The 144,179-nt window shown below is 42.6% G+C and overlaps 3 protein-coding genes across 4 annotated transcripts; 2 read left to right on the top strand and 1 right to left on the bottom strand.

Annotated features, from left to right (window-relative positions):
* Positions 1-22,627: 22,627 nt before the first annotated feature.
* Positions 22,628-33,997, bottom strand: LOC105358573 (retrovirus-related Pol polyprotein from type-1 retrotransposable element R2). Its single transcript, XM_023952687.1, has 5 exons — positions 33,986-33,997; positions 30,840-31,082; positions 30,213-30,359; positions 29,929-30,166; positions 22,628-24,889 (listed from the first exon to the last, which is right to left on the bottom strand). The coding sequence occupies exons 1-5, from the start codon at positions 33,995-33,997 to the stop codon at positions 22,740-22,742; spliced, it is 2,790 nt and encodes a 929-aa protein (XP_023808455.1). The 3' UTR covers positions 22,628-22,739.
* Positions 33,998-49,485: 15,488 nt separating this feature from the next.
* ccdc107 (coiled-coil domain containing 107) lies at positions 49,486-56,158 on the top strand. The gene is made up of 6 exons (XM_011492579.3): positions 49,486-49,803; positions 52,073-52,284; positions 52,397-52,466; positions 52,547-52,637; positions 53,687-53,796; positions 54,160-56,158. Exons 1-6 carry the CDS (start codon positions 49,668-49,670, stop codon positions 54,486-54,488), a joined length of 948 nt encoding a protein of 315 aa, XP_011490881.1. The 5' UTR covers positions 49,486-49,667; the 3' UTR covers positions 54,489-56,158.
* A 10,081-nt stretch (positions 56,159-66,239) lies between these two features.
* On the top strand, positions 66,240-140,676 carry kcnc2 (potassium voltage-gated channel subfamily C member 2). 2 transcript variants are annotated; one of them, XM_023952447.1, is made up of 4 exons: positions 66,240-67,458; positions 109,611-110,541; positions 120,785-120,940; positions 139,228-140,676. In XM_023952447.1, the coding sequence occupies exons 1-4, from the start codon at positions 66,904-66,906 to the stop codon at positions 139,239-139,241; spliced, it is 1,656 nt and encodes a 551-aa protein (XP_023808215.1). In that variant the 5' UTR covers positions 66,240-66,903; the 3' UTR covers positions 139,242-140,676. The 2 variants fall into 2 exon arrangements, with proteins under 2 accessions (XP_023808215.1, XP_023808214.1); XM_023952446.1 differs by lacking the exon at positions 139,228-140,676 and adding an exon at positions 134,041-134,747.
* Positions 140,677-144,179: the final 3,503 nt, after the last annotated feature.

The raw sequence follows: 144,179 nt of genomic DNA, 5'->3' as shown, positions 1-144,179 counted from the left end.
TTATCATCAATCAGCCAAAGCTGCGTATCTTAAGCGGGAACTACCTTCTGCTTTGCTGCCCCCTATCCGTGAGTGGAACTTGCCGCTTTGTTGCAGTTTTTTATGCGGCTTACAGGGATGGGTTTTTTTTTTCTGTTTTGTTGTTGTTGTTTCTCTTTTTTATTTTTGTGCTGTTTACCTGCCAGTGTGGATTTATTTATTTATTTTGCACTCTTGCCCCATATACCTTCCTTCTTTTTTCTCTTTCATTGAATGCAAGTTAATCCAACTGTATCTGGTTTAAATCTGGTCACATTTACATCATGGAATTGTAGGGGTCTGGGAAAAGCTCTCAAGAGGGGTAAAGTCTTTATGCATCTAAAATCTTTGTCGTCTGATATAATTTTCCTTCAGGAAACCCATATTCATCCTACTGAACAAACGTGCCTGAAAGCTCAATGGGTATCACAAGTTTACCAATCCCCCTTTTCCTCAAGGGCAAGAGGAGTCGCCATCCTGATCCGTAGGACCATTCCTTTTGTTTACAAATTTATGGTTGCTGATCCAGGTGGGAGGTATGTTTTGGTTACAGGCACCATTAACTCTGTTCCGCTGGCACTTTTAAACATATATGCTCCAAATTTCGATTGTCCTGATTTTTTTTGCAAGGTTTTTCGTCTTGCCGCGGATCAGCCTAATCATCACATTATAATTGGAGGTGACTTTAACTGTTTTCTTGACAGTTGATCGGATAGATCCTCTTCAGCCACCGCCCCTACTCTCAAATCCATCCCAATTTTGAATAATCTAATTAAATCCTTTAACTTTGTTGACATCTGGAGGCACCAACATCCACTAGATAAGCAGTACTCATTTTTCTCCCAGGTACATGGCAGTTTCTCTCGGATTGACTACTTTTTGGTCGACGCTAGGTTAATTTCTAACATTGTCCTTTCAGTGTACAATCCTATATTAATTTCTTATCATTCCCCTCTTAGTATCTTAGTATAAAAATTGATTTCAAGTTACACAAACAAACGTATAACTGGAAATTTAATCCTGCGTGGAACTTGGACAAATCCTTCTTGGAATACATTTCCACCAAGATCTCAGAGTTCTTAAAATTTAATGACAATGGCATGGTGTCAGATTCTACGTTGTGGGAATCATTGAAAGTTGTAATTAGAGGTGACATTATTTCATATCAATCTTTTAATAAAAAAGCTAGACAAAAGCAATTGTGTGAAATTGAGTCGCAACTTCCCTTGCTGGAAGAATCATACTGTATCTCTAAATCTGCGACAGTCTTAAACAATATGTTGAAAGCTAAATTTGAATATGGCCGTATTTTCGGTGAACGGGTTTGTGATTATATACGCAAACTTAAACAAAAGCAGTTTGAGCTCGGTGATAAAGCTGATTGTGTTCTTGCCAGACAACTCAAGGGTGTTCAGGCTGAAAGGGCAATTCTTAAACTGACATCCTCCAATGGCGAAATTATTACAGATCCACTTAGAATTAATAAAATATTTTATGACTTCTACAAAAACTTGTACACTTCAAGAGCTGGATCCTCTGAGGAGGAAATATTCGGTTTTCTTAACAGCTTGGACATTCCTACTTTGAGTGATCAGCAAGACAACAGTTGGAAGTCAACTTCACGCTAGAAGAAGTTAAGTCTGCCATCCGCTCGTTTCCAAACTGCAAGGCATGCGGACCTGACTGATTCGGGATCGAGTTTTACAAGGCACATATCAATATTCTTGCACCTCTGTTGCTTCGCATGATTAATGATTCCATAACTCAAGGCTGCTTCCCAGACACATTATATGATGCTAATATCTGTCTCTTGCTGAAAAAAGGGAGAGATGCTGGTAATGCTGCATCATATCGTCCATTAAGTCTGTTAAATATTGATCAGAAAATTATTGCCAAGGTTTTAACAAATAGATTGAATGACCACATTGGCATGCTTATTCATAGCGATTAAACAGGGTTTATTCCAGAACGGTATGCATTTTCAAACACTCGACGGCTTCTAAATGTTCTGTATACCACAAAACTCCCTCGTGCTGGCGTTCTCTCTTTGGATGCCCAGCAGGCCTTTGATCAAATAGAGTGGAATTATATGTTTTGTGCACTCCAGAAGTTCGGTTTCGGGGACAGATTTATGACCGTGATAAAAATGCTTTATTCTCGCCCCAAATCCTGTGTGATTACTAAAAACAATAGGTCTACCCCTTTCCAATTACACTGCGGCACCAGGCAGGGTTGCTGTCTCTCTCCAATCCTCTTTGCTCTTGCACTTGAACCGCTCGCTATCGCTATTAGAGCAAACCAGGACATTGTTGGGATAAAGCATGGCACCTCCAAGAGCATAATTGGCCTGTACGCAGATGATGTTTTCCTTACACTGTCCGATATGGAAGAATCTATTCCTCCTCTTCTTGACCTGATAAAAACTTTTGCTTTGCTGTATAGCAAAGTGGATATCCCAATTAAAAAAATAAAAAAATGACTTTGTATTGTACAATTCGTATAGAATTATAAGGCAAATTAGGAAGGTACTTAGTCTGCCGGTCTTATCTATAGACGTTCCCATCTGCCTGAACCCAGCTTTTCAACCAGGTCTGTCGGATCACGCGTTTACTCTCTGGGATAAAAATGGCCTCTCATCCATTAAGGATCTCTACATCAACAATCATTTTGCATCTTTTACCCAACTGCAAAAAAAGTTTTCTCTCCCACCGGGTCATTTTTTTTAGGTATTTGCAAATCAGACACTTTATAAAACGGTCTATAACCCAGTTTCAACAACTGCCAACACAACCTGAATTTTTCAAAGTCTTGATTAAAGCGTCGACATCTAAGAATTTGATTTCAGATTTTGTCAGATGTTTTCATAGGTCACCAACAACTACTTCTATTAAGGTTGCATGGGCTGATGACATTGGAACGGATATCCCTATTAATTTGTGGCTAAGCGCTTTGAAAGGAATCAAGTCTTGTTCCATAAGTGCATTTCTCATTTATTTTACTCATGCCCTAAGCTAACACATTTTTGGTTTAATATATTTAGGTTGTTTAGTTCAGTTTATAATGCACAAATAATTCCCAATGTTCTGATTGCAATATTTGGTTGTTCAGATCACACTCAGAAGTTGTCACACTCAATTCAACATGCAGTCAGGTTTGGAATGGTTATTGCCAAAAGGATTATTCTGAAGGAGTGGAAGGCTTCTACTTCCCCTAGTTTCTGTAAGTGGCTAAATGACATGGCGAGCTGTTTGTACCTTGAGGAAATCCGATACAAATTGACTGGTCGGCTGGATAAAGTCACAAAGACTTTCATGGATCATATTAACCAGGCGAAAACCCAGCCTCTCATCTGATGATGGTTGTTTACCTTTCTCTGCATTCTTAGGATGAAACCTTCTGCTTTGTAACTATATGTGGGTATTTATGCTGTGTTTCTCATTTGTACACTGGTAGTGTTTGTGTTGTCTGTGTTTAAAACTTTGTTGAAAAAGCAATAAAAAAATATGAAAGAAAAAAAAAAAGAAGTAATGTGAATATTGTTCACCGTTTTCAAACCATCTTGATCGAGATCTCACAAAAGCTCCCTTGGCTTTTTGAAGATATAAATGATCCAATTCAGTTTGAAAGTCAGAGAGTTGGAGTTTATCTATGGAGTCCTATACTGTTCATAATTAAATAAATAAATATTTAATTAAATAAATAAATATGGCCTCATACAAAAACACAATCAACCAATAAATCTCTCTTAAAAATATAAAAAGATCATGAAATTGTGAAAACCCTGCACACTGATTTTAAAAAAGGCATTTTATTATTCAATATATTTCATTTTGCTTTAAAAACCTGTTCATTATTTTAAAACAGCATTTTAAAATATTATTTTTTAATCATGTGGAATATTATAATTCTGTCTTTTTTTCAGAGGCTCGTATTTCAAAATCAATATTTTCCAAAGTAGCTTTGTTTTTATTTCATGTTGCTGTTTTTCACAATGACTTATTTATTTCATGAAGAGCTTTTTCAGGAGTCTGTGTCTGACCAACCAAAAGTCAATTCTGGACTGATTTGTACCAGTTTTGTTACTCCATGCATAGCATTTGACATCAAGATTTTTCCTTCTCCACATATCATGGAGGTCAAATTTTTCCATAAAATTCTTTAGCTTGGTGTTGCTTCCATCCGGCCCACGAGGAGGACACCTATCTAAATTAATATCTGGGACATTATTGAAGTCACCCCGAACAATATGATAGCATTTGGAAATTTTTCTAACCATTTTAACAATAAGTTTTCTATAGAGAAAAGAAGTTGATAATTTCCTTTGACAGTGTTGTATCCATAAATATTGGCTGAAATAACAATATTATCATCAGATTGTAGTTTTTCATTCATCTTCTTGACCATTTATTCCCTTTCGGGGTCACGTGGTTGCCCCGCCAGCCACTTGGGCGTAGGCAAGGGATACCCTGGACTGGTCGCCAGTCTGTCGCAGGGTGGAATATCCTCAATCACACATCCATTCACTCTCACACTCACACCTATGGACAATTTAGAGTTGCCAATCAACCTATGTAGCATGTTTTTGGACGGTGGGAGGAAGCCAGAGATCCCGGAGAAAACCCACGCATGCACGGGGAGAACATGCAAACTCCACACAGAAAGGTTCCCCCATTGATGTTGTGTTTTTCATGTCCCCCAGCCGGGACTTGAACCGGGGGCCTTCTTGCTGTGAGGCAAGAGCGCTAACCACTGCGCCACCGTGCAGCCCCATCAGATTGTAGTATTTGGCAAATATAATGACCTGATGGATCACTTTCAGTAAGTAAAATGTCCCCACGAAACCTATTTTTTAGAGTTGTTACCCCGGCTGATCGCTCTGTACTGTGTGAAAACCATAAAGAATTACCCCATTGACACTTCCAGAATTTGGCATCATCAGATATTTAATGAGACTCTTGTAAAAACCGAGATCTGAATGAAACTGCCTAGCAAAAAGAAATAAAGCTTTGTGTTTTACCCTGTTTGATTAATTATTTAGGCCAAATTTTTTACCCCTATTGAATGCTCACAGAGACACGGAAGTAGCGGCAGGAAGTGGCTTTTGCAGCAAGATGACGGAGGGCGTACCAGATGATGATGTGAATGAACGTGAATACGATGGATGCTTTTGTGCTTTTTAAAATAAATAAATCTGTTTTCTAAACATCCTCCGTGTCTTCAATGCAATTTAATGAGACACACACAGACAGAAATGTGAAGTTATCCGCTGTAAATCTATGACGTGAATTAATAACAGGATAAATGATCGGCTAGTTAGTTAGTATGTAGCCTAATAGCCTTCGAATGTAAAGCGACTGACTGCTAAAGTTAATAAAATACAAGTCCTGAATATTGTTATTCCTATTCGACCCTAAACTATAATATCAGCTGTCTGTCTGTCAACCGACCAGCCAGTTGCCCAAATGCCGGCATACATCAAAGAGCTCTGCGGCGGAGCTAGTAGTAGCCTAGCAGGAGCTATCGTATGACAAAGCAGCCTAGTTATCGTAAATCTTTTGATATTTTTCTTATATTCATTGAGACAGTAATAAAGTCATCATTTTGTTTTTCATGTTCCTTTTTTAAACGAATGTGGGTCACAGAGACACGGAAGTTACCGCTGAAAGCGGCTTTTGCTGGCGTACAGAGAGCATATCCGCGTGAATGACAACAATAATTATTGCGTTCGAACGGATTAATTATTGCGTTTATCCCTTTCTTTTTTCATGGGTGAACTTCTGACCCATTGATAAATCCACAGCCTACCACGAAGTAAGCCGCCTTTCCCCACTCGCGTGCTCTCTTGATTTTCGGCCACAGCTTCTGCCGATTCTCCCTGTCCTCTTTTGTTAAGTCCTTTTTGAAGCGCAGGCCTTTGGCTTGGAGAAACCCGTTCTTCTTGGCCGCTCTCCGAACCTCTTCCTACAGGCGCCGGGAGATGAATCTGATTAGAACCCCTCGAGGCCTCGGGTCCTCCTGGCGTTTTCTTCCCATCCGATGAGCGACGTCAACAGCATCGTGAAACTTTTCTCTTTCTGAGGGCAAAACATGCTGGCAAATGTTGATCAACTCCTCGCGCACGTTTTCCTTTTCAGCCTCAGGAAGACCGTAGAGCCTCAAATTCCATCGACGACCACAAACTTCCAGATCTGCAACCCGGGCCAAGCATCTCAATGTAAATTCCTCATTTTTTTCCACACGTTTTTCCATAACATCAACTTTGTCATTTGACAGTGAGGAATTTTTAAGACACTGTTTCTTTCTATTCCTAGTTTAGATAACAGTCAGCTTGTAATGGGAGGTGATTTTAACTGCTGCCTTAACCCAACACTGGATCGCTCCTCATTTAAGCCTTATTCTGTGTCCAAGTCCTCCAAAGCCCACAACTTCTTTCTCTAGAATAGATTTTTTTTCCTCAATGATAATAATTTGGTCTCTGCGCTCAACTCTTATGAATACACCCCCATAGTAATATCAGATCATTCACCTGTTACCCTTGATATGTTCCTCCCAGGCAACTCTCTGTCACGGTCTCCATTGTGGTTTAACCCATTGCTACTTAAAGACACAGACTTTGTTCAGTTCATTAGTGAGCGCATAGACCTCTACATTTCCGCTAATAATACACCAGATGCATCTGCAATTGCAATTTGGGAAACATGAAAAGCATCTCTGAGAGGGGAAATATCATACAGTGCTAATAAAAATAAGCTTGCCTTACAAAAGAGTCGCAATCTTTACTCTGCTATATCGGAACTGCAAAATAAGTGTGCAGAATCCCCTAGTGCTGTTCTAAGAAACTGCTTATAAAAAGCCAGAATTCAACTCGATGGCCACCGACAAAGCAGTGTAATTAGTACTCAGAACCCGTTATAGCTATTATGAGTTTGGTGATAAGCCTAATAAAATACTCTTACACCAGATCAGTATCACTGATAAATTTATGGATTTTTATTCTTCTCTGTACACCTCTGAATGTTTTTCTGATGAGAAATGCTACAAAGCTTTTTTTCCCCATCTTAATATGAGACAGTCAAATATATGACAGTCGAACCAGATGTAGCTGCTCAATTGGATAAGCCTTTCACTGCTAAAGAACACTGTCATGTCTGTGCAGAGTGGGTAAAGCCCTGGACCAGCGGTTTCCGATCTGAATTTTTTAAGGTTTTTATGGATAAACCATCCCCTCTCATGCTTAACATGTTACAGGTTTGAGCTGATCTTTGTGCCTTGCCAGCTACTTTGCGACAGGCCACAATCTCTCTCATACTAAAAAAAGGTACAATCCTCGATGCTGCAGCAGTTATCGGCCTATATCTTTGATGAGTGTAGATGTCAAAATTTTAGCAAAACTGCTAGCAAAACGCTTGGAGTCGATAATGCCCACATTGATCAAACTGGCTTTATTAAAACCAGACATTCATATCATAATGTTAGGCGGCTAATGAATATTTTATACGGCACCTCTCCAACTGACACTCCCGAAATGGTCATCTCCATGTATGCTGAAAAGGCCTTTGATCGGGTGGAGTAGCCTTGCTTGTTTTACACTTTGAGACGCTTTGGCTCTAAATTCCTATCATGGATCAAATTACTGTACACATCACCTGTGGCACGAGTTTGCACTATTAATGACTACTCGAAATACTTCCTCTTGGGCCATGAAACTAGACAGGGCTGTTCTCTTTCCCCTCTTCTGTTTGCGCTAGCCATTGAACCACTCGTGGCGGCCATTAGAACTAGCTCTATGTGCAGTATCTTTAAGGGTGGTGTAGATCATAAACTAGCCTTATATGCAGATGACCTTTTATTATTTATTTCAGATACAGCTGTCTCCATGCCTCCAGTTCTAGCTCTACTGAGGGAGTTCGGTCAGATCTTTGGCTACAAATTAAACCTAAATAAAAGTGAACTTCTTTCTATCAATCCGGAGGCCATGGCCTACCCCACATCAGACTTACCTTTTAAAATCTCTCCATGTGTCTTTAAGTATCTAGCCATTCAAGTGACTAAGGATTTTTCTGATCGTTTCAAAACCAACTTTAACCCATTACTGGATCAAATTAATTGTGACTTACAGTGTTGGTCCCTTCTGCCATTATCTCACGCGGGTAGAATGAGATGCATCAAAATGAATGTGCTGCCTAAACATCTATTTTTTTTCAATGCCTACCAGTATTTGTACATGTCAATTTTTAAGGATTTTAATTGGAGAGGGATATTGATAATGGTATGACTTTGCTAACGCAAAGCAGGAATTAACTGGAAGCTATTGCTAGCTTGGCTACGGACTCAAAATGACGAACAGAACCAAGATTAAGAGACCCACATTCGATGGGAGAGCAGAGGAGTATGATCTCTGGGAAGAAGGGATATTATGCTGCATGGACAGTGCAGGACTGAAGCCGACAGACTATCCTGAATGAGCCTGCCGGCCCTCTGTCAGTGGATGAACAAGTGCGTGACGACAAGCTCAATGCTGATGCATATTGCGCGCTAGCACCATTACTGGATAACACCAGCTTGGGACTGATGTTCAGAGACACTAAAGACAAGGGCAGAGAGAGTCTCAAAGTGTTAAGAGAACACTACATCTGCAAAGGTAGAACCGGATTTTCTCCCTGTACATAACATTAACCTCACTGAAGAAAGCAGGCACGGAGTATATTATCAGTGCGTAAGGAATCATTACAGCACTCAAGAGTGCAGGTGAAGCACAGAGTGAGGGACTGATGATGGCGATGATTATGAGGGAACTTTCAGAAAAATACAAGCCATTCACGCTGATGGTTACGCACAGCTCTGCAGACACGGAGCTGGGAGAGTTCAAAGCCAAATTGAGGAACTTTGAGGCCTCTGAAGATATAGACCCTGCAGCGGACGTGACGGGAGAGAGTGTGCTGAAAGCCCGAGCGGCTCCGAAGAAAAAAAGCGGCCCCTCAACTGACCTGGTGTGTTGGAGATGTGGAGAAAAGCGGCACAGAAAAGATGACGGCTCAAAGAAAGCTTGGTGTAATTCCTGCAAGAGCACAAGTCACACAGACAAAGCGTGCAGAGAGAAAGAACATGGACGGGGCTTTCGGTGTGCTCAAGAGGACTGCTGCGACAGCAGAAGCCATGAAGCGGATCGTAGGCGGGTCGACACCAGGGGAGCCGCAGAAAAGGAAGACTTCACGTTTAAGGCGGGGCCTACAGACGCCAGCAGAGCTGCCCAGCAGATCCAGATAAAAGGTCTATTCGTGGACACAGACGCGTCGTCCCACATTATCAACGACAGAAGCCGGTTCAAGAGCTTCAACAGCACCTTCAAGCCAGAGAGACACAGCAAGGAGCTGGCAGACAGAAAGCGTACTTTTGGGTTGGCACAAGGCAGAGGAGATGCGCAGGTATGTCTCCTCAATAGTAACGGGCGCCGATGTTCAGTGACGTTGAAGAACGCCCTCTACATCCCCTCATTCCCACAAGAACTCTTCTCGGTGAAGTGTACCACTGCTACTCGTGCCAAAGTACACTTTGATGAAGGTAAAGATGTTCTTGAGGTTCCTGGTGGCACCAAATTTACCATTCATCTATTTAAAAGGATGTACTACTTACAAATTGTGATGAAAATGATGTTTGTAATGTAAGTTAAGGAAAGTTACAAAAGCAGACTGGTGAAATTCATCACAAAGACAACCTGTGAGAATGAGACTCAGACTCAGGAACTAAATGTCGACTCCTTAGGAGACTATGAGGAGAGAGAGGCACTGCAGCCCAATGCACCCATCAGATGAATGACAGATGATCTACAATCACCAGAGAATGATGCAGAAGAACGTCCTAGAGCAGGGGTCGGGAACCTTTTTGGCCGAGAGAGCCATAAACGCCACATATTTTTAAATGTAATTTCGAAAGACCCATACAATAATGTGTCCCTTTCCCACACTGAGGCAGGGAGACTTAACCTCTTTTAAGGTTCTTTTTTCTGGTTACTGCAGACCACAACAAACGCCGTGAAATTAATTCAGCAACTCCTGAATCTCTCCCGCCGAGACGAGAGCGCTTCTCCCAACTTTATATTCCCCTGCTCCCGCTCCAGCCCTCCCATTTCCCTTATTCGGCCCATAGCTGAACCCCATTGGTCCAAATTACCTAACAACGGGCTGAGCGACAGAACTGAAGGCCAATCAGATCTCTGCTTGATGCGTTCAATGAACTCCAGAACTTTTAACGCGGCCCAACAGCCAAGTTAAACTCAGTCCGCGACAATATGTTTAAAACTAAATATACAAGTGAATGAGTGCATTTGATGTAATTTCAACATTTTTAAAGTACAATAAGTCTGTGGATTCTTTTTAATAACATTGTTATGCTGTTGCTGATAAATGATGAGTATTTCTCGTGGTAGTTTTGCTGATTGTTGATACGTGGTGATATGTGGTGAGTTTCTGCTTCATGCAGGCGTTGAGACTTTAAACATGATCATAGGTCTGACTGTTCTGTAGATGTGACAAAGACTGATCACATGCAGATGTGGAGCCAAACACACACTCACACGCTGCAGTGAGTGACAGGCAGCGGGTTTTACGTTTTTACAATCCCTGCGCGATTCACCTGCTGCCTGTCCCCCCCCCCCCCCCCCCCCCCCTCTCTGCTTTCTTCCTGACACATCCCGTCCCCGCAACTGCTCGCTCTTTCTCAGAGACGGGAGCGCGCAGTTTTAGGCACGGCAATTCACAGGTTTCCGGGTGGTACAAACTCTGTGAAATAATAGATAATAGTAAACTGATAGTGCTGGCGTAGTTTTTTCTCTCCAAGCACCACTACTACTGCGCGCATCTGGCATCCCCCAGCGCCCAATAAGGACTGGTCTAATGAAAAAAAAAAGTATAATTAAAGACTTGTCTGTGAGCCACATGTGACCATCAAAAGAGCCATATATGGCTCGCGAGCCATAGGTTCCCGACCCCTGTCCTAGAGTGATGACACAGGTCTCGAGCAGTAGGAAATACCCCACCAGAGAGCGTAAACCCCCGGGGGATCTGAAAGATTATATTCAGGGGGATAGCTCCCTAGCCAGTGACAGCGGTCAGGTGAGGGAAGTGAGGCAGAGCCTCACCTGTCATAATCGCGATGAAATAGAAAAAGGTAAATTAAATATTATTTTCCACTGATCTGAGTTAAATATACATTTTCAGTCAAATCAACACGTTTTCCACAGTTTCTGAGGTTAAAGTTGCTGAATTTGAGTGCACAGACGGAGCGGAAACTCCTGGTGAAGCTCGGGAGCGCTGTGCCTCATGTCTCAATGTTAACAGAGACGGGCGGTGGAAGCCCTGCTACAGGCCCGCAGAAAAGGCTTCAGGTGAGCAATGCCTCACCACCAGGGGGCAGACGTGAGCTGACAGCTGCTTTTCAGCTACACTGGTGCTGTAAAAAAACTCATACTGGAAACTCATAAAAAAATAAAGGAAAATAAGGAATACTTTTCCAACAGATCAGAGATTTTTGTGGAGAATGATCGACTCATGGACTCAAAAAGTAAGGCCAAACACGTTTTTTCAATGTTTGTTTTTTGAAAATAACATGGGAGTAAGTGGATAAAATTGTAAGTAAAATATCTTAATTTATTTTTATGATAATTTTTACAGACATTTGATAACACTGATTAAAGCACCAGAATTTGAAGTTGGAAAAATACCAGAAATAGTTACTGAGGGTCAAATGTGTGCTGAACACATCTGTATACTTTAATTTGTTTACAGTACATATGAAGGATTTATACACAAGGAGTGTTCTATCCATGTCTGTAAAAGAAATATTCTCTGTAGGACAAATATGTTCTTGTGTGTATTTTATAAGCTGTTAGCTGCTGTTGGATGAATGGTGAAATATTCAGTTCTTGCAATTGTATGCCTCACCAGCCATTCACCTCACCGCATGTCACTGTCCCTAGCATAGACTACTGCTACCAAACAGTTTGCGGTGTGCCACTAACGTTTTAAGAAGCTATGTCATCAACAGAATCAGGAAAGTGGAAGAGAGCTATGGATGAGGAGATTAAATTCTCAGAGCAGGGGTGCTCAATTTACATCGATCTCGATCGACCGGTCGATCTTCAAGGACATGACGGTAGATTGCAGGCCAGCAAAGATAAATAAAAAAATACCTCCAAAAAATCCGTCAGCAAAATCAAAATCCTCACCGAGAAGTACAGGACTTGATTGACATGCAGAACGGCCAAACGGACATCCTCTGATACATACGTCACTGTACATGCATGTTTTAATTTACTGAGCGCAAATTATGTCTGTCATCAGAAAGTCTCCGCGGCACGTCAAGTCCCTGGCAGAAGACCACTGGGGTGTTTGAGGCTCGGAAAGCCTCATGTGTCTCCTACTGCTACTCCTACTGCTAGTTCCCACCCGATGGATCCGAGCTCACTACGGAAGCAATGTTTTCCTTGGCACGCGCTCCCCACGGAGCCAGCAGCGCCTTTGAAATGTCATGCTCCCCCCATTGACATACAATGGTCGCTGCTTTCCGTTTTGTAATAAAATACCTCATCTGTTAATACGAGTATTCTTGTGTAATCTTACTGTGTAGTTTTTATTTATCAGTACATAAACAACAATGAACAAACATAACTAACAAACATGTTATCATAAATACTTGGACAGAGACACAATCTTTCTAATTTAGTTTCTGTACATTACCACACTGAATTTTAAATAAGACAAATTAGATGCCATTGAAGTGCAGACTTTCAGCTTTTATTCCATGGGTTGAACAAAAAGATTGCATAAAAATGTGAAAATAATAAAGCATTTTTTAAACAATCTCTTTTATTTCATGGGCTTTTAAGTAACTGAACAAATGAAATAACTGAAAACAAAATGGTCATTTCTAATATTTGGTTGAAAACCCTTTGTTGGCGATGACAGCCTTAAGCCTTGAAGTCATCAACATCACCAGATGCTGGGTTTTCTCCTTCTGAATGCTCTGCCAGGCCTTTACTGCAGCGGCTTTCAGTTGCTGTTTGTTTGTGGGCCTTTCTGTCTGAAGTTTAGTCTTCAACAAGTGAAATGCATGCTCAATTGGGTTAAAATCAGGTGACCGACTTGACAATGGTTTTTGCTTGAATAAACTCCTGAGTTGCTTTGGCTGTATGTTTTGGGTCGTTGTCCATCTGTATTATGAAACGCCGCCCAATTAGTTTGGCTGCATTCACCTGGATCTGCACAGACAGTATGTCTCTGAACACTTCAGAATTCATTGGGCTGCTTCTGTCCTGTGTCACGTCATCAAAAAACACTAGTGTCCCAGTGCCACTAGCAGCCATGCACGTCCAGGCCTTCACACTGCCTCCACAGTGTTTTTCTGATGATGTAGTGTGCTTTGGATCATGAGCTTCTCCACGCCTTCTCCATTCTTCTTGCCATCATTCTGGTAGAGGTTGATTTTGGTTTCAACTGTCCAAAGAATGTTTTTCCAGAACTGTGCTGGCTTTTTTAACTGCTTTTTAGCAAAGTCCAATCTAGCCTTCCTATTCTTGAGGCGTATGAGTGGCTTTCATCTTGCAGTGTACCCTCTGTATCTACTTTTATGCAGTCTTTTTTTTATGGTAGACTTGGATATTGATACGCCTACCTCCTGGAGAGTGTTGTTCACTTGGTTGGCTGTTGTTAGTGGGTTTCCTCTTCACCATGGAAATGATTCTGCGATCATCCACCACTGTTGTCTTCCGTGGAAGGCCAGGGGCCTCATTTATAAACGTTGCGTACGCACAAAAGAAGGCGCACGCCACTCTCTACGCAATAATTGAGATTTATAAAAAGCAAACTTGACGGGAAAATGTGCAGTCCTTCACGCAAGCTCTGACCCAGGCGTACGCACAAAAACGGGTGAAATAAGAAACGGCGACACCGTCGGCAGATGGAAGAAACACGTGAAAGTGAAAATGACAATACTGCCTCTCATAAATAACATGAAGACTTCACAAAGCAAGTCTTACAATTAACAGCCCACACAAACACCCGTTTGATCGATCAGCAGTGAAACACACAAAAGAAAAACAAACGAAAAAATTCAAATGAACACTTATTTGCAAAAAGAAAAGTGAAATATGTTCTGCAATATTGGCATGTTGTGCAATTCATCCTCATAAATAATATAGTTAACAGAACGAAATAATGTACAAAACTGATATTCTCGTTAATGTGTCCGTCTGGAGGAGCAGATATAGGTGCAATTAGACGGACGGACGGACAGACAGACGTATTAATTGTCCACTGGGGAATGTTGTTTTCATAGTAAAACATTTCTTCATAAATTATGGAATTATGGTATTCATGCATATGCCTTTAGTTTGTTTTATGTTTGATAAAATAATGTATGGCGTATGTCTCAACCATTCAGAAAGCAACAAGAAATTACATTTGCGCTGATCAATTTCCCATTTCCACGTTGATTATTCCCGACATCTGTAGCTTGTCAGATGTAATTAAATGGAGGGAAATAAAATGCTCCATCACAATGCGTAATGACACACAATGGCTGATCTTGCGCTCTGATAAGATGTGGCAAATGGAAGAAATCGGTGGGAACGCATCTTTAGACAGCAAGAAGACTTTCCTTCAAACGAGGACGAGTGGCTTATGAGCCGGTTCCGACTTCCTCGAGCCGTCCTGTTGGACCTCTGCGGGCTTTTGGGGGGGTGTCACCCGGTGCATCTGGTGCATCGGTGTCCCCCCTGCGCCTCAGTCACCACTCCACTTAAGGGATTCCCCAATTATTGCCGCCAGTCTGTCATCAAGAGGGGTCAGCTCCGGTGTCCCACCCCCACCCACCCGTGGCAGACACAATCTGGCGATGCAGCCCCAGATGTTTTTTTGCCTCGACTTTGATGTCCGACCATACAGCATTTACGGCGCCTGCCACTCACGTGCCTTTTTGGCATTAGTAATGCCCACACTGTGCCCTCCAAACAACATTTTTCTCCTCTTTTCCACCTCGCCAACGATAACTTCTACTTCACATTGAGTGAACTTAAGTTTCTTTCATTTCCTCTCTGTGTTTGCCATGGTTTCGCAATCAATGAATATTCATTTGTGGGCGTTTCACAGACTATTTATGGGCAACTATGGGCGTGTCATGAAGCCGCAAAAGCTGCGCTGCATTTAGAATTGGTTGTGATTTATTAAGGGAAAGATGCGTAGGATGTGCGTGCGCACGGTTTAGTAAATCCGAATATTTCTGTGCGTACACACGTCCTATGTTTCATCCGTACGCCACTTCTGACGCAAATCCTACGCAAAGTTTTATAAATGAGGCCCCAGGTCTTTTTGCTTTGCTGATTTCACCAGTCCTTTTTTTTCTCAGGATGTACCACACTGTTGATTTTGCCACTCCTAATACTGTAGCAATTTCTCCCATGTTTTTTTTGACACGGATGCTCCGGTGCTTGTTACACCTTCATGAAACTGAGTGGTTCGGCACAATTTTTCTGGGTGTGTGTCAACTAGCGCAGATCACGTGGTTGATGACGTATGAAGCGCCAAATGCATCGTTTGGTCGAACCAGGGTACAGATGTCACTTGTGTTGGAACAGTTGGGCGCGCTATTCTCTGGAAATACAAAGGAATCCAGAACGTTTCCTGACAAGTTCTATTGTTTCCCCTTTATTGGAATCAGCGTGGGCTGCACGGTGGCGCAGTGGTTAGCGCTCTTGCCTCACAGCAAGAAGGCCCCCGGTTCAAGTCCCGGCTGGGGGACATGAAAAACACAACATGGGGGACCTTTCTGTGTGGAGTTTGCATGTTCTCCCCGTGCATGCGTGGGTTTTCTCCGGGATCTCCGGCTTCCTCCCACCGTCCAAAAACATGCTACATAGGTTGATTGGCAACTCTAAATTGTCCAAAGGTGTGAGAGTGAATGGATGTGTGATTGAGGATATTCCACCCTGCGACAGACTGGCGACCAGTCCAGGGTATCCCTTGCCTACGCCCAAGTGGCCGGGATAGGCTCCGGCAACCCCGTGACCCCGAAAGGGAAGAAACGGTTAAGAAAATGAATGAATGAATGAATGGAATCAGCGTCAGTTCATTGCACTTCACTATGGTTCCTGGTAAAAAAAAATAAAAAAAACGTACTGTGGCTCAGGATTGTTACTTGGTTTCTCCTAATAAGACAATACATTTTGAACATTATTGAGTTTCTCCTAATAACATAATGCACTATGAACGTTATTTATAAAGAAAATACTTCTATGAATATATGAGGATGCTACTGCAATAGTTGAGATGGCTCAGTGGAAAAGTCATAGCATCTGCATCCAGAGAACCTGGGTTCAAGACATGGTAAACAAGATGTTTTACAAGGTTTTTTTTTTTGCTTTGCATTTCTTTTCTTCATGTGATGTGTGTTTTGCTGTGTCAAGCACTTCTAACAGAAAAAGTAACTCGTGTTGTTTTACCTTGTTTTTTTTAATTATCGTTAACAATATTGTTTTGTTTTAAAAAAGCTTCATTGGGCTTCTATTCCCATCCCTAATTTTTTTCAGTTTTCTCAGCTTAATGATGGCTCCTTTCACCTGCATGGAGAGCTCCTTTGACCGCAAGTTGTGTGTTCACAGCAAAATCTTCAAAATGCAAGCACGAGTCCTCTAATCAACTCCAGGGGCCTGTTTCAGAAAGGAGGTTAAGTGTAAACTCTGAGTGCGTTAACCCTGAAATCAGGGAAACCCTGGGTTTTCCGTTTCAGAATGGGAGGTTTGTTAAACCAGAGTAAACAGAGTAAGTCAAACCCGTTTCTGAAAGAGAGGTAACTTATACTCGGAGTCAGTGTCCATGGTTACTTACGCTGTGAACCTAACCTGGTCGGGAGCAGGTTTTATTCTCTAAACTCAAGGTTTCTGCCGGTCCCCTCCCCTTTTTAAAGACAAAGCGGTATTTTTCGCTTTAACCTTCATTGCCCACATTTCCGTCACACAGAGACAAGTGACAAGAATGGCTTGTCCTTTTTTGGAGGACCCAATAGACGAGGAGGCTGCATTAATTCCTAGAGAATTACATTTACGTCGTGCGAGGATTTTGAGACCTAGACTCGATTTCTTGTCATTTCCCCATACGTTTTTGTTTGAGCGTTACCGTTTTTCGTTGCAGTCAATTACATATATACAATGAAAACAACATTAGATATGTATTGCTATGTAGATGTTTCATATGTCAAATATTGTCAACAAAGCCTACATCCATGACATGCTCAAATTTGACCTGATTGAATTATGTTTTTATACTTCATTTTTAGCTGCTGCCGTGTTCTTTTAATTTCTGCAGGATTGCATCTACATGAAAATGAAATCAGGGACATTGAATTAGATTAATGTAACAATTACTTTTTGGAAACACAATTTGCTAGCACTGCTTACTTTCTTAATCCCATATAAACCTATACCACTTGATCAATACAAGGGTAGACAAAAGCTTACTTTTAAAAACACAATTCTGTAGCAGCCCATGCAGTGTCTCATGTTCATGCATTTACTACTGCAGTTACGGTAGTGGGACTGTAGGGGGCATGTGTTCTGCTGTGCAAGATTTATAATAAAGAGACCTGTGGAGTGAACAGACGTGTGTGTCTGAGCGCCATAATTTCATTCACATCTACCGACACCGAACCCTGTGAGGCCGGCTACAATTGCATGTATTAATATTAAATTAAAGACCAAAGTTTGCAAGAGGGGAAGGTTAACAAAAAAGTCCTCTAAACATTACCGACGTTAAATGCATTTTTCCCCCCCCGATTGGTTCTGTACACTATGCAGCATTTCATACAATTACACCAGGAATAACACTTCAAAAGTACACCTAAATATCGCCATTTTTTATTTCACACTTTACGCTATTTAGAAAGTTATTACAGCCAATATTTTATAACAATGATTTAAATGCAATCTTGCACATTAACTTGAGCAGCTATGTTTTCCCACGCTAACTGTCTCTGTTTTGCAGATGCAGCGGTGTTGCTTTTCTTCTGGAATATGTGCTAATATTTACTGTAACTCTGCAGCAGCACGTCAAGTTCAGCTGGCGAAAAATATGGAGACCTCTTTTTTTTCACGGTTGCCATGGTGACTCGTGATATCTGCGCTCCATTGATAATGGCTTCTTATAGTCGCGGTGCGGACGCTTAACTCCGAATCAGTCCACTCAGAATTGATTGACCTAACTCTGATCAGCTTCTCTGAAACAGAAAACTCAGAGTTGTTAATCTCTCGATTTACCAACTCAGAGTTCAAATTTAACCTCAGAGTTGGTTGAACCTCCTTTCTGAAACAGCCCCCAGGCCTTTTATCTGCTTCACTCATAATGACATAACAAGGGAATTGCCCACACCTGCCCATGCAATAGCATGGAAGTCAATTGTCCAATTACTTACGAGCCCATGAAATGAAGGGAATGTGTTTAAAAAAATGCTTTAGTTTTTTCACATTTTTATGCAATCTTTTTGATCAACCGATGGAATAAAAGCTGAAAGTCTGAACTTCAATGGCATCTGAGTTGTTTTATTTAAAATTCACTGTGGTAAGTACAGAAACAAAATTACATATATATATATATATATATATATATATATATATATATATATATATATATATATATATACATACATAAAATGTACATACACACACACAATTAAACAGAATGGGAATCATTTGTATTGTATAAAGTAGACATGGGAGGGTACACATCTTCAGGAAGGAGATCCGGCCTAGCCACGATAGGGGAAGGAGGCTACACCTCTCTAGATCCTGTTTTATTCTGTTGAATAATGGGTCAAAATTTATTCGAAACATCTGGTTAAATTTAGGAGTGATATGTATACCTAGATATATTAGGCCTGCAGGGGACCACTTAAATGGAAAAGGATTGGGGCTGTCAGGCTGTTGCTGCAAATTACCAAGGGGCGTTGCCTCTGATTTGGATAAATTTATCTTGTATCCCGAGAAGGCAGCAAACCTTGTCATGATATGACTAAGGCGAGGGACCGAAAGAGAGGGGTTTCTCAGAAATAATAATACATTGTCCGCATATAGTGTGATCTTGTGTGATTTCCCCCCCAGATCCAGTCCTATCATTAGAGGGTCCTGCCTGATATATTCTGCTAATGGTTCTATTGCCAGTACAAACAGAAGAGGTGACAAGGGGCAGCCCCGTCTGCAACCCCTCTGGACCACAAAATTAGCTGACCTTAAGCCATTAGTTCTAACTGCAGCCAGTGGCTGACTATATAAGACCTTTATCCATTTAACAAAGTCATCACCCAAACCGGACTTCTGAAATGTGAAGAATAAGTACGACCATTCAACTCGGTCAAAGGCTTTTTCCGCATCCAGAGATATTACCAAAACGTCCCCAGCTTTTTGGTCAGAGAGTTGAATGATATTTAATAGCCTTCTAACATTATTATACGAGTTCCGACCCTTAATAAACCCAGTTTGATCTTCCTTAACAATAAGTGGCAGAAGGTTCTCCAAGAGTATTGCTAGCACTTTTGAGAGGATTTTTGGATTAATATTTAACAGCAAAATTGGTCTATATGAGCCGCATTCCTCGGAGGGTTTGCCTTTTTTAAGGATAAGGGAAATATTAGCTTCTCTTAACGAAGGGGGTAGAGTTCCGCACTCAAATGAATGATTGAACATATTTAACATATTTAACAGGCTCTATGAGAATGTTTTTAATTTCTTTATAAAACTCGCTTCCGAGTCCATCGCCGCCCGGAGCTTTGCTTGTTTGGAGGTGATTAATAGCCTGATGTAGTTCAGGGGCAGATATCGGGGCATTTAATTTAAGTCTTGAATCCTGAGATATAGTTGGGAGGTTTATTTCAGAAAAGAAGGCCTCTATTAGGGTTTTGGCATTGTTGGTGTGTTCTGACTTATATAGTTTAGTGTAAAAGCTTCTAAAGGTGTCATTAATTTGTAGCGCCCGTCCCATGTAATAAACAAAACTGTAAACAACTCAAATAATGTAATACTATGGGCGGGGCCCTGGGTGTGATTTTTATGGTTTGGTGCCGTCACAAATCCCTTCAACTTCTAGGTGTTTTGTAGTTGATTATTGTCAAAATTAAATAATTTCAAAACATACTTCAAATCTAATAACTTAAAACTTTTTGTAGTTTACCTTCTCCAAGCTTCAAGAAAAACACCTTCAAGGACTCCAGACAAGAAGTGTCGTTTAAATAAACTGTAAATTTAGTTATTAAAACAAATACAAAAATCAATACAAAGTATGAATCTTAGTTCACAAATCCACAAGAAAATGGGAAAATAAATACGCTTACAAACTCAAAAATTTCCCTTTTTAAATAAATAAAATACCCGTTGCAGGCCTGTGTCGTCGCTCGGGAGCGTTGAGGTCTAAAACTTAATGACCGCTTCACTAAGGCCGGCTTAACACTGCAGGTCTTGATGCTCATATCCGATTTTCTGACTATATCCGATTTTTTTGACGACCCGCTTACATCATCTTTTAAAAGTGACCCTTCTCTGATTTCTGCATTTACACTATGCAATGCTGAAACTATCAAACGTAGACGTTCTGAGGACTACATAGCTGTATTTCCGCATTCCGCGGACCTCCTTTAGACTTTTGTGACTGCGGTCGTCATGGAGGCAAGGCGGCGACGGAAGGAGGCGTTGCCTTGGGCGCTCCTGAGGGGACGCACGGGGGAGGAAAAGAAGGGGGGCTGCTCGGCTTTCTCTGCGTTTTGAATGAGGAAGTGTTTGCAGACGTGCTGTACTAACAGTTAAATCCAAGTGTTGAACCTTTCCTGCACGATGACTTCTCTTTTCCGACCATAGTCAGAAACACACTGAAGATTTCCTCGGGGTTCTCTTTTCCGTTCTGAACCCTCAGCCTCCAGAGGGGGTTGAGAAAGACTCCAAAACTTTTGGGCGAGAAACCTTCTTTTTAATTTTCGGTTCTCCGACAGTCCCCCGCTCCGCGCTCACACCCGCTCTCCTCTCCTTAAGTTACACGCACACACACGCAAGCACGCGCGCGCGCGCACACACACACACACACACACAAGGTCCCCATCATACACGTCCCCCAAAGAAATAAACGGCTTCTAGCCCGGTCCATAGCAACGGTGTCCCGCTTCATTAGTTACCGTTTGCGTCCGGACCAGACATAACAGCGGTTTCCAACTACGGTCTTAAGCCTGAGGCTGAAAGGTAACACGCTGACAGCAAAATCAGCACAAAAAGCACCTTTATAAGTCATGTGATCTCAGTTGGTGGTGTCCTGAGTTGATGTCACTGAGGAACAACTCGCATTTACTGGGGAATATCCGATTTGTCTGCTTACATGGCACACGCAAATGCACGTATCCGATTCGTTTCCGATTTATTTCCACATATGAGAGAGGCCTGTATCCGATCTGAGAAAAACGGAATGCATGAACTTTTGTCCTGCTTACACGTTCACTGATCATATCCGATCTGTGCCACATGAGAGGAAAAAATCGGAATTGGGTCACTTGAACCACGCAGTGTAAAGGCGGCCTTAGAAAGCAAAACAAAATAAGCACGTGCAGTGTTTTTGTACTCGCGGCCTCCTAGTTCAGTCAGTGCGGATTCTATGATGTATTGTCTTGGAAATGAGCTAGGGGAAAGGAACTTGACCCAAACTGGAACTGGACTCCCGTTCGATGTTGACTGAGCACCACCCGGGTCCCAGCGGGAACTTTCTGGATCTCCATCTGATGCCCACAGGAAAAACTCCTAGAGCGCGTCCTGGTCCTGCTCCTCAGTCAATGCACATACATGCCTCATTACTATCCTCACACAACCTCTCAGTTTGAGTGTGTGTTTAATAACTGTTATACTTTACAACATTAGCACCGTTTACTTTTTTACCGTAAAGTTGGGTCACAGAATAACCGCTGCTAACAAGTTACATGATGCTAGTCACATGTAGCATTCCTCTCATACAACATGTGCTTCGTAAAAACTCAGCGCAAATACATACACAAATGTTGTCAACCGCTTTACCTTCAGCAGTATTTCATATGCTCTGAATTCCTTTGGCGAACTCTGCATCCACCACCGTCAGAGAATATAAATCAAGTCGAAACTTGAACCACGCTTCCAGCTTCTGTACGTAGTCTCTTCCACACGCACACACTTTTTTCCCAGTTGTCTCGCCCTCCGATGTTGTGTTTGGATTAAAATCCAAAAACCAACCAATAACACTCACAGAATCCGTTGATAGACAATCTGACATCCAATTAGGTTAGTCTACACATTGAGCACACTTTATACACTCACAGTAACTTAAAAAAATAATAAAACACTGATAATACTTTAGTTAAATTCCTTGCCAACAGTTTAACTTAAAATGGATAACTTCACTATTTATCTAAAAGAGAACTTAAACAAATATAGATATTTTTATGACAAAATACTATTTAAATGAACAACTAATGTTTTTCGTCTTTTAAGACCGGGCTACATCCTCCCCCTTCTAAAAAGGGTAGATGCCCACATCTAACGACTTTAACATAGATGACGAGGCATTTGGCTACTTGAGGCGAGTCACCACTCGCTTTCCGGATTAATGTGTCCGTCACGGGGACGACATCCGAGTGCAGCGCAAGATTTGTAATCATGCCGAGACTCCCAGCTGTCCTCCTCAATTCGCGGCACCCGTTGCCGCGGGGATGAGAGCAACCCGAGTTCCCCTGCCCGCCGGCTCACGCATGAAGTCCCTCAATATATCCAAAGAATAAAGAAGAGTCCTCCGGCTCACCAGCCTGGCAAAGGTCCTCATCCGACCTGCAGGGACGCCTAACTCAGCCAAAACTGTGTTGTTGCTCGCTGGCCACTTTCCCCTAGCACCTACAGGGAACCCCATGACTTTAAAGCAACGCCCTCTGACCTTGTCCGTAATCTGTTGCCCTACTGGGAGATAGTGTTCCACCTTCTCCGATGCGGCCCTTTTTAGCGTCTCTCCATCCATCTCGTACCGGACGGTCACGTCGACAATGAGAACTGTGTCGGCCTTCTTGCAAACCAGGTCGGGTATCTTGAGACCGCCAGCGGCGTCCTCAAGACGGAACTCCCTTATTACCGTCCAGCCGAACCTCTCCACCTCCGTGGCCAAGAGCACACACACCTTGTTGTGCCTCGCAATTCTGTTCGCCTGAACGAACGGACATTGCCCAAGTATGTGTGAACATGATTCCAACCTGGCCGGGCAGCGTCTGCAAGCTGCTCCTGACTTTTCCTTACCCCGAGCCAGAAACTCCCGAGTGGGATACACCCCAGCCCTCAGCGCCAGGGCAGCCAACCAATGGCGCTGCGCGAACCCAACCGAAGCGGGCTCGGCGATCCAAGAGCTGCTGGTCCTGTCGCCTCGAAACTGGTCTGCACCCACACCCTGCACCCGCAGGGCCGACCATGCCAGGTTTTCCTCACGCCGCCAGTCTGGGTAGTCTGGCGATCTCTCCACATCGGTCGGGGCAGTCTCCACGGCACCCATTACAGGTGCACTGCCCCTCTCACCTCCCGCTTGGACCCACAACATCTCCCAGTCAGATTTTGACACAGAATGGCTGGTCATTCGCCGTGTCCAGATATCCGGAGACCTGGACATCCGATAGATGCGCTTCGTGCGCACGGATGGGATCAGTCTTTCCAGCTTTAGGAGGCCCAAACCACCGTCGCGGTTCCGTGAATACAGCAGTCCATTGCACGTGGATGGTGACAAATGGAGCCACTTCTTCACAGCCTTCCGGACAATCCCATCTATCTGGGCCAATTTGGTTACCGTAACCTTCCTTAGATCGGCCTGGTAAATTATCCGGGGAAGAGCAAATGAGTTCAAAACCCTCATGCGTTGTGAGGGCTTTAGAGGAGCCTCCGTGATCCTTTCGATCCACGTGTGGACCGTAGGGATAAGATCCGGTTCCATCACGCCGCGCCCCGGGCCTACCTGGACTCCCAAATAACGAACTGATTCCCCCGGGGGAATCATGTGGATCGGTGACCCACAGATTTCCCAGGTTCCACAGCCGTTCAACACGCCCTTGTCCATAAAGAAACCGTGACACTTCTTGGGCTGAACCCTCAGCCCAGTCAGTTGGCAAAACTTCTCCAAGATCCCGAGACTCCTCCCCATGCCTTCCTCGGAGTCACTCACCAGCACCAGATCGTCGGCAAAGGCCAGCGTGGCGATTGAAAGATCGCCCCATTTCAGTCCAGTTCCGGCCGTCTCGAGTTTATGGATGAGGGGATCCATAGCCAGGTTGAAGAGCAAGGGGGACATGGGGTCTCCCTGCTTCACTCCAACCTTCATTTGTATGGGTTGTGTCATGCCCTCGACACAACCCACCCTGGTCACGCAATCCACGTACGAGTTTCGGATCAACTCGATAACGTGCCTGTCAAGCCCGCCTTCTTCGAGAACACACAGGATATGTTCATGTGAGATGGAGTCAAAGGCCCTCGCAAAGTCCACAAACACCACTGCCAGCGGCCCCCCGTCCTGCCTCGAGCGCCTGACGATCTCGTCAAAGATCAACAGGTTTTCCGCGCATCCACTCGAGGAGGCCAGGAAACCGCGCTGCCTCGGATTGATCGGACAGGCTCGGGTTAGCCTCATCGTTAGAATCCGACTGAACAGCCTAGTCACCATCGACCCAATCGTCACCGGCCTCCATCCGCCGATGTCCTGCAACTCGACCGGGTCGCTGGATTTCGGTAGCAGCTTAGTCCTGCACTCCTTGAAGACCCTTGGTATGACCCACCCGCCGTTTACCCGCGCTTCATTGAATTTCTTCACTTTGACATTCAGAGCACTGGGCAGAAATCACATCGCGTCAACACCCGCCGCGGGCCCTCGCGATGCTTTGTTTTAATTAAACAGTCGTTTAATTAGCTATCGTTTAATTTAGCTATCGAAGGCTGGCTGGGCAAGCTAGCAGTGGCTTCGGGCTTGCTCGTCTTAGCCGATTTTCTACTCTCTTTCGGTGGCATCTTGTCCTGGCACTTCAAAAAATACTCATCAATGCTCATAATCAAAAGCCAGTTTTTCCTTATTTTCCTTAAAAAGGATGTAGATGACAGATTTGGTGGGGTTCTGCTGAAAAAAACAGTGATGTGGTGCGGAGCTAAGAGAAAATCAACCCTTCTACGCCGCCATCTTGAGTCCCCCAGGATTGTTGTTTTTATGAAGGGGTTTCTTAACATTGTTTTTAACTGAAATCTAATAAATTATATTTTAAAACAAACCACAGCCTCCGCCTTGGTTTAGACCAGGACCTGCTTTTCTTTAATCTTTCACTGGGGCTGAGCAGCCCCGGGTGGCCTTGTAGACCCCTTTTCCTTGAGCTGCCACACAAATATATTTTACAACAGATAATTGATTCTTCTTAAAACAGTTACAATTTTAGGTTGTCTTCTTCGCACAACCGTCCACAATTTTCGAATAATTTAAACGCAATTCATTGTGGTCCATACGCAATGCATTGTGGTCTATATTCGCCAATCTAGTGAGCATCGATCCATACTGGTTTTTCACAGAAACTCCTGGGAAATTTCTGGAACTGTAGATTCGGACAACCCTACAAAATGGCGACCACACTATATAGTGCACTATATAGGGGTTAAGGCGGTAATTTGGACACAGGGTTGGTCTCAATCCTTCAAAATAAAAGCTTCAAAATGATAAAAGATTGAATGTACAGATTGCTCACCTTTACTGGCTGATTTATCACAAATCATATCAAATAACTATGAAATCAGTAAAGGCTGTAACCCTTGTGCTATCTTAGATGACCCCACCCTTACATTGACGTGTTATTCCTACCATGACAAAGGTGGATAAAGTTGGAAAGATTTCATGTAATCATGGGCACCAGTGAGGATAAAAAATCATTGAAAAAAATAGGTTCAGAGCACTGTCTAGTGGGTCTAGATGACCCAACTCCCTATGTTAAAGTGCCTAGGATAGCACAAGGGTTAAAAGAAGAGCTTGCTTTTTGCTGCCTCATGATCTGGTGATGGACTTCCAACCCAACAGCGTTTTCATCTTAACCACAGTTCTTTACATTAACGGTTTTATTAATGCCTTCAGAATCTCTTGTAATTTGCTTCTCTGCTCATCTTCATGGCATGATAATGGGCCAGTAAAAAGAAAAGCTTTAGGTAGTATTAGGTATAAGTATTAGGTCATGAATAATGGACAGCACAGACCTCTATGATTGAACTTATGTGAGTCTGAATATATTTCATGGAAAGGGATATTGTTAATTGTTTGTTTTTTTGCCGTCTGGACCACCCTCTCAGCCTGTCCATTTTATTGTGGGAAAGTGGGGCTGAAGGTTGTGTGTTTGAAACCCCCTGCAGTGTTGAAATCCTTCATCTCCTAGCTCACCAGCTGTCTGCCATTGTCTGAGAATAACTCATCTGGCACACAGATGATAATGTGTTTGCTTGTGGTTCCACTCAGTATAACAATCTCTGGAAACTTTGAAAAATAATCCACACACAGTAAGAACTCAGTATCATTGAAGTAAAACAAATCCACACCTACTTTTTCCCATGGTCTCTCAGGAAATGGATGTGGCACAAGTGGCTCTTTGGGATTATTGTTTCTTTTTGTGTTACATACAGCACAATGAGCCACAACTTCCTCTATCTGTTTAGCCATGCCTGCCAGTACAATACATCTCGGGCTCTCTCCTTACACTTAACTATTTGTGATTTGCGGACTTTTCTGAGCATTTCTGTTCTCATTGTGTGTGTTACTACCAACCTTGAGTTCTTGAAAATGAGTTCATCCTCATATGCTAGTCCTTCTCTAAATGTCCAGTATTGCTTGATTTTGTCTGGAAGTTGTCTCTGCTTTTCTGGCCACCCACTCTGAATTGCCTTTGTGACCAATCTTAACACAGCATTTTCTGCTGTTGCATTTCTAAACTCCTGCAACTTTTGCTCTGATACTAGGAGTTGGTGGTTGATGCAGTTAATTTCAATCTCTTCATCTATGAGTGTTTCTTTGTGTTCTTTCAGACATGCTCTGCTTAGTGCATCCGCAACATGGATCTCCTTGCCTGGTTTGTATTTGACCTCCAGACTGTACTTTTCCAGTCTCGTGAGCATTCTTTGCAGTCTAGCTGGAGCACTGAGGAGTGATTTTTTTGAATATCACTTCCAGTGGCTTATGATCGCTTTCTACATGGAGATGTCTTCCATATAGGTATTGATGGAACTTCTCGCAGCCAAAAACTATAGCAAGCAACTCTTTCTCAGTTTGGGCATAACATTTTTGACAGTCAGTAAGTGCCCTGAAGCTACTGTATATGCTACCGGCTGTCCTTCCTAAAGTAGCAGAGCTCCCAGACCCTCTGAACTTGCATGCACAGACAACGTAACTGGTTTGTTCACATCATAGTACTTCAGTATTGGCGCTTGGCAGACTAGTGCTTTTAGTTTGTCAAAACTCTGTTGCTGCATTGTTCCCCAATCCCATTCCATGTTTCCTTCCAACTTCCTCAGAGGGGCACTAATGTCAAAGAGGTTAGGGATGAATTTAGAGAGGTATTGCAATAACCAGCTCTGGAGCATGGCTTTATCTTCTGGTGCAGGCATGTTTTGAATGTCTCAGAAGTTTTCTGGATCTGGCATGAGTCCCTTCCCAATGAGCACATGACCAATGTAGGTGATGTCTGTCACCCTTATCTTACACTTTTATTCATTTTCAGATTGATGTTTCGAATGCCTTCTAGCAGTTGCCTCAGTCGACAGTCCTGCTGCTCAATGTTCTCTCCCCAAACTAGGATGTCATGTATTACATTGACCACACCCTCTAGCCCTTCTAGGTGTCTGACAATGCACATCTGGAACACTTCCGAAGCTGAGTAAATAACGAATGGAAGCCTTTTAAATTGGTATCTGCCAAATGCTGTGTTGAATGTACACAGGTGAGAGCTTTCTTCATCCAGTTGTATTTGCCAAAATCCATGGTTTGCATCCAAAACTGAAAAATATTTGGCATTTGGCATCTCAGCTACGGCTTCCTCAATTGTTCTCAGTTGATAAAGTTCTCTTTCAATGGCAGCATTCAGGTCTGTGGGTCAATGCAGATACAAACTTTGTTAGGTTTTGTTACAGTCATTCACCCACTCTGTTTGTTTGTATATTACTCCTAAGCTTTCGATTCTTTTCAGCTCTGTTTTAATTTGGTCTGACAGGCACTTTCAGAGTAACAGGCACTGAACGACTGGACTGAAAAAAAAAAGAACGATTGGACTGACATCTGAATCTGTGTTGATGTGATATACTCCTGGTAAACAGCGAAACCTTTGTGTTATCTTAGATGACCCCAACCTTTTACATTGACGTGTTCTCCCTACTATGACAAAGGTGGATAAAGGTGGAAAGATTTCATGTAATCCATGGACACCAGTGAAGATCACAAATCATTGAAGAAAAAAAGTTCAGCGCACTGTCTAGTGGGTATGGATGACCCAACTCCCAACGTTAAAGTGCCTAAGATAGCACGAGGGTTACAGCAACTTTCCTTCGTTCTGTCATGCTGCCTCATCATCACACTTTATTGTTTCTGGAAAGACACAATAAAAGAAACTTTGGATATTGTCAGTCGGTGTGGTTTGTGCCCCCCCCCCCTTGTGTCAAGCTTTTCTCTCATGCAAGATGCAGCTTGCATAAAGGGAGGGTCAAGGGCAGGGTTACTCAGTTCAGCACCAATGGCCACGCCCATATAGAGGAAATTTTGGAAACAGAAGCTACAGATAAACATGAAATGTGTATTTTGAAGACATTTAAGTTGTGGGATTTTGGTTATGAATATTAAATGTGTAAAAAAACACCACCGGGAATGTTTTTTTGACATTGCCATGGGGGACTTTAGAGAGCCACATATTTGGACGCAAAGGTAGGATTTGTTTTTTTGCGATCTTAATATTTTTATATTAATTTGACACACCACATGGTTCCCGAGCGCAGGGCTGTGTCTGCAGCTCATCACTCGCCCAGGGGAGGGGTTAAAGGCGGAGAACAAATTTCAAACACCAAGGTGTTTCACAACTGTGGAAGAGGATTAGGGCCATGGAGAAAGGAAAAAAAGGGCACAGAAAATTATAACTTTAATCTCAGAATTCTGAACTACAAGCCACATCCTTGAGTACTGCAGAGTCCAGCCTACCAGCAAAAGTGAAAACAACAAAAATTACGTCTATAAGATTCTTTTTGCGGGCTTGAGGCTTACCGGAGGTCATTTCACAAATGGAAAAATAGAAGGAAAGTAAAAAATAAATCGTTTTAAACTGGATCTTGTAAATGAAAGTGCAGCTGACTATGCCAGCCTTTTGTAATAGCTATCAGACATTTACACAGATATGAAGTCAATTTTTTAATGTGCAGAATGCTATTTATCAGGGATAAATATGTTTACCTGACAAACGCAAACCACAGTTTTTGTCACGGGGAGACCCAGGGACAAAAACCCAAGAGCAGGAAAGACAAAAACTCAGATTCTGAATCCAAAAAAAGGGCTTTTAATGCTGAGAGCAAAAAACAGCAAACTCGAAAGAGCAAGTCCAAAAAGACGCTTAGACACAGTACAACAGAAACTCAAACGTTAAATAGGAACCTTAATCATAATGAGATACACCTGTGAGTCTCAGAGCAGGCCTCAGGAAAGGGAGGGCCTCCAGGAGAGGTCACAGCAGAGCAAAGGAAAACCATTACGCAAAGGAAAACCATTACATAACCCCCCCCAATGAAACGGTCAGGGACCCATTGGCAATCCGCAGGACCGTATCTCTCCCAGTCCACAAGGTACTGTAATCCTCTACCCACTTTTCTGGAGGCGAGGAGTGTCTTGACGGTGTAAACCGGGCCGCCATCTTTGAAACGAGGGGCTGGAGGAGAAGCTGGAGCGGGTTGAAGAGGAGAGTCTCTGGCTGGCTTGATCTTGCTGACATGAAACACGGGGTGGATCTTTAGAGAGCGTGGCAGGTCCAGTTTCACAGCCACAGGGTTGATTACTTGAGTGATGGAGAAAGGTCCGATGTAGCGAGGCAGCAGCTTCTCCTTTTAAGGGAACATCAGCAGAAAAAAGCCAAACCTTGTCCCCCACCTTGTACTTCGGAGCCGCAGACCGCCGACGATTAGCCACTCTAGTGACCCTTTCCTGGTTCCGCAGGAGTTCGTGCCTATATCTCCTCCAGGTTCGCTGACAGCGCCTCACGAAAGCTGCAGGACCAACAGAGGAGGCCAACAGTTCCTGGTGGGGAAATAGAGGGTGTTGATAGCCGTAAGCTGCTTGAAAGGGGGAGAAACCAGATGAATTGATGAGCCTGAACTGAGACTAACCTTAATCCCAAGAAGGTTGCAGAACTCCTTCCAGAAGGCAGCAATGAATTGTGGACCACGAATGTGATGGCACGAATGACTAATATGGGACACAGTGGTTCAACTGGGATTCTGAGTTCATTCATCACCTCCTGGGAAATCAAATCACCATCAGAGCCAGAGTCAATTAAAGTTTCAAATTCCTCTTGTGCTCCCGCACAGGCCACTAAAACTTTGGTAGAAGGCCGTGAGGGTGAAAAAAAGGAGGTTTGACGGCTCACCAGTTCCCTCATTGCTGGTGAACCCTGGCGTTTCCCGGGCAGTTACGTACAAAGTGTCCTGATTGACCCCAATATAAACAAAGTCCCTCTCCCATGCGGCGGCGTCGCTCTGCGGGGGTGAGACGACCAGCTCCCAGCTGCATGGGTTCCGGGGGAGGAGGAGGAGGAGGAGGAGGAGAAGCCCGTCGTGGGGTGCTGGGGGGGAGCGAGGGAACTCCCTCCAGAGGCAGTGGGCGGAAGCCGGTGTTGCTGCGCTTAGCACGGCCGCGTTCTCTCATCCTCCGGTCGATACAAACGACGAGATCGATCAGCTCCTCGAAATCCTCCGGAATCTCCCTCGCCGCCAGCTCGTCCTTGAGAATGTCTGAGAGACCCTGAAGAAATACATCCACCAAGGCTTCCACCGGGTGCTGGCAGCCAGCGTACGGAACTCTACGGGGAAATCCGAGGCACTGCGAGTCCCTTGCTTGAGACGTAGGATTTCGGATGCAGCAGCTCGATGGGGCGTGGAAGGGTCGAATACAACGAGGAGTTGGGCGGAGCAAAAAAGAGCAAAAAAGAGCAAAAAACAGCAAACTCGAAAGAGCAAGTCCAAAAAGACGCTTAGACACAGTACAACAGAAACTCAAATGTTAAATAGGAACCTTAATCATAATGAGATACACCTGTGAGTCTCAGAGCAGGCCTCAGGAAAGGGAGGGCCTCCAGGAGAGGTCACAGCAAAGCAAAGGAAAACCATTACATAACAAGTTTTAATGAGTTGTAGGTAATTTTATTAATCTGCTTCAGAATCAAACCTCGGTGAAGTAAGTTTTAGGTTAGATATTTGACAGACATTCAGCATGGATCCCGAGTGATGTCTCTTAGGGACCGTCAACAAATTTAGAAGTGCATGATATGGCAAAAATTTTAGATTAAACCCAAGACTAAATACTTTGCAAAACAAAATACATTACAATGAAACATTCCCTCAAGTTGTGGTCGAAGGATGTCTTTTATTTTGCAATGTTTTTACAAGAAAAATGGTTTGAAGTTTATATTCTGGTATTTCGTTCACTAGCTTCGAAACCATGTAACCTTATGATTGCAAATATGTCAAATTTTGGCGCAAATGGTTTAAACTCAATATTCTGGCATTTTCTTAAATGGCTTCCAAACCACGTAACCTTATGATTACAAATATATGCCAAATTTTTTTCCAACAATATGTTTATTGTTTTTTTCTTTTGTTGTTTTTTTACATTCCAACACACACAAACACAAACTAGCACAAAATTAAAGACAAAAATAAAAATATATAAAGACAAAAGAAATAAACATTTTCCTCTCAGACACCGTAGGCTGTTTGTCTTATAACATATTCAATATGAGTTTGAATACTTAAACACGAAACCTTGATATGTTTCCTGCAGAGACTTTCCCAGAAAAAAAAAGAGTAAAACAGTAATAAAACAGTAATTCAGCTTATAGTTCACAGTACAGGGTACATGCTAAAGTTTCAAACATCCCTGTCTGACAGATCAGTCCCCTCAACAAATGTAATAAATGGTCTCCAAACTGCTTCAAACGAGTTCTTTTTTCCTTTTATGAAAAATGTTATGCGTTCCATCGGCAGTACAGTTAACATCAGTTTAGTCCATTGTTTTAGTGTTGGTCCTGAGCAGTTTTTCCAGTTAATTGCTATTGATCTTTTAGCCTGCAGTAAACACATTTCTATAAGTGATTTTTCTGATCTGGAATATCTATTGTCTTTGGGATAGATTCCCAAAATATAAATGGCTGGTTCCAATGATATTTCTTTTGAGATTATTTGTTTAATGGTTTCTCTGATTACAGACCAAAACTGCTTTATTATTCTACAGTCCCATACACAGTGAAAAAGTGTACCTTTTTCCTCATTGCATTTTGAACAGGAGTCTGGTATGTTGGCATTGAATTTATTTAATTTAACAGGCGTAATATAAACTCGCATCAGCCACTTGTACTGTAATAGCCTCAATCTTGAGCTAATTGTTTGCTTTTGTGCCTTTGTGCAGGCTATTTGCCATTCTTCTTCTGATATATCTGTTCCTAGGTCTTTTCTCCATGCATCAAGTTTCATTCTTGCATTTTCTTTTGAGTTTGTAAGTATTAAATTATAAAATTCTGAAATAGCTCCTCTCTTATTGTCCTTGGTAACTAATTCTTCTAGTTGAGATTTTTGTGGTTTTAAAAGGGTTCTTTGTTCTGTTCTAATAAAGTTTCTTAATTGTAGGTATTTGTAAAATATATGCCAAATTTTTGCTCGGACATAACACCATACACACTAATTTTATTTGCAATCATAGATGCTAAATATTTTAAATGGATTTTAATATCAAATTGTCAGAGGTTGTTACGGCCCCCAACATTACCTGTCCCAGTCTAGGGTAAATCACAACAGGGCCAAAACATATAAAAGATGGACATCAGTATGTTAAGGAACACAGTTCCTTAGGTGGAAGGAAGAACCTGTGTCCTGTAAATCAAAAATAAATAATTACTGTGCTGGTCCCAACAAAAAAACAAAACAAAGGGATTGGAGCCTTGGCCAAAATAAGTCAGGGAGACAACTGACCCAGCCAACGTTGACCGTCGGAGTCAGCAGCTCCCTGCTAAGGCTGCCTAACAAAATCTAACTAATGACAAAGAAACAAGCAAAGCCCGCAAATAAGGACGTATTTTCACGACCATAGGGCGCACCGGATGATAGGGCGCGGTCTCAGTCACGGGGGATTTTATCCGTCTTTGACACATACAAAAGGTGCACCGGGTGTTAAGGCGCGGGCATGTTGACATTTTTTTTTGTTACTGTTCTCCCTAACTGAATAACACAAACTGAATGGTCACTCACGCTCACTCTTGTCTCCCTTCCTCCTTATCCTACACAAGTGCTAAAGACACACACACACACACACACCCACACACACACACACACACACACACACACACACACAGAGGTGCGCTGCGCGTGCCGTCTCTGTGACGTATACGAGTTGTTTGTTATCGCGAGATACACACTAGGAGGCGGTGTTGTACATGTGGCTGAAGTGCAAGGTGAATGGCGAGTCTGTTATAATTAAAGCCTGTTCAAACATCGGAGGTCGTCCTGACTCATCAATATTACATGGTGTCAGAAGAAAAGAATTCGGAAAGAAGAGGAAATGGCGCAGTTTCAACCACCGTCGAATCTAAGTCTGCAAGGAAACTTGGCGGAAAACTGGAGAAACTGGAGTCAGCGTTTTGAGCTCTTCTGTACCGCCAGCGGCATCGCGGAAAAGTCCGAGAAGGTGCAATGTGCAACTTTTCTTCACGTCCCGGGAGATGAAGCGGTAAAAGTATACAATACTTTTGAATTTGGAGACGACGAGAAAGACAAAATTGAAGTTCTGAAAAAGAAGTTTAAGGACTATTGTGAACCTAGAAAAAACTTAACTTACATACGGCACATGTTCTTCACAAGAGCGCAGAAACAGGAAGAAACCATTGATGCATATGTCACAGATTTAAGAAACAAAGCCAAGGACTGTGAATTCAAAGATTTACACGATTCCCTGGTATGTGACAGAATTGTGTGTGGCATTACGAATGACCAAGTGAGAGGCAGATTACTCAGAGAAGCAGATCTGACACTTGAAAAGGCCATTAATATTTGCCGTGCCAGTGAAATAACGACCAGCCAGGTGAAAGCTCTCACTGAAGAGGCAGAAGTGAGTAGACTGATGACAAAAGAAAATAAAGGAACATTCAAACCTGTGAAAGCAGAGTTGAAAGAAATAAACTGCAATAGATGTGGACTCAAGCATGCAGTTAAAAAATGTCCTGCATTTGGACAGTCATGCAATTTGTGCAAGAAAAAGAATCATTTTGCTAAAATGTGCAGATCACAAGTTCAAAGGAAGCAGCAAGGAAAGAGAGTGCATACAGTGGAGCAGAGAGAAAGTGAAAATGACATGTTTCTGGGAGCAGTAAACACAGAGGAAAAAGTAATTTCTGTAATGGATTCTGGAGATACAAACACTGAGATTTGGACAGAAAACTTCAAGATCAACAAAAAACAGGTGTCATGTAAGCTGGACACAGGAGCAGATTGTAATGTTATGTCTGTGAAAACTCTCACTGCACTTGAAGCTGCAGGTTCATTGAAAGCAAGTAAAACAAAACTAGTTCCCTGTTTTGGTCACAAGGTGGCAGCAATAGGCAAGAAACAACTGATCTGTGAGTACAAAAGAAAAAAGCACAAGATTGAGTTTGAAATCCCTCAGGAAGATGTGAGCACTATAGTTGGAGGAGCTACATGCTTAAAAATAGGCTTAGTTCAGAGAGTATATGCAGTTGGAAAAGAACAAGACATTCTCAAAGACTATAATGATTTGTTTGATGGTCTTGGTTGTTTGCCAGGTCAGCATCACATCCAAATAGACCCCTCAGTCTCACCAGTCGTACACGCACCCAGAAGGATTCCTGTAGCCCTGAGAGACAGAGTGGTCAAAGAACTGCAGAGAATGGAAAACATGGGAGTTATTATAAGACAGACAGAGGCAACAGAGTGGGTTAACAGCATGGTGACTGTAGTTACACCCAAGAAAATTCGGCTATGCATGGATCCAAAAGACTTGAACAGAGCAATAAAACGAGAACATTATCCATTGCTCACTGTGGAAGAAGTTGTGTCTCGTATGCCAAAAGCCAAATACTTCTCTGTGTTAGACGCTAACCAAGGATTTTGGCAGATCAAGCTGGATGATGAAAGCTCAAGGCTCTGTACATTTAACACACCCATCGGTCGTTACAGGTTTCTACGACTACCTTTTCGCATCTCATCAGCACCTGAAGTGTTCCAGAGAGCGGTAGCACAAATGATTGAGGATCTGGATGGTGTTGTAAACATCATAGACTATTTGCTAGTATGGGGCGACTCGAAAGAGGAACACGATGACAGACTGAGAAAGCTGCTGGACAGAGCAAGACAATACAACCTGAAACTGAACAGAAGCAAATGTGTCATCAGAACTAATGAAATCAAATATATTGGACACACACTCACATATAAAGGACTGAAACCAGATGAAGAAAAAGTAAGAGCAGTGACGCAGCTACCCCCACCTCAGGACAAACAAGAACTACAGAGGTTTTTAGGAATGGTCCAGTACTTGGCCAAATTCATACCAAACCTGTCAGACATCAGTGCACCATTGAGACAGCTGCTTGACGGAGACATAGAGTGGCACTGGGAAGAAGCACAGAAAACGAGCTTTGAAAATCTTAAACAGCTCGTCACCAAGGCTCCAACTCTGAAGTTTTATGATGTCAACAAGCCAGTGACACTCTCGGTTGATGCAAGTTCCCAAGGCTTGGGAGCAGTTTTACTGCAAGATGGACTACCTGTAGCCTATGGGTCGCGAGCACTAACAGATTGTCAGCAAAGATATGCTCAGATAGAAAAAGAGCTGCTAGCAATTGTGTATGGCTGTGAGAAGTTTCACCAGTACGTTTATGGAAAAGACATTCAGGTTGAAAGTGATCACAAGCCACTGGAGAGCATCTTTAAGAAATCTCTGCACCAAGCACCCATGAGATTACAGAGAATGCTCCTGAGATTGCAAAGATACAGCCTAAAAGTGACATACAAACCCGGCAAAGAACTCCATATTGCAGACACACTGAGCAGAGCATTCTTAAGAGAGAAAGAGGAAGATTTGATGGGAAAAGAGCTGGAGGTAAACACGATTACACCTCAACTGCCAATGTCAGAGGAAAAGCTGAATAAGTTTAAGAAAGCTACAGCAGAAGATCCAGAACTACAACATCTAAAAGAGAGAGTTCAGAGAGGATGGCCAAAAGAGCGGCATGCTGTTCATAAAGACATTCAGCCATATTGGACATTCAAGAAAGAGATCACACACACAGCTGGACTGATGTTCAAGGGATCAAAGCTCATAGTACCACAAAGGTTGAGACAAGAAATGCTTGAAAAAATTCACGAATCACACTTGGGAATGGTCAAGTGCAAAGAAAGAGCCAGAGACATTTTATATTGGCCAAACATGTCCAAACACATTGAAGAGACAGTGTCAAAGTGTGCAGTCTGTAACGAGAACAAGAACAGTAATCCAAGAGAACCATTACTATCACACCCAGTACCAGACAGACCATGGGAGAAAGTAGGCACAGACTTATTTCACTACAAAGGAGCAGAGTTTGTGTTATATGTGGACTACTTTTCTAAATTTCCAGAGATCATGAAACTGAAAGACACTACCAGTCACAGTGTCATAGTGGCTCTGAAATCAATATTTGCCAGGCACCTGATGTTGTGATTTCAGATAATGGACCTCAGTATGGCAGTGCTGAGTTCAAGGACTTTGCTGAAAGCTGGGAATTCAGGCATGTCACATCTAGTCCCACACATGCCCAGTCCAATGGTCAGTCAGAACGAACAGTACAAACAATCAAAAATTTGCTCAAGAAATCAGAAAATGGAAAAGGAGATCCCTATATTTCACTCCTGGAGTTTCGCAATACACCACTGGAAAGTGTAGGCTTATCCCCGGTGCAGTTGCTAATGGGACGAAGACTCAAAGGAAAGTTACCAACTTCCACTTCTCTACTCACTCCAAAGGGATCAGCTTAAGCACAGAAACACCTAAGAGGAAGACAGGAGAAGCAAAAGCTTTACTTCGACAGACAGACAAGAAATCTTCCAGACTTACATTCAGGTGAGAATGTAAGTATGCAGAGAGGAACAACATGGCAGCCTGCAGTGGTTCTCCACAAGCATGAGCAACCACGTTCATTTGTGGTTCGTACACCTGATGGAAGACTTTACAGAAGAAATAGGAAACATCTGAGGAAAACAGAGGAGAACACCTTTCCACCAGCAGAGGGACAGAGTATGAATGAGGAAAACAACAACAATGATGAGAGTCAACATACTGAGCAACCCAATGACAATGAACAGACTGTTGATGCTCATGACAATGAGACTCCTAACCAATCTATCTTTTATAGAACCATATCTGGCAGACAAGTGGGATTACCTGCTAGATACAGAGTAAATTTCAGTTACTTAGCATTCTAAGGAAATGTTGTTATGGGTTGGGATGTTATATTTTTTAGTATAATGCAAATGTATTATTTGTTTCATTACTTGTTAAAAAGGGTGACGTGACGTATGCGAGTTGTTTGTTATCGCGAGATACACACTAGGAGGCGGTGTTGTACATGTGGCTGAAGTGCAAGGTGAATGGCGAGTCTGTTATAATTAAAGCCTGTTCAAACATCGGAGGTCGTCCTGACTCATCAATATTACAGTCTCCTGTCTTCCTTGCTGCTGCTTTTAGCACACACACAGGCTTCGCCAGTCTCTCTCTGTATTTCTCCTCCTATGCGCTAGCGAAAACAGCAGGTTAAAGCACACACACATACACACTTAATGTGTGTTTAAAAAAAACAGCAGGAGCAAATCTGAGTTAGGTTTGATTTATTTTTTATTTTCCTCCGTGTAGCTGATAGCTGCAGTTCAAACAGGGCTTCAGCCATTTTGTTAACAAGTGTTGGGATCCGGGCCTTAGCCCCGCCCATGGCCACTAAGACTCATGGGAAGTGTTGATTCCCACACCATGAGTTAGGTGGATTTGAATAGAAGTGACACTCATGTTGTTATGTTGAATATTCGTCATCGTGTGGGAGCAACATACTTCTCTGCTTATCCCTCCCTTACTGAATCGGTTGAGGGTTATATGCCAGAAGAAGCATACACAGTTAAAAATTGCAGACAGTGACACAGCAGTTGGGTTCCACTTGGTCTTTATATCTTTTTCCCTACCTCACTCCATTTTCTTCTACTACACATTAGGCCAGGGGTCGGCAACCCAAAATGTTGAAAGAGTCAAATTGGATGTGATGAAGGTTTTAGCTGATGCTGCAAGAAGGACATTGTGAGCCAACATAGGGCCAAACAGAAAAATTGCGAGTTGAGGTACTGACAAGCTGGCTGCAGTACAGACCTCACTCACGCAGGATCCCCAAAGCAGGGCCCAGAAAGTGGCCACGCCTTTGGTTGAGTGGACTCACACTCTGAGGCAAAGGCAGGTCTCTACTGCTGTAAGCTAAACAGATACATTACTGTATTTTCCAAATTTCTTAACTACTCCATAGTGCACTATGTAAAGCTTTCACTATTTTGTAGTTCTGTCAAAATCTACAATTTAAAAATGCAGTGCCCTAGAAATTTCCCAGAAGTCTCTGCGAAAAAAACTGTGTGTATTGATACTCACCAGATTTGGGAATATAGACCACAATGCATTGTGTTTGAACACTTTTTGGGACAAAAATGTGTTTAAATGTAATCTTTTTATAAGCCATCAATATTTACATCGTCATCTGTGGACTCATGAAGTGATCATAAATTACATTTTCCCCTCGTAAAATCATGACATAATATTTCTCGTTTGAAAAAAAGGAAAAAAGTAGTTAGCATGGTATCCAATTGCTTTTGAAATCCAGGGGACTAGATAGTCCTGCATTAAGGGATTAGGGAGGGAATTCAGACATAGTTAAATTTGCAGTTGATTGCAAACCATTGCATTCTCTTTTGTGATTCTTTGCATGCCTGTTTGGACCTCTTCATTACTTCTCACGGCAAGACAGGCAAGACTCAATGCATAGTAATGGCACATGTGTGTCACATCGTATGTCACGTGACAGCCAATCCAGTAGTATATATCGATGACCGATGCACACTTGTTTTTCGCAAAGACTTCTGCCAAATTTCAAGGGCTGTGGTCCCCAACCCCCAGGTACCGGTCCATGACCGGATTCTGTTTACCACATCTGTCTTTCTTGACCTGTCATGTGACTTTAAGCAGCTACTCCGGCGGCTAAGTAAGTGGCCTAAGCAAATGGGCTAATAAAACCTAACCATAAAAGGTATTTGGAAAGTTTCTTTGGGGAGAAAAGAGACAGCAGGGAAACCAAAGAAGAGCCTTCAACTTCATAGAAAAATAAAGCTGCTATTTACAGACAAAACCAGGATTCTTCATACAAATATGGATTTATTGAGACAGTAGAAGCCGTTTTGCATATATCAGTGTTGCCAGATTGGGCGTTTTTGGTTTTGAAGTTTTGGGCAAAAATGACACGTTTAGTCCCTGCTGCTCAGCTGCACTCCCTCTGGAGGTCGCCCTTCCTCCTCTGTCAGCCCTTTTTCTCCACAGCTGTTTCTCATGTTGCTTTGATTTGGATCCTTCTTAAGGTGTTCTGTTCCTGTATGTGTTTGTCGCAGCGTTTCGTTTTGGATGATCTTTGTTTGGCTTTCGTCCATGGCATTAAAAAGCCTTCCTAGTCCTTCAGCCTCCTTGTCTTTCCAGCATCTGGGTTACCTCCCTTGGTTTCATGTAACATTACGCTGTGACCATGTCCAACCCAGCAGGGGATTCGTCTCGACGGGACTTTCCTGGATCCTCCGCCGTTGGTGGTTCCGTCACCGGTACAGAGCGGGCAGACCTGGCTCAGGAGATGCGGGGATACATGTCGGGTATGCAGCAGCTTCACTAACGCCTCTCCAACCTGGAGCATGCTTCCTCACCTCCTCCTCAGCAGACCAGACTGGGTCACCCTGAGCCGTTTGGTGGGACTGCTGCAGACTGCCGGGCGTTCCTCACTTCCTGCCAGCTGCATTTTGACTTTAATCCTGGTCATTTCCCCTCTGAGCAGAGCAAGGTGGCGTTTGGTCTGAGCTACCTAACCGGAAGAGCCAAACGATGGGGACTGGCGGAGTGGAAGCGCAGATCCGAGCTGTGCCGCTCCTTTCGAGTCTTCTCCGCCCGGTTTGTCACGGTATTCGATCCCACCACACCTCATTGTGGTGCTGCCTCAGAGCTCTTTCGTCTTCAGCAGGGATCCCGCTGTGTCGCGGACTACGCGGTGGAGTTCCGGACCCTGGCTGCCGGCACCCGCTGGCCAGATGAAGCGCTGCTTGACGTCTTCCTGCGGGGTCTATCCGACGCTCTCAAGGACGAGCTGGCGGCAAGGGAGCTTCCGGAGGACCTCGAGTAGCTTATCGACCTGGTGGTCCGTATCGACCGGAGAATGAGGGAACGAGGCCGAGAACAACGCAGCCTCCAGGGCTTCCGCCCCCCGCTGCCTGTGGAGGTTTCTCCGCCTCTTTCCAACTCCTCCCCGGAACCCATGCAGCTAGGAGCTGGCCGTCTCTCGCCGGCTGAACGGCAGTGCCGCATGCGGGAGGGCCTTTGCCTTTACTGTGGACGGTCGGTACACGTTGTGCGCAACTGTCCGGGAAACACCAGGGCTCTCCAGCAGTGAGGAAACTGGTGGGCCGCAACTCTTCATTTTCCTCTCCCTCACGCCCTTCTACCAAGGCCTTGGTGGCATATGCTGGAGCCCAGGTGGAGTTTGACACCTTTATTGACTCGGGGTCTGATGGGGATCTGATCTCCCAGGAGGTGGTGGACAGACTTAAAATCCCCACTGAACCTCTGTCTCCAGCATTAGACATTCATGCCATTAATGGATCCCTCATACATGAGGTTTCTTTTTGTAATGTTAATATTTCTGTGTCTATCTCTGGAAACAACTCTGAGACCATGTCGTTTTATGTTGTTGAGTCCCTTAACCCTCCTGTTATTTTAGGGTTTCCCTGGTTGAGCAGACACAAACCACACATCGACTGGTCTTCGGGGCGGTTTTTGTCATGGAGCCCCTTTTGTTTGCTTAATTGCCTTTCTTCTGCCTCAGTCCATACAGCTGTTGAGGTTCGACAGTCTCCAGACCCCCCAGACCTCTGTAATGTCCTGTCTGTTTATCATGATTTGGGCTCTGTGTTTTGTAAGGTACGTGCTAGGTCTCTTCCCCCCCATCGCCCCTGTGACTGTGCCATCGACCTCCTGCCGGGGACTCAACCACCGAAGGGTCACATTTACCCCCTTTTGCCGCCTGAACGAGAGGCTATGGACTCGTACCTGCAGGAGAGTTTACAGGCGGGGCTCATTCGACCGTCCTCTTCTCCAGCAGGAGCAGGTTTCTTTTTTGTGGGTAAACGAGATGGGGGCCTGCGTCCTTGCATTGATTAGAGGGGCTTGAACACTGTTACTATCCGTAATACTTACCCCTTGCCACTGCTGCACTCTGCTTTTGACCTGTTAAGCGGGGCCCGTATCTTTACAAAGTTGGACCTCAGGAATGCTTATCACCTGGGTCGAGTGAGAGAAGGTGACGAGTGGAAGACTGCGTTTAACACGCCGAGCGGGCACTTCGAGTATTTGGTGATGCCTTTTGGCCTAACTAATGCCCCAGCAGTGTTTCAGAGACTAATCAATGATGTGCTGAAAGATATGCTTAACAAGTTTGTGTTTGTCTATCTTGATGACATATTGATTTTCTCTCCTGACCCAGAGTCCCACGTGCAGCACGTTGGAGCTGTACTCCAGCGCCTCCTGGAGAACCACCTTTACTGCATGGCCGAGAAGTGCGAATTCCACTCTACGCAGACTCTGTTTTTGGGTTATGTGGTTTCTCCTGGGAGGATCCAGATGGACAACTCCAAGGTTAAGGCTGTGCTGGAGTGGCCGGTTCCCTCTGGTCGGAAGTAACTACAGCGCTTCCTGGGATTTGCCAATTTCTACAGGCGTTTCATCAGAGGTTTCAGTGGCGTTGCTGCACCCCTTCATAAGATCACTTCAGCTAAGGTGCGCTTTGTTTGGGTTGGGATAAGGAGGCGGAGAGGGCATTTAACTAGCTGAAAAGACGTTTCTCTACAGCCCCTATTCTGACTCAGCCTGATCCCTCCAAACAATTCATTGTGGAGGTGGACGCGTCTGAGTCTGGGGTAGGGGCTGTGTTGTCACAGAGAGCGTCTGATAATAAAGTCCATCCCTGTGCGTATTTCTCCCGCAAGCTCACTCCTGCGGAGAGAAACTACGATATAGGGAACAGAGAACTGCTGGCGGTGAAGGTGGCTCTGGAGGAGTGGCGACACTGGTTGGAGGGAGCTGAGCAGGCATTTCTAGTTTGGACGGACCACAAAAACCTTGAGTACATTCGATCAGCCAAGCGCCTTAATCTTCGCCAAACGAGGTGGACTCTGTTTTTTGACAGGTTTAACTTCTCCCTGTCTTATCGACCAGGGAGCAAGAACATTAAACCCGACGCCCTTTCACGCCAATTTCAACAGGAGGAGGTGGAGGAGAACCCCACTGAGGCCACGCCCATCATCCCATCCCACATGGTGCTAGGAACCACCCGTTGGTCCCTGGAATGGAAGGTACAGGCTTCTCCTCCTGATCCGGCCTCCATTCCCTCCGGCTGTCCTGAGGTCCGTTTGTTTGTGCCTTCTGCCTTACGCACCATGGTGTTGAAGTGGGGGCACTCCTCCCGGCTAGCCTGCCATCCCGGAGTAACCAGAACTGGGTTTCTCATAGCCCAGCGGTTTTGGTGGCCCTCAATGTCCTCCGACATAATTTTTTTTGTATCTGCCTTTCCCGTCTGTGCCAGTGTTAAGACCCCCAGGACCCCCCCTGCCGGTCTGCTCCACCCTCTACCTGTGCCCTCCAGACCTTGGTTCTACTTTGCTATGGACTTCATTACTGGACTGCCAAACTCAAGGGGTTAAAACGGTAATCCTTACTATCATCGACCGTTTCTCCAAATTAGCCCATGCTATTCCCCTGCAGAAACTCGCTTCGGCCAAGGAACTAGCAGCATTGGTCTCGCAGCATCTGTTTCGCTTTCATGGACTCCCTCTTAATATCGTCTCGGATCGGGGCCCCCAATTCATTGCGGCTTTCTGGAAGGAGTTCTGCAACATCCTCGGATCAAGGTCAGTCTGAGTTCTTGATTCCATCCTCAGACTAACAGCCATGTAGAGAGGTACAATCAGGATCTGGAGACGTCCCTGCAGGCTATGTGCAGCAAGAATCCTAAGACCTGGTCTTCACAACTCTCATGGGTAGAGTACTCCCACAATTCCCTGGTTAACTCTACAGGATACTCACCCTTCCAGGCCTCGTATGGATTTCAGCCTCCCTTGTCTCCGCGCCAAGAACACTTGGCCTCCTCTTCAGGCCCGGCGGCTTTCGTGAGGAGGTGTCGTCGTACCTGGAGCAGGTTCCGACAAGAGCTCCTGCGGAACCAGGAACGGCTCTCCGTGGTGGCTAACCGTCGGAGGACCCCCGCCCCGGAGTACAAGGTGGGAGACAGGGTGTGGTTATCTACTAACGACGTTCCCTTGAAGGGTGGTTCTAGGAAGCTGCAGCCCCGGTACATCGGCCCGTTCTCCATTACCCGAATTATCAACCCTGTGGCTGTAAGACTGGAACTGCCTCGCTCTCTGATATCCATCCGGTGTTCCACGTTTGCAAGTCGAAGCCTGCTAAAGTCTCTCCTCTACAGCCGGCTCCAGCCCCTCTTCCTGCTTCTCGGATGGTGGACGCAGACCTGTTTACACCATCCGGGAGCTTTTCGCCTCCAGGAGAGTGGGACGTGGCGTTCAGTACTTAGTGGACTGGGAGGGTTACGGCCCTGTGGATCGGCAGTGGGTCGTCACATCTACGACCCCGGGCTGATCGCCCGCTTCCATCGCCTCCACCCGTATCAGCCTCGACGGGGTCCATCTGGTAGCCGCACATCGGGGAGGGGGTTATGACACGTTTAGTCCCTGCGGCTCAGCTGCACTCCCTCTGGAGGTCGCCCTTCCTCCTCTGTCAGCCCTTTTTCTCCACACCTGTTTCTCATGTTGCTTTGATTTGGATCCTTCTTAAGGTGTTCTGTTTCTGTCTGTGTTTGTCGCATCGTTTCGTTTTGGATGATCTTTGTTTGGCTTTCGTCCTTGGCATTAAAAAGCCTTCCTAGTCCTTCAGCCTCCTTGTCTTTCCTGCATCTGGGTTACCTCCCTTGGTTTCACGTCTCCTGTGTCACTATTGTGGATTGTTTTGCTCTGACTAGTGGCAAACCTGTGTACGTAATGTAATTGAAAATGTCTCATAGTTGGACTTTTGTTCAAAATGGGAAGTAATAAATAACGGATGATTAGTAGTAATTCACGTTCTGTAAATAATTCATGTTCTGTAAATGAAACAGCAACAATTATTAATGAATTCTCCTCCATATCAGACTACTCCATTAATTGGAATAAATCTGTTTTATTACCACTGAACAGTAATGTGGAGCAAAGACTCACAATACCAGTCAAATCAGGCAATATCAAATATCTAGGTATTTATTTTTCCCCAAAATTATGAGAACTGGTGCAGCTAAACTACACCCCATTACTGAAAAGCATACAGGACGATCTAACCCGCTGGACCAACCTGCCTCTGTTCCTTATGGGCAAGGTAGCCACAGTCCAAATACCTAAAGTTAATTATCTCTTCTCAATGATCCCCACACAACCGCCAAGAAATGGTTCAAAACATTTGACTCATCCATATCAAGCTTTTTATGGAACAATAAACCTGCAAGAATAAGTCTAAAAACTTTAAAATCTGCAAAACGCTGTGGAGGCTTAGAATTACCTAACTTCTACAAGTACTTAATTGCAAATAGATTACAATACATTTTAAAATGGTTAAAAGATAATCCAGAAACCAACTCAAGGTTAGACTTGGAACAGGCGTTATGTGGAAAGATCAACCTGTCAGATCTACAGTTTATTAGCCAAACAGTTAAAAAAAAGGATGGTTTCCAAAGTATTAATATAAATGCCACTTTAACAGCCTGGTGGGAATTTCTCAAAATATCAAAATCATCAATTCAACCGTGGAAATTGACACGGTTGAATTGAAATCTATTGTTACTAAAAAGTTTAAATACAGAGACAACGATTTAAAGCTACCAGAGGTAGTTACCTCTCTGATTAATTTTTCAATGAATAAAACTCTCTCCAAAATATACAAACTCTTATGCAATTTAGATAATATTTCTCTTTCAATAACAAAATGGAATGCAGATTTGAGAATCAGCACAGATGAAAGCTTCTGGTCAGAACTTTGTCTAAACACCTTTAAACTGATAAAAGTCCAAATCTGCAGCTAATCCATTTCAGAACTCTTCACAGGATTTACTACACTGGACAGAGGATGTTCAAGATGGGTCTCAGTAACTCTGTGATAGTAATCTATCTTTAGTTACATGCATGCACTGTGGTTCTGCACACCTGTCCAGGGTCTCTGGCAGCAGGTATGTGCCGATCTATCAGTTTGGCTTAAGGTTTCAAACACAACTTCACTGTCACTGTGTGCTTGGTAACATTAGTGCCATCGATATAGAAGGAGGATTAGTATCTATTATTTTCATAAGAGTTTGTATTGCTAAAAAATTTTTTAATAAATTGGAAAAACAAGAAAAATATTACTGTAAGTCAATACAGAAATATGCTGTTTGATCACATCAGCTTGGAAAAAATGTCAGCCCAAGTTCAAGTAACTTTGAAAGAATTCAGTCTCTCTGGTCTCCCATAGATAACTCCATGACTTAGGGGGTGGGGGGCCTAGTCGTCACTGCTCCTTGCCTTTCTGCCGTGATTCGGGGTGGGGGTCGGGGCCTTCCGCTGCCCGGCGGGGACTCCGTTGGTCGGGTCCGGTGCCTGGGTGGGGCGGGCTGGGGCGCTGCGCAGTCTCCTGGGCTCGGGTGTGGGGATCTATGGTGGGGGAGGTTGAGCGGTGGTCTCCTTGCCTGTGCTGTGCAAGCCCCGGCTTGTTGGCTGCCTCGGTCCCGTCGAGGCCCAACCAGAGCTCTCCCAGGGGTGGCGCTTTCTGGCTCCTCTCGCTCGTGAGGGGTGGGTGGTGTGGGGCCTGGGGTATCGGCGCCTCGGGGGGATGGGAAACCTGGGCTGGGGGGACCTGGGCCCTATGCTGGGGTGGGGGGAGGCTGGGGGACGGCTGTTTGACCACCGGGGGACAGTCTATCAGCTGTCCCTGATTTACCCCCTTCCTCATATAATATCATATCAGGATGAGGGGGTGGGGGGGTTAGCCTGCGATGCACCTTCGGGGGGGGAGCTACTAGGGATTGGGGCCCGGCGGTGCTCTCTCCAGGCAGGGAAAGGGATCCCTGAGCTCTCTGGCAAGGCCAAGAGCCGGGGATCGCATCACACCTGAGCCGGGGGTGTCCGTATTCCTGTGGTGTGGGTTCTGGTCCTTGCCCCTGAGTGCTGGGCCTCGCCAAATTTCCAACTCTGGGTGACCCTGGTCGGGCCATGTTTACAATATCTCTTGTGGACCCCTTCTTCTCCTGTGTGCCCTCCTTCTGGGCAGGGGGTGGCTGGCCCCTGCCTTGCTCCTTCCTGGACCCACCGTGGGCCGAGTGGGGGCTGGCTGGAGCGCGGAGCGGGTCTTCCTTGGAGGGTCCTGACCCGTACCTGGGGTGGGGCGGGATGATGCCCAGACCTCCTGGGTGGTGATGAGGCGCTCGTCTGGGGCTGCGTGCACTCTTCTCGGGTGGGGCCCGATGCTAGGCCCTCCTGGCGCGGTGGGCGCTCTCCTGGTTGGGCCGGGCTGCGCTCTCTGTCCCTCCGTGCCTCCCTGCTCTCTGGCTCTGGGGGCCTCGGAGCGGTCCTGCTGGCCCTGGCCTGGGTGGCGGATGTGGTCACCCGGGGGGCGGTTGTTCTCTGCCTACTGCCGAGTGGCGTTGGGGGGGTTCTGGCTGCCGCACCTGCTGCGGCGGGGGTCTCGGTGTGGGGATGGCTGGGAACTCTCCCTCCTTCTTTTCACATTCCATCATCCATTTTAGAAGAACATAAACACACACCTGAGCACAGGTGTTAACTCACCTTTGCACAAACATTTTGCGTGATTGAATGAAATATTTCACACTAGTTGGTTTGAAGGCATAAGTATGCATGTGTGAACACTATCGGTATTGTGTGCATGTTGACATGTGGACGTTTTTGCAGCCAACAGGTGAGTTTATAACATTTGAGTGTGTGTGGACAGGCCCCGCCCCTTATAGATTTGTATTACATCTGAACCTGACCGTATTGATCCATCCACATCCAGCAACTTGTTGCTTTATGCTGCTTCATGGTTTTACCCCCCCCCCCCCCTTACAATCACCCTTCTACCCCCATCTCTAACATCTCTCTCTCTCTTCTTCCCTCCTTACCTTTTCCGTCCGGTCCAACGCAAAAAAATCTTCAAATACGATTAAAATGAATAAAGTTTGGCCTCGATTACAAAAGGGGTTTATTCAGATATACCTCTGGTTTGTGAAAAAATTCAGAACCCCTGTTGTTAAAGTAAAATATGTCCAACACAAGAGGCCTTCAGCTCTCATCTGTTTGCCCAACTGTTGGATAGGAAAAGTTAAAAAAAAAAAAAAAATAACGGATGATTAGTTTCTGCTAATTAATCACTGATTAACCTTATTTGGCTTTTTTTTTTTTTTTTTTTGAGACCTAGCGGTTTTTAGATGACTTTTGGAATGGATAACTGAGACTCTTTGTGGCAACACAGTGACACACTTGCAGATAATAGTGTTGCAGACACAGGAGATTCATGTTTATCATTATATTCACAAAATACCAGTTTTACATTGGTCGAGTCATTATTAGTAAGTGTCCGGTTGTTAGCATCCACTTTGACGTAAAAGGTAAAAATCTTAATCACAAAGTTTAAGTTCAAACCAGCCGCAAACATTTTAAATAGAATGAACGTTCAATCAAATGAAGTTGTTTCTGATTCGTGTAAACTTGTAAAAAGGGACACATGAATTTTCCTTCAGCAAGGGTAACCTAGGCGAGCATTTGTTAAGAAACATTAACACAGAAAATGTTCCTCTGTGTTAAAAAATACACATTGAATCAGGATTTATGTAAAAATAAAATAGGATGATCTTTTTTCCCTGAAAGATAATCTGAGTGTTAAAATGGTGTTCTATGAAAAAAACCCTGTATGGTTGCTTTTATTAAAGTATTTACAATTTAGAAACCGCTTCTACAAATCAACAACTTTTTTTCATTAAATCTTCGTCATCTGAAAAAAAATGTAATAATGCTTTCAGATCTTTTTATAAACTAAATTTCTAGTAGGATTTTAATTATAAAAAAAATGCTTTTTTTAAACTAATCTTAAAAATACTAAACCCAAACTTCGGCTCCCTTCGGATTGGTCAGTGAAAATATTGTCTGACATTAAAGCGGTCAGCCTGGAAAAGTTTGGAGACCACTGTTCTAGGACGCTCGATTTTGGAATTGATCGGACAGCACTACAAAAATGCAAACTCACTATATATCGAGTAGTGAAGAAATTTGGACATAGCATGTGTCTTTACTGTAACAAAATGGCGACAGAATTGTTGTCATTTGGCTGGAGCTAAAACTGAACCATTTTTACACATGGCCACAGTCAGTGGCCGCAACATGTCCATGTTAAGGATGAGTTGTACATTTCTTGAATTAAATTATTTCAACTGGAGTGATAGGATCTGTCTACTGAGCTCATGTTTGTTTGCCTCAACATTAGTCTGCTAGTGAAGCTGCAGAGAGACAAACAACAGTGAAGCAGACACATACACACACAAAACATCACTCTTAATATTACAGTAAACCATCAATGTTTGTAAACGTTCTCTTGTCCCCTCGCTCCACAGTTTGATTTTCCAAATAAGTATTTACAGTTTGTAAGCCTGGACTATAAACCAAACAAAAATGTGTTGTTCATCGACTGGATCTCATATGGCTTGTTAGTAGGGACTCAGACTCCAGACTAGTAGGTGGCGGTATTGCACCATGACGCGGTTTACTAACAGCAACACGAGAAGAAGTCAAGTTTCCGGGAGGTGCTTCGGGCCGATCCCTAATGGGTTAGAAACCTCTCGGAACAGTGTTGTGTTGTTGTTCAGTGTTTCCGTCTCTCACCGCGAGGACCGTCCGTCTCTGCGGTTCTTCTCTCCCCGTCAACCGGACATCTGCTGACTCAGCAGGAAAGATGGTTCTGTCAATATCCCAACAAGTCGCTCTGGCGTTCACAGCTGTGCTCTTCATGTTTGTGGTCCTGCCCAGACTGCTCGGTGTCGGTATGGCGACCAAAGAAACAAAACTGGACCCGCGTTTCAACAGAAAAGGTTGGTTTTTCTTTAACTCGCGGGTCGCTTTCACTCAACCAGCTGCAGATTATCTTTTAAACCGAGCAGCAAACGACTACGTCGTTAGTCGTGTAAACTAAAGTCAGGTTGGTTCCTTCAGGACCTGCAATCTGAATCCGGCTGTGATTACCTCCATCCAAACACTAACTTATGCAGAGATGTGATTCTAATGCTGGACACTGAACACGTCGTCCAAAACCGTACAGATGCAACCACCCACCGCCCCCACGGTTTCAGTAGTCCAGTTTGAATTTTGGGTCACGGTTTTGTTTCGATTCCATATATGATTTGTGTTCTACAACACTAAAATATTCAGAACAATCCATTTTTAAATGTGCAAAGATAGAACAAAGAAAACCCTAGGCCTGCTGTAATGTGATAAAATAAGCACTTAATGTAAACAGGATGTAAGCAGCAGGGATGCAGACATTCTAGAAATGTGACCATGAATCCATTTCTATTCCTACAATCCAAACAGACCCATCTGTCTATGGCAGAATCGAATAGACCTTAGCCATAAAAAAAGAAATCACAATTTGGTAATTTTTTATATCAATGTTGGAAAAAAACATCTGGATTGGATTGAGGTACAGAAGGTGTATTTACCTATAACATAAAAACAACCAAGTGCATCACAGTGGACAACACGTGATGCAGCAAAAACTGATCAGTCCATAATTCCAGTCCAATGTGTGGAAACACTTTGAATTTAGCAAAGACATGTGACCATACTATGTGCTTGGATGTTCTAATAATGTTCCCCTTGGATTCTTAGGATGTGGAAAAGGAGCCATGGGCTGAACTTTAGGAAACTGAAATGTGAATGGATTTGACATATATTCTTGTTTACTTGTTTGTTTGTTCGTACATATATTTACTATTTCATTTACACTTGATTATTTTGAAGAAATCTAAGGAATTTGGAAAACTTCACCTGGACTGTTCAGTACCCAGGTATTTCTGTTTGAGTCACACTGGTTGAGGTTTTGCTTAAAGATGTCCTACATCCATGTTAGGTCAGTTGATTGGATCATTCCAGTGAACCAATATGGACTATGAATGAGATCAACAACCACAAATTATGATATGAATAAAATCGTTAAAAAGAATCGTAACACCCTTAAACCACTTTCCCTACGACTCGATTCAAACCTCAAATTTTGAATCATGGTTTTGTGTTGGTTCCTTATATGATTTGTGTTTTACAAAACAAAAACAAATGTAAAAATTCAGAAAAACCCTTTCCCACTTTCCCTGCGACTCAGTTCAGCTGTGTATAGGAATGGGTACCGAGCCCCGGTATTGAACGAGCCCCGGGGCAACATTCTTCAAGACTGCGGTATCGGTAAGATCTGACCAACGGTTCTGCTATCGGTACTGGACAAGTCGCTTTTAATAATAAAAGCGACTTGTCGCTTTTACTGTTCTCTTCCCTTGTAGGAAGGGAACAGTCAACATTGTCTGATTTCCACCACAAAATATTCTTCAGTACAAGAAAAAAAGAATGAGTGTGCCTTAACCAACAAGTTTCTATTGGGGAAATAAAATGATGTTTATTTTCAACATTGCTAAATGTAGCTTCTCCAGTACTTTTGAACGGTTCAGGGGCCTGAATGGTGCTTCAAAAATAAAGGGTGGGTGGGGGGCACTGGTTCTTTCCAGAAACATTAAAGTGTGATGATGAGGCAGCATCACAGAATGAAGGAATGCTGCTTTAATGTTGCAAAGAGGCTTTGTTTACATATCCATCTTCTCTGCACCGCTGCAGCCACGCTTTCTCATACGCGGAAATAAACTAGTAACGCTGATTGCCACGATGTCTGCCTTTTTTCAGAGTGTTGTACACATCCCTCTGATCCATCAGGTCGCTAAACTAGAATCTATTGCTGGGAGGGTCTGCAGAACTTTGGCCCGCTTTGCTGATAGCATTTTAGCCGATGCTAAGTGCATTAGCCACTGCGCAGCTGCACTGCTTTTCCTTTTTATCTGAGCTGCTAAAAAGGACCACAATCTGCCTTTTATGTGTTACTGGCAGCAACATGGCACAGAGTTTCTGTTTTTGTACCAATCCCTTGTTTAACCCGACAGGAGGAATTTTTTAAATAAAAAATGCAGTTGTCACTGTGAATTTTCAGATATGCAGCTTTCACACATTGTACAGATCTTCTAAATAGGAGTGCCCCGTCAGCATTTGGACTTTCAAACAGGCTGGGGCTGTAACTTTGGGGCTTTCTGTTTCTTGTTGAAGGTCCAGGACCTGGATCTGCTAAAGCTCATCCAATCAATATGAACCATCCCGGCTCCCACCAGAGTCCTGAGAGCATCCAGCAGATGAAGAAACGAATGGAGCAAGAGCTAAAGAGTGACAAGTACAAATACAACAATAAGGGCTACGTCTTCACTCTGATGCCTCTGTATGCCATCGGAGTGGGAGTATTTGCTGCTTACAAGTTCCTAAAGGTATAACTTCCTAGAAAAGCTCAGGCTGACACATCAGGCCTCAGTGGTTTGAACTATTGCTGTTTGAACCTGTTTTATTGCAAAATATACGTTTATTTTATCCTCATCACAGATCCGATCTTCAGATGATAAAGCACAGAAGGATAAATTCACAAAAGGCGCTAAAAAGTCAGTGGAGGCAGGTGTGTATTCCTCTGTACTCCTGTTCTGGATTTGATCAGTGTGGTTTCCACATATCCACTCCATGTTTGTTTCTGCTCAGAGAACCAGCTAAACGAGTTGGAACAAAGGCTGGCTCAGACCGAGCGCATGCTCAACTCCATCCTTACACAGCTGGACCCACTCACTAACTGGTGAGTGGTGGACAAAAACGTATTACATTTACCTAAGTAATGTAATAAAGTGCTTTTTTTAATTAACTGAGTAATGTCATTCATTGGTTTGATTTTATTACTTTTGTCTAAATATTCTATGATGATGTATTTGCTGAAGGAGAACCCATCCCTCTACTGATGTTGGTTCCTGATGGTTTTTGTGGGTTGTTGGACTAGTACTTTAACATGACCAAAAACACTGTTTGATCCCACCCACCCATTGATCCTCACTGTATCTGAGAACTGGACTGAGTGACCCTTCCCCCCTGGCGTTCCAAACAGGAAGTACCCGCTAGTTCTAATAATCAGAATCAGAAGTACTTTATTGATCCCACACGTGGGAAATTTGTTTGTCACCATTGCAACTGACAGCAGAGGGCAAAAAAGACTTAGAATGAAAAAAAAAAAAACAAGAACAAAGAAAATGTAGCATAAATGCTAACATCAAAATAGTGGTATAAAAATAAAAAAGTATAGCCAAAATTCCATAAACTTGAGAAACAGACTCAGTCATTCTATAGTTCGCAATAACCATTCTGGCTCTGATACCTTTTCTAAACATGTTCATGATCATCCTCTTTTTTTGGGGGGGGATAATTTTTCTGTAGTGCAAGTTTTTCAAGTTATAAACTGACCTATCAGATGCCTCAATAAAATCAAGCATTTGATTGACAGATTTTGTGTGGGCTACTTTCAAGGGGTGTGGCCTTCCAAAAAGCTCACTCGAGTGATTGCCATGGAAACGTTGACTCAGACAGACTTGGATCAATCACTGCTTACTGATCACGTCTGGGTTTTAACATGACAGCGTACGTGTTGCGTAAAAATTGCGACTGAACTGACGTCATTTGGTTGGAGCTGGAATAAACAATTTTTGTGGTTCACGTCATACTCACTCAGTCCAGTTCTCTCACATTCTGTGTCAGCCTCAGAGTGCATCTCCTCAGAATTGTGGAAGGGGCCAAACAGTGAATGGTGGAGGCATTTAGATCTTCACAACTGCTGACTGTCTGTTGTTTTCTTTTCAGTGTGAAATCTGTGGCTCAGGAGCAGAAAAACGAGATCATGTCTCAGCTCCAGACCATCCGATACCTGATGAAGAAGAGAGGAATGGACTGTCCACCGCTGAGTGTCAACGGTGAGTTTTAGGACTGGTCGGATTTGTGTATGAAAGTAAATCCTGTTTTGTATTTCTGTAGTGTTTATGCTGACAGGTGATGACTTTCAAACACAAAGTTTCATTCTAGCTGCATTTTGCTGCAGTCACCCACAGTTTTGAATCCAGGTGGAGAGGCAAAAGTACATTTTGCATCTCATTTGAATTCTCTGAAAGTGGTTTGAGTCGCGTTTGCACAGAACCTCCCTAACCGTGACAGGTTTTCATTCACGCCTGGGGCTTGGTGACCAGAGTCTGCCCACAAAACCAATAAAACTACTGCAACAACATAAAAACAACAAGCAGTGTTTTTAACATCTGCCACTGATGCTTCATTTCTTTCAGAAGCTTCTTGTGGACAAAATCTGGATGAGCTTATCGAGTCTCTGGGGGCCAGAGACACCTCTGGAGACATGGACTGTCAGCCCTCTGAGAAGAGAGCTGAGAAATTTCACGAAAAGCATTTGAATGATCAGGAAGATGCTACAACGGAAGATGAAGAGATTACAAAGATCAGCCCTAAAATAGAGGAGGAAGATGGAGCAGATGAGGGGTTGGAGGAACAGGAGTCAGAGATGTTTGATTCTTCTGAGCAGTTATGTGAGACAAACATTCTGGAAGGGGTTGCAGAGCAGCCTGTGACCGGTCTAAGGCGACGCAACAGACTTGAATGAACTCCACAGGAATTCTGCACGGCTCTTACTTTTTCCTGACCCAAAAAGATTAGAAATATTAGAAATATTCCATATATGAAAGGCTGTCTGCATATTTATTGAAATTATTTATCATATACATTATGACTTGGACTCATCTGCCCCACCAGTTCATGCTTTACTTTAAGGACGGAACCTTGACCATCCTTCAAAAACACTTAAAATCTAACAGGGATCAGAAAAATGGCAGGAAAAAACCTGAACAGAGGCAGGCTGCTGGTCTCACCAGTCTGTTTCTGGTTTTCTCGATTAACCCTCCTAAAGGCAATAAAATTCTCTTCTTAACTTGCAAATATAAAAAAGAACATTCATAAGGGTAATCTGTAAGTGTAAGGGAAATCTTTTTCTACTTCGAAATTCAGATGTTCATTTTTTTCAAAGAGGCCAAATTATAAAAATTCAGTTTGAATTGGCTGAGTGTGAGCAAAACCTCTTTAATTGAACTTAATTTACTTAAAAAAAAACAGGATTTGTTTAGGTCTGAAATCCTTCAGTTGCTAAATTTAAATAATGAGAAAACCTTCAAAACTAAAAGAAAAAAAAAAGCTTTTAGAAGTTTGACAGTGGTGCACAACTTATACCCTTGTTTTGCTCCTACATCCAGATTAAACAATTAGGTCACTGATATACTGTTTCTATTCCCCCATCAGGCTAAAGTTACTACCATGAGCTGACAAGCTGCTCTGTAATCATCCTGTCTTTAGAAGTGGGAGGCAGAAAATGTTTCTAATTTGGTTTAAAACGTTGACATTAACATTGAATTAAAGATTTAGCTAATCCTTTTCATTCATTTTACCTTAAAACTATTTATATTAATTTATTTTTTGTTTAATGACTTTTATTATTACATTAAGACTAATGTAGCTAATAAATAAAATACTGTTTGTAGTTTTATTGTTTAAATTAATTTTAGGCAAAATATGTGTAGATCTTACTGCAAGAAGATTCTGCTGGACTTTTAAACATCCCACAGTTCTGATAATAACTTATGGGTATAGCAGCAAGAAAGGCAAACCAGAAATAGTTTACCTTTTTTTTTATTCAGGTGTTTTGATTTATCAAGGAGAGATTTATACTGATGCAGTTGGATGACACCAAACTTTAAATGTAAAGTGTGCTCGTAGCATGTATTCTGAACACTACGATATGTTTTTTCTGTTTTGTGCACATAATTCCTGCATGATGCGTATAATATTGCAATTCTTGGTTCTGTTTAACATAATCAACAAATTTGTCCCAGATATGGATAATTTGCACAAACTTGTGACGTGTCACTGTTGAATGGGGGTAGGCAGTGGGGTTACATTATTGACGAAAAGTACAAATGCATTTTTTGCAGTTGTAAATTACATCCGTTATGATGCCAGCTAAATTAAAAAATGCCACTAATGGTTTCACTAAATGATTGGATGACATTGTTTTTCCCCCCATTGTCACTGTCAGAAAAGATGAGTAATGCAGACAAACATGACTGTTTTCATTTTTTTTCACAAGTTGCTGTCTTTCATCACGACATAGAAGTTTCTCATCTGCCATCTCGTTTCCTGAGTGTTTTTGTGCCTTGTTTTTTTGAATGTTGCATGTCTTAGAAAATTAATCAATTTGTCATAGAAAATAAAATCAAAAAACTGTTTTGTCTTTTATTTACAAGCATTAATATGGTAAAAAAATATATATAAAATATATACCTTAGGAATAAACTTCTGAAGTCTTGGACTTTCTCTTTCAAGAGGTTCCATCCAGGAAACAACCCTTACCTGCCCGACAGGATCTTCTTGGGTTCCGTAATCATTTAGCACAAGGGTGGCAGACACACGGCTCTCTGCCAATAAGCATGCGGCTCTTTGCGTCTTATCATATTTTCTATATACTGTTCCTCATTTTATAGTTTTTTTCCTCTTAAACCACACTAAAATCCATCAGAGGGTTTTAAAAATAAATAACAAAAGTAAATTGGCAGTGTGTGTTTTGATACCGCTCCTCACACATAAGTGATCGCCAATCATTTACGCGGGTTACGCCCAATGCCGGAAAATAAACATTTTATGTGCGTGCAGACTGTTACCCTCATGGTCAAAATGGCTTAACCCTTGTGCTATCCTAGGCACTTTAATATTGGGAGTTGGGTAATCTAGACCCACTAGACAGTGCGCTGAACCTTTTTTCTTCAATGATTTGTGATCTTCATTGGTGTCCATGGATTACATGAAATCTTTCCACCTTTATTCACCTTTGCCATTGTAGGGAGAACACGTCAAAGTAAGGGGGGGTCATCTAAGATAGCACAAGGGTTTTAAGAGTATAAAGATAAACACAGGACGTTTCTGGAAGATCGGGAAGATTCTTACTTTTTTACTGAACGGAATGGCAAGTCACTATGTTTATTATTATGAGCTTTTGGAAGCAGTAAAATTGTTTATGGCAGAAAAGAACAAAACGTATCCTGGGGAAGAAAAAAGCTCTTCCTGATCTGACACAATTTCGCTCCTTTATTAACAAGCTGAAGCTTTTCAAAGTGCACATTCAAAATGGCAACCATCCCACTTTCCTTCTTTGCAGAGCTCACGGCAGAAGGCTGCAATCCAAATGAATAAAGCGCAGAACGTGACGCTGCTTGCTGGACGGAATCTTTACTTTGCGGTTTGAGGACCTGCAGCAGAAACAACCGCAGATTACTTTTCTCATCGATCCTTTTAATGCAGAGACTGACTGCCTGAAATCCCCGCTTGTCACTGATGAAAATAACAGACAATAAATGCACAAGTTTAACAAATGTCATAACTATCAACACTTCATTATTTTTAAGTAATTGTTTATTTCATCTCCTACCTTTTGGAGTTGGCGATTCTGTAATGTATGTTCAAGGATGACGTTTCTCTTGTCAATTTCCGTAAAATAACAGTGAACATTGAAACTTATTTAAATGGCGTATACTTATATAGCGCTTTCTAAATGGCGTATACTTATATAGCGCTTTCTACCCTTTTTCGAAGGCCCAAAGCGCTTAACAGTCACAGTCCTATTCACACACACATTCACACACTGATGGCGGGTGGCTCTGCTGCACTGGCGCCAACCTCCCACCAGAGGCAAGGTGGGGTTCAGTGTCCCAAGGACACTTCGACACATGAGCGTGTAAGGTGGGAATCAATCCTGTAATCTTACAATCATGGGTCGACTGCCCTACCCCTGCACCATGATGCTTAACCCTTGTGCTATCTTAGATGACCCCACCCTTACATTGAAGTGTTCTCCCTACCATGACAAAGGTGGATAAAGGTGGAAAGATTTCATGTAATCCAAAGAAAAAGGTTCAGCACACTGTCTTGTTAACCCAACTCCCAATGTTAAAGTGCCTAGGATGGCCCAAGGGTTACAAGGAAAAGTTGAGGACTCAAAGGTACCAACAGATGGCGCCAGAGTAACACAGAAGTAGTACAGACAGTCTGGGCAGTGTAATACCTGCCTTGTAGAAACATTTTGTCTTAAAAAGTGTTGCTGGGAGGGTAGGCAGGCTTGCTGGCCCTTTCCTTGGGTGGGTGGGTGGGTGGGGGGGGGTCTGCTGTTGGTACGGGACCTTGGAGGTTTGGTGGGTTGGGGTCTTTACTAAGGCAATCTGTGGTTGCCCCTGCTGGTTGGCTGCCTGCTGAAGCCTGTTGAAGCCTGACCAGAGTTCTTCCAAGGGGGGCGCTTGGGGGGCGGGGGCCTGGGCTTGCTCCAGCCCAGCGAGTGGCGCTTTCTTGTCTCCCCCCTCTCTCTTTGTGTGGTGAAGGGGCCTGGGGGGTCAGCGCTTCAGGGGATAGGGCTCCTGGGCTGAGGAGACCTGGATGCTCGTGTGGGCTGGGGGACAGCTATTTCACAGTGAATCAGCTTTCACTGAGTCACACAGGTAGTTTGGCAGAGTTTTTTACGCCACATATCCTTCCTGACACGATCCTGTATTTTATCTGGGCTGGGATCCAAATTTGGGCCTCTTTGTGGGTACATAGTAAGGCAGTAACAGAAAGGGTCTTGCCCAAGGACTCACACTGGAGGGAGCTCATTACACCCCCTGGGAATCAGTACCAGTCCTACACACAGCAAACTGAGGTATAATTAGTGAATTCAAAGTGTTTTTGTAATCAAAATCTGGAAGTTCCCTACATTGTATAAGGTATCGTTCTAAGATAGCTGTTGAGATGAATAATAATATCGAATGATACCTAGTGTTTTAATGTTTTCAGGCTGAGTTGCATCTCATGTCAAATATGTCAATGTCAATATAACAAGATTATGAAGTGTTGAAAAATATTACAGCAGTGGTCCCCAACCCCCGGGCCGCGGACCGGCACCGGTCTGTGGGTCATTTGGTACCGGGCCAGCCAGGAGACAGAAGAGGAGCCTTTGAATTCCAAAAAAAGAAAGCTACATTTAATAGACAGTATCAGGTGTCCTACTTAAAATACGGATTTATCCCAACGGGAGATTCCCTCGAACCATCCAGCATTGTGGTGAGTTTGATTTTCCATGCTTATTTTGAAGGCATGTTTAAATTTATAATAATAGCGACCAGGGAGTGTTGCGGGCAGAGAGGACGTTGCTCATGTCATAATTTGTGTTTATTGTTATGTTCAGAAAATACCACAGTTTTCATGCAAGTCATATTATTTTGTTGTACTGCAGTGTCGGTCACATGCATGTTTGGTCTGCTGTCGGAGTTCCGCAGGCTGCAGGGGCTACTGTTGGAGCTGGCATCACAGGGAATTAAATCAATCCCCTTCGCCTGCTTTGGTCAAAATGGGTTGAGCATGGGTGTTTCTTTTTGCCTACGGGTCCTTTCATCTGGCAGTTATGTTGTTTCACCCTTAGTTATTTCTTCCTGTTGTGTTTACTTCTTTTTAGCACCATGAGTGTGGGAAGGGGAGAGGATGATGATACCTGTGCGGTGTACATTGTTTAGCCTGTCAAAATAAAAGTGCATGTGTCTCTGCCTTTATTGCTGCGTTGCTGCAGCGTGTGTCCGCCACATATAACATACCGGTCCGTGAGAATTTTGCCAGACATCAAACCGGTCCGTGGCGCAATAAAGGTTGGGGATCGCTGCATTACAGGACTTTGTGTGTGGAACGTACTGCTTCTTCTAATCTGACTTTCATGTCCTTTCCTTATTGCAGGAGTTATGTTTTAAAAATAACCCTCAAAAGACAAAATCCACAAAGAAGTTAATTATTTTTTTAAAACTTTTATTATAGATGTCTTGAGAGCCCAGTTGACAGCTCAGTTGACTGTCACATGGGGAACCAGCGTTCCCATGGGGCGCGATGAACCTCATCCAGTGTGGGTCCTTGGGCAAGACCTTTAACCCTTCAGCCAAACTATATAGCCCCAAGGGGGCCCAAGTCTCGGTCCCTCTGTGACAGTCCCAGCCCGGACAAAAGATGTGGTTGTGTCAGGAAGGACATCCAGGATAAAAAAAAAAACTCTGCCAAACCACCTGTGTGAATCAGTAAAAGCTGATTTACTGTGGCAACCTCTAAAGGGATATGCCTAAAAGGTGACAAACAACAAGTCATTGAGGAGGTACACTATGATCCTAATAACATTGGCAGGACTCATGCTGGCCCTGCAAAATGTCATTAGTTGCAGAAATTCTGAACTCCATAAAGACTCTGAATGACTTAGGTTGTTGCTGTGATTTGGCAAAACCAGTAGTCTCTACTCTCTCTACAAAACCTAATTTAGCCTGTTTAGCCTAGTAGAAATTAACATAAGCTGCATTTGGCCCACAGGCCGGACTTTGGACATCCCTGGTGTAAACTAATGCTCTTCTGTAACATAAATTAAGTCAGTCTTTCAAATACTTTTCTTTCTCTGTTGTTTAATTCTGGATAAAGACCTGGCCATTCTATTTTTAGAGAATTCAGGGGAGAATTGAGTGGGTGTGAAACAAATGTGGTTGCTGTTTTCTGCCAATGTAATTTGCTCTACGGCAATTAAAAGGAGCAGAAAATCTTGTAATTGCAATACACACTGACTTATGCAACGGATAAGCTTATTAAAAAAAAGCAACTTCACAATCAAAATTAAGAATTTACCTAACAATTGTCACAAAGGATCACCCATAACCCATAAATACAAATGTAGGTCAGGAGTCCCCATTGTGGCGACAAATGGGGAATCCCAACAATCTCAACCCCCTATTCCACCCAGATAGTATCTGTTGTCTGGATCTCAGTTTTTGAGCTGAGCTGTCTGAGCCTCTTAGAGAAGGAGCTCTGCTGTTTGTCCAGGACAGGGTGGAGAGGATGATTTTAACAGATGATGAAATCCTTAGTGTAACAGTTTCGTTTGCACTTTACTTTGATTGCTTTTACTCTCTTTGAAGAAATGTTTATTGTTTAAAATGTTTTTTCACATAATTTTATTGATTAGAATTTCTCAAGATTTTTGTTTAAATAAGGCATTTTTGTAGTAAATAATCTGAACAATTACCATGTTATGTGATGTATCATATTAATTTCACGAGATTTATTCTGTAATTCTAGTAAATATATATAGTTAATTAAGAAATACAAATTAAATCAAGATCCACTTGACTTGTTGTTTATATGCCCCCCAGGCCACCTTGTGCTGTGAAATTGGGCCCTAGGATTAAAAGATAAGAGCTCCATGCTTTTAGGGCCAGTTGGGCCTTGATATGCCCTGGAATGACAGTTACACGTGCCATACATTCAGCATATTTTTGCATTTTTTCCCGTATGAATTTCGGTCTTTCTTGATCCATGATTGATTTACTGTACGTCATTCATAAGTGTTTCTTGCGTTCGTCATTCATCGATGTGCTCAGATGTCCATCGAGGGTTTCAGACTGGTGTCAAGCCAGCCCTCTCTCGTCGAACGGCTGTCAAGTGAGCCCTCTCTTAAAAACAGTGTGCCGCGTTCTTCCGTACATTACGGTAACAGCAAGAAGTAATATTTTTTAAAGGTAAAAACATAGTGTAAGAACTGTCATTACATTTATATGTATATACAAACATGCCCCCGTATGAATATATATCTATATCTATGTATATATTTAAAAGTCTGAGTAAATTTCAAAATAAAACACAATTCACTATTTACTTATAATGTTGACATGGGTCTAAAAATCTGCTAGTTTTCAGTGAGTCATTTCACTTCTCACTGATAGTATCCTACCTGGTGATGTCACAATGAAAGTTTCAGAGGGATCTGATGTGGATATTCAAAATAAAACCCAATTGAAATCTGCTATAAATGTGTTTTTGCCATAGGTTCACATAAGTCTAAAAAGAAAACTGCTAGTTTTCAGAGAGTCATTTCACTTCTCACTGATAGTGTCCCACCTGGTGATGTCATTAAATAAGTTTCAGGCAGATCTGATGTGGAATTTCAAAATAAAACCCAATTGAAATCTGCTATAAATGTGTTTTTGCCATAGGATCACATACGTCTAAAAAGAAAACTGCTTGTTTTCAGAGAGTCATTTCACTTCTCACTGATAGTATCCTACCTGGTGATGTCACAATAAAAGTTTCAGAGGGATCTGATGTGGAATTTCAAAATAAAACCCAAGTGAAATCTGCTATAAATGTGATTTTGCCATAGGTTCACATACGTCTAAAAAGAAAACTGCTAGTTTTCAGAGAGTCATTTCACTTCTCACTGATAGTGTCCCACCTGGTGATGTCACATAAAAAGTTTCAGGCAGATCTGATGTGGAATTTCAAAATAAAACCCAATTGAAATCTTCTATAAATTTTGTTTTTGCCATAGGATCACATACGTCTAAAAAGAAAACTGCTTGTTTTCAGAGAGTCATTTCACTTCTCACTGATAGTATCCTACCTTGTGATGTCACAATAAAAGTTTCAGAGGGATCTGATGTGGAATTTCAAAATAAAACCCAAGTGAAATCTGCTATAAATGTGATTTTGCCATAGGTTCACATACGTCTAAAAAGAAAACTGCTAGTTTTCAGAGAGTCATTTCACTTCTCACTGATAGTGTCCCACCTGGTGATGTCACATAAAAAGTTTCAGGCAGATCTGATGTGGAATTTCAAAATAAAACCCAATTGAAATCTTCTATAAATTTTGTTTTTGCCATATGTTCAAATATGTCTAAGAAAGAAACTGCTAGTTTTCAGAGAGTCATTTCACTTCTCACTGATAGTGTCCCATCTGGTGATGTCATTTAATAAGTTTCAGACAGATCTTATGTGGAATTTCAAAATAAAACCCAATTGAAACGGCTATAAATGTGTTTTTGACATGTTTACGTAAGTCTCAGGAAAAAAACTGCTAGATTTCAGTGAGTGATTTCACTTCTCACTGATAGTGTCCCATCTGGTGATGTCACATAAAACGTTTCAGACAGATCTTATGTGGAATTTCAAAATAAAACCTAATTGAAATGGCTATAAATGTGTTTTTGACATATGTTCAAATATGTCTAAGAAAGAAACTGCTAGTTTTCAGAGAGTCATTTCACTTCTCACTGATAGTGTCCTACCTGGTGATGTCATTAAATAAGTTTCAGAGGGATCTGATGTGGAATTTTAAAATAAAACCCCAATTGAAATCGGCTATAAATGCGTTTTCTACCAAATTTTCACAAAGGTCTAAGAAAGAAACTGCTAGTTTTCAGAGAGTTATTTCACTTCTCACTGATAGTGTCCCATCTGGTGATGTCATTAAATAAGTTTCAGACAGATCTGATGTGGAATTTTAAATGAACAGCATTGCAACTTACAAAGACAAATCCTACCCTATCTGTATTAGCAATGTTTTCATACATATTAATAAGTTATCAGATAAGATCACTCACCCAGGTTTTTTCTTGGACATCTCCGCTTCCTGCTCTCGATGAATTGCAACAATGGGGCGCGCGTAAAAGTCTTCAGATTTCCACAAAGATGTACGTAGTGTCCTGTGGTGCAGTGCGCTTTATATATTGAATTTTGACTTCGGTTCGAGAACGCAATGGAGGACAACTTTAGAACTCTACGGAGTGAAGTGTTGTTGAAATTGCACATCAGATCCGTCTGAAACTTAGCATGTGACGTCACCAGGTGGGGCACTTTCAGTGATTTTAATTGGTTGTTAATTTTAAATTTCAAACGTCTGAACACACAACAACCGTTTGGAGTCAAAATGCCCAAAACAATGACTGAAATGAGCATAACTGGCTACCTTGTGTCAAAAACAATCCTCCTGCTGAGCAGATTTACTTGCAGTTATCATTATAATGCAATTCTATAATTTAAGTGCATTCTCTGAACAGAAGGTGTTGTGGTGCAACAGAACATAGGAATGTGTTTTGAACTGAATCTAATAATAAATAGTTCTGACAGTGGATTTAACCATCATCAAGCATACAAGGCCTCCTAAATTTAGTGTTATGTCAAGAGTGGGTAAGATGACGTCATTGAAAAATATATAATGATAAATGGAAAAATTTAACTTTTACCAGCATTTTTCTTTAAAGCAACAGAGCTGCATGACAGCTCCGGAGCATTAGATAGCAGATCCTTGGTTTACATAAGTGCTTCTAAATTATGTTCTGCAAGGCCCCCATTAGGAAAAAGAAAAAAAAAGTTTTATTTTTAGACCTTTGTGAAAATTTGGTAGAAACGCATTTATAGCCGATTTCAATTAGGTTTTATTTCGAAATTCCACATCAGATCTGCCTGAAACTTATTTAATGACATCACCAGGTGGGACAATATCAATGAGAAGTGAAATGACTCTCTGAAAACTAGCAGTTTTCTTTTTAGACTTATGTGAACCTATGGCAAAAACACATTTATAGCCGATTTCAATTGGGTTTTATTTTGAAATTCCACATCATATCTGCCTGAAACTTATTATGTGACATCACCAGGTAGGACACTATCAGTGAGAAGTGAAATGACTCTCTGAAAACTAGCAGTTTTCTTTTTAGACTTATGTGAACTTATGGCAAAAACACATTTATAGCCGATTTCAATTGGGTTTTATTTTGTAATTCCACATCAGATCCCTCTGAAACTTTTATTGTGACATCACCAGGTAGGATACTATCAATGAGAAGTGAAATGACTCTCTGAAAACTAGCAGTTTTCTTTTTAGACTTATGTGAACCTATGGCAAAAACACATTTATAGCCGATTTCAATTGGGTTTTATTTTGTAATTCCACATCAGATCTGCCTGAAACTTATTTAATGACATCACCAGGTGGGACACTATCAGTGAGAAGTGAAATGACTCTCTGAAAACTAGCAGTTTCTTTCTTAGACATATTTGAACCTATGGCAAAAACACATTTATAGCAGATTTCACTTGGGTTTTATTTTGTAATTCCACATCAGATCTGCCTGAAACTTATTTAATGACATCACCAGGTGGGACAATATCAATGAGAAGTGAAATGACTCTCTGAAAACTAGCAGTTTTCTTTTTAGACTTATGTGAACCTATGGCAAAAACACATTTATAGCCGATTTCAATTGGGTTTTATTTTGTAATTCCACATCAGATCTGCCTGAAACTTATTTAATGACATCACCAGGTGGGACACTATCAGTGAGAAGTGAAATGACTCTCTGAAAACTAGCAGTTTTCTTTTTAGAAGTATGTGAACCTATGGCAAAAACACATTTATAGCAGATTTCAATTGGGTTTTATTTTGAAATTCCACATCAGATCCCTCCGAAACTTTTATTGTGACATCACCAGGTAGGATACTATCAGTGAGAAGTGAAATGACTCACTGAAAACTAGCAGTTATCTTTTTAGACGTATGTGAACCTATGGCAAAAACACATTTATAGCAGATTTCACTTGGGTTTTATTTTGAAATTCCACATCAGATCCCTCCGAAACTTTCATTGTGACATCACCAGGTGGGACACTATCAGAGAAAAGTGAAATGACTCTCTGAAAACTAGCAGTTATCTTTTTAGACGTATGTGAACCTATGGCAAAAACACATTTATAGCAGATTTCACTTGGGTTTTATTTTGAAATTCCACATCAGATCCCTCCGAAACTTTCATTGTGACATCACCAGGTAGGCTACTATCAGTGAGAAGTTAAATGACTCACTGAAAACTAGCAGAATTTTTAGACCCATGTCAACATTATAAGTACTCCTCAATTCATGATTTGAATTGTGTTTTATTTTGAAATTTACTCAGACTTTTAAATATATACATAGATATAGATATATATTTATACGGGGGCATGTTTGTACATACATATAAATGTAATGACAGTTCTTAAACTATGTTTTTACCTTTAAAAAAATATTACTTCTTGCTGTTACCGTAATGTACGGAAGAACGCGGCACACTGTTTTTAAGAGAGGGCTCACTTGACAGCCGTTCGACGAGAGAGGGCTGGCTTGACACCAGTGGTTTCAGCCTTACGGAATTTGGTTTTGAGGTGTTCAAAGTTCTTGGTCGGTGGAGAATTATGCAGTTTACACGTGCTTTAAGTAGTTTATACTCAATTATTAAGTAAATGTTACGCAATTGTGCGTGATTTTTGCGAGATGCATAGACAAATCTGTATCTTTCATGACCGTTCCACCTATGTCTACAGAACTTTTAACACATGTACCGCTGATGTATAACTTTTATATTGCGTATACAGCGCACATATCACATTAAAATAACGTGATTGAGGAATGAATCACTAATGAATTGCATAAAAACAGTGCAATTGTCGCACAGTTCATGTTCTACATTGGTAGAACATTGATTTACATATTCTTATACATGGTTTTATCGTAGTTAATTCGTGATCCATCTGTGAACATTTCACATAACTCACTTTTCCATGTATATTTACGCATGACCAATTTTTATCCGTGCAATATGCGCAAAATGTATGTAGTAGGTAGTTAAAACTTAAAGTAGTGGATTTGTCAACTGTTTTTGCAGTATTATCATTAAAGGTTCCAGCTGGACGTTCTCCTCTCATTTCCAGTCATAAAAAATAGAACACACATACAGATAAAGTCTTCGCGGATTTGACAGTTTTATAGGTTTCTGTTCGGAGAACATCGGTTTTCTGTCGTCGCACATTCTCAGTAGACCAGTCAGACGCCTTCAGCTCGTCGTGAGTCTTGATGCGCAGCGGCGAGGCAGTCTGCTCGGAGCCACCGGAGAGGATCGGTCCTCTGTGCTGGCGGCTGTGGAACATTAACCGAAGAGATAAGGAGCCATGGGCGCATCCCAACTGTCAGTAGAGACAGACAGTTCAGCGGCGGATGAGCGGCGACCCGCGGAGCTCCATCATCAGCACTGTGGGAGTGTGCGCGTCAGGCTCGCCAATACCCCCGGAGTGCACGCCCTCACTCTCCCTTCATCGAGCCATGTCTGAAACGGAGCGATGGGGAAGTTTGACGACAACGAGAGGATAATCCTCAACGTCGGAGGAACCAGGCACGAAACGTACAAAAGCACCCTGAAGACGCTGCCGGGGACACGCCTGGCGCTGCTCGCCTCCGACTCAGACATTGACTCCGTGCTGGATCAGCTGCAACAAGTCCCCGGCTTCATCGAGTACAACGCACGGACCAAGCAGTACTTTTTTGACCGACACCCGGGAGTCTTCGCCTACGTCCTGAACTACTACCGCACCGGGAAGCTGCACTGCCCCGCGGACGTGTGCGGGCCGCTGTTCGAGGAGGAGCTCTCCTTCTGGGGCATCGATGAGACGGACGTGGAGCCCTGCTGCTGGATGACATACCGGCAGCACCGGGACGCGGAGGAGGCGCTGGACGTCTTCGAGCTCAACGTGGACAATGGAGACGAGGACGACGACGTTGGGGGAGGGCTCGGCATCGAGGACGTCCATGTGGACGGGAACGCGGGACTGTGGAGGAAGTGGCAGCCAGTCATCTGGAACTTGTTCGAGGACCCCTACTCCTCCAGGGCAGCGCGGGTAAGAGCGCACGCAAAGCTCCACATGCACAACTCCCCAGTGTTCATCACAAAAGCCTTCAAGTAACGAGAAATGCTTTTCAGTGAGTCATTGATTCATTGGTCGTGGGTTCATTTATGTCCAGGAAAAGCTGGTGCCAGACACGCGCCACAGCCATCGTGACCTCTACTGCTGCGCATCACTCAGTCATGTGGGTCACAGCTCCATTATTCCTGCATTTTTGGGTCAAACTGACTTTTCTGAACAGAAAGGCTGTTTGTGGGTTTTCCTGCTTTGATTTCTTCATCGACAAAAATCTTATTTAATGAACTTTTGAAGAAAATCAATTATTCAAGCGTTTAAGAGGGAAACAGTGTCATGTTTTGTGTGGCTTGTGCTATATCTGTCTCTTTATAGTGGGTAGCAATAGAAGTTTTTTAATCATTTGTTCAGTAGTAGATAATTAAATGGAAGGGGATTATAAGGCCTTAATCTTGAATTCAAATGCACTGTCAGCACTTCTCTTTAAGTAAGGGGCAAAACATTGGGCCTATCTCACCTAAAATACACCTGTGAGATTGTTAACACAAACTAAATCTGAACTTCTAAGTTACTTTCATTAAAAAAAATGCCTGATATTATATGTGGGGGATGGGGGATGGACGCTTGGGCAGTATTGGGAAGGGGGCTTCAGCACCAGTTGCATAAAGCTGTCCTTTAGTCCAGGGTTTTTCAAACTTCTTTAAACCAACATAGGTAGCACTTTTCCTCAATAAAAAGGCACACCACCAACCAAAGAAAGAAACTCGGTATTAACAACATAAAGTCTTTCTCATCAAAGTGTAAAAAAAGTGCAAAAATAAGAATCAAATAAGCACAGAATTAAAGTCTTTCATAATTCCACCTACTGAGTGTCAAACCTGGACCTGTCTGGATGTACACACAGTTGGATGCAATGGTAAATCATTTTTAGACCAAATAGGTGAAATTGAATCATTTCCGCGGCTCACCTGACCATCTCTTGTACCCCGTATGAAAAACACAGCTTTAGTCTACTGGTTCTGGACGGGAGACTCTGATGGGTAAAGATGATTTGGATCACCTTCTGTCAGAAGTTGGAAGGTGATCCAAGTGATCTGACAGGTAATCTGTCAGAAGTCTCTCTCCCCCTTTGGTCACCAGCGAGAACTATCTCCAGAGTTTTAAATGCACTTCATATCCCAGCAGCCCCGGTGCACAGTTTCTGGATGCCACACACCTGACTCTCATGTTCAATCACTCACAGCACTGCACTGAGCCTCACTCAGTGCGAAGTATTGTTTGTGCCACTCTGCCTGCATTACCAAGCGTTACATCCAGATGTGATCTTCTGATTCCCTGATCCTGTTTTTTTTTTTTTTTCTTTTTTTTTGGTGTTGGACAGGACGGAAAAGGAAAGAGGGGAAGAAGAGAGAGGGACGTTAGAGAGAGGGGGGGGGTAGGAGGGTGATAATAGGAGGGGAAGGGGGGTAAGACCATGAAGCAGCATAGAGCAGACAGGTTCACTGGTTGTTTATCGTTACGGTACGGTTCAAATGTAGTACAAAAAGGGCGGGGCCTGTTCACACACACTCAAATATTATCAACACACCTGCTAGCCGCAAAAATGTCCACATGTCAACATGCACACAAAACAGATAGTGTTCACGAACGCATACCTATGCCTTTAAACCAACTAGTGTGAAATCTTTCATTCATTCAATCATGCAAACTATTAGTGCAAAGGTGAGCTAACACCTGTGCTCAGGTGAGTGTTTATGTTATTCTAAAATGGATGGTGGAATGTGAAAAGAAGGAGGAGGAGCGCCCAGCCACCCCCACACCCATACCCACGCCGCAGCAGCAGCGGCAGCCGGAATTCCCCCAACGCCACACGGGAACAGGCAGGGAACAACCGCCCCCCGGGCGACCAAGACCGCCACCCAGGCCAGGGCCAGCAGGACCGCCGCGAGGCCCCCAGAGCCAGAGAGCAGGGAGGCGCAGAGGGAAAGAGAGCGCCGCCCCAGCCCAGCCAGGAAAGCAGCCCCCCGCCGCGCCGGAAGAGCCCAACGCAGGGCCCCACCGGAGAGGGACGCCCACAGCCCCAGACGAGCACCCCACCACCACCCAGGAGTTCCGGGCATCCCCCCGCCCCGACCCCAGGTACGAGCCAGGACCCCCCAAGGGAGACCCGCTCCGCACTCCAGGCAGCCACCCACCCGGCCCACGGTTGGTCCAGGTAGGAGCAAGGCAGGGGCCCGCCGCCCCCGCCCAGGAGGGGGGAACTCCGGGGAAAAAAGGGCGGCCCACAAGGGATGTTATAAATATGGCCCGACCAGGCTCGGCCATGTTGGAAGTTTGGCGGGGCCCAGCGCCCAGGGGCAAGGACCAGGACCCACCCCCCAGGGACACGAACACCCCCGGCTCAGGTGTAATATGAACCCCCCCACCGTGCGGAGAGAGCACCGCCGGGCCCAGGGAGCCGGCACCCAAGGGACACGGCCGCCATCGCCAAGGGGCCCGCACCCCCCACCAGGGAAGGGGTAGGGGACAGATGGACCCAGGTCCCACCTTCCTTGTAAAATGTGTGTGCGTGTATGGGTGTTTGAGAGGGTGTTTGTGTGCATGTGTGTGTGTTTATGTTTGAATGTATATATTGAAGGGGGAGGGGTGTGTGTACTAAGGGGGGTGCAGTTAAAATTGGCGAGTAGGGCACTAAGGGGACATCTCCTGATTACTCACAGTGATGTCCCCTCACCCTCCACACCAAGGGGCCCTAAATGTCTAAGGTGCGGTTAAAATTGGCGGGTAGGGTGCCAGGAGGACATCTGCTGCTTGCTTGCAGTGATGTCCAAGCACCCCCCCTACCAAGGACCCTACATGTCTAAGGTGCAAATAAAACCGAAAGAGGGGGGGCCCACTCCATACGGCAACCATAGGAGGGGGGCCACTCCCAAGTAGCCCCCCCCCAAGGCGCATCGCAGGCTAGACCCCCCACCCCCTCACCCTAATATGAGGTTATATAAGGAAGGGGGTAAGTTGGGGACAGCTGGTAGACTGTCCCCCGGTGGTCAAACAGCCGTCCCCCAGCCCACCCCCAGCAAAGGGGCCAGGGCCACCCAGCCCAGGGGCCCACCCCCGGAGGCGCCGACACCCCAGGCCCGGCACCACCCACCCCACACAGAGAGAGAGGAGCCAGAAAGCGTCGCCCCCCCCCGGAGCAAGCCCAGGCCCCCACCCCCAGACGCCGGCCCTAGAAGAGCTCTGGTCAGGCCTCGACGGGACCGAGGAGGCCAACCGGCCGAGGCAACCACTGATTGCCTCAGCGGAGACCCCGACCCGCTAGCCCCCCCGACCCGTACTAATAATGGGCCCCCCCTCCCCCCCAGAACGCCCCCCCACAGGACAGGGCCGACAAGCCCCCCACCCCACCCCACCCCAGACCCCGCAGCCGAAGCGGGTGACACCCAGAGCGACCGGGGGCCCCGAGAGGGTTGTCCCGTCCCGTCCCAGAGCCAGGGAAGGGCCGATCCCAGCCCCAGGTGCAGATGGGCAGCCCATCCGGCGCCGCTGGGCCCCCCCCACCCGAGCAGGGCCCCCCGCCAACCCCCCCCCGCACAGGCAAAGGGACCACCCCCCAAGCCAAGCCAGACCACCACCCCACCCCCCCACCACGCACCCCCACACCCAAGCCCAGAGGACCACGCAGCGCCCCAGCCCGCCCCACCCAGGCACCGGACCCGACCCCCCGACCAACGGAGCCCCCCACCCCCCCCGCCAGGCACCGGAAGCCCCGACCCCCACCCCAAACCCCCACCCCAAACCACGGCAGAAGGGCAAGGAGTCATGTGTCATGTGTCATGGAGTCAACCACAGGAGACCAGAGAGACTGAATTCTTTCAAAGTTACTTGAGCTTTGGGCTGACATTTTTTCCAAGCTGATATGATCAAACAGCAGATTTCTGTGTTGACTTATGTTTATATTTTTCTTGTTTTTCCAATTTATTAAAATAGTTTTTTTGGCAATACAAAGAGTTATGAAAATGATAGATGCTAATCCTTCTTCTATATCGATGGCACTCATGTCACCAAGCACACAAAGTGACGGTGAGGCAGTGATTGAAACCTTAAGCCAGACTGATAAATCGGCACATACCTGCTGCCATAGAGCCTGGACAGGAGTGCAGAACCACAGTGCGTGCATGTAGCTGTCGGGTAGATTATTATCACAGTGCTCGCAAATGTCTGAGTTACTGAGACCCATCTTGAACATCCTCTGTCCAGTGTAGTAAATTCTGTGAAGAGTTTTGAGATGGATTAGCTGCAGATTTGGACTTTTTGTCAGTTTAAAGGTGTTTAGGCAAAGTTCTGACCAGAAGCTTTCATCTGTGCTGATGCTCAAATCTGCATCCCATTTTTTTGTTGGAAGGGCAATATTGTTATCTAAATTACATAAAAGTTTGTATATTTTGGAGAGAGTTCTATTCATTGAAAAATTAATCAGAGTGGTAACTACATCTGGTAGCTTTAAATCGTCGTCTTTAATTTTATACTTTTTAGTAATACTTGATTTAAGTTGCTGATATTCCAAGAAGTTATTTATTCCATGTTTGTCTTGAAGTTCCTGGGGGGTTATGAATCTTCTATCAATAATTACGTGCTCTAGTTGTTTTATGCCCCCTGCTTGCCAGGCTGGGAAGTGAATCATTTTTTTGTTAATAAGGATGTCCGGGTTGTTCCAGAAGGGTGTCATTTTGCACGGTTGAATTGATGATTTTGATATTTTGAGAAATTCCCACCAGGCTGTTAAGGTGGCATTTATATTAATGCTTTTGAAACAATCCTGTTTTTTAACTGTTTGGCTAATAAATGGTAGCTGTGACAGGTTGATCTTTCCACATAACACCTGTTCCAAGTCTAACCATGAGTTGGTTTCTGGATTATTTTTTAACCATTTTAAGATATATTGTAATCTATTTGCAAGAAAGTATTTGTGGAAATTAGGTAGTTCTAATCCTCCACAGCTTTTTGCAGATTTTAAAGTTTTTAGACTAATTCTTGCAGGTTTGTTGTTCCATAGAAAGCTTGATATGGATGAGTCTAATGTTTTGAACCATTTTAATGGCGGTTGTGTGGGAATCATTGAGAAGAGATAATTAACTTTGGGTAAGATTTTCATTTTAACCGTGGCTACCTTGCCCATAAGGGACAGAGGCAGGTTGGTCCAGCGTGTTAGATCGTCCTGTATGCTTTTCAGTAATGGGGTGTGGTTTAGCTGCACCAGTTCTGATAGTTTGGGGGAAAAGTAGATACCCAGATATTTGATATTTCCTGTTTTAACTGGAATTGTGAGTCTTTGTTCCATATTCCTGTTGAGTGGTAATAAAACAGACTTATTCCAATTAATGGAATAGTCTGATATGGAGGAGAATTCATTTATGATCATTGCTGTTTCATTTACAGAATGTAAATTCCTTAAAAACAGTAATATGTCATCCGCATAAAGACTAATTTTATGATGGCTGTGTTTAGTTTTTATTCCTATAATGCTCTCATTCTGTCTTATTGCTGCAGCTAAAGGCTCAATGAATATAGCAAAAAGAGAAGGAGAGAGTGGGCAGCCCTGTCTGGTTCCTCTTCCAAGAAAAAACCTGTTTGAAGTCTGTTTATTAGTTCTAACTGATGCATTGGGGTTGTGATATAATATTTTGATCCAATTGATGAATGCTTCTCCAAAACCAAACTTATGGAGGGCAGCAATAAGGAACTTCCAATTAACTCTGTCAAAGGCTTTTTCAGCATCCAGCGATAGTACCGTCATTTCCTGGTTTTTAATGGTGGCAAAGTCTATTATATTAACTAGTCTACGGACATTATCATCCGAGTGTCTGCCTTTGATGAATCCAGTCTGGTCGAAGTGAATTATGTGAGGAGTGATTTTTTCTATTCTCTGTGCTAGTGCTTTACAGATAATTTTTACATCTGCATTGATTAGAGAAATAGGGCGATAGCTTGAAGGACTAGTGGGATCTTTGTCTGGTTTTAGAAGAAGAATTATGTTGGCTGAGTTCATGTTAGGTGGCATTGATTGGCTCTCATTAATAGATGTGACAGTTTTATAAAATGTTGGTGCCAGTTGTTCCCAGAATTCTTTATAAAACTCAGCAGGAAAGCCGTCAGGCCCTGGTGCTTTACCATTGGGCATAAGTAACAGAGCTTCATGAAGTTCAGACGGCGAGAGCGGAGAATCTAAGTTTGTGATTTGATCCTCATTTAGCCTGGGTAGGTTTACATTATTAAGAAATGAGTCAATACTTTGCTCTGACGGATTGATCTGCGGTGTGTACAGGTTTTTATAAAAGTTTTCAAATGCGTTATTAATTTTGACCGGGTCATGGGTGACATTTCCTGTTTGGTCCATAATAGAGGTGATTGATGATTTTTCTCTGTTAATTTTAAGCTGATTAGCCAGAAATTTGCCAGATTTATTAGAGTTTTCAAATCTTTCAAGTCGTAGCCTTTGTATTTGAAATTGTGTTTGTTTATTAATGATGTCATTTAACTGCAGCTTTAAATTTTTCAGATCTCCCAGAATGTGTTCCTGTGCAGAAGCAGCATAAGCAGTCTCCAGGGTTTTGATTTTATTTTCTAATTCTAATAAATCTGCTTTCTCTTTGCGTTTTTTGTGCGTTGAATAAGAAATGATTTTCCCTCTCATGACTGCCTTTGCCGTTTCCCAAAGAACGCACGGTGGGATGTCTGGAGTATTGTTGAAGTCTAAGAAGGTTGCCCACTCTTTTTTAAAGAATTCAAGAAATTCCTGGTCCTTTAACAGAGACGTATTAAACCTCCAGGTTGTACCAGAGGGTGTGGATTTTTCCCTAGAAATGTTTACAGAGACTGGTGCATGATCACTGATAATAATTGGATGGATATTGGAGCTTTGAATATTTTTTAAAAGAGAGTTACTGATTAATAAATAGTCTAAACGGGAGTGTGAATAGTGAACTGGAGAAAAAAAGGTGAACCCTTTAGTGCTTGGGTGACATGAGCGCCACGCGTCGCAGAGACCCAGATCATTCAGTTACTGCTTTAGAATACTTGCAGATCGCCATGTACGCTGGTTTGCTGCTGTGCTGAGTCTGTCAAGTTCAGGGTCCAAAACAAGGTTGAAGTCTCCTCCTATAATGATTGTGGAGTCAGAGTGAACTGAGAGTGAGGTGAAGAATCTGTGAAAGAAGGAAGAGTCGTCAACATTAGGACCATAAATACTCACTATACAAAAGTCCTTATTCTGAATGGATATATTAATGATTACAAATCTGCCTTCTGGGTCAGTAACTGTATCCTTATGAGTAAAATTAAGATTTTTATTAATTAAAACAGCAACTCCTCGTTGTTTGGAGTTGTAACTGGCAGAGTATATAACTGGAAATTGTAAGCAGCACATAAGGTGATTCAAAGAATTCGATAAATGGGTCTCCTGCAGTAGAGCTATATCTGCTTTTAGACCATCCAGGTGATTTAACACTTTCAGTCTCTTTGGCTCAGAGCCAAGTCCACGCACATTCCAGCTAACGATGTTAAGACTGTTCATAACTGCTCTGACTGAAAAGGTGTAAAGCTAAGTAGTGCTTGTGTACCAGTCCGTGTGCGCGTGCCCGCATTGAGAAGCGCTGTGCGCGTGAACGTTTTCTGGCTATGTGAGCTGCGTGTCGCGTGCGTCCTATGAGAGCCTGTGTGAGGTGATTGCAGTATGTCGGCGTGTGTGTGCGGGATCGCATGTGCACGCCCCTGTGTGCGCTTGTGTGTGCGCGCGCCCGTTCCGTGCATAAATAAATACTTACCGAGGATGAGTTGCTTCCAGGTGATTTACATAAAATGAGGGGGGAGAGGGGGGGGGGGGGAGTAAAGGAAAGAAAAAAAGAGATAGAAGGGAAAACGACAACAACAACAAAACAACAATAGAAACATCAGTGGGACTGAGGTGACGAAGAAAAAAAAAAGACTGTTTTCCTGCGATCGAGGTGTGGATTATTGATGATCCGGTTTTCCATTCATTGAAGTAAATTTAGCGGGTTTCTTCTGGGCAGCGCAGATGTTCTCAGCGCGGGTCTGAAAGCCTTCAGCACAGCCAGGGGGTGATCTCCGGGTCCCGGAACAGCCGGCCGTCCACGTAAAGTTTGTCAACGGCCACAATCGCTCTCGAACCAGCAGCAAGATGCTTCCTCCTCAGCGGGAACAGGATCTTCCTTCTGCGGAGGATTTCTGCCGGGAACTGGTCATTAACGCTGTAATGCGTGCCTTTCAGTTCCCGTCCGCGGCCCTTCACCAACTCCTTCTGTTTGAAATGTTCGAATTTAGCCACAATAGGACGCGGGCGCTGGTGGTCGGACCTTCTTCCTCCGAGGCGGTGAACCCTGTGGAAAGAGATCTTCTGCACCTCCTCCTTGGGGAGCTTCAGGTGGACCTGTTAAAAGGATCTAACGGTGGCCTCGGGGTCTTCTCCTGCCTCCTCTGGAACCCCCGCGACCACTAGATTGTCCCTCATGCTCCTCGACTGAAGATCCAGGAGGGTTTCCTTGATGGATCGGTTCTCCTCGGAGAGACGGGCGGTGTCATTGCCCAGGATCTTGACGGTCTCTCTGAGGGCCTGGTTCTCCGCTGCGAGCTCCCGCACCTGCTGCTGGCTGAATTCCAGAGACTCCCGCAGACCTTGAAATTCTCTATGGAGGATCTCCAGCAAATTGAGGCGGCCATCAAAGCTGGAGAGCTTTTTATCAATCGAATCCAGGATATCGCTCATTCCGCTGCCTGGAGAGGACACAGCCCCGGGAGAGTCCTCAGGCCGTTCACGCATGGCGGAGGGGGTGGTGGTGGCGGTTCTGGGCTTCACCATGTTGCAGGTATTAAAACACTCGTCAATGAAATTCTCCAGGTCCTCCAGGCTGACAGAAGCTTAATACTCTTAACAGGTTATGTTAGTTAGCAGGAAATATTTTAATATGGCGGAAAAATGAAACAAGATCGAAAATGTTCGTTCAAATGCTTACGCGCCGCCAAGTCGACTCACCACACTCGTCTCGCTGGGTCTCGCGATACTACAGCATCACCTCTGATCACCCTGATCCTGTTTTGTATTTGACTCAGTTTGTCTGCTGCCTGCCCTGAATCTCGCTTGGATCCTGACTGATGCTCCCATGCGCCTTATTGACCCCTGCCTGCCTAACCCTGATTTAGCTTTGTGGACTTTTAGCTGAGCTAATAAACCTGCTGCATTTGGAACCAGCTGTCTGCCTGTTCTTGTGACACCTTCGATGTGGAGAGCATTGCGGATGAGACAGGTGCTGTAGATGTCATGAACAGGGGGGTCCTTTCAGCAGCTCTCAAAACTGAAGGGTATTACAGCAGGAGACGGCGCTGTCTCTCACTGTTATGCAGGAGGTCAGGATGAAAGCTGTTGTTAGAGACAGAGTTGGAATATGTGCTTTGCTATAAGCTTAGAATTGAGTTGAGTTTAGGAAGAGTTCAACATTGACAAATGATCAGTTAAAGTGAAGGGCTGTAGTCAGCAAACCTCTGTCATTTAGATTTGTGGCTGTATTTAAACAGCATCCTTTAATTTTCTTTAAAATCAATAGTGTCTTTTGTGTGAGGCTTGGTTGTGCTTTACTGACTTTGAACTGGTTTTATGTGGTACGATACTAAAACATCTGTCAAAATGTTTCTGTGTGACTTTGGTAAACCATAAAGTGGCCTTGCTTGATGGATTTTTTGAGCATTATGGCTACCGTAGTCGGAGCCTCGCAGAGTCAAACAAACTGCGCTTCAACACCACGAACTGAAAAATTAAGTCTTTTTTTAACATATTTTATTTGCTTACAAATGATTAATGTTGAGAATTTGGAGAATTACTTAAATACATTCTCTCCCATGTTGCAACATTTCTGCAAAGGCTGCCTGTTGTAGTTAAAAGGGAAACTTCCTATCAACCCATGTGACCAATCGCCTGCCTCTTGGCCCCTCTAGACCGTACAGTAGTGTAGTTATACTACACTATCTAACTATTTTGTTTTGCTTAACCATATGACCCGGTGTCTTATATTCATTATAAAAATAATTCTTATTTTATATAGGCCTTTCACGACAGCCGGTTCCAGCTCAGATTAATAATATTACTCCCTATAATCAAGTCTGCCTTATGACCCAAAAAGTACAGTAATTAAACTCAATGATAAAGTTTCAAATTCCTTCTATGCTTAAATTTGAAATTTTCATTAGGAGTACATTTTCTAAAACTGAAACACACTAGACTTAATCCTCTAGTTGTTTAAAGTTTCTATATAAAATACTGAAATACCTTTAGCAAAAACGTCTCAAAAATAAGCTAATACAATTTCTTTACTGTTGCAAATGTATTTTTGTTAAATTAAACCTTTTCTACTAATTTAAATCTAGATGTTTTAAATCTTCAGACAGTTAGTTTTGGATCTCTTTCTTACAAATATTCAAGGTTGAACCTTTATTTATTTGTTTCAGAGGTTTGAGGCAAGCAGATGTCTTATTTATTTAATTCTTTTAATTGTTGTTTTTATTTATCTTCTTTTTTTGTGTATAAAAACGTCTGAATTCCCTTTAAAGGGTCACCTTGGATGCCTTACAATGTTTTCTGCTGTATTGCTTTCATACAGCAAATAGAAGGAGAAGGACAGCAAGCCAAAAGTCTTCATTGATCAAATACTCTTGTATCGATATTTTTGGAGCTTTTTACCATACTAATTGACCTTCTTTCATTTCTACTCAAAATAGAAGAGCTTTGGTTTCATCCTCAAAGATAACATCATGACCCTCTGCTCAGTCTACAGTTGGAGCCAATAAACCACCAAACAAATGCAGCAGGGTTTCTGCATTTATGAATAACAGGGGGCAGACACATGTACTTCTTTAATTTCGTATTTCAAAAGTTCAGACTGTAAAGTCAACACCTATATACCTTATTTTGTATTCCAGTTTTTATGTCCTTAGCTTGCAGGGTCAGAGGGGTATTTGTGTGGCTTGCATTAGTTTTCCTTTACTCCAATGTTTTCCTCTGTTACTCGGTGTCAGTGTCAGGCTCAAAGTCATTTTGAAGTCTCACTTTGATCATTTTATGATCTATTTTCAATGTGTTCCCAGTGGTCTTTTAATCATAAAGATGTTGTTTGTAGCCAAAATATAAAAACCTGTGTCGTTTTCTAAGACACAGTTTCTGCAGAGCGCCAGGAAATTCATTTGAAATTCATTTAAAATTCATTCAAAATTCACCTCTTAGTCGTGAATTTCTCAGAGGTGGATTGTTGGCGCATTATGGCTACCGTAGTCAGAGGCTCGCGAGTGATACAACAGCAGCTTACTTCCGCTGTTGGAGCGGAAGTAAGCCTCAGCTGATATCCCATCATCCCTTTGTCTACAAGCTCCCCTGCTAGCTTATAGCCCTTCACAACCCCAACGTAACATTATCAGTGCATCAAAAATGGCGAACAATATTGGAGCTATCCATCCGTACAGTTTGGATCCAGATTCCAGGTCAGACGGGGAAAACTAAGACGTGCAAGGATCTGTTTGTCTGCAATTTGTCTGTTTGCAAACATGTTAATTGAAGTCACACAAGAGAGAAGCAGTTCAGCTATCCAAATCCATGTGAAGGGTCCCTGCTAGGTCATGGTGCTGGTGACATCCTTTGTGCACATCAGGACAACTGATGTCCAGTACTCCAGGTCCACCTGTCCCTCATAGATAGCTCCTTACTTGAAGATCTGCCAGTCTGTGCAGTGGAAGCAGTCCTGCAGCGGTTAGGAGGTTAAAAACTAAACTGTCAGGGTGCCATGACAACATCATCACTTATCACAATTTCATTGAGATCTGACCAGCTTGTGGAGCTAATTTCAGAGATCTATCAGAGCGTGAACCTATATTGACCCCATGTGAGGCAACTTGTTAGTTTTGGGGCAGTGATGCAAAAATAAATATGCTGGAGTGTCACTTGCACTGCAGATCTATGTGTGCTTGTCTGTTTAACTCCTGACTGTTGTCAGAGTGGATATGTGGTGGGCATATAAACACTGTATAAATCATATACACTAAGAGCTAGAACAACACTGACTCCCTGATCCACACCTTTAAGAACCCACAGCACTGACTTCGACACGTCATTCAGGCTAGAGTAATTCAGTCGGATGGTGACAAAAATTGGCAAGGTAGTCCACAGAGACGGGGTCTCACTCCCAAGAGGGACAATAGCAGACATTGAGTACAATAGAGGTGATGTAATGAACACTTTTGTCCAAACTGTAATGTTAATTCAAGCCAGAGGACTGTACCACAGAGAATTTCAAGCTTGCCTATCTGATGTGGATACAAAATATCTGAATGTACTTTACCACTGGGATGTGCGCTGGCCTAGTCTCTGTGGTAGTCAGTTGTTGACAAGTTTTTGAAAGAGAAGGGTCTGCCTCTTGAAGAGTAGAGGGATCTTCTTCCCAGGCCTGGTATTTTTAGTGGATTTACCTATAATCAGAATACAATGAAACAAACTCCTTTCAGAGTTTGGATAATGACAAGTTTCCTCTTATGGGACCCCAAACAAAAATAATAATTTGTCGTTTTGGTTCAACATACATCTGTAAGCAAACACTTTTTCTGTTAAATCTGAACGAAAGCAGACTGAGAACCAGAATGACGTGAAGTCCTTTGTGTCTCAACCTCTGACCTTTCTCCTGACTGGTCAGCCATCCTTCAGGCCAACTCCACTAAAGGCAAGGTTCTTCATATAATAGGTCAGTTTGAATAACAGTATTTATGTGTTAGTGTATGTTTATTTTTCGGCAGTAGGCCCTCACTGAAGAAACTGTGGACAGTCCTGGTCTATTGCTACACACTGTTATATACATTCAACAATTCAATTGATGTTTTGGGCCAACTGTCATCTCGAAAGGAAAACCATCCAAAAGAGATTTAATTTACCTTTCGGCTTTGTTCTCACACTCCTACGCAACTTTAAAACTTTTATCTAGAAATCAGATCTATCTATAGTTTAGTATTTTAGTTTCTGCCCAAGAAAGCATTTTTACAAACCCTTTACAAAAAAGACTTAAAATGAACCATTTAACAGTTTTATTATGTTAATCATTCTTAAATAGAGAATTGTTTTGTAAAATTTGTTATAACACTTTCCATCATGAGGCCATTTAAAACAGCTTCTCCTGGTTTTAGCATGTGTACCTATTTTCATTAATAACATTTGATGTCTGATCAATTCATCTTTATCTAAGAACTTTGCCTCGTAAAAGGGTGTAGACTTCATTAAAACAGTCAAAAGTTCAATGTTGAATCTGTGACTGTACCAGTTCATTTGTGAAACATCAAGTAAGTAACCTGAAAGATTCTCAAGCAAGGACAAGGATGAACAGATGTGACTTGTAATGTAAACCAGCCTGAGAGGGAAACAAGGAAAGCAGATCATGAAAGCTATGGAAGCGATTCTGTAGCATAATTAAAAATAAAAGTCAAAACCAGAAAATGCTTTTTAATTTTCAAAATGAAGCTGCATCAAATGACTCAAAATTAAAATTAAAAAGCATTCCTTCAAAATGCTTTTTCATTTTATACTTCAACACAGCTTATTCTGTCACTTTATTAAAATGATAATGAAAATGGTATTTGACATTTCATTTTCAAAAAGTTCTCTGGTAAATGTGTAGCAAAATTAATTTCGAAATGTCTAATTTGACAATTAAAATGGATTAACAGAAATGCTTTTTAATTTTCAAAATGTAACTGGATCAAATGACTCAAAATTAAAATGAAAAAGCAATCCACCAAAATGCTTTTTCATTGTATACTTTAAAACCGATTATTCTGTGTCATAATTAAAACGAAAATGCAAAGAGGGGATTGCATTTTCATTTTAACATCAACCCTGTAAACATTGTCGCAATATTCACTTCGAAAAAGCTTTTCCAGCGGGGAGGCGGGGTGATGACGGCAGTGCTTTGTTCGTCTGTCCGGTAAGAGACAAAGACACACCGGGAGCAGTGGAGCTTTATGGAATTACATGTCTGCCATAAATTGAAAGGGCGTAAAGACAACTTGAAAGGGCGTAAAGACATCTAAGCGGGCGTATTTAGGAACTGAGTGAGTGAACCTTACAACCGCACTGGCGTAATTCTAACCAAGCGACCCATATTTTACAATTGCACAGCTGCAATCCTAACTGAGCAGTGATCTTGCTCGGTCAGATCATTTTTGCGTGCTCACCTGGATTTACCCTCAGTGTTAAGGGGGCGTTTTTGTCACTTGTGGGGCGGTATTCAGTGGTTGGCTAAAATTTGCATGTCAAGCAGTGGGGCGGGACTTTCATTTTTGGGCTTTAATAGAAATGAAACAGCGGCTGTTGGATGGATTAAAAGTATCAAAACGGTAACAAATGCAGTGAATTTCACATGAGAAAATTTTACAGCACAAAAAAACCCACTGCACTAAACTAAATCATGGTAATTAAGAAATACAAATAAATTAGATAGAGAAATGTATTCAAATGTTTCAGTTTTGATCAATGTGGGTGGTTATTCTGCAGTCAGATCAAGAAAAACTCACAAAAAGCGGACTATATGAATTGATTGGCTAAATTGCGCATTGCGCCGCATCAATTCACGGGCAATTCCGAAGGCGGAAATACTGCTATAATCTGTGAAACCATCATATGAATTTGTGTGTCCAGTGGTGTCCAGAACAAAATAAAGGATGATGTAATTCCCACATATTTACATTTTTATTTGCAGCTTCGCGCTGATTTTGCTGTTCGATGACAGCTGGAGCCCCATCAACAGCTAGCAGACAGATTTCACCATGCTAAACGTTTGCTGGTTGGACCAATACGCACTCAGCGCGAAGCTGCAGGACACTTTCTTCGAAATGAAGGAGGACCTCAGAAGGCGGAAATGCTGCTACGTAGTCCTGAGAAGCTGTGAACAATCATCAGAAGTTCACAACCATCACAAAGCCCTCTTGTCTGCCGCTAACACAAAGCTCCACTGCTCCTGGTGTGTCTGTGTCTCTTAGGAGCCAGCCAGCCGAAGAAAGCACTGATGTCATCGCCCCGCCTCCCGGCTGGAAATGCTTATTCGAATTGAATATTGAGACAATGTTCGCAGGGTGGTTGTTAAAATGCATGCAATCGCCTCTTTGCATTTTCGTTTAAACTATGACACAGAATAAGCGGTTTTAAAGTATACGATGAAAAAGCATGTTGGTGGATTGCTATTTTATTTAATTTTGAGTCATTTGATGCAGTTGTTGTTTCCCTTTCGGCTTTTCCCATCAGGGGTCGCCACAGCGAACGAATCGCATGGTAAACTTGGCAATGTTTGACGCCGGATGCCCTTCCTGACGCAACCCTCTCAAAGCAACCGGGTTTGGGACCGGCACAAAAGTAGAGAAGGGAACAAGGAGCAGCCCAGAGTCGAACCCTGGTTTCACGGACGGAAGGCGCCGCAAACCAGCACTAGCTAAACCGGCTCCCACGAGTCATTTGATGCAGTTACATTTTGAAAATTAAAAAGCATTTATTCATCATTTTTTTTTTTTTCATTCATCTTCTTGACCTTTCGGGGTCACGGGGTTGCCGGAGCCTATCCCGGCCACTTGGGCGTAGGCAAGGGATACCCTGGACTGGTCGCCAGTCTGTCGCAGGGTAGAATGTCTTCAATCACACATCCATTCACTCTCACACTCACACTCACACCTATGGACAATTTAGAGTTGCCAATTAACCTATGAAGCATGTTTTTGGACGGTGGGAGAAAGCCGGAGATCCCGGAGAGAACCCACGCATGCACGGGGAGAACATGCAAACTCCACACAGAAAGGTCCCCCGTTGATGTAGTTTATCATGTCCCCCAGCCGGGACTTGAACCGGGGCCTTCTTGCTGTGAGGCAAGAGCGCTAACCACTGCGCCACCGTGCAGCCCAGCATTTATTTTAATTCATTTTAATTGTCAAATTAGACATTTCTAAATTAATTTTGCTACACATTTACCAGAGAACTTTTTGAAAATGAAATGTCAAATACCATTTTCATTATCATTTTAACATAGTTAAGTGACAGAATAAGCTGTGTTTAAGTAGAAAAGGAAAAAGCATTTTGAAGGATTGCTTTTTCATTGTAATTCAAAAAAATGCAGCTTCATTTTGAAAATGAAATTTTCAAAAAAAAAATTTATTTTTAATTTTGCTACAGAATCGCTTCCATAGAAAACAGTCCGTCTGAAATGTTTATTTTAGAATTAAACCACATTAACCCTAAATTTTTGGATCTGAGTTTCAGACAAACATTTTCATGGTTACCAGAAAGAAATAAGACAGACTTTTCAACAACAAAATGGTGGATATTTTTGGTTATAGCAACTTTACCCCAAAGCTGAATTGCTTTGAGATCATCCTTGTAACCCTTGTGCTATCCTAGCCACTTTAACATTGGGAGTTGGGTCATCTAGACCCACTAGACAGTGCCTTGAACCTTTTTTCTTCAAAGATTTGTGATCTTCACTGGTGTCCATGGATTACATGAAATCTTTCCACCTTTATCCACCTTTGTCATGGTAGGGAGAACACATCAATGTAAGGGTGGGGTCATCTAAGATAGCACAAGGGTTAAAGTGCAGGTGGCCTAAAAGAACAGAATCCTTTACTTTGCTTTGGTTCCCAGATATGATTCCCTCTTTATTACTTGCTCTACATAGACCTGTCTTCCTAATCTGTTGTTCAGTGTCAACGGTATAAAAGTGATGCCCTGCTGAGTCTCAAGCTCTGAACAATGAGGTGAGGAATACCTTCTTCCTCCTTCTGATTTGGGAGATGGACAATTGTCATGATTTGTATCCAAAGCTAACACATCTGGGGTGTGTTGATGCTTGTGCTGGATAAAGGTCTGCTATGAAAAGCCCATATTTTAATTTTTGTATTTGACCTACTTTATTTAAGCTTTTATCTAAAATAAGCCCGTAAAATGTCGATCAGGAAACTTGTCAGAGCAAAAAACTTTTGAGGTAAAGAGATTGATAGGGCTGGATTGAGAAAATCGATTAATGCTAACACTCGTTCGACCTAAACATACATTGCTGACTAAAAGAACAGCTTTATACACTCGCAGGCATTGAATTTTACAAACTCTTTAAAGGAAAGTGACCTTCTATCTTAGATGACCCCACCCTTACATTGACGTGTTATTCCTACCATGACAAAGGTGTATAAATGTGGAAAGATTTCATGTAATCATGGACACCAGTGAAGATCACAAATCATTGAAAAAAATAGGTTCAGAGCACTGTCTAGTGGGTCTAGATGACCCAACTCCCAATGGTAAAGTGCCTAGGATAGCACAAGGGTTAAAGGGCAGTAATGTATCTGGGTATTCAGATAATCTTTGTATGTCTGAACAAATGCCTGCCACCTAGACTTTATAAGAACACTAAAAAAATGCTAATTTAAACACAAGTTGGAATGGTGGAAAGTTCCAAGTGTGATATGTGACCAAAGAGTGTCAGAAGAGTGAAGGGAAAGGTGTAGCCAACTGTGGCGAGTGGAGCCATGTTGGTTTAGAGACAGAAAGGAGAGATTGAGGAAACAGAGATGAAGATCCTGAGGTTCTCTTTGGGAGTGACCAGAATGGATCAGGAATGAATCTATCAGAGGTGTAAGCATCGCTTAAAATTATACATTTCTGTTTTGGAAACTATTGAGAAATAAAGCTGATGAGTCACAAAATGAAGTTATAGAAAAGAGTAGTGGAAGCAAAAGCGAGGTCAGAAGCAATGTTTTCTTTAAGGTGTTGAAGTTGTTGCTGTAAGGATGTTTCTGGAGAAGAACAGAGAAGGAAGTGCCAGAACACCAGGGGCCTCATTTATAAAACTTTGCGTAGGATTTGCGTCAGAAGTGGCGTACAGATGCAACATAGGACGTGCGTACGCACAGAAATATTCGATTTATAAAACCGTGCGCACGCACATCCTACGCATCTTTCCCTTAATAAATCACAACCGATTCTAAATGCAGCCCATTTAACTTGTAGAGCAGCGGCAAACGGTGGCAGACGGCAAATGCTGTGGCCTCACAACCTCGGACCGTGGCCGAAATAAAGAAGGAATGGTCGGACATCAAAGTCTCTGCCACTGGGGGGGGGGGACCGGAGCGCCAGATGCACCGGGTGACACGCGTGGTTCCTCCGAGTGCTTTTCTGTAACGCCGGGCCCAAAAGCCCGCAGAGGTCCAAGAGGATGGCTCAAGGAAGTCGGAACCGGCTCATAAGCCACTCGTCCTCGTTTGCCAGCAAGTCTTCTTGCTGTCTAAAGATGCGTTCACTCCGAATTCTTCCATTTGCCACATCTTCTAAGTGCGCAAGATCAGCCATTGTGCGTCATTACGCATTGTGATGGGGCATTTTATTTCCATCCATTTAATTGCATCTGACAAACTACAGATGTCGGTAATAATTGACGTGGAAATGGGAAATTGATCAGCGCAAATGTAATTTCTTGTTGCTTTCTGAATGGTTGAGACATACGCCATACATTGTTTTATCAAGAATAAAACAAACTAAAGGCAAATGCATGAATACCATAATTCCATAGCTTATGAAGAAATGTTTTAATATGAAAACAACTTTCCCCAGTGGACAATTAGTACGTCTGTCCGTCCGTCCGCACGCCCGCACCTATATCTGCTCCGCCAGACGGACACACTGACGAGAATATCAGTTTTGTACATTATTTCGTTCTGTTAACTATATTATTTATGAGGATGAATTGCACAACATGCCAATATTGCAAGATATTTCACTTTTCTTTCTGCAAATAAGTGTTCATTTGAATTTCTGTTGTAATTTTCGTTTGATTTCTTTAGTTTGTTTCACTGTTGATCGATCAAACGGGTGTTCGTGTAGGCTGTTAATAGTAATCCCGGCCACTTGTGGGCGAAGGCAGGGGACAACCTGGACAGGTCGCCAGTCTGTCGCAGGGTAGAATGTCCGCAATCACACACCCATTCACTCTCACACTCACACCTAGGGATAATTTAGAGTTGCCAATTAACCTATGAAGCATGTTTTTGGACGGTGGGAGGAAGCCGGAGACCCCGGAGAGAACCCACGCATGCACGGGGAGAACATGCAAACTCCACACAGAAAGGTCCCCCGTCGATGAAGTTTTTCACATCCCCCAGCCGGGACTTGAACCGAAGGCCTTCTTGCTGTGAGGCAAGAGTGCTAACCACTGCGCCACCGTGCAGCCCCCGTCAAGTTTGCTTTTTATAAATCTCAACTATTGCGTAGAGAGTGGCGTACGCCTTCTTTTGTGCATACGCAACGGTTATAATGAGGCCCCAGGTCAGAGAGGAGGCTATACTACAGTCCGAACCTGATCTTGGGAACACATCCCCAATAACTTCAGATACGCTGAGCGAGGCAGCAACTGACCTGAAAGACAAGATCATGTCGAGAATAAACACCAGGTAACCCTGACACCAGCTACAATGGTTAAGTGGTGTACCAACTTAAAGTCTCCTGGAAACTGTGAATGAAGCATTGAGGGCAATCCCTATCAAAACAATCACAGAAACCAATGAACTGGTTAACACTTCAGCAGCAGCAATGTTTGAGATGTTTGGCTATAAGAGCAACCATAGGAGAAAACAATACCCACCATGGAAGCAACGGTTGGAAGCTAAAATCAAGACAGCTGACAGAGGCCCAAAGAAGTGCAATGAAAAAAGCAAGTGCCTAATAGATACAGCCAGATGCCCATATCTGAAGCACTGGAAACTGCCAAGCAAAGGCTCCTGGCCAATTTGTTTGTGTTTTGTTTCTGGTTGTTGATCCTTGAGTAAACGGATGTTTTAAAAATCAAATGTTTTAGAAGTGACAGCATAATCTGCCACACTAAATCAAGAGGGGCTACAGAGAATATGAATATGAATATGTTTCAGCTGTCTTTAGTTCAGCTGAAACATCTCTTATCCCCTCATCTTAAGATCATAGTGTGGACTTCAAAAGTGTTGCTGCCTTAGAAAGTGGAGGATGTTATCTGGGGATTTGAGAGGTAGAATTTGAATGAAAGAAAAATAAAGAAATCTAAAGAAATACACTGCTGACAAAACTGATCACGTTTTCTGCTCCTGTCAAAGAATGATGTGAAGTAAAGTGAAACCTGAAAATCAGATATCCAGCCTTCTATTTAATGACGGTTCAGTGTGAATGATGGTTCTGGTCCAGCTAAGGCAAAGGCTGGACCTGAACCTTCAGAAGAATCCCTGCTGCACCAGGACTGCTGACAAGCTCCTATAAACACAGGCGTTTATGTTTGTCTGAGCTATTGGTGAAGCCATGAAATATGGATGGGCAGATAAAAGAGATAAGCTGTGAGAACAGAGATGTGAAGTTATATTTAGTTTTGCTGTCTCCCTGAGATCTGAGAGGGAGTATTTTTGTCTGATTGGAGAGAGAGGGCAGATTTTGTTGTTGGGTTTTGAGTGATGTTACGATACGCAGCTGTCTGCATGCTGCATGCCTTCATCTTCCTCCTCAATCCAGTGGGGCTATTTTTAGAAGGAAAATGTTTTTTGGAGCAACGGAACTGATTTTAAAAATAAAAAGGACACAACTATTTTTAAATGCATGTCTTTATGTTTTTATTCTTTGTAATCATGTAGAAACAGTTAGACAGCAGATCCCTGGAAAGACCTCAGACATCTCAGTCCAGAAAAGCGTAGTGCTAAGGTACTTCAGGACCCTCAAGTTTCTTGCCCTCTGGTAGAGGACCCAAGCTTGGAGGAGAAACCACCGGCGGAGGGTGACATTTAAACCCAGACATTCAAATAAAGTGAGGATGACTAACCTAATTGAAGAGAGCTGTTGAATCTGGTTAGACTGAGACAGGAGGAAAACACAATACACCCCACCCTTCTAATTAACAAATCTCCATATAATTCAAAATGAATAGAAAAAATAACAAGTGGCAAAAAAGCAGACGCAGAGAAATTAATATTTCAGCTCTGAAATTGTAAAGTAACTAAATGCAATTATCTATATTAAATAGATTTCTAATTACATCTTCTTCTCCAGCTGTGTCTTCATCTTTTTAAGGTGAAAAATTCTAATTTGACTGCCTGTATTATGTTGATAATCTATTTTTAGCCTGACGTGTGCTTGGTTGGCTAAAGATGTTGTTTTTTTTGGGTTCCCTGAGTATGCAAGCTGTCATTTTACAACGAGCCGTGCAATGAGAACTAGGAGAAAGCACATGTGTTTCTGTACAAATAAAGGGAACATGACCATGCAACAAAAGAAACATCACACTGCTCAGTAAAACACGTTTTCTTTTAGAGTTTGCCCATGCAGCTCATGATTGTCCTTTTGTTTATCTTCAATTAGAGCAGGCCTCATAAAACTGCTCAATATCAAAACCCAACTGGTTTCAGGAGAAGGAACTGATTGGGATTTATGAAAGAAGGCCACCCTCCTTACTGCTGAGGAGCAACCTGTCAAGGTGTGGGGGGCAGGAGAGCAGGTAGGACCCAGACGCAGAGACGGGAGGCCAACGGGTTCAGGACTAGAGGGTTTTAATCAATGAGTTATATCACTAGAGGAGACATCACGTGGTTCTTCATGGGAGGAGAGCACCGCCATCTTGGTGAGGTCAAGTTACTGCTGCAGTGAATGCATTTGAATACATTTTTTGCATAATACCAGTTCATTGTGTTTCAACTGCCAAAATCAGAGAACTGAGTCCATGAAGGAGGAAATATATAATTTCACAGATAAGTATTATAATTTTTTTCTTTTAATGCTGCAGGGGCTTTATTAATAGAACACATGTTGACATGCATGATGCTGCAGGGCTATTATCAACATGCTGCATGATGTACGGAGAATTTGCTGTCAACATAAATGTACATTTTATTTTGCTAAACCTGTATACAGCATACTAGGCTATTATAGTAATATAGATTTATACATTTCTGACTCAGTGACTGAACTTTTCACTATTCAGACTTAAGGAAAAAGTGGATCTTAGCAATAAAAAGAGCTAACCCAGATGGATCACTGTGGTACCAACTAGTAATACAGTCTGACTGTTCAAAACATTTTGTGGAAACACATTTTGATGAGAGGCCAGACTGTTTGCTTGAAACCCGACACCATAACATCTGTGTTACACAAATTGATTACTCACATGAATCAGTATAAATCTATTATTTTTCTTTGTTGTTGTTATTTTAGGGTAAATCTATTGTTCACTTTTGGACTTCTTTTGAATATTTATTATTATTATTATTATTATTATTATTATTATTATTATTATTATTATTATTATTATTATTATTATTATTAATAGACTTATATTTTATTATTTATTGACTTATTATGTATGTATTGCTATTATTTATGGTTTGTATTGACTTACTATTGATTTATTATTATTATTATTATTATTATTATTGACTTATTGTTGGGTTTTTCTAAATAATTTAAATTACAGAGGTCTAAAACTCCTAAATGTTTACAAATATTTTTTTTTAATTCTTTGTAATAATTTCTTTATTTGTAAGAAGTCCTGCAACAATGCATTTTCATTAAAGTTTGAGCTTTTAAGGCTGACTGTTTCTCTTCTTTAACAACAACAAATTATGTATCTATATATATATTATATATATGAAGATAATACATTTACATATATGTATAAATATATATAAATTGTAAAAACATATATAGTATATAAAAGCTACTTAGACACCACTAAAAGCAATAGAAATCATTGTCATGTGGGCGTCGTCGACCTCACCAAGATGGCGTCACGCTCCGCCACCGTCGGCCAGGCTTCTAAACCGGGCGTGTCTCCTCTAGTGATATAACTCATTGGTTTTAATAACAAAAAGCGCTGCAGGGCAGGAATGACAAAACAAAAACTCACTGTGGCGTGGCGTGGCAGGAAACATGGAACATGGCATGAAGGGACGACGAGGCATGAAGACGTTAGAGACGTTAATGGACCAGCACAAGAGGAAGGCAGAGACAATACTTATATACAGACAGGGCAGACAAGACACAGGTGAACATGATCAGGACAGATAGGGACCAGGAAGTAAAACTCAAGACATGACAAGACAGGAACTCTTTCAAAATAAAACAGGAAACAGAACCAAACAAGACAGAACAAGAACTAAAGCAAAACCCAAGACAAAACAAACTCAAACCATGACACAACCTTTCATTTCCTTATTACCTGGCTCCCTTTCCCTTCACATTTACCAAGTCACAAAAAGGAAAATAGTGCTGTCACTGATGAGAGGAAAAATATACAGCTGTTAGTTTGACAAATGTGTCAGAGTCATTTATAATTTGTGGGCTCAGCAACTTGTTTGGAGCAGAATCTGGGGGGAAAAACACTTGAAGTCGTAAAATGCAATGCTAGGAGGAAAAATAAATACTTGTGCTTTTAACAACAGCACTTAAGTGCTATTGTTGACATTTTATGACTTACCAAACATCTTCAACCATTTACACAATTACCATGGATTCTGAAGCTGAGAAAAGCACTGTTGCGCTGATATGCAGTTACTGTCATGATCAGGCAAGCCGGTGAGGACCCAGATGCAGGAAGAACCACAAGCTGAGGTAGTACAGAGTCTCAAGGATATATTAACAAACAGCACACACGGAGGAAAAGCATGAAGCCAAAACCAAAGAATAAAGTGCAGAATTGTTGCACACTCTTGAATGATGATAATTCAGGCGTGCATAAGTTTGTAGAACTTTCTTTAATTCGTCTTTCTTTTACAATCTTTGCTCGGACCTCACGACTCTCGCCATCACACACGTGGTTCTCTCGTCACTCTCTCTCTCACCCCCCAGCGCTCACACCCAAAAAGCATCTCAGGACCTCATTTCAGGACCCTTTAGCTGTCCAAAACTGCCTGAATCTTAAAATCTGTGAGCTTTACATTCTTAAATGACATCAGATCACATGTGGTCATCTGTGGTCCCCCACACTCTCCCCTCCAAAAAAAAAATGTCGTCCCGACATCGAGGAATCTTAAGCAGTCCAATCTTTAGATAGTCCAAGGTATTTTCTGGGAGTCAATCTTACAAGACACGGTGCACAGTCACACTCATGAACATGGCATGCATCTCCCTCTTCACACCACGTTCCAAATAGTAGACATCACTGGCCAGGCGAAATCTGAAATAATACTCTGCTTCTTTTGCAGGCGATGTGTCTCAGATTGAAAGGTGTTAACCTACATTTACCTTTTCACTAATTACTCAGACCCACATATATCACTATAAGCTTTACATTCCACCATAGTACTATCACATGTGATTATGGTCTCAGCTCTGCAGATCCACTCTAATCGGAAATAAAAATAATAAACTCTGCTTCAACTGTATTGTGTTTAACAGAACAAGACACAATGAACAATGTTTTTCCTTTTAACAAACAAAATATTACTATGGTCTAGTCACAAAACTTGGTTGACCTAATCTATCATATGTGAGTGTCTTAGGTGGATGTCTGTTTCTGAAAGGATATAGCTTTGCAGGAGATGACTGCTCCTCCGGGTGCTCCTCGTCTTCTTCATCACATGATACTACTGCTTCAGCTCCCCTCTCATCTGCTTCATCTGAGGTTGCTGCCGCCTCAGCTTCATTGTCATCAGCTTCATCAGAAAATGACTCCTGCTCAGCCACTGCTTCCATCGCTGTTTTGCATAGTTCTTGCTCTTTATCAGCTGATTCTGGTTGTATCTCCTCGTCAACAAGTCTGGGTTGATGTTCACCCTGTTCAGCTGGCTCCGTTCGGGTTCTCATCTTCTGAATCACTGTGAGAATCTCCATTTTTTTCAGCTTTCTTTCGTCTCTTGTCTTTGTTTCGCTTTCTATTTTCTGTCTGCACTGTCTTATCAGGTTCTTTCTCAAGTGGTAGGAAGTCGCATGGCAATAACAAATTCCTATGCAGAACTCTTATCTTTCCTGAACCTTTTTCAGGATGCACAGCATAGAAAGGGCTATCTTTGTGTTTTCTTTCTGTGACCACATAGACATCTTCTTCCCAGTAAGACCTAAGCTTTCCAGGCCCACCTCTGTCTCTGAAGTTACGTACCAGCACTCTACATCCTGGCTGCAGTTCTGCCCCATGACACTTTTTGTCATACATTACTTTAGCTCTGTTTTGTTCTTTCTGCATTGTCTCTGTTGCCAACTTGTAGGCCTCCTGCATCCGCTTTCTCCATTTTCGTGCATATTCACTGTGAGAAGTGCTCTGATCCCCAGGAGTCAAACCAAACATGATGTCTATAGGTAATCTGGGACTTCTGCCAAATAAGAGGTAGTACGGCGCATATCCTGTCACTTCACTTCGCGTACAATTATAGGCATGAACGACTTTGGCTAATGAGCTCTTCCAGTCCGACTTGGCTTGTTCTGTTAAGTTTCGCAACATAGACAGGAGCGTCCTGTTAAATCTCTCCGCTTGACCATTTCCTGCAGCATGATATGGTGTTGTGCGAGAACCTTGGATTCCACTGTACTTTTCAAGCTCAGAGAACAGTCTATTGTCAAACTCCTTGCCTTGATCATGGTGCAATTTCGTTGGAAATCCAAACTTGAGAGCAAAATCCCCAAAGATCTTTTCAGCAGCTGTTTTTGCTGATTTATTTGTGCATGCATACGCCTGGGCGAAACGGGTAAAATGATCAATGACCACCAAGATGTACTCGTAGCCTCCTTTGCAACTCTCTAAGTGCATATAGTCAATCGAAACCATCTCAAACGGGTATGTAGTGACTATGTTAACAAGTGGAGCTCTTGTTGGCTTGTTTGGTCGTTTCCTCTTTAGACAGCTACAGACCTTTGTCACATAGTGATCTGTGTCCCTCTTCATAAAAGGCCAATAGAACCTGTCACGAATTAATCCAAGTGTTCTTTCCACCCCCAAGTGCCCCATTTCTTCATGTAATTCCTTAAAGACTACTTGATGGAATACCTTAGGTAGCACGAGTTGAACTTTAGTGGCTGACTTTCTGTACAGAATGCCGTCTTCATCAACAAACAACTTTTTCATTTCTCTTGTCAACACAGAGATGTCATCCCGCCAGTTTCTCTTATTAAAACGAGGCCACTGTCCTTTCACAACATAGTCTTTCACTTTGCCAATCACTGGGTCTTCCTCTTGTGCTTTTTTTATAGTTTGCAGCGGAATTTCGGCCACTGATCTCAATGTTTTCTCATTCTCTCTATCACTACATGCTTTTGTGATTGTTGCTGAACACAACCATGGCTCCCACTCTTGCGATTTCAATTCCACTGCCTGTGTAATTGACGTAAATGTTTCTGGGTCCATTTCTTGTGAGCAGGTGAGCATGTACTTTTCCATGTCAAGTGGCATCCTTGAGAGGCCATCTGCATCGCCATTAACTTTTCCGGGCCAATATTTTATCGAAAAGTTGAAATCAGCTAACTCTGCGATCCATCTGTGCGTGGTAGCATTTAGCTTTGCTGTGGTTAACACATAAGTTAAGGGATTGTTATCCGTATAAACAACAAATGATGGTGCACAGTACAGATACTCCCTAAACCTGTCGCAAATTGCCCATTTCATTGCTAGAAACTCTAGCTTTCCAGAGTGCAGGTAGTAATTTTTCTCTGGAGCAGTTAGCGTTCTTGAGCCGTAACCGATGACAACCAGTTTTCCCTGCTGCCTTTGGTACAATACTGCACCAAGACCTTCCTGAGAGGCGTCGCAGTGCAATATAAATGGGCTCTCAAAATCAGGGTATCCTAGTAAAGGGGGACAAACCAGGTATTCGAGTAGTTCACACAGGACATCTTGATGTTGTTTGGACCAATTAATTGGTGTGCTCGATAGTAACTGATCAGCTTTGTTCCGTTTCCCCTTTTTCTGGTTTGGGATCGCTCGTTTAACCTCACTGGATGTTTTCTTGTCAACGGTCATCAAATCATAGAGTGGCTTTGCAATACGTGAAAAGTTTGGAATGTAAGGGCGATAGTATGACAAAAAGCCCAGCATTTTTCTAAGGTCACCCACTGTCTTTGGTTCACGACCTTTGAGAGCTAGCACAGGTGCAACTTCAGCTGGATCCATGCAGTAGCCATCTTTGGTTACGATCTTTCCCAGTAACTTCACTCGATCTCTAAATATTTCACATTTGGTCGGCTTTAGCTTAACACCGTGTGCCTGATATCGACGCAGCACCTCTCTCACCTCATTCAGATGATCTTCAAATGATTTACTATGAACTAGATTATCATCGAGGTATGGTTGGCATGATTCATCCCTAAGTCCCAAAAGACACTCTTCCATACTGCGCTGGAACTCTGCTGGTGCTGAGGATAGACCGAAGGGGATCCTAACCCACTCATATAGTCCCCAAGGTGTAATAAAGGCTGTGAGTGGTCTACTATTCTCCTCTAGGAAGCCCTGATGGTATACCTTTCCTTGATCCAAAACTGAGAACCATGCACTTCCACTCAAGTTGTTTAGAATATCCTGCACTCGAGGAATGGGATGACGGTCTGGTATCAGCTTCTGGTTCAGCTCACGATAGTCCACACACAGGCGCAAGCCTCCATCCTTTTTACGAACACAGACAATGGGGGATGAATAAGGAGATCTAGATTTCTGGATCCATCCTCTATTCCAGGGGTCGGGAACCTTTTTGGCCAAGAGAGCCATAAACGCCACATATTTTGAAATGTAATTTCGAAAGAGCCATACAATAATGTAGTGTCCCTTCCCCACACTGAGGCACGGAGACTTAACCTCTTTTAAAGTTCTTTATTCCAATTACTGCAGACCGCAACAAAGGCCGTTCAATTAATTCAGCAACTCCTGAATCTCTCCCGCCGAGACGAGAGCGCGTCTCCCAACTTTATATTCCCCTACTCCCGCTCCAGCCCTCCCATTTCCCTTATTCGGCCCATAGCTGAACCCCATTGGTCCAAACTACCTAACAACAGGCTGAGCGACAGAACTGAGGGCCAATCAGATCTCTGCTTGACGCGTTCAATGAACTCCAGAACTTTTAACGCGGCCCAACAGCCATCCAACTTAGTCCGCGACAATTTGTTTAAAACTAAATATACAAATGAATGTGTGCATTTGATTTAATTTCAACATTTTTAAAGTACAATAAGTCTGTGGATTCTTTTTAATAACATTGTTATTCTGTTGCTAATAAATGATGAGTATTTCTCGTGGTAGTTTTGCTGATGGTCTAGTCTGGTTGATACGTGGTGAGTTTCTGCTTCGTGCAGGCGTTGAGCCTTTAAACGTGATCGTAGGTCTGAATGTTCTGTAGATGTGAGAAAGACTGCTCACATGCAGACGGGGAGCCAAACATATACTCACACGCTGCAGTGAGTGACAGGCAGCGGGTTTTACGTTTTTACAATCCCTGCGCGATTCACCTGCTGTCCCCACAACCCCTCACCCCCACCCTCTGCTTTCTCCCTCACACATCCCGTCCCCGCATCTGCGCGCTCTTTCTCAGAGACGGGAGCGCGCAGTTTTAGGCACGGCAATTCACAGGTTTCCAGCTGGTACAAACTCTGTGAAATAATAGATAATAGTAACTGATAGCGCTGGCTCAGATTTCTCTCTCTAAGCACTGCTACTACTGCGCGCCTCTGGCATCGCATCGCGCCCGAGAAGGACTGGTCTAATGAAAAAAAAACTATAATTAAAGATTTGTCTGCGAGCCACATGTGACCATCAAAAGAGCCATATATGGCTCGCGAGCCATAGGTTCCCGACCCTTGCTCTATTCAATAGGTCCTCCAAATACTCTTTCACCTCTTTCAGCAGTGGCTTCGATATTGAAGTGTATGTACGCTTCACTGGTGTTGTATCCTTCAGCCTGATCTTTAGCTGCAAGGAGAGTATACATCCTACATCACTGTCATCTTTGGAGAATGCATTACACTCTTCTCGAAGCATTTGTTTCACTTTTTCTTGCTGGTCTGAGCTCAAGTGGTCGATAGTAACTGGAGGATCCCACAACTCCCTTTTATCTAGTTCGGGCTGTCTTTGCTCACATGTGACACTTTCAAGGATGTCAGTATCACCATCTTTCACCTTGCTAGTAGCTCCTACGGTCTGTTCACTTGAGCTGACTGGTCTTACCGCTACTGGATAAACTGCTTTCACTTGCTGCAGTCGTCCCAACACTGTGCGAGGCACGATTGTAATATCACGACTACTGTTGTTTGCTACCGGGATTGTCACTTTCGAATGATTTCCTCTTTGCAAAACAACAACTGTCTCGTTTATGCTCAGACCCTCAGGCCAATTACAAGTGCTTTCAGGTTCAAAAAGCACATCCTGTTTTGAGGAAAGTGGACCTGTTCTGACAAAACACCTGATCTCTCTGGTCTGACCTGGAGGAACAGTAGCTTTTAAACCTCCGACCTTGACCACGCCCTCCCTGTCGATTTGATCACTATGTTTCACAATCTGAATCAGCATTCTGGCCTGTTTGCAGGTGATAGAGAATGCTTCCCCAACTGCCCTGCTTTTCACCTCCGGTTGTTGCTCCATTCCATTCTTAATCAGTAGCTCAATCACATTGTAGCCTATGATTGGGGGTTCAGCAATTCCAGGCTCGCTAGACACCAGAACTGGCACAAGTAACTCTAATTGTGGTTGGGTCTCCGCTCTAAGCCTGAACTTTAATTCCACCCAGCCTGCAAATGGTATAGGTGTCTGGTTTGCTCTGACCCAGGCGTACGCACAAAAATGGGTGAAATGAGAAACGGCGACACCGTCGGCAGATGGAAGAAACACGTGAAAGTGAAAATGACAATACTGCCTCTCATAAATTACATGACGACTTCACAAAGCAAGTCTTACAATTAACAGCCTACACAAACACCCGTTTGATCGATCAGCAGTGAAACAAACAAAAAAAATCAAACGAAAATTACAACATAAATTCAAATGAACACTTATTTGCGAAAAGAAAAGTGGGTAACACTTTATATTAAGATTCCTTAACAAGCTTTGTTAACACATTAACAAGCATTATAAATGAATTTATAAGGGTGTTAGTAAGACATTTATTAGTACAATAAGTCTAATAAGGTTTATTAAATTACTTAGTTGACACATTTACAAGCATTATTATTAGGATGTTTTTAAGATGCTAATGATGCATTTACTGATATTATAGGTGCTAAACAAATGTGTCAGTGTTAATAAGCTTAATAAGATTTATTAACAACCTTTGTTAACAAATTAAGAAGTATTATTATTGTTTGGGGTTCTAGTAAGATATTTATTAGCATCATAGACGCCCGACACAAGCCTAAGTGTTCATAAGCTTAATAAGTTTTATTAACTAACTTAACAAATTAATAGTCTTTATTAATGTGTCATATGCTAGTAAGATATTTATTAGCATTATAGATGTCTTGCAAATACCTGAAAGTGTTAATAAGATTTTAGATGTTAATAAATCTAAAAAAAGGATGTGCGTGCGCACGTTTTTTTAAATCCGAATATTTCTGTGCGTACGCACGTCCTATGTTTCATCCGTACGCCACTTCTGACGCAAATCCTATGCAAAGTTTTATAAATGAGGCCCCAGATGTGGAAGCAAACTGCTCTTGGTGGGGGGAGAGAGGTGGCTGATATCCAGGAAGGGGGAAAAAACCTTTCAAGTTGGAATGGAGGTACTCTGCATACGGCAGTTGTACAGACCATGTGCTGGGAGCACATGGCTCGCAGAGTGGTCTTCAAATCCTGATTATAGTGCTCTACCTGGTCATGTCTGAGGTTGAAACCCTGAACTCAAACTGACCATGATCCCAAGGAGTTTGAAGAACTCCTTCCAGAAAGCTGCCACAAACTGGGGTCCCCAATCCAAGGTGATGTTTTATAGGAAGTCCATGTAGGTGAAACACATGTTGAGATAACTGCAGCTAATTCTCTGGGAGATGGAAGCTTGGGCAAGGGGAAAGCATGAACCAACTTGTAGAATCTGTCTACAGTCACCAAACTGACGGTTTTAACCCTGAATCTGGTGAGTCAGTTTAAAAGTCCATGGCTATGAGGGACCTAGGTCTGGAAGTTATAGGTAGAGGCTGTATGAGTTCAGCTGTAAGGGTTCGATGCACCCATACTGGGCATGAGGTCATAAAAGCTGTTACATCTAAGGACATAGTTGGGAACGAAAAACGCTGAGCCGCAAGGAAAGCAGTCCAACTAATTCCAGGGTAGCACGCCAAGCGAGAAGAGTTTCCCCACTTTAACACCTGGATAATGAGATTAGGAGGGACAACAGACATCCAGACGGACAACCAGCAGGACTAGCAGAGGAGTCAGGCATTGAGGCTTTGACCTTAGGCTCCTAGGTCCAATGAGTGGTACCATCCTGTGAGGCACCATCCTGTGGGGCACGATTGTTGACTCTCCCCGAAATCCTCAACCTCCTCTTCTTTCTGGTGCTTATGAGACAGATCATCTGGCTGACTCTCTCAAAAGCATGAAGTTGTCGTTATTGGTGTTCTCCCCTTTATTTTCTGCAGTGAACTTGCACTCGTAAAACATGCAGGCGGGGGGGGGGGGGGGGCTGATTTCTGTTAGAGCAACTGAAAAATGTTCCAACTTTCTATTATTTTTTCTCTCCATTGTCATTAGTTATTGGCAATCCTGTTGTTCCTTACTGTTGGAGTTGTTGCTATTGCTCCTTAGTAGTACTTACTGTTTCCCAGGCAGCTGCTTTATTTCACATTACTTGTCACCACAGAATTAAAACGATGGGATGTGTCTTTTTTAATAATCCTTTCAGATGACTGTACTAGATTTTTACTCCTCTGAATCACCGACAGCCAGCCTCTTGTCTGTAGGCTCTGTCAGCCTTTGTACACATGGATTTCATTCCTCACAAGTTTTGAATCCCAGGACTACTTCCTTTTGAGGAACATGGCCAGATTACAATTCTTTGCAGTGGATCCAGGTCTCCAGTCTGCTTAACAAAAACCTCAAATCTGGTGTTTACAAAGCTGAAAGTAAGTTCCCAGTTTGGAATAGAAGTCCTAATTAATTGGGTTAGGTTCACACCTACAGAAAAAGATGAGGGTAATTCATGGTGACACTCGGTAATATTTAAGTGATCTGTGTTGTTCCCCAGCATGTTGGCAGCAAATTGAGATGAAGTGATGAGAAAAGAAGCACAGGTTTTGCTTTGAAGGATAGAACGCCACTGAGTGACAGATGAAAAGCAGCAGACGGAAGGATGCATTTGCTCATGGGTCTCAGCTTCCAGCTGGGGTTGAGCTCCAAGTCTGCATAGAAGAACGAGGGAGGAAGGTGTTGTGGATGTGACCATGCATTTCTGTGTGTGTGACAGGCAGCTCAGCTGGTGCCCCCTGTTGTTAGTTGTGTGGTACCTAGTAAGAAAGTAAGTATGTAAATTTTATTTATATAGCACCTTTCACAGACAGAAGTCACAAGGTGCTTCACAGGTTAAAATATTTATAGTACAGACCAAAAGTTTGGAAACAACTTCCTATTCATTTGAATGAAAAGGTGCGTCCCAACTTTTGGTCTGTACTGTATCTGTAAAAAACATAAAAGGCAAAAGCATATACCACGTAAAAAAATCATCCCAAGCCCAAATAAAAATAGTTTTAAGTTAAAATGCTTTGCAAAATTAAAAAGTTTTTAGTTGACTTTTAAAAGAATTTATACGTAGATTCCAGGGAACGTAGGGACAACGGAAGCTCATTCCGGTGTTAAGGAGTAACAGCTTGGAAGGATTTGTCTCCTCTTGTCTGGAACCGTGTGCGAGGGACCATCAACAACATCTCTAGGGGGCGATCAAATCACAAACGTATGGAGGAGCTTGACCATGGAGTGCCCTAAAAGTCAGCAATTTGATTTTTTATTGAAAGGGGTAAGCAACCAGGACCCAATAAAGAGCTTTAAGGATAGGGGAGATGTGATCTCTTCTCTTAGTGCGGGTCAAGATCCTCACAGCAGAGTTCTGGATCATCTGCAGGCGAGACAGCTCCTTCTTATTCAGACAGGAAAACAGACTGTTACAATAGTCTAGACGTGTAGAAACAAAGGCATGAATAAGAAGTTCAAGATCTCCAAATGACACAATTTTCCTGAGCTTAGAAATGTTCCTTAACTGGAAGAAACAGTTCTTGGTCCGCTGTTTGGAGTGCTGCTCCAGCGACATATCTTTGTCAAAAATGACACCCAAGTTTTTAAGACTAGGTTTGACAGCCTGGCCAAGAGAACAGAAATGCTGCTTTATCCCTGGTATAGCATCAGGGGCAATAACTAGCGTTTCTCTAAGTTCAGCTGCGGAGAGTTTTTACAGAGCCATTGTTTTATCTGCATCAGGCAGTTCATCAGAGAATCCAGCTTCTGTGTCTCAGAGGGCTTAAAAGGGCAATATAGCTGGATATCATCAGCAAAGAAGTGCTAGGAGAAATCGCTGAACTCCTGGATGACCTTTTCAAGGGAGAACGTGTATCGTAAAAAACAGAACAGGGCCCAGAACAGAGCCCTGAGGAACCCCACACAGTAAGTCTGCTGACTGAGACATTATGTGGTTAGCTGAAATTCTGACCAGATAGGTAAGAGGAAAATCTGTGGAGAACTGACGCTGACAAACCAATCAGGTCCCTCAATCTTTCCAATAAGATCTGGTGGTCAACCGTGTCAAAGGTTGATAAAAGATCGAGTAAAACTAGGACAGTGTATTTGCCAGAATCAGCAGACATCAAAATGTCACTGGACACTTTCAGCAGGGCTGTTTCTGTGGCGTGATGTTTACGGAAAAACCTGGCTGAAAGTGTCATAGATGCTCCTTTTATTTAAGAACTCTGATAATTGTTCACAGACCACCTTACCACCGATTACCTCCAGAATTTTTGAAAGAAATGGAAGATTGGAGATAGGTCTATAATTCTAGAAGACTAAGGGGTCCAAATTAGACTTTTTCAGCAAAGGCTCCACTATGGCTTGTTTAAATGAGTTTGGGAACACACCAATGGAAGCGAAAGGTTTACCATTTCAGTGACACTTTGGGCCAATAACATCAAACACCTTTAGGAAGAGTTTGGAAAGAATACACTGTGGTCCAGCACAGGCCACCCGCAGCTCTGCGCATGTGTCGTGAATGTAATCTTCCCTCCGCAAGTTCGCATCTATTTTGTTTAGGTATCCCTGATATGGAGCAGCAAGAAGTCAAGCATAAACTTAAGACAGGGGAACTGAAAAGGCAAACACGCACCGCGGCTGCAGAATTTCTCCCCGTAATGAAGCGAGTGCGCATCAAGATCTCTCTTTCACTCTCTTTGTCTGGCCTCTTATTCTGTGTTCCAGCGTTATTTCGTTGTGCAAATGCATTTATCATGTAGGGAAGGGTCGAGGATCCCGCTGACCGACGGCTGGGATCCTTGGCCTCTCTTTTCTCCGCGGAGCTCGGCGTGTTTTAATACAAAATGATCGAGAGACTTGCTGTCGCATTTGAACGTTTATCAGAAGAGTTATTGAAGCAGGAAGTCCGAATCTGTGAGGATCTTTCTAACTTTACCAAGTCCTCTAAGTGCTTTCTTGTGGCCACTCTAAGGCACACCTGTGCAATAATCATGCTGTCTAATCAGCATCTTGATATGGCACACCTGTGAGGTGGGATGGTGCCTTGGCAAAGGAGAAGTGCTCACTATCACAGATTTAGACAGATTTGTCAACAATTCCAAGATGGCGCCGTGAACGGACGCCTGTTGCCATAGCTCCTGTAATCGCTCTTTTACTCAAGTCTGTAATCATCGTCTTCTTTACGTTTTTCCCTTTTTTTGTTGTTCTTCAATTATTTCTGTCATTTTTGTGCTTTTTATTTACTTTTTTCTCTCGCTTGATATTCTCGCATCGGAGGGAATAACACTGGAAAGCATGGCCATCGTTTACACGCGTGACCAGCTGCTGGCTCTGAAGGAGCCTAGCCTGTATCATGGAGCTCGGTATGAGATTCCGAAGGAGATACGCAGGAGACGTCGGGGTCGCAGAGCCTACTGAGCTTCACTGAGACGTGGCTGCACTCCCACATCCCGGACAGCAACTTCGCAGTTCCCGGTTTTACGACTGTGAGAGCGGACAGAGATGCAGCCGCCTGCGGTAAGAAGAGGGGAGGCGGGATTGCTCTCTACGTGAGTGAGCGGTGGTGTAACCCCGGACACGTTTGCGTGAAGGAGCGACTCTGAACGCCGCATGTGGAGCTGCTGGCGGTGGGAGTCCGGCCTTATTATCTGCCGAGGGAGTTCACATCGGTTGTGGTGGTGAATGTTTATGTTCCTCCATCTGCCGATGCTGAGGCCGCCGCTGACGTCATCACTACCACCGTTTCCCGCCTGCAGACACAGAAGCCTAACTCCTTCTGCATCATCACTGGAGATTTCAACCACATCACCATGGACAGAGCCCTTGGGGACTTCACTCAGTATGTGAACTGTTCTACCCGGGAAAAGCTAAATTCACCCACTTCTCATTCGGATCAATCTCTGCCTCACACAAAGCGAAGAGCCAGTCAAGGACTTTGCCGGCAGTACAAACAACCTGCTGGCGCCCAAAAGTATTTTATCTAATCAGACTCCCCGAAGGAGCTATGGACAACTGTCCTTGGCTCCACCAAAACAAAGCCGCTTCTACAGAGTGGACTACAGCAGCTGTTCTTGAGGGTTGATAACTGCAACTCACCCCCTCCCTGCTTGTCCTCGGCTTCCCAACCCCCTCCCTACCTCCTCTGTGAGCTGCCCGGAAGATGTGCCTGGCTCACGGAGCTGCACCTGATGGACAGACTCATGGGGGGCCCCCCACTCCCGTCCACCACCGTTTGCCCCCTGAGCCTCATGTACTATGTCTTTGTCTGAATATGTGCTATTTGTGTTTAAACGGTGTAGTTTTTTTCTTGTATCAACACATTGTACGCAGTGTAGGGATACGACTTTTTTTTGTCACCAAACCCAACCCCCGGCCCCCTTCGTGGTCCATCTGCATGCTATACAAAGGTGCGCCGGCGCAGGTCATCTAAGGCGCTCGGCTGCATTGACCTCAGTAACCTCTCGAGATGTGTGTGTGTATCCTGTGTTGCTGTTTGTCTGACCTTCTTCATCGAGATGTACTGGAACTGAGTTTCTCCTTGTTGGGATTAATAAAGTTTTCATTCATTATTGCCCTGCGGGAACGTGTCCACAAAAAGGCTGTGAGGAGGTGGACCCCAGAAACGGAGCAGGCCCTGCAGGACTGTCTTGGGTCCACAGACTGGGACGCTCTATGCACGCCTCATGGGGAGGACATTGACAGCATGACGGACTGCATTACTGAATATATTAAATTCTGTGAGGAGTCCGTTGCGCCTACTCGAACTGTTCGATGCTTCCCCAACAACAAACCCTGGATCTGACCTGAAGAACCTCTTGAACAGAAAGAAGAGAGCCTTCAGGTCTGGAGACCGGGAGGACCTGAAGAGGGTGCAGCACCAACTACGGGATCAGCTGAGGAACGGGAGGGATTCCTACAGGAGGAAGCTGGAATCCAAACTCCAGCAGGATAACATGAGAGCGGTGAGGTCTGGAATGAAGAAGATCACAGGATGTGGGGGGAGAAGCAGACCCATCACAGGCAGCAAAGAGAGAGCTGACGAGCTTAACACCTTTTTCAATAGGTTTAGCTCTCTGAATGCCTCAGCCCCCCCCCTCCACCACACCACCACCCCGCTCCTGCTGCCTCTCAGCTTTCTGACCTCCCCCCTATGAACCCCCCACACCTCCTCACCTTTCTCCCCCCTCTAATACACCACACCTACTGGGCCCACAGTCCATCACCCCTCCCCCCAGTCCAACCACCACCCCCCTCCCTCCCTGTTAAGGCCCGTACACACCGGGACGAATATTCGCCAGGCGTTATTCGCCAGCGTTTTTAGCCACGTCTTTTGTGTTCACACCCAGGCGATTTTCGCTGACGATGAGCCGAGCGAACATGCAATTTCATTCCCTGACATTAGATGGCGCTTAATGTAAACAGAAATACTCCTGTACACAAGGTGGCGCTGCGCAACTTTACGATTCTTAAAGTCGCTTTTCACTCAGAAGAAGAGAGCAAGTATTTACGCCCTTGTCAGAATCATACAAAGAAAACATGAATATTTCAAGCATCAGTAGCTCCAACTGGTACTTGGTAAGGGGATATTTAAGAATGTCCGTCATTATTTCTTCGCGGCAGTGTAGACGCTACTTGGCGTCTATCTTCTTCGCTGGTATGTGTGCTCAGCAAGGCAGTTTTGTGTTTGAGCGCCCCCAAGTTGTGTTTTACTGTAACTTCAGAAGCTCCAGACACGTGTGCAAAACCGCCATTCTCATTGGTCGAATAGATTTCGACGCGACGCTTCAAAAAAAAAAAAAGAACCCGAGGCGTTTTTTTTTTTTGACGCTTTGGCGCGTGGCGTTTTTTCGCGTCGGTGTGCACACTCACATTGGTGCCCTTTGTTTAGTCACGAGGCGTTAAACGTCGGCGAAAATCGCCGGCGAAATTCGTCCCGGTGTGAACAGGCCTTTAGACTGTAACAGCCTGCCAGGTGAAGAAACAGCTGGAGAAACTTAACCAGCACAAAGCAGCCGGCCCGGATGGCGTCAGCCCTTGTACCCTGAGGACCTGTGCCCACCAGCTGTCTGCGATTCTCCAGCATCTCTTCAACCTGAGCCTCAGACTGGAGAGGGTGCCGCTCCTCTGGAAGACCTCCTGCCTGGTCCCTGTACCCAAGAAGACCTCTCCATCTTACACCGGGGATTTCCGTCCAGTTGCCCTCACTTCTCATGTGATGAAGGTGCTGGAGAGGCTGGTGTTGGCTCAAGTGAGACCATTGGTGAGCTCTTCTCTGGACCCCCTGCAGTTTGCCTACCGGCCGCGCCTGGGGGTGGATGATGCTGTCATCCATCTGCTGCAGCGAACTCACTCACACCTGGATGGTGGTGGAGGCATGGTGAGAATCACCTTCTTTGACTTCTCCAGTGCCTTTAACACCATCCGGCCTTCTTTGCTGGGTGATAAGCTGAGGCTGATGGGTGCCGGTGCGTCCACCGTCTCCTGGATCACTGACTACCTGACAGACAGGCCACAGTTTGTCCGACTGGGCGGCGTCCTGTCTGACGTGGTGCTGAGTGGTGTAGGAGCCCCACAGGGCACTGTGCTCTCTCCATTTCTGTTCACCTTATACACCTCAGATTTTCAGCACAACTCAGAGTCATGTCACCTACAGAAATTCTCTGATGACTCTGTGGTTGTGGGGTGTATAAGCGGTGGACGGGAGGAAGAGTACAGGAGGCTGGTGGACGGATTTGTGGAGTGGGCTGGAGAGAATCACCTGCTGCTCAATGTGGACAAGACCAGGGAGATGGTGATCGACTTCCGGAGGAAAAGGACAGTCTTACAACCTCTCTGCATCCTGGGCAAGGATGTGGAAGTGGTGGAGGATTATAAATACCTGGGTGGGACTATCGACAGCAGACTGAGCTGGAGGAGCCACAGCACTGCTGTGTACAAGAAGGCCTGCAGCAGACTCTACTTCCTAAGGAAGCTGAGGTCTTTCAATGTGTGCAGCAAGATGCTGGGGATCTTCTACCAGTCTGTGGTAGCCAGAACGTTATTCTCATCTGTGGTCTGCTGGGGAAGCAGTATCGCAGTCAGTGACACCAACAGACTGAACAAGCTGATCAGGAAGGCGGGTTCTGTCATTGGCTGCAAACAGGACACATTTGAAACAGTGATGGAGAGGAGGTCACTGAACAGACTTCTTTCAATCATGGACAACCCAGACCATCCTCTCCACCATGTTCTGGACAAACAGCGGAGCTCCTGCTCTAGGAGGCTAAGACAGCTCCGCTCCAAAACTGCCCGGTACCAAAAATCATTCATACCCAATGCAATAACCCTGTACAACAACACACAATGTAAAAGATAACCTTTGCACATTTTTACTATCTATTTATTTCGTTTTTTTCTATTTTGCACATTTCTTTTGCACATCTTTTTACCTGCACTGTTCTGTAAATAGCTTTTTAAATTATACTACTACTTTGATGTTTGCATTTATGCCACATTTTCTTTGTTCTTGTTTGTTATTTCATTCTAAGTCTTTTTTGCCCTCTGCTGTCAGTTGCTATGGTGACAAACAAATTTCCCACGTGTGGGATCAATAAAATATTTCTGATTCTGATATTTCAGAGAACTGGTTATTTTGTGTATGTGGAAAATGTTTCACATCTTTGAGTTCATGCCATAAAAAATGGAAGCAATGACAAAAGTGCTGCGTTTATATTTTTGGTCAGTATATATAGAATATACTTTTTTACTGAACAGAATAGCAAGTCACTGTGTGTATTATTATGAGCTTTTGGAAGCAGTAAAATAGTTCATGGCAGAAAAGAACAAAACTTCCTGATCTGACAAAAAATGTCTCCTTTATTAAAAAGTTGAAGCTTTTCAAAGTGCACATTCAAAACGGCCATCATTCCACTTACCTTCTTTGTGGAGCTCACAGCAGAAAGCAGCGATCCAAATGAATAAAGCGCATAACGTGACGCTGCTTGCGCAACTGGACGGAAACGACCGCAGATCACTTTTCTCATGGACCCTTTAATGCAGAGACTGACAGCCTGAGATGCCCGCTTGTCACTGATGAGGCAGCGAGCAAACTAGAGATGATTGAGCTGAAATCTCTTTGAAAGAAGGCCCTGTTACATTTTGGAGAACACAGAAATAGCCGTGTGTAAAAGAGCTGCTCTCAAGCTGCTGTTGATGTTCTCCTCAATATATGTCTGCCAGTCCCTGTTTATTACCTTGAAACACGTGAAATCAAGGGATTGGTCCGTTCTGACTGACACTCACGTAAAGGAACCGATCAGAGAGGCTACAACTGGTCCGGGGGTTTGCCCCGCCTTCAGCTCCTGAGACTAATGGAAAGTGGGGAATCTTAAGTGTAAAACCATGAGCCAGGGAGCTGTGAGCAGAAGTGACTTGCAAGCCGTTTGGCTGTATATGTGTGTTGAAGTTGATTGGCTCTTAAAATGGACAGGGGTGGGCACAAATAACGCAGCCAGTTTAATGACAACTTAGCACTTGTTTGCTTACTACATTTAAGAATGAACTGAGTCCTTGCAATGTCTTATTAACATATGATAAATTACTTGCTTTTGATGCAAAAGTCAGTCATTAAATTTTAAATATAAAAACCTATAAAAGCAAGATATTGTAATGAAGATAAAAATTAATTTAAGTTGCACACAACTGAAATGTAATGTATTTAATGTGTTATGGAAAATAATACGGCTTTAATTGCGTGTTTGTGTGTGTACGTTTTGGCAGGTCACTGTGTGGTGTGGCTCTTTGCCTCCCACAGTGAAAAAATTCGGCTCTTGGTGTCAAACTTGTCCGCCACCCATGCACTAGACAGTGTTGAACCTTTTTTCTTCAATGATTTGTGATTTTCACTGGTGTCCATGAATTACATTAAATCTTTCCACCTTTATCCACCTTTGTCATGGTAGGAATAAGACGTCAATGTAAGGGTAGGGTCATCTAAGATAGCACAAGGGTTAAGCTGGTCCCAGATGTGCTCTACGGGATTCAGGTCAGGAGTCAATACTGGCCATACATGGACTGCTGCTGCAAAAGTCTTCTGTAACACGCAAAGAGAAAAAAATCACAAAAAAATTACTTTTTTTTTCTTGTTTGTTCGACTTTCATCTCTGATGTTTTAAATTAAAATAACCGTTTCCAGACTACAGAAGCCTTATAGATGATGTCCAGGGAATGATTTTTTTCAAATAACTATTTTTTTAACCAGCTGTTTTGATCGAATTTGTACTGGAAACAAGCTCTAAAATTAGGTAAAATTCTAAAGAATGAGGAATAATGATTCTCAATTCTCAGGCCTCTTTTTGTTATTACATTTGATTAGCTGATAGGTCTTTAACAAACCTCATAAGAGGCAGTAATTCATTTTAATATGAATTTATTCTGATCTTGTTTAACGATCACAAAGAAACAACCTCAAAGACTAACTGGCAACAGTTTCTTTATTCTTGGCACTTGCTAATAGCTAAGAACAGTACACTGTTCTGTGAATGTGTGGGTTGCCTACAACACCAGTGCAACAATGATAACTTGTTTACTTCAGCCTACATTTGTAGCCCTGAGGAGGAGAAGAACTACTGTTAAACCGGTAAAACCTTTGGCCTCTCACTGCTCACATGATTTAAACTGCAACTTTCACTAGATTCAAGTAAGGACTAACAGCTCAGTAGGTCAGCTTGTTTAGGAGGCCTTAAGAGATTGGCATTTTCATCTTCTTCCGTTTATTCCCTTTCGGGGTCATGGGGCTGCGGGAGCCTATCCCGCCCATTTTTGGGTAAAGGCAGGGGGCACCCTGGACAGGTCGCCAGTCTGTCGCAGGGTAGAGTGTCCACATCACACACCCAGGCACTCTCACATTCACACCTAGGGACAATTTAGATTGACCAATTAACCTATGAATCATCTTTTTCGACGGTGGGAGGAAGCCGGAGTCCCCGGAGAAAACCCATGCATGCACCAGGAGAACATGCAAATTCCAAACTTAAAAAAAAAAAAATAGTTATCAAAAATTGAAGGTTACCCTTTTTGCAGCAATGACTGAGGAATGGAGGAAATGAAGACACCAGAGTTTACAGTGAAATAAAGATGCTTGCGTGTTATTGTTTTGACAAGATGCAGAGGTAGAGCTCACACAGAGTGTAAGGCTGACCCATATTGGGGCAATTGAATTTTGAAAGTGTGTTTTTCATGCACTCCAAATATGAGTGAGAAACAACCTTTTCAGAACAAAGTAGCCAGGATTTACCAGTGGATGCCAGGATGGTTAGAGGAAAGTTAAGGAGAAAAGTAAGATATATGTAAAAATGTGACTTGGTCTACTTCTTCATGTGTTTAGAATAGGAGTAGCATGACAAATTGACAATAATCTACTAATTTTATTTTTTCTCTGTTTCTCTCTTGCAGTTTGTTGCCTTTGCATCCTTATTCTTCATCCTGGTCTCTATCACCACCTTCTGCTTGGAGACTCATGAGGCATTTAATACCATCATCAACAAGACAAACATGCGGAATAACAGCTGCCAAGACTTGGTTCCACAGTATGAGATAGAAACGGACCCTGCGCTTACCTATGTGGAGGGTGTTTGTGTTTTCTGGTTTACTATTGAGTTTTTGGTACGAGTGACCTTCTGCCCAGTAAAGTTGGAGTTTGTTAAAAATGTTCTCAATATCATTGACTTTGTGGCAATTTTGCCCTTTTACCTGGAAGTAGGGCTGAGTGGCCTATCTTCAAAGGCTGCCAAGGATGTGCTGGGCTTCCTCAGAGTTGTGCGTTTCGTTCGGATATTGCGTATCTTCAAATTGACACGCCACTTTGTGGGGTTAAGGGTGCTTGGTCATACATTGCGTGCCAGCACCAATGAATTTCTGCTGCTTATCATCTTCCTTGCATTGGGAGTTTTAATTTTTGCAACCATGATATATTATGCCGAACGTATTGGCGCTAAGGCCAACGACCCTACTGCTTCCCAACATACCAAGTTTAAGAATATCCCCATTGGCTTCTGGTGGGCTGTCGTAACTATGACAACTCTTGGTTATGGAGATATGTACCCAGAGACCTGGTCAGGCATGGTAGTGGGCGCTTTATGTGCTTTAGCTGGTGTGCTGACAATAGCAATGCCTGTGCCTGTGATTGTCAATAACTTTGGCATGTACTACTCTCTGGCCATGGCCAAACAGAAGCTTCCCAAAAAAAGGAAGAAACACATCCCTCAGGTAGTGCAGGGAGGATCTCCGACCTACTCCAAAGCTGATCTAAACATGACCTGCAACAGCAGTCAAGCCGACCTGTGCCATGTCAAAGGGAGTAGAGTACTGCAACGCAACCGATCAGGTAAGACCATTCTATGGCAAATGTAAAGAATTTTATTGAGAATTCAGGAAGTTGGAACAAACAATGAAAATTAGAATTTTCTGAAACTGCCTTATTTTAGAGCAGGGGTGGGCAAACGTTTCGACTCGTGGGCCACAAAGGGGTTCTAAAATTTGATAGAACCCTTTGATAGAAGTGTTTAGGTAATACACATTATAAGAGAAAGAAATAAGAATCTGGATGAAAACATTTTGACTGAAAATAAGGTATCATTTAAAAAAGAACATTTTTGAGTTTTTATTTCAAATCTGTGACTTTTGTTCTCATTTTAGAGCCAATTGTACCAATGGCTTGACCTCATGTAAAACGCAAACTTAGAGAATTGCTGCTTTCATGTGGTGTTTGAATAATTGGAAGGATGAAAAACAACAAATCTTCCAACACCACATGGATGCTAGAGCAGTGGTCCCCAAACGTTTCTTGTGAGGTCCACATTACTTTTGTCCTCTATGATTTGTCTAATTTTAAACTTCTTTAGTCTGTCTTTTATTATGAAGCACATTGGTACCTTAAAGGAGTTGTAAAGTGCTATGTGAATCAAGATTTAATTATTTATTTATTTATTTATTTATTCATTCATTCATTCATTCATTCATTCATTCATTCATTCATTCATTCATTCATTCGTTCTCCTTTGAAGAAAACAAACAACACTATTTATGAAATAAAAAAGAACCAAATAACTCTCTTTGTGATCTTCAAAGAAAAAAAGTCAGGAAAAATAATAATAATTAATTGCAAAATTAAAACTAATAAATAGTCTATGCTCTCCCATCTTAGTCCCATTGAGACTTTGAAGCACTGCAGCTCCTTGGACATCTCATAGTTTGCGCTAAACTTCACAAATTACACTGAGGAGCTGTGCTGTGTCCAGCTCGTCTGTTTCTCATAGAGTGATAATGAAAAAAAGAGTCAAATTATTACGTCTTCTGCTGCAGCTGGACAGATATCTGCATTACCTTTTCACTAGTAGTGTTCCCCCGTTTATTTCAGGAGTTATGTTCTAAAAAGAAACTGCGAACAATGAAATCCGCGGAGTAGGATTACAGAAGTTTTATGGCAGTAAAACTCCTCACTACCCACTTGATACACTGTTCTCAGACAGACATGAACATTTTTACACTTTTCTCTCTTGTTTAAATTCTCAAAGTTTAAACCTTCATAGTAATTAAGTCCAGGAGTATAGAATGAAAACTAGAGATCTGATCGCGATCAAAGATTTATGTAGATCTGAAGAGCTGTGCGTTTCTGTACAGGTGACACGGCACTGAGGAGATTGATGTCAAGATCTCCAGCCAATCAGGACACAAAACAGGGGGCCCTGTTTGAAAAAACAAGCAGCATAATCTTTCTAACAGAGTGAGCGAAACCGCAAAAGATGAACTGCAACATACGAAGGGAACACTGTCTTCTGTTCTACTTGACAGGGATTTTTAGAGGGGTTTAAATTGGGGCACAGACTGCATAGCGATGGATTCAAATATGTTCTATGTGGGTCTCGATTGAGTGGCCAGAGGAAAACAAAAAAAAATCATGCGGCTCTGATATTGTTTAGGGGGCCGGACCAAAAATGGAGGCGGGCCGGGTTTGGCCTGCTGGTCGTAGTTTGCGCACCCCTGTTTTAGAGGAAGGTCGTAAACAATTACCCTGAAAAAATTAAATTGTCCTAACCCTAATGCACTTAGTTAAGTTGATTTTGAAATAGACGTTAGGAGTATGTACTCTTGAGATTTATGGAGGTACAGCTAAAACTCATAATAAAGTAATAATATTAAAACACACTTCACTGAAATGGACAATTTTACCACAAATACAGGGAAATAGAATATAGTTGTATAGAGCTTTTCTACCTTTCTTGAAGGCCCAAAGCCCTTTACAGTCACAGTCGCATTCACACACACTTTCACAAACTGAAACACTCTGCTGTCGAACACTGGCGCCAACCTTCCACCAGAGGCAAGGTGAAGTTCCGTGTCTTGCCCAAGGACACTTGAACATATGGCAAGGCGAGAACCTAGCCCTTCTCATGCTACGTTTTACATTTTCCCTAGCATCCCCGCCTGCTAAGTTTATGACTCAAGTTTTGGTTAACAGGCCACAATTTCTGCCTGCTCCCTTTACGGTACCTTTACCTGTGCACTGTCTGTTCATGGGACATTGATCTCTGCCAGGGGTGTCAAACTCATTTTGGTTCGGGGGCCACATTCAACCCGTATGATCACAAGTGGGCTGGACCAGTAACAAGAGCAAAAAACAGCATGAACAAATAAAACTCTTTCCATTTTTCCTGGAAAGCTCAGCACTTCACTTTAACCTTTTTTACTTTTTGACAACATCTTGGTCATTAGGGTGTCACTACTGATCATTCTTATAGCAATGTAAGAGTGGTAAGGCTCACGAGGAGCCAAACTACATCTTATTTAATCTGTTTGTACTTTTAGATCAGGTCTGTCAAACACATTTTGGTTCAGGGGCCACATTCAACCCGTCTGATCTCAAGTGGGCCGGACCAGTAACATAAAAGTAAAATAACCAATGGTCAGCTTGTTTTCTGTAGCTTTGTTTTTGTCCTTTTTTCAGTTGGAAAAAAACGCCTCAACCAACATAGTAGCCTAATCACATATCAACATTATTACACATTCATTCACAGAGCCCATTGGATCTCAAATATAATGTATTTGAATTTAAAAAAAAATTAGTTTATTTAATTTTGTACAGACTGAATAATTTACATCAGCAATCCCAATAGTAAACTCAAGAGGGGGCTACAGATTTTTTTTAACACTGCCTAAAATGCAAATGTGCAAATCAATGAAAAATTACACAAAATTGAACTTGCAAACATTTGTGAACATAAGAATTTGGAGTTAACCTCTCTTTCTCTCCTGAAACGTCACTCTGCCATCAATATCAGGATTTATATCCTGTGCAGCAACACATTGTACTGTCATTCAAGTGTGCTTAACGAAACAAAATGTCCAAGAATATTTTCCTGGTTTGCTGCCTGAATTTTGTGGCAACACCTGCCTTCTTCCTGACCTTTGATGGGGCGCCATCAGTGGCCAGACTGACATGTGACCAGTTCACTCCAACATTGTCCAGCGCATTAACTGGAGAGCTTACTATGTCATCAGCTGTTGTGTCCATCATAGGAACCAACTCAAAAAACTCTCATTAACACTTCCATTAATATGCACATTTTTGCAATATCTGCGATGTTGGTTCTTTCATCAATAGCCACCGAAAATACAATGAATGACAGGATTCCTTCATTTGTTAGGCAGAGTCTCCTCAGAGATGTTGAATTTGCAATCGTAATCCTTGACAGACTTATGTTAGCAAAACTCGACTGTTTTTTGGGGTACAAGACTTCTGCAGCCTTCAGCATGCACTTTTTCACAAGTTCACCATCTGAAAATGCCTGTGGCCTGTCCACACCCAAATTCCACAAACGTACCTGCGGACTCCAAAAATGCCCACATACAAAACACGTCAACATATAAACTATACAACTGATGTTCACACACGCCTCAGGAGAGCACCCCCCAGCCCCAGACAAACAACCCAGGAGTTCTGGGCATCCCTCGACCCCGGGCACGGGCCCCCCAAGGGAGACCCGGCCTACGCTCCAGACAACCGCCCACCGAGTCCATAGTTGGTCCAGGTGAGAGCAACACAGGGGCCAGCCACCCCTGCCCAGGTGGAAGGCGCCCCGGGCTGTGGGGTCCACAAGAAGTGTTGTTACTATGACCCGACCAGGCCCACCCATAGATGGAATAGAGAAGGCCGGCCCTAAATGTCTACGGTGTAGTTAAAACTGGCGGGCAGGGTGCTGACAGGACATCTGCTGCTTGCTGGCAGTGTAGGGGGTGCTTTTCTTTTTGACAACATTTTTGTAACTAGGATGTCACTACTGGGGGGTATTCCAGGAAGCATGTTTAAACTAGCCTGACTTTAAGCCTGAACTCTTGCTAAAATCTGAACTTGCTTACTCTGGGTATGTCGGTTCCAAAAGACCGGATATGAGTTTGCATAATTACGCTCGACTTTGTAACCCTGGATTAATGCACGTGCACGTCAAGTACATAAAGACATTCTCAATGGATTTCCGATTTAGGGAGTCACCATGGAAAAGCATGGTGAAAAAAAAAAAGCGCTACACTTCAGTTCGATGGAGTCTGGGATTTTAATGACGGCGTATGAAGATTATACGCCCATCAAAAAAGTAACACGGCTGCATCATCAAAAGAAAGAGTTTCTGCTTGTAGAAAATGAACAGACAAAGTAAACGCACAAGTTTATATCTCATTTCCATTTTCCTTGTGACGCATATATAACTTATCCAATTTTGCCATCTAAAATGAATTACTTCTATTGGTAACAAGTAATTGAGTTGAATGTATTCAACCTAATTTCTTACGTCTATAAAACTCAATAATTGTTTATACAACTCAAATTTACATATTTATCTAACTAAATGTCCTATTACTCCAATTCAATTAATATTTTTTCCATCTTAATTAATTATAATTCTTGAACTCTCATATGTCTAAGTTTGAGCCGGCAGATATATACTCATTTGTATAACAATAAAAAGAACGACACAATATGCACAGAGTCATGCCATCATTGTCATTACAGCACTTAGTAGAGGGGTGCTATATAAACTCATCATCCTCTCCCTCCCTCTCACTCATGGTGCAAAGACTTAAGCATAGTAGAACAAAATAACTCGGCAAAACACAGTAAAACAGCTAAACAACTAAACACATTTGGTCAAAAACCCACACTTAAACCCAAATCCGTCCAGACAGGCAAAGGGAATGGTATCCCATTATCCCTTGCGGTTCCGATCTGATAGCAGCATCAAAGTTACACCTACTTAATTGAATTAATTTGAATGAAAGTAAAATAAATGTCTGAAAACTATGTGTTATTTTTAAGCTGACTTAAGAAAAAAAAAGATTGATCTTAACTGAAGCAAATCATTAAGTTAGATCAGGGGTCGGCAACCCATGGTTTCGGAGCCACATGTGGCTCTTTCATCCATCTGTTGTGGCTCCCTGTGACTTTGGAAAATAATGAGTATTTTATAATAATTAAATTTTATTTTAGTTTTTTCATTTTTCATGGCATTTCAAAGGCGCTGCTGGCTCCGCACGAAGCGAGTGCCACGTACAAAACAGCTTCGTAATGAGCTCGTATTTATCGGGCGAGACCTGCAGAGCTGATAACAGGGAGAGGCACACGGGGCGGCTTCAATAAACACTCCGATCTTCTGGAACTTGACGTGCTGTGGGGCAGAGACCAATTCGCTGATGACATACTGAGAGTTATGCATATACTGCATTGATAAACACATCGCTCCATGCAGCGATCAGACCAGAACCAGTAGCTCCTCCCACAAGCGGCCGCGGTATCATCCTTTAAAGAATATAATGTGCATTTGCAGCGGTGTATGCTTCAGACGATGTCCGATTGGCCAATCTACATGTCAATCAAGTCCCTTACTTCTCAGTGAGGATTTTGATTGGCTGGTGGATTTTAAAGAAGTAATTTTTTTTTAATCTTTTCTGGCCCGCAATCTACACTCATGTCATTGAAGGTCGATCGCGATCGACGTAATGAGCACCTTTGAATAATATATACATGCATAATATATATAATGATGTCAAAACGGGTTGTGGCTCCGAGTGCTTTCTTTTTTATTAGGGGCGGTCCCAAATGGCTCTTTGAGTAAAAAAGGTTGCCGACCCCTGAGTTAGATCAAAGTAAAAAAGTTTATTTTTCCAACGTTCTAATGAGGTCTTATCACCCTCTCACGGTGGAAAAAGTATTATCTGAGCTTATTCATCCACTAAATTTTCCAATGGATATGCCATGCTGATTCAACTCTCTGAACACAAACTAACCTTCAACTGAACCTGCTCCAGACCAGGTTATGTTCAGAGCATGAGTTGCCATGGCAACTTGACATACCCTGAAACATACCTCCATTTCTGGAACCGAAAGCTGAGGATATCAACTTCCTTAGCCTCACACTTACCGTGGGAGCTAACATAACCTGCTTTCTGGAATCAGAAAGGAGATCATTCCCTTACCATGACGCGGAGCTGATACGCACGGTTAAGCAATCCGTGGGCAGGGATGCCTAAACCGTGCGCACGGTTTATCCGATTTTTTTAATTTATTTTTACCACTAGCACCTGAATGGCTCAGTAGAAAGATATCCTGTTTCACCTGTTTTGTTTTTATCTTAGTGGCGAAATTGCACATTTCGGTTATTTCTGTAACCCTTGTGATATCCTAGGCACTTTAACATTGGGAGTTGGGTCATCTAGAACCCTCAAGACAAGTGCGCTGACCCTTTTTTCCTTCAATGATTTGTGATCTTCACTAGTGTCCATGGATTACATGAAATCTTTCCACCTTTATCCACCTTTGTCATGGTAGGGAGAACACATCAATGTATGGGGTGGGGTCATCTAAGATAGCACAAGGGTTAAAAAAACATAACTCGCCACAGGAACAGACAAGAAATGTGCTTTTTTTTAAAACATCCTTGTAATTTTTACTATTTATGAGTTTGCTGGATTAAATCATCTGCCAGGCCGGATATGACTCCTGTTTGACACCCCTGTTTTAGATATTTTCTTCATTGAGATGGTTTTTGTTTAAACTACTAATTTTTCTTATGGGATATCTCCTCACCAGTGACTAAGCCTTTTAAGTGAATGTGGTAGTGGATTTCCGGGGTCTGGCTGCTTGCTTTGATTGGTGGGATCCAATGGTGATGCCCTCTGTGATCATAAGTGGGGAAAAATCCATCCATCCATCCATTTTTTGATAAAAGGGTGAGGGTCACTGGGTGAAATCAGGCTACACCCCGAAAAAGGTTGTAAGTCTACCGCAGGGTCAGTGGAGAAATCTCCCTAGTAAAATGTTCTTACTTCAACATCAAGGCACTTTTCCATTTCTATTCTTTTTATATATAATTTTATGCTTCCCATTTAAGGGGTGTGGGGTTTAGGGCATTTTTTTATTTAGGCTATGGATATATATGTTTTTTTTATGGGAAGGTCTGTGTTTTGGTTTTGTTTTGTTTTGTTTTAGTTTACTAGATATATTTTTTGCAAAATACGTTGTGTTTATAAATGATGCCTATGCTTATAAATAACGCTTTAGAGATAAAGTTTGATTCAATTTAAACTCATCAAGTCATACATGATATTATTTCCGATTTGATCATCTTGCACTGAATGATGTATCTGAGATGCCAAACATCTCCACATTTGTGCAAAAAATGGATTTTAAGGTTACTTATATGGGGTCAGATTTGGATCAGCTTTAAGTGAATCAAACACCACCAGATTGTAAATTTGAGGGAAAAAAATGTTGGGAATATTGTAAACTTGAGAGAAATATTAAAAATAAGAAGTGAAGTGTAAATTAAAAATTATAGTGTGATATTTAAAAATCTAAAACTGTTACCAAATACAAAAATGTATGTGTCACTGTGAGGGGGACTCGAGAGCAGGTAAGGACCCAAATGCAGAGGCGGAGGCACACGGTTCAAGGGCAAGGGGGTTTAATGCAAAACAAAAGGCGCTGCAGAGCAGGATCACAAAACAAAACTCACTGTGGCGTGGCGTGGCATGAAACATGGAACACGGCATGACGGGACGACGAGGCATGAAGACGTTAAGACATAAGAGACGTTAAACACCATGACACAAGCTAATGGACCAGCCCAAGAGGAAGGCAGAGACAAGACTTATATACAGACAAGGCAGACAAGACACAGGTGAACACGATCAGGGCAGATGGGGACCAAAGGAAGTACAACTCAAGACATGACAAGACAGGAACCCTTTCAAAATAAAACAGGAAACAGAACCAAACAACACAGAACAAGAACTAAAACAAAAACCAAGACTAAACAAACTCAAACCATGACAGTACACCCCCCCCCCCCCCTCAAGGAACTGCTCCGAGGTTCCAAAAGTCAACTGAGGGGGGGGGGCCCGGAGGACAAACTTCGACGGGCAAAAGAGTCCAAGGAAGCCGGGCTGGGCACACCAGCGAGGCCGAGAACATGAGTTCAGAGGAGGACCGCGAGACCGCGCCGGCGGGCGAGGCAGGTCCGGAGGACGGCCGGGGGGCCGAGCGGTCCGGCGAGGCAGGTCCGGAGGACGGCCGGGGGGCCGAGCGGTCCGGCGAGGCAGGTCCGGAGGACGGCCGGGGGGCCGAGCGGTCCGGCGATGCAGGTCCGGAGGACGGCCGGGGGCCGAGCGGTCCGGCGATGCAGGTCCGGAGGACGGCCGGGAGGCCGAGCGGTCCGGCGAGGCAGGTCCGGAGGACGGCCAGGAGGCCGACCGGTCCGGCGAGGCAGGTCCGGGATGGAGTCCTCCGAGGCGTCAGGCGTGGAGGCGTCAGGCGTGGAGTCAGGCGTGGAGTCAGGCGTGGAGTCAGGCGTGGAGTCAGGCGTGGAGTCAGGCGTGGAGTCAGGCTTGGAGTCAGGCTTGGAGTCAGGCTTGGAGTCAGGCTTGGAGTCAGGCTTGGAGTCAGGCTTGGAGTCAGGCTTGGAGTCAGGCTTGGAGTCAGGCTTGGAGTCAGCTGGCCAGTCGGGCCAGCAGTCGGCCGGCAGGCCAGGTGTTCAGTCGAGCTCTGGCGGGTCGGGCCAGCACTCGAGCTCTGGCGGTTTCGGGCCAGCAGTCAAGCTCTGGCGGGTCGGGCCAGCAGTCAAGCTCTGGCGGGTCGGGCCAGCAGTCGAGCTCTGGCGGGTCAGGCGTGGAGCCGAGCTCTGGCAGGTCAAGCGTGGAGCCGAGCTCTGGCGGGTTAGGCATGCCATTGGGAGCAGGGACCGGTCAGGGTGCAGCCAGCACCCCCCTGGGAGCAGGGACTGGTCGGGGTGCAGCCAGCACCCCCCTGGGAGCAAGGACAGATCGGGGTGCAGGCGGCACCTCCCTGGGAGCCGGGATGGGTCGGGGTGCGTCCATGACCACCACTGGACGAGGTTGTGGTGCGTCCAGAATACCACTGGACAAGGTTGTGGTGCGTCCGGGACCACCACTGGATTAGGTTGTGGTGCGTCCGGGACCACCACTGGACGAGGTTGTGGTGCGTCCGGGAACACCACTGGACGAGATTGTGGTGCGTCCGGGACCACCACTGGACGAGGTTGTGGTGCGTCCGGGACCACCGCCGGAACAAAAACGGGACGTGAACGGGGACGGTGGCGGCGACGACGACCCCCCCTCAGGGCAAGACGGCTCCCAGTAAAGTCTAGGTGGCTCCCACTCCAGGCATACAAGGAGAACTGGGCCTGGTCGAAAAACCAATATGTCCCGGTCTGTTCTGCTTCTTGGCAGTAGGCCTCTAGCAGCCGCATGTCCCGCTCTGCTGGGTCCAGGTAAATGTAGGGCTGGTCCATTCTGTCACGGTGGGGGGACTCGAGAGCAGGTAAGGACCCAAATGCAGAGGCGGAGTCACACGGTTCAAGGGCAAGGGGGTTTAATTCAAAACAAAAGGTGCTGCAGAGCAGAATCACAAAACAAAACAAAACTCACTGTGGCGTGGCGTGGCGTGACATGAAACATGGAACACGGCATGACGGGACGACGAGGCATGAAGACGTTAAGACATAAGAGACGTTAAACACCATGACACAAGCTAATGGACCAGCCCAAGAGGAAGGCAGAGACAAGACTTATATACAGACAAGGCAGACAAGACACAGGTGAACACGATCAGGGCAGATGGGGACCAAAGGAAGTACAACTCAAGACATGACAAGACAGGAACCCTTTCAAAATAAAACAGGAAACAGAACCAAACAACACAGAACAAGAACTAAAACAAAAACCAAGACAAAACAAACTCAAACCATGACAGTATGTCTATTTGTATTTTCAACTTTTTTTTCTGTTTACAAATGAAGAGGATTACCTCTTTGCTTTCAGTTCTCTGTTTTCAATTCAGTTTTCAAATTTTCACTGCTGATCCTATTTTTACGAGGGGGGGTATTCCCCTACCATATTATTTATTAGGTCACGATGGACAAGTGTGGCCACAATTGGATAAATTAGAAAAAATGACAAATAAACGTGAATTAAAAAAACTTGTGCAAAAAAGTGTTGATTGAATCAAACAGAATTAATTGTAATACCATAGGTTACTGTTTGTACTATTTCTATTGTCACAGTTCCGTCAGCAGACTGCAGCAGCGACTTCACCATGTCAGGAGAGAAGAGCGCTCCCATGCGAAGGTCCAGCACTCAGGAACAGGACCACTACCCTGCAGGAACGTGTTTTCTCTTCGCTGCAGGTGATTACACCTGCCCAGGCATCAGAAAAGCAGGTGAGATTAAAGGAAAATCCTATCTCAGTCGAATATATTCAAACTATTTATGAAGTAGATAGCTCTAAGATAGCATGCTGGTTTTTTTTTTTAGTACTAATAGAAAAGAGATATGGAGGGTACAAAAAACACAGGCAACAGAAATCTCATCAGCTGATCAATGTCTACTGCGACTTTTGTTCAGGCTAATCGGTTTAGGTAAACTAATCTGCTGGCATGACACGTCTCAACTTGTCACTGAAGATCCTTTTTGCCATTCTAAATTAGCTGTGTGTCCGTGCAGCTGAGTCAGAGCTGTTGCTTTCGTACTATCTATTCAGATTTCCTGGTTGCCTGGAAACACTTGAATAAATGTCTCACTCTGGGTCTCAGTTTTTTTTGGCCGTTCATACATATGTTGCCCATCTTTGGCTCCAATATGAACTGTTCGCTATCATCTGCCAGGGAGGCAGTTATGCACCACAACATATTGGACTGGCAGACAAATTCAAATCAAACATTTCCATCTGGTCCACTCAATTTGATTAGACCTTTATGAACAACATTAAACCACATTTTTGTGTAAAGGTTACATTTATTTAATTTCTAGTTGATTCAGGTGCATATTCACATTTACCTTTCTTTTAAGAGGCTACACAAAAAAGATAACAAAACACCAAACAAATTAAAAATGTCCAACACTGTAATGATCTAAATTGGTTAAAAAAAATTGAGATGTGGGATTAATTAATGACATTCAGTAATTGTGGGAGTTGGTCAACATTTCATATATACATAATGTAACTCAAAATGCTTTAGGTAAAATATATGAAATAAAATAATCTTGAACATTGTGCTTCAGAACTGTCACAACAGTTTATTATACTACAATCTCACAGTAGCAGACAGCACCCCCCACCCTCTGGTGCTCAGCCAAAGTACAGTCATCAGGATTCATTCAAAAGATGGACAAAGATCACAGACAGATGAGCTGATTTACAATAAACATTTTGTAGGACTTACAAGAAAACTAACCAGACACAAAACGGATGACTGAGCTGCTAAAAAGATAAACTCCAAATGGCAAAATAAAAATTACAAATTTGCAGACATATTTCTCCTTTACAGTTACGCACGGATCTACCGTGAGACTGTTTTGACGTCTCACAAATTCGTCCGTAAGTGCTGCGTTTAAATACCAGTGGAATGCTCGGTCATTAGAATTTTCCTATCAGCCTTCCCTTCTAAACGTATTTCCTTCAGTGGGTGTAGCAGGGCTTAAAAAAACAGGAAGGAAAAAGGAAAATAAAATCTATTATCTGAGAATGTGATGTTAACTTTAAAACGCTAATATATATATTAAAAATATTTTATTCTCCGAGACTCCGAATTGATACAAAATGCGTAACAGGAACGACCAGTAGGGGGCACTGTTTTTTCTTCGGGAAAATCAAAGGCAGTCAGACTGAGAGAGTCAAGGGAAGAATGGCGGCCCATCTCGGTGGTCAGCGCCCTGAAGTAAGTAGCCTCTATGTTCAACACTAACGTCTACTGTCTTCATGTCTTGATTGAGTCATTGTCTGGATACGTTTAGAAGGGAAGGCTGATAGGAAAATTCTAATGACCGAGCATTCCACTGGTATTTAAACGCAGCACTTACGGACGAATTTGTGAGACGTCAAAACAGTCTCACGGTAGATCCGTGCGTAACTTTGGCTTCGTGTGTGCGTAACAAGGGATTAGTGCGTGTTTTTTTAAAGATGTGTGTGTGTAAGGACCGTATTTTCCTGACTATAAGTCGCACCGGAGTATAAGTCGCACCAGCCCAAAAATGCATTATAATGTAGAAAAAAACACAGATAAGTCGCACTGGACTATAAGTCGCATTTTAACTTTCACAACCTTATATGACACAATCATAGCAGACTGTTTATCTAATAATTTCACAGTAATTTTTTCTCAAACTTATTTATTTATTCCATTCATGAAGCATCACACACACAGTCACAGTGTGTGACTGTGTGTGTGAATGTGTGTGTGACTGGGTGAATGGGTCTGTGACTGTAAAGCGCTTTGTCCTTGTAGGAAGAAAGGCGCTATATAAGTATACGCCATTTACCATTTACCAACTAATACTCTGTTTTCATCCTGTTTTTGTAGAAACAGTTGTCATTTTTATTGCATTTCTGAATCTATGAAATCATTGGAAAATAGAATATTATGTTGTTAGCCTTCAAGATCTTATTGTAAAAAAAAGTTTGCTGATTCTCTGAGTCACTTAACATACTCTTAACACTTAACATACCTCATACATCAAATTGACCCAGGAACATCATCTCTGTTCCTCACAAATGAACATAACAGGAGGGTTAACAATGTATTTATTTCAATTTATTTCTAATATAACTCGCTGCGGAGTATAAGTCGCACCCCTTGCCAAACTATGAAAAAAGAGCGACTTATAGTCCGGAAAATACGGTAGTTTCAAGCTGTTGTAATCTTAATTTGTGCGCACGTAAATTGCATTTTGTATTCTTTTCATTTTATATTTTTTTAATTTATACACAAAACGTATTATGTGAGTAACAAATCACGCACAAATCCAAATTTATGCACAAATCCTAATTTACGCACAAATCAAGAATTACGCAGGCACAAATCTGACTGAGTCTAATTTCACTCCATATAGGATGTGGTAAGATACTTTTTATATTTAAAAGGTATTTTGTATTTTGTACTGATCTGGGAAATTATCAGAACCGTGCCTGAAATCATGACACGATCCGAACAATAAGTTTTGTGATCTGTTGCAATCCCTAACTGTTACCTTCGCCTTCCAGGCATTCTCCAGTTCTTTCCCTAGTCCCTGCTATTTCTATAGTTTCTCCTGTTCCTTCTTCCTCATGGTGACAAAAAAGACATGAAGAACTGCACTGAAAAAAATCCATAAAACAGCGGAAAGTGAACCGCAATATAGCGAGGGAACACTGCATTTTCATGAAGTTTTGACTGCGGGCCAAATTTGAGTTTGACACGTGTGTGTTAAAGGCTCCATCTTATTTTGTGTGTCTTGGGGCATTAAAGAGGAAGAGCTCAGTTTCAGCTAATTGCTTTTTTAGAAAGCTTATCCACGAGGTTTGAACATTTCTTCTTTTTATACGTCCGGTGCGTTTTCACACACTTTAAAGCACATAAACCACTGTTTGTACCAAGAGTTTCAGCATTTTTCTGATGATGGAGGACATAGAAAAAATTATGCTTAAAACTGCATTTCTGAGTATTTCTTTATTTAAATCGTTGTGAATCAGGAGCAGACAAAAAAAAATTGTTGGCGATAGCTTGTAAGTATGATGTACAAGTTACTACGGCCAGTCACAAGCTCCCTTCTCCGCTCCATTCATCCGCATCTACCTTCAGACAAATAGATCCATGAACATCTCAGTTCCGGTTCCGGGTTACAACACGGACGCGTGTGGGCTCACGGCGGCTATACAACTATCTTCAAACGACTTAAAAAATTTATTTTCTCCAAAAAAGAGAGCTGACCATGGCCCCTAAGAAAAACCAGGAATAGGAAGACCTTAAAAAGACTCTTGATGATATCCAAGCTACGTTGTATCCCTTTATGGAACAAGTTAACGCGAAGCTAACTCTGCTCTCAGTGCTATTGGAAGAATTCCTGAGGCTCCGCGCTCGGAACGAGCAACGAGGTAACCGGGTCGACATTCTGGAGAAAAGACTGGACGATGTGGAACAACAAGTAAGGATGAATAATGTTATTTTCACTGGTGTACCGATCAAACCTCGGACAAAGCTAAATGCAGCTGGAGTTAGCATTGCTAATGCTAATAGCGCTTGGAGCTCTGAAACGGAGAGCGGTGGAGAGACTCTGGAACACAAAGAGGAATCATTTCTCACATCTAAAGGGATTTCCTTGGATCTCAATACTATCGAGACCTGCCACCCGCTCCCCAGGGGTAAGGAGACGGATAAACCAGCAATCCTCATCAGGTTTGTGAATCAAAAACACAAGTTAGCTCTGATGAATCAAAGGAGTAATCTGCAAGGATCGGCTGCTTATCTGAATGACCATCTGACCAGAAGGAATGCTGAAATCGCCAAACATGCCAGGCTTCTCAGGAAGCGTAAGCAGATTGAGAACACTTGGGTTAAAGGCTGCAGGATTTACGTCAAACCACTCGGTCCACCGGACCGGTCCAAGGTTCAGGTTGTGAACACCATGAAGGACTTTGAGAAGTGTTTGATCACAGTCGTCTGAAACAACATGCAGTAATAAATCAAAGAGCCAAATAATTTCAAGAAATATTACGCCTGGTTACAACACTTTCTCCATAAGTCTGAAGTGACCTGATTATCAGCAAAGTTCTGACATGCAGACAACTTGACCTCAACTCTTAGGCGCTGCTGATATCAGCTGAAGAAACATATGGACCTCTGTCTAATGTCTGCAGACACAACAGCGAAGAGAACTATAAACTGTTTAAACCCAGAAGATCGGCTGTTAATCAGCAGAAGAAGAAGGAATACCAGCCTTTGTCTTTCGACAAATATGGACCCTTTTTATTTATTTTTTACTTCACAGCATTACTTTATCATAAAAAAGAAAAAAAGAAAAAAAAAAGATAAATAAAAATACAAAAAATAATAATGATACTTGACCAAATTTTTCTATGAAAATTCCTGAAACAGGGTTATGTCTATTTTACTGATATAGTATTATTTTTAATCACATCAATGACTTTTATAAGTAACATAATCTGCATATATTTTGGATACTTCATTGCCATGTTGATTTCTAAAAGTTATTTTTTACAAAATAATTTAAGTAATTCATCCTTGTCATGTGCTTTATTGATATTTCAAGATTCTTAATTCTGTCTGATAAAAGCTAGGGACCGGATATTGATAAATCATGTAATAAAATGGTTACAGTAGAACAGGGGTGGGATTATATAAGTTCGCTTCCTTCCACTCCCTTTCAAGCAATATTTAATTTTATGTCTAATTATTCCAAGTTTGATTAGTTATTGTATGAATGTATAACTGATAAATGTATTGTTTTTGTGTATTATTCCTATTTGATTGCTTGAAATAAACCATTTCAAATCAAATCAAAAATCTCTGTTTTCCTCGTTTGAGCTGAAATCTGGATAAAAACTGCACGGTTAGATAGCTCTGATGTTGCTAGCAATTTTTGTTTCAGCGCTAATGTTAGATTGGGGGTGTGAGGGGCTATAAGCTAGCGGGAAAAGGTGTAAACAGATGGAGAATGTAAAGGGGGCAGGCTTCCTCTGTGTCAATGGCCCCGCCCACAACTTAGAGGTGAATTTCTGAATTGCTAGTGCTCTGCAGAAACTATATTCTAGAAATGACTCAGGTTTTTAAATTTTGGGTGGTAAAAATCATGATTAAAAGACCTCTGAAAACGATTTCACAATAGAACAAAAGATAATCGGAGTGGGACATCAGTCTATTTAGAAGAAAAAAAATCATGCATGGTGAAATTTAGCATTTTTAGGCTAAATATATACATGCCGGAGTTGGTTTTAAAACTCCAGGTTAAGATGGTTAAATATTATAAAAATGCTCATTTTGACTACATCCTCACTGCAGATTGCATCTTCATTTCAAACATCTTAGCTGGTAGTCCTGCCTTGCACTCAACATCATGCTGATGCATAAAATTGTAGGCTTCTCTACCTGATGGAGCAGACTCTGAATGTTCTCTGTTTCACTACCCCGGCTGGCAGTTTAATATGTACTCTTTTTTCCAGCAAGACAAAGAGATGGTGCATGCAGAAGAAGAAACCTTTCCATCAGATACTCCTCTGAAGTGTTTATGTTAGTGCATCGGGATGGTCCATAAATGATTTTCCTGGTTTGGCTTGCTTGTTTATTCTACTTAAAAAGCAATTTCAAAATCAGTAATTTTAATGTATTTTTGTCTTTACAGGCTTGAAGCAGAATGAGTTTGTTAAAAAATTTAGAAATAATTCCCTCTCAACAAAAATGGTTTTGGCCGGGTTTGCATAATTTGGGCGATTTTAGGGTCGGTTCGGCGGGTTTGTTTTCCCCTCATGAATATATAATAGCGGACTACGTGAGGCCGTGTGGCTGTTGAACTTCTATGTACTGAAGCTCAGTAAACGCACCAGGCAGAGACGCTTAACGGGCTCTGTCATCTAACCTGTTGTTGGGGATGTGCAACGCCCCGCCTCTTAGAAATTGTGTTCTTTAAAGCCTGACACTGCGGCTGCGTGTAGGAGGAGACACCAGCTAAAGTTATGGTCCGATCGCTACATGGATCGGTGTCTGTGTTTATCAATCCTTTTATTATTAGTCTGAACTGTCTTTTATTTTGAAAAATCATCGGATCGGGTGCTAAATCAGTCCAGTAGGGGGAAAAACTCAACGAAAGCTGTGTATTCTTCTTTCTCCTGATCTAATAAAAGGAGGACAGTATTGAATATTTCTTCAGCGGACCGGCCTTCTTTCATTGATTTTCTTAACCCGCTCTATGCGGCTCTTTCTTCCGTGTGTGTGTGGGTGCGTGTGTGTGTGTGTGTTGGGGACCGTACGTGCCTGTGTGACAGGAGGGAGCGGAAGAAAGGAGATGAGAGGAGCACTCGTGCAGCGACAGAGAGGGGTGTGAGAGTGGAGGGAGGAGTGTGCGTTCATGTTGTGTGTGTTTAGAGGAAGGAGAACCGTAATAAAGAGAAAGTTTCTGGCAACACTGCTGCTAGCTGCTCCTTTAGAATTTTTTTAAATTTTTTTATTTTATTGATGCAGAACAAAAGTGACATACAGCAAAAGAACAAGGAACAACAAACTGTACATCAAATGTTCAAAATAACCGCAAGGGGATATACAAGCAAAAAAATAAACTTACCGTATTTTCCGGACTATAAGTCGCTCCGGAGTATAAGTCGCACCAGCCCAAAAATGCATTATAAAGTAGAAAAAAACATAGATAAGTCGCACTGGACTATAAGTCGCATTTTGACGAGAAATTTATTTGACAAAATCTGAGACCAAGAACTAATAACTTGCACAACCTCAAATGACACAATCATAGCAGACTGTTTATCTCATAATTTCACAGTAATTCTTTCTCATACTTATTTATTTATTCCTTTCATGAAGCATCATTGGCCAACTAATACTCTGTTTTCATCCTGTATTTGTAGAAACAGTTGTAATTTTTATTGTATTTCTGAATCTATGAAATCATTGGAAAATAGAATATTATGTTGTTAGCCTTCAAGATCTTACTGTAAAAAAAGTTTGCTGATTCTCTGAGTCACTTAACATACTCTTAACACTTAACATACCTCATCCATCAAATTGACCCAGGAACATCATCTCTGTTCCTCACAAATGAACATAACAGGAGGGTTAACAATGTATTTATTTCAATTTAGTTCTAATATAAGTCGCTGCGGAGTATAAGTCGCACCCCTTGCCAAACTATGAAAAAAAGGGCGACTTATAGTCCGGAAAATACGGTATATTAAATTATACAGCTGTCCTTTAGAAAAATCATGCTCCCTCCACAGCTCACTGTGACGTTACTTTCTGTTAGGTAGTTAGCCGCTCAAATTTCAGAATAAAAGCACTTCAATTGCTGCTTTACTTCCGTTGTGAGTTAAAGTGTTGTGAGGTAAGTTAATGTGTTGTGTTGTGACCCTTCTGGGCCATGAGTTAATGTGTTGTGTTGTGACCCTTCTGGGCCATGAGTTAATGTGTTGTGTTGTGAGTTCTTGTGTTGTGTTGTGAGTTAATGTGTTGTGTTGTGAGTTATTGTGTTGTGTTGTGAGTTATTGTGTTGTGTTGTGAGTTAATGTGTTGTGTTGTGAGTTAATGTGTTGTGTGTTAAGTTAATGTGTTGTGTGTAAAGTTAATGTGTTGTGACCCTTCTGGGCCACCGTAGATTTATCACCTTCAAACAATTCTTTGTGAACAAAAATACTGATAATGATGTCATACAGTCAATGACTGCTAATGGCTTTTTTTCCGTTTGAAAAAGCAGTGGAAGTGCTTCTGGCATAAACTGGCAGACTGGGAGGTTGAATTTCTAAAAGGCAGCGCTGCTGTGGAGATTTTAGAACAGGTTTAATGTTTGGAATGTAGTAAAATTTGATGTCATTTATCCCTTGTGTTATCCTAGGCACTTTAACATTGGGAGTTGGGTCATCTAGACCCCACAAGACAGTGCGCTGAACCTTTTTTCTTCAATAATTTGTGATCTTCACTGGTGTCCATTGTTATGTCTTGCTGCTTCTGCTTTGCTGCATCCCCTTTCATTCTGCTCACCTGGCAGGTGAAGCCAATGATCTTGATCAGCACCTGCCAGGTATTTAAGTCATAGGAGGCCACAACCAAAGGAGAGGCATGCAGAGAGAGCAGAGCAGGAGGCTGAGGAGCAGTCGTCTCGTGTCGTCTCGTGTCGTCTCGTGTCGTCTCGTGTCGTCTCGTGTCGTCTCGTGTCGTGTCGTCTCGTGTCGTCTCGTGTCGTCTCGTGTCGTCTCGTGTCGTGTATCCTTTCTCACGTCTATCCTTTCCCACTGGTTGGTTTGTTTCCCTTTTGGTCCTCAGCAGTCTTATACTGCTGGGTTTTGTTTATTTACTTTCAATAGTTAGATTCTGTTAGGCAGCCTTAGCAGGGAGCTGCTGACTCCGACGGTCAACGTTGGCTGGGTCAGTTGTCTCCCTGACTTATTTTATGTTTGGCCAAGGCTCCAATCCCTCTGTTTTGTCTTTTGTTGGGACCAGCACAGTAATTATTCATTTTCTTTTGTTTCACAGGATACAGGTTACTACTTCCTCGTAATAAACTGTTCCTAAACTTATTTGGTGTCCATCGTCCATAGGTTTTGGCCCCTTTGTGATTTTCCCCTAGACTGGGACAGGTTTGCCTGTCGGGGCCGTAACCCCATGGATTACATGAAATCCTCTTCACATTTATCAATCTATTTATGGTAGGGAGAACACGTCAATGTAAGGGTAGGGTCATGGAATAGCACAAGGGTTAAATATTCCAAAAGACAGCATGACAGCTAAAAATAGTAGTATGATAAAACACCAAACAAGACATAAACTATTCACAATCAGGTAGTGACATTGTGAAAAAATCAGTGGATGTAGAATTCATGATGTTTGTTTCACTTTACAGATTTTTGATATTGATATATATTTGATATATTCTGAAAGAAAAGCCTTTTCAATGTTTCATCAATGTCAACATTCTGTTTGTATATAAACCTGATTTAGTCAGTCAGGTTGTCAGTCAGGTTGTCATTCAAACAGTCATGAACACACGCTGCTGCATGGACGAGCAGCTCTGGCACCTGGCCTTAGCGCTTTCAGGTTGGTAGTAGAGAGTCAAGTGTTGCAGGTAAACTTGGTGAGTCTCAAAGTGTCATCAGTGGACTTGCATCAAGACAAAGCACTACAGTCAGAGTTTGTTGCAAACCCAGGAGTGGAGCCCCGCCAGGGACAGACCGCAACTATGACCAGAACCTAAGGACCTCTGACCTCAGACATGGTTTATCAAATGCCACACAGCTGCAGGCCCATTTACCACATGTGAGGGGTACTAGGGTTTCCAGACCAACCCTTCACAACCGGCTCCACCGCTTTGACTGGAATGATAGACGATGGCAGTGATAACTTAAGGTCAACATGGTCCCCAGCGTTCCCTTTGGGGGAGGAGAATCACAAGTCTGGACAGGCATCACCAGTCAGAGCAAAACCAATGGTTTATGTAGATAGTCCAGTTGCTGCAGGTTCTTATCTCTGAGACATCATATAACCATCATAATCTCCCAGTTCCACCAGAACACCCCCAACTTTCAGTTCATGAATAGTAATGTCACAGCTGGACTAGAGGGAAGTTGGAGTGGCCTTAATTAATCAGCAATGACCCCTGACCTGAACCCCATAGAGCAGCAGTCCCCAACCCCGGGCCGTGGGTCATTTGGTACCGGGTCGCACAAAGAATACATAACTTACACAACTTCCATTTTATTTATTTCGGAATCTGAAAGATGTTTTAATTTAAAAGGTTGCCTGATTCTCTGTTACATCCGTCTATGTCACTCTTGACGCAAGGCCAAGGCACTCTTCTCGGTAACGTGATAGGTTACCGTTAAAATAAAATCCAGGGGCCTCATTTATAAAACTTTGCGTAGGATTTGCGTCAGAAGTGGCGTACGGATGAAACATAGGATGTGCGTACGCACAGAAATATTCGGAGTTATAAAACCGTGCGCACGCACATCCTACGCATCTTTCCCTTAATAAATCACAACCAATTCTAAACGCAGCGCAGCTTTTGCGGCTTTATGACACGCTTATAGTTGCCCATAAATAGTCCGTGAAATGCCCACAAATGAATATTCATTGATTGCGAAACCATGCCAAACACGGAGAGAAAATCAAAAAAACGTAACTTCACTCAATGTGAAGTAGAAGTTATCGTTGGCGAGGTGGAAAAGAGGAGAATAATGTTGTTTGGAGGGCACAGTGTGGTCGGACATCAAAAGTCAAGGCAAAAAAACGTCTAGCGCTGGACCCCCCCCCCCCCCCCCCCACACACACACACACACACACACACACACCCGTGTCTGCCACGGGTGTGGGGGGGGGGGGACACCGGAGCTGACCCCTCCTGATGAGAGACTGGCAGCAATAATTGGGGAATCCCTTTTAAGTGGAGTGGTGACTGAGGCGCAGGGGGACACCGACGCGCCAGATGCACCGGGTGACACACCCCCAAAAGCCCGCAGAGGAAGTCGGAACCGGCTCATAAGCCACTCGTCCTCGTTTGCCAACAAGTCTCCTTGCTGTCTAAAGATGCGTTCACTCCGAATTCTTCCATTTGCCACATCTTCTAAGAGCGCAAGATCAGCCATTGTGCGTCATTACGCATTGTTATGGGGCATTTTATTTCCCTCCATTTAATTACATCTGACAAGCTGCAGATGTCGGTAATAATCGACGTGGAAATGGGAAATTGATCAGCGCAAATGTAATTTCTTGTTGCTTTCTGAATGGTCGAGACATACGCCATACATTGTTTCATCAAAAATAAAACAAACTAAAGGCATATGCATGAATACCATAATTCTGTAGCTTATGAAGAAATGTTTTACTATGAAAACAACTCTCCCTAGTGGACAATTAATGCATCTCTCTCTATCTATCCATTTGTCTGTCTAATTGCACCTATATCTGCTCCGCCAGACGGACACATTGACGAGAATATCAGTTTTGTACATTATTTCGTTCTGTTAAATATATTATTTATGAGGATGAATTGCACAACATGCCAATATTGCAGAAAATATTTCACTTTTCTTTTTGCAAATATGTGTTCATTTGAATTTCTGTTGTAATTTTCGCTTGATTTTTTTGTTTGTTTGTTTCACTGCTGATCGGTCCAACGGGTGTTCGTGTAGGCTGTTAATTGTAAGACTTGCTTTGTGAAGTCTTCATGTTATTTCTGAGAGGCAGTATTGTCATTTTCACTTTCACGTGTTTCTTCCATCTGCCGACGGCGTCGCCGTTTCTCATTTCACCCGTTTTTGTGCGTACGCCTGGGTCAGAGCTTGCGTGAAGGACCGCACATTTTCCCGTCAAGTTTGCTTTTTATAAATCTCAACTATTGCGTAGAGAGTGGCGTACGCCTTCTTTTGTGCGTACGCAACGTTTATAAATGAGGCCCCAGGAGCTAGCAAAATGAGTAAAAAAAAATACATCTTTAGAAAGTTTCTTTGCCAAGGGGAAAGGGTCCAGCCAGGTGACAGAAGAGGAGCCTTCGACTCCCCCAAAAAACGAAAGCTACATTTAATAGACAGTACTTCTTTTTTTCTGCATGAGTGTGGGAAGGGGAGAGGATGACACCTGTGCGATGTACAATGTAAAATCAAAAGCTCAGGGTTGGGTCTTGGGTGATGTCATACCGGTCCGCGGTGTTAACCCTTGTGCTGTCTTAGATGACCCCACCCTTGCATTGACGTGTTCTCCCTACTATGACAAAGGTGGATAAAGGTGGAAAGATTTCATGTAATCCATGGACACCAGTGAAGATCACAAATCCTTGAAGAAAAAAGGTTCAGCGCACTGTCTAGTAGGTCTAGATGACCCAACTCCCAATGTTAAAGGGCTTGGGATAGCACAAGGTTGGGGACCACTGCCATAGAGCACATCTGGGACCTTCTGTAACAGAGACCGGATGATCGGACCCCCAAGTGACTCGGCAGAACTGCATGTAGCACTTGTAGAAGAGTGAAACCCCTCAGAACAACATCATGGGATTAGTTATTTAGGAGCAGGAGACGTCAAGGTCAAGCCTGCTATTGACACAGTCAATGTTTGTTGTATGGACTTATCTTTATTACTGTCTTCATTTTGGGGTATTACATATCAAACTAATGAAAATGGTATTTCTTCTCATTCATTATTAGTGATATCAATCGAAACTTTTATGTGAAATTCAGAACAAATAAGAAAAGAACTCATGTAAATAACAATATCCCTAACTGTGAGCTGTGTAATAGCATTAATATTAATGGTCAAGCACAGTGGTGAAGGAGGAGAAATTTTTCCCTGAGATGTAATAGCACTGTTAACTTTACATAAACATATCGATGACTTGATTTTAATGAGCTAAATCTAACAATGTTTACAAAAAGGAAACGGCTGCTTTGATTTCTAATTCTGAGGTCTCATTCTTCTAGTTTTAGTCATTCTGTCTAAGGTTGTTGAAAACAAATTTCCAGTTTCACCCTTAGCTGTATCAGAAGCCTGAATTACCTGGGTTCATACTCAGAGAGGTCAAAGCTTCTTCTGGAGTACCTCCACCACATAACATGAGTTCTGTCCCTTTTGGGTGGGAAATAAACCGAGCCTGCACACATGATACTGTATGTTACTGCTTCCTGTCTCACTGTTGTCTCCTGATTTGTCTCGGTTCAACCTGCTGGCTCGGACGTGGATCGTTGCCTGCCTGCTGGCCTGCATCCTGCCTGACTGTGTGTGTTCATGTGCCTGCACAACCTTAACTTCCACCTCTACCTTTTGTCGCTCCTCATCTAAAGACTATGAGAAATCTAGGAGCTTGACCAACATAGCAAGCATGACTGGCATGACTGGGAATGCCCTGAGGTTGTCTCCAGTGAATTCGCCATACGGATCACCCTGCCCACTGCGTCGTTCTCGCTCTCCCATTCCCTCCATCTTGTGAGGCTTCAGGTATCACGTCTGAACCCAAAACCCAGACTACCAGACAAGAACTTGTAGTTGATGTTAACAACGTGGACAATCTGTAAAGGCTGTCATGACATCACAGGAACATGTGTTTGGCTAACATCCTTCACTGATATGTTTAATCCAATGCGTCACTTTATATTCACTTTTGTTTCAGAGTGTTGTGCTTTGGAACTTGAAATAAAAAAAAATAACTTGTAGCATCAGAAAAGTAGCAGCCATAAATGCATATTACTAATCAGGGATGGTAAATGTTTCTTTATTTGAAAACCTTGACTAAGCTGTGCTATAACTGAAAATCTATCGGGAATTGAGTGAGAAAGGATACAGGTAACTTTAGAAGCTGTGTTCAGATTATCCACGGTACTTCACTACATCACAATTTGCTTTAGTATGCACCAGTTAAGCGCTGGTGCAAATCCCAAATAAGCTTACACCAAAACCCAACATGATGAGAAGCAGAACTTAGAAGATTATTCCATAGCTCAGTGAAAGATTGGAACTCGATTTTCGTTCACTGAGTATTAAAGCCTTTCGTTAAAAAAAAAAACCAAAGATTGAAATTACCTGCAAAAACATTTCACTAAAACCAAACTGAGCCACTGTTGCAGCTAGAAATGTTCACATTTATTCTGCTTGTTTGTTGTTTCCCTTTCGGCTTTCCCCATCAGGGGTCGCCACAGCGAACGAGTCGCACGGTAAACTTGGCAATGTTTTACGCCGGATGCCCTTCCTGACGCAACCCTCTCAAAGCAACCGGGCTTGGGACCGGCACAGAAGTAGAGAAGGGAACAGGGAGCAGCCCGGAGTTGAACCCTGGTTTCACGGACGGAAGGCGCTGCAAACCAGCACGAGCTAAACCGGCATTTCTTCTGCTTAATTGATGAAAATAAAATAAATAGATTTTGCATATTCAGAGGGAAAGATTTCTTTCAGAGTTTAACAGTTTAAGTGTCACACTTTTTTAAATGGGTTATAAAATAAAAATAAAAACTGTTACAATAATACAGCTTTTTTGTGGTTGGCTTCAGGACATAGATGAATTAAACTAATATTAAGCACATTTTTTGGTTTGTTCCGCCCAAAATTGAGCCAATTTAGGCGCACACATCTAACACATCATACCTGGTACACTCCAAATCTGTTGGAGAAAACAAGCAGAATGCACGGCGGCGACATCAAGAAGAAAAATAAGCACTCCGCTTTAAGGTCGTGTCACTACTTATAATTTACATATTGATGCACAGATGAAAATCAGTCATACGTGAATATAAATGAAAAAAGAGAGAAAAGTTGTGGTCTTCACATGAAATATTCACAGATGTATCACGAATTAACCACGTTAAAACCACAGAAGAAGTACAAATAAACCACGCAAAGAACACGTAAACAAGCAAACAACAAGGAAGCGTGCGTGATTATTGCGCTGTTTACGCAATTACGTTAATGATGCGCTAAAATCTCAATTTGGTTGGATTCAGAATTTCATAGGGCTTGGTTCGGGACATTTCGGTTCGGTACTGCTGTTTAACAGATCTGCCTGATACGTACTGCTATTTTATGAAATAGTATTTTATTGTTATTTATTGTGTGTGTTTTGCTGACGGACACCTGAATTTCTCCCTTGGGAGATTAATAAAGTTTTATAAATCTATTTTCTGTATTTTTTGGGTACAAAAACTAAGGCAGAAAAAAATTACTCACAAAATGCATTGATTGGTTTTACATAACAATGAATAAAATTGAACTATGTATGTCAGGGGTGTCAAGCTCATTTTGGTTCGGGGGCCACATTCAGCCCGTCCGATCTCAAGTGGGCCGGACCATAACATAAAAGCAAAATAACAGCTTTGTTTTAGTTTTTTTTACTCAATTTGAAAAAATGCCTCAACCAACATAGTAGCCTAATCACTTGGGGCCAATGGATCTTGAATAAAATTAATTTCAATTAAAAAAAAGTTGGTCTATTTAATTTTATACAGACTGAATATTTTACATCTGACACTGAAGCAATCCAGAAACTTTTCTATATGTTAAGTCTCTTAGTGGTGCTGAATGTTATATTCTTTGAACACTGCAACCTGTTGATGACATGACAAGCATGGGGGTTTTGCATTCAGCTTAGTGAAAGAAAAAAAACTGTCAATTTTTCCTGGAAATCTGTTCACTCCACTTCACTTTTTGACAACATTTTGGTCATTAGGGTGTTGCTACTGATCGTCCTTATAGCAAGTTAACAGCGGTAAGGCTCATAGGGAACCAAAGTGCATCTTAGCCAGACACAGAGCTGTTAGGTTTCACTTTTGCCACGTGCAGAGGTATGCTGTTTCACCTGTTTTGTCTTTCCTTTGCTCCCCCTAGTGGCGGAATTGCGCATTTCGGTTATTTCTTTAAAAAATCACAACTCGCCAAAGGAATGGACTAGAAACTTGCTTTCTTTTTTAACCATCCTTATGATTTTTACTCTTCATGTGTGGGCCGGACTTAACCACCTGGCGGGCCGGATACGGCCCGCGGGCCGTATGTTTGACACCCCTGATGTAGGTGATCTGCTTAATAAAATAAGAAAAACTATTAACTGCCAGGAACCAAAAACTTTAGATAATTTAACACTGGCCTGACGATAAAAAGAGAGAAGGTGTTACGTGATGAGTAGGGTGAAAACGGAATGTTATTGTACTGGAGTGTAAATAAAGATCGGTGGGTATCACGTAGTTACAAAACAAGACAATCTTTTAGAGACACACGTTGAGAGAGTATTTTCTGAAGACTATGAAACATGAGATTATAAGGTAGTTGTTCATATAACGGGCACAATGGGGGGTGCTAAAAGTGTCTAGACATAGAGCCCTTCAATTCTGACTGTAAAAACGTGCATAAGGTAGATTAATAAAAGAAACTACAATTTAAAACTCAGTAAAACTGTGGTTTGTGGTTCAGATACATATATTTAACCCCGATAAACGAATAGCATCCTGCACAATAAAAAAAAGACCTCATATCCGTGTAAATCAATCTCTTTTTTAGGTCGTCCATTAGTAAAATTACCTCCTCCGGTAAGCCTCGAGCATGCAAAAAGTCACTTATTTCAATTACAGACATAATTTTTAATAGTTTGACTCCCGCCCCTGAGATGAAAAGTCAGAATTTTCTATGCCCTTTTTTTATCTTTTTGCATGGCCCTAATCCTCTTTCATAATGTTAAAATTACCCAATTGATGCACAAATCACAAATGAATCCCATATAAACAGCTAGGGGTATAACTATACACGTAGTTGAACCAAACCGTTTCGGTACGGCTGTCTCGGTTCGGTTCATTTCTATGCCCTTTTTTTTCTTCTTTTTCCATGGTCCTAATCCTCTTCCGTAGGACATGATATGAGCGCCATGTACGCAAAATAAAGGTTACACATCGGTGGTACGTGCACGTAAAGTCTGTTAGACATACATGGAACGGTCATGGAAAGACAAATTTGTGTGTGCATCTTGCAAAAATCACACAAAATTGTGTACGATTTACACAATAATTGCGTATAGACTAGGTAACATAAAAGTATTGACAAAACCTTTTGTGTAAGAGGTAAAACATGTTCTAACTTTAATAATTAAGTCCAGGTGACTGCCCCTAAACCTACTACTACTAGGTAAAATAGGCGTAACTGCATAAACCTCAACCGACCAAATAATTTGAACACCGAATTTACTTAAAGACCCGTCTGCCGAAACCCTCGACAAACATCTGCGCACATCAACGAATGACAAACACAAGAAACACTTATGGATTACGTATGTCACATGTATCACAAAAGCCCAAAGTTTCATACGTGGAAAATGTACGTAGTGGCTGTGTGACATTAGCATTTCCCAAAAGATGGTGAGCTTCTGGTCACAGATAGTTTTATTACAGCTAAAACTAAGCATTTTTTCTTCATGCTTGATCACAATGGTACTACTTCACCATAAATATAAAGCCAAGGCATCTTACAGCTAAACTTAGCTTCATCTGTATTTCACATTTAACCCATTTTTGTATCTAAAGTGCTTCTCAAGGTAATGGGCAGTTTGAACACAGCTCCAGTTTCAGAGTTTTTTTTTTCACTACTGTTAATTTTCTGTTTGTCTTAGGCCTCACCAGTCTAAATGCACAAGATGCTGGCCAAGGTTTCATTTTTTCTCTGCTATTTCAGATACGTTTTTGGTTTGTTGACACAGAAAAAGCAAAGAGGTCGTCTTTAGTGGTTTCACACAAGCAGGGAGCAGTATTTTATTTTAATGTCCTGATAGCATCAGAGGAGGCGTAACAGTTTGAAATCTCTGCTTTTGTGCATTTGTACTAATACAGGAGTCACTCATTTATCTGTTTGTGGCAGCATCTCAATCTCAACAATTATTATTATGGCTCATTCACATATAGCATTATCTTAAGGGGCTTACTGTTGTGTTAATACTGTAATATAAACAGAAAACATTATTATAATTTAAGACCAGTATTTGGTTATATTTGCCCCAAATTGATTTGTTTGCTAAAAGAAAAAAAGGGGAAAATCCACTTTAAAAAGCACATTGTTTTTATAATCTATGAGTGTGTTTGTTATTTATTTGAGTAGTTTAGCATAGTAGGAAGAAATTGTCTTATCAGCAACAGGTGTGGACTGGCAGATACCCCCATGTAGCAGTGCGCCTCACCCATCTCTACAGTATGTCTATATCCTTAGCACAAGGTTGCTTAGCAACTGTCTCGAAGCTAGACATATCTGGCACAAGGCTTGGCAAAAATAAAAAGAATAGCAGCCGAACAATGGCCCTTAGGATGTTTTCTCCACGTCTCTGCACCAAACTGAGGAGTCACACCCTTTTTTCCATCCAGAAGAAGTGAGACTTGTAGATGTGTGTGTAGAGGACTGTAGGTTTGTGCTGCTTTCATGTTCTGCTTCACTGTATTAAACACGACAGAATCTTCTGATGCAAAGCTTTGGTGCATTTCACATAGTTAGAGAAATGTTTATGTTTCATTTAGATGATTCTGTTTGAATGACAGCAGGATAAGACTGTCATCCTGAGCAGAGGAACCCATTTGGAGCCACAGACCCACTAGGACAATGCAAAGACTTGAAGCATTTGACCGTCAACCATCCAGCTTCTTTCGGAAAGGACTTTGATAAGCCTTCATGATTTGATCTGTGCAACTCCAGGAGAATTTCCTCAACTGACATTTTCTGCTCGGCGGACTTAGTTCCTGTAAATACCACAGGGCTAAGGAGTGAATGGATTGACAGGGTAGTTGGTTTGTTGAAAAGTAGTGTCATGATGCTCACCAACACCTTTTCTTGCCGTGGTTACCCCCCTTTTGCAAGATTGAGATGTGTTATTAGTGCACTTTGTATTCTTGAAATGGAATATATACTTTAATGAAATTTTTAAAAGTGTAACAATGTAGAAGGACAAAAAGTTCGATATTGTAAATGTGACATGAGTCATCTCCGCTTCTGATTAAATCAGTAATTTCAATAGGCAAACTGCTCTGCTATGTAGATGTGTGTGAATGTTTGTGTATCCTACAAAACTCTGTGATGAGATGAAGAGAAAAACCAGATCAATGGAAACCTGGTGCTGACTCTTCCAGGAGTTAGTTTTAGCACAAGCATGAACAACACAGGCTTCTCCTGTGATGCAGAAGCCAGCTCAGAAGTCTCTTGTTCTGAATCAATTTGCATTAGTGCTGCAAAATCATTCATACCAAATTCCTCCAGCTTAAGCCTCATGGTGAAGAAAAGTACAGCACATACTTGACCTTTCCCAACCTTTCCTCTTGTGGCGCAAAAAGAAGAATTTTCCCAACTGATTAAGAGAGACTTTTAGAATGGTGACATCTGCACTGTAGCAATCCGACAAAACAATCAGATCAGATTTGCAATAAGCATCCAAAAACAAAAATCACCGATTCACACTGTGACTTAAGCAGCCCAAATAAGAAAGTGAAAAGAATGAAACACAGCTGCAGAACTCTCTTGTCTGTTGGTAGCAACCTGCACAGTTTTAGGCTAGCTGTTGGGGAATCACCCCAGTACCCACAGTTCTCCTTACGTAGTGAACATGCTGCTTTACCTCTTTACTTATAGGGTAACCAGTTTTTGTGTGTTTTAGTATGAAGTTGTATCTTTAAAACAAAAATGTAAATATATATATATATATATTTATTTTTTTTACTTTGGAAACATGTATATATGTGTGTTGTTGAGTACATCGCTCTGACCTGTGAAAGTCATCGGATGTTGTGTTTCTCCATCATGTCCTCCGACCGGATCCTAATCACTGTTTCCTATATTTTATTGTGAGGAGACTTTCTATTCTGGAGTCTGTATTTGTGGATGAAAAAATGATATACTGTATAATAAAACTGTAATACTGTACAGAGTGAATACAAATGCCATGTGACAGATTCACATAAACTGTCTTTTCTTCTGGCCTCCTTTGAGTCATTTATTTTATTTATGTTCGGCTGTCGCTTTAGACATTTTGAAGAAAAAAAATGTAGGTAGACTATTGGTAAAAGATTATTTACCTGCAGTATTTTGGATGTATCAACTGTATCAACCAGTGACATGCGGTGAGGTTAATGGCTGGTGAGGCACCAGCTCCTCTGGAGTCAGATTTACAATTTGCAATAACTGAATATTTCACCATTTATCCAACAGCATGAAATAGCATACACACAAGAACATATTTGTCCTACAGAGAATATTTCTTATATAGACATGGATAGAACACTCTTCTTGTGTAAATTATTCATATATACTGTAAACAAATTAAAGTATACAGATGTGTTCAGCACACATTTATTTTGACCCTCAGTAACTATTTCTGATATTTTTCCAAATTCTGGTGCTTTAATCCGTGTAATCAAATGTTGTCAGTGAAAATGATTATAAAAATAATTATTTTAGGCCTAAAATTCAGTTTTCAAATACTCCGGGGTTCATTGAAAGCAACAGGAAGAGATGCTGGTTGGGCCTCAGTTCTGTCGCTCAGCCTGTCATTGGGGAGATTGGACCAATGGGGTTCAGGTATGGGCCGAATGAAAAAAAGAGGAGGGCAGGTGGAGCGAGGGAATAAAAAGTTGGGGGGAGCGCCCTAGGGGAGTTTTAGGAGTTTCTGGGCGAGTTGTACGGTGTGGGTTACGGCCTTCAGTAACCAGAATAAAGAAGCTAAAAGAGATTACGTCTCAGTGTGGGAAAGAGACGCTACAGTATTGTAACCCTTTAACAACAGGCACTTTAACATTGGGAGTTGGGTCATCTAGACCCACTAGACAGTGCGCTGGACCTTTTTTCTTTAATAATTTGTGATCTTCACTGGTTTACATGGATTACATGAAATCCTCTTCACCGTTATCCACCTTTGTCATGGTAGGGATAACACGTCAATGTAAGGGCGGAGTCATAGGATAGCACAAGGGTTAAAAAAAAACAAAATTGAAAACCATGGCCTTACTTTTTGAGTCCATCCGCCGATCCTTCTCCACAGTTCTATGATCTGTTGTAAAAGTTTTCCTTATTTTCCTTTCATTTAATAATTTAATAAGACCTCCTTGGTCTGTTCTGTTGCACATTGATAGCTACAAAGCAGCTGGCAGCTCACGTCTGTCCCCTGCTGGCAAGGCTCGCCTCATTGGCTGCCTTTTCTCTACCCTCAGAGTCACCGCTGTGACGGCACATCACTGTGAAAATTGAGTCCTGCAGTCACACATGAGGCAAAGTGCTCCAGAGCCTCACCCGGAGTTTCCGCTCCTTGTGTGATCGCGCAATGCTCAAATTCTGCAATTTTAAACTCAGAAACTGTGGAAACCATGTTGAGTCAACTAAAAAGGTATTTTTATAATTTAGAGTTCTCAATTAACCTGCAAAGCAGACTTTTTATATAATTAGAAACTTCTATTTACTTATATATATTGAAATGTTTATATTTTTTAATTCCTTCAACCAGTCTGGCTTGTTGATTTCAACCAGACATGAAATATTTTTCCATTTTTTGGTTGCGATAATCAAACGAAAGAAAGCTTTGAAGAGACTGTACGTATTAAAATTGTAAAGATTGAAGTTTTTACTGCTTTCATTGTTTCTTCTCTAACTATTTTACTTTTTAAAACACTCGTCAATGAAATTCTCCAGGTCCTCCAGGCTGACAGAAGCTTAATACTCTTAACAGGTTATGTTAGTTTGCAGGAAATATTTTAATATGGCGGAAAAATGAAACAAGATCGAAAATGTTTGTTCAAATGCTTACGCGCCGCCAAGTCGACTCACCACACTCGTCTCACTGGGTCTCGTGTTACTACAGCATCACGCTCCCTCTCCACCCAACCGACAATTCTACAAGCACAGCTGGATTTGAAGTCCAATCTGCAACGCCAGTGCTCATATTACAACAGATTTGCCAGAGACCTGCACACTCTGAAAACTGGAGACCGTGTCAGAGTACAACCATTTGAACCTCACACTGTCTGGAGACCTGGCACAGTGAGGAAACAAATTGACGAACGCTCATATGAGGTGCAGATGGACTCTGGAGGCGTTCTGAAACCGGAAACATCTGAGAAGTGCACATGGACTAGGTCACAGTGAGACCGCTCACCCAGAGACTGTTCGCTCCACAAGCTCAGAGGTGGACACACAGACATGCACGGACGCACACAGGAAACTGTAGCACGCAACTCACAACCAGATCGGGCCGAACAGTGATACTGCCACAGCGTTACAAGGACTTTGTCATGCAAAAAGGAAAAGAAAGAAGAAAATAATTTAGAAATGTGTTAATTCAGAAATGTGTTAAAGTGTCAAGATAGTTTGAGATGTTCTGTTCAGGTAATTGATTGAAAGTATTACCTGGTAAGGATTATTTTCCTTTGAGTAAAAGTATTCAGACCTATAATTTACCAGGACTTGTTATGGAAATATGTTATTGACATTGTAAAGAATATGTTTAATTTTTCCACAGTAGAGCACTTACTAGGCAGAGTCTAAGTTGACACCTTTTGTTTAAAAAAAAAAAAAGAGAAAGGATGTAACAATAGGAACTATTGTTGTGTATTTGGTTTCTAGTTGAAAGTTGCACAGTCTGAATGAATGAGAGCATGCACCTGAGCTGCACTGTAAGAGTTTAACCTGCCTGAGTTAATTAAAAGTACTGCTCTGTTGGGTAGAATTGAAATATTCTGTGTTACGTTTCTTGGAGGAAAACCAGAATATAACAGGTCAGTTAAAAATTTCAGCTCTTTGTGTCAAACTTGTTCGGTTGTAAGGTGCGCTCACTCAGTTCCTGAATACACTCGCTCAGTTTTCTTTGCGCTCATTTAATTAATGGCAGCCATGAAACGCCATAAGAAAGTCCAAAAGTAATAATCATTAAACAATGTTTAGGCATGGTGTCAGCCGAGCTTCAGATTTTGATATAAGAACATGATCCTTGCTCGGCAGCTGAAGTGGTCTCACTGACAGAGGTTTTTGTGGCTGCTCACCATAATCCTCATTCTACAACAAATGTTTCAATTTGAAGAAGAGAACTAAGCCCTTAATAAGAATAGATACTGTGATAAAGTCATACTGTCATTTTAAATTCCGTAAAATGGGAAACTGCTGATTAAGCTTCGTCACTGGTGTCCTTAAGTCAAAAGCTGAATCTAATTTGCTTCCCTACCCCTTCGGTTTCTCCCTACAACTAAAAAAAAATTGTGTCTTCAAATTCGTACGTTACTACCACTCAATGACGTCATCAATAGCCACCGGTTAGCAATGTTAGCGCGTAGCTGCTAGCACTTTAAAAAGTCATGTGTTACCGACACCAGGAGTGGCGTCAAAGCAACAAAATAGATTTTCTGTTGAAAACAGAAGAAAATGCCAACAGCAATGAAAAAACGATGCTTATCTTTTGTCGTCCAGATTGCTTCTCTTTATTTACAGTCACTTAACATAA

This window comes from Oryzias latipes, chromosome 23, assembly GCF_002234675.1.
Source record: "Oryzias latipes chromosome 23, ASM223467v1".
Taxonomy (NCBI): Eukaryota; Metazoa; Chordata; class Actinopteri; order Beloniformes; family Adrianichthyidae; genus Oryzias; species Oryzias latipes.
This window is presented reverse-complemented; position numbering and strand designations above follow the sequence as displayed.

What these genes read in the sequence shown, in the direction of transcription:
- LOC105358573 (XM_023952687.1), bottom strand. An exon ending in CTGCGGCTCCGAAGTACAAG is followed by an intron (nt 30,167 to 30,212) that starts GTGGGGGACAAG and finishes TTCCCTTAAAAG; the next exon opens with GAGAAGCTGCTGCCTCGCTA. An exon ending in CCTCGCCTCCAGAAAAGTGG is followed by an intron (nt 24,890 to 29,928) that starts GTAGAGGATTAC and finishes TGAATGTCAAAG; the next exon opens with TGAAGAAATTCAATGAAGCG.
- ccdc107 (XM_011492579.3), top strand. Translation starts at nt 49,668, where the DNA reads ATGGTTCTGTCAATATCCCAACAAGTCGCTCTGGCGTTCACAGCTGTG. An exon ending in CCCGCGTTTCAACAGAAAAG is followed by an intron (nt 49,804 to 52,072) that starts GTTGGTTTTTCT and finishes TTCTTGTTGAAG; the next exon opens with GTCCAGGACCTGGATCTGCT. An exon ending in TAAAAAGTCAGTGGAGGCAG is followed by an intron (nt 52,467 to 52,546) that starts GTGTGTATTCCT and finishes GTTTCTGCTCAG; the next exon opens with AGAACCAGCTAAACGAGTTG.
- kcnc2 (XM_023952446.1), top strand. Translation starts at nt 66,904, where the DNA reads ATGGGGAAGTTTGACGACAACGAGAGGATAATCCTCAACGTCGGAGGA. An exon ending in ACTGCAACGCAACCGATCAG is followed by an intron (nt 110,542 to 120,784) that starts GTAAGACCATTC and finishes CTATTGTCACAG; the next exon opens with TTCCGTCAGCAGACTGCAGC. An exon ending in CCCAGGCATCAGAAAAGCAG is followed by an intron (nt 120,941 to 134,040) that starts GTGAGATTAAAG and finishes CCTCATCTAAAG; the next exon opens with ACTATGAGAAATCTAGGAGC.